Source organism: Triturus cristatus, chromosome 2_2 (genome assembly GCF_964204655.1).
Source record: "Triturus cristatus chromosome 2_2, aTriCri1.1, whole genome shotgun sequence".
Classification (NCBI taxonomy): domain Eukaryota; kingdom Metazoa; phylum Chordata; class Amphibia; order Caudata; family Salamandridae; genus Triturus; species Triturus cristatus.
The window spans coordinates 1,014,400,193-1,014,544,371 of NC_140582.1; the positions used below are offsets into that span (position 1 = coordinate 1,014,400,193).

Below are 144,179 nucleotides of genomic sequence, written 5' to 3' on the forward strand. Positions count from 1 at the left end.
GGCTGTCGGATGCTGTAGCGACAGATCTTGTGTGCTGATCGTCACTGGGGATTGCTGTAGCACAAACATTCTGGTTCACTGGAGCTTCATGTTGGCAGTTGGCAAGTTCTTGCCGCGAACAGGCTCAGTCGCGGTCATGAATAGCCCAAAACTTCAGGATGTCTCCTTTTCCTCAAGAAGGAACTCAAATGATGCAACACCAATGGTACAGGACCAGAGAGGCACCTCTTAAAGGATCAGGCACTTACTACAGCAGAGGCTCAGGTAGGTCCAGTTGCAGGTCCACAAAGATCTAGTTAAGCAGGTCAGTTGTATGGAGGCCTCTGGAACTTGTGTCCCTGTCACTCAGAACAGGTCAGTCAGCAGATCTTTGGAGTAATTTCAGCCTGGGTTGAAGGGAGCAGGTCCAGTTTTTCTTCTCAGACAGCAGGGCAGGTCCAGTGCAGAAGATCAACTGGGCAGTCCTCCTTCTGTAGTATCCACAGGCCCAGGAGTATACTGAAGAGTGAGTCTGAGGGTCCTAGTTGGAGTTGGGGGCACAATAGACTAGTGTGAAGTTCTTTGTGGAGAGGTGTGGCTCACTGGTTAGAGGCGGCAGACCCGTAAGCAGAGGACGGCCCGGGACCAGGGTTCGATTCCCGACGCGGCAGGGTCGTGGACCAGGGTCAGCGGGCTCGATAATTCTCGCCTCGGAGCCTACTCCAGTCAGGGACCACACTCGGCAACTCTGGGCATTAGCTTGCCTCATCTTCACAATGGCCCCCCCAGACCGCCGGGGATGCTTGGTCGCACCTTAGAGATACCCATTAGGGACCATCTCTCAGGGTGAGCCAGGACGGGTTCCCCAGCGTTCGAAGCGCGGAGATACTCCTCCGGGAGTCGATTCTAGCGCTATATAAACCCACAATTAAATTAAATTTTGTGAGGGTGCTGTGCCAGTGCCTTTAATGTACCAGTGTGGTAGGTGACCGCTCTGCACCTCCCCCTCCCATTCAAGCCAGGATGGCCCATCCTCCCAACAACCAGACCCTCTATTGTGATACTGACTGGGAGGAATACACAAAGTCCAACAGCCAACTACACTTAGCCATGAGACCCATAAACAGGCCGCAGGTACTTAAAGGTTAGGACAAGCAAATTTTCAGAATTGTAACTTAAAATTTGACTTTACCATCAAAGAGGGTTTTAAATTACAATTAATCAGACATCAAAAATGACCTTTCTACCCGCTCCCAAACAAAAGTTATCACTTAAACGTAATAAGGTATCTCAATGATATACTATGGGAAAGGTTGGCCTCACCATAGTGAAGACAAAAAATAAAAAGAATGTTTTTCACTACTAGGACGTGTAAAACTTCCCAATCTTATGGGGATGGTAGCTTGTCCGGCACTGTATTTCATTTGAATGTACCTAGATTGCTGCTGTTGGAGCACTGTAGCTTATTTACAGTTCACAGCAAATACACGGAACAAGTTGAATTTCCAGCCACTGAAAATTTGATCCCATATTGCACTCTTTAGACATGTTTCCTCTTGCGTAAGTCAGTGTAATCCAGAACACACCTCAACTAAAATACTAAGCATTGTAAATATACACACACACATATATACACACACATAAATATGCCTTCAAAAATCTACTCGCCCACTTGCTATGGAGAGTCAGATTTTATCAGGTCGAGCTATATTTAGGACCTACTCACCCGTTCTGTCGTCTTGACAAAGAACAGGTGTTCTGTTCAGACAAAGTGAAGGACCCATAAAGATGCCTTTAAATCTTGTTTGTATTTTGTCACGTTTGCCAAGTCTTCAAAAACAGAGGTCAGAATTCAGTTTACAATTACTTTTCCTTCTCAGACTGCAGAGTTCAAGGATTTTGTAAAGTGAACTCTCTGACCTGCTGTACGAAGTGTTGAAGGAAAGGCTGTAGGTATTAGGCTTTTCCTAACACACATTTAAATAGCCAAAAGGTCAACTGTACAAACATTTCAAAATATATTTCAGTAATTGTGAAAGTCAATTTGTTTGCACTGCTGTGATAAAAATATTTTAAAAGGATGAAAAACAAATCAGGACACTTGGTAATGTGCAAATTATAGATATGTTTTTCTGAAACCCAATTTTCACAGATTGTTAATACACGATATAGTTTTATCAGTAAAGCTGCAAGGTAGTGGGAAGGTTTTTGGCCATTTCTTGGAAATTTACGGTCTGTAAATGACTGCATGACCACATCATGCTTTAGTAATACATTTATTAAAAGGGAGTGTTTAAACGTGAACGGAGAAACACTCCTGCCCCCACCCTGATGGCAATGCTATTATTAGTTGAGAGTCATTGTCAGGGATCACGTGTACCCTATATGTGGGCTAGATTCTTATTACACATGGAGCACATGCTTAGTCAATTTAATCCAAAAAAAAAGTTTTGTTTTGTACAGCAGAAATGCTGAGCTCACATATTTGAAGGTGCACGCGTGCGAATGAAGAAAAAGGTGACTATAAAATAAAATATTTGCCTATGATCACGCAAGTTGAGACAAGTTTAAAGGTAATAAATAAATATGTCTGCCCTGCACGCACTGTCCCTGTAGACAAGTTCTTTCCCTAGAATCCATTTAAATTATAGATAACACATGCTTACCGTTTACCCTCTGTCTGAAGTCTTAACCACATCACAAATACTTTTAGTTAATGCACGTTGCTTTTTCACTGGTGGAGATGGTAACTTGCCCACCAGTGTATTTTATTTGAGTGTACCTGGATTGCTGCTATCGGAGGACTGTAGCGTACTTCCCCTAGAATCCATTATATAGGCAAGTGTTTCCTTCCAATTTCCACCACAGAACATACTTGCTTGTTCTCCCTGGACAAGGTAAATTTGTAAACATTTCCAACGGGAGAAATGCCGAATTTGTGGATGCTCGCCAACTTTTGCCTGTACATACTACCTAACATGCAACAACTTACCTCAAACCCACATTAGCTTGTGCAGCAATTTGAATGTGCTGACAAAATTTCTACATCAGCAAGTCAACTGTGCAATGGTAAAATTCAACCATCGACAAGCGAATGTACCCGTGCCAAGTTGTTTAAGGTGGACAAGTTGAACATCGCTTGGATCATTACACTGGAAAGTTGGTCTTCACATTTGTTACTTCTGATAAGTAGATGCCGCATCTCGACAGTGGACTCCGCTGTGCACCTGAACGCAAATGTGGTTTCATCACTTCTACTTCACTGGATCTGAACTGAAAGTTGGTTAATGGAAGGAAACAACCTTTCTTCATGTGCAACTAACAGCCCTGTGGTTAAGAAACCAATTTAGGTTAGTGGGTAAAAAAAACCATAATGACAAAAATCAAACGCAACCTCAAAAATTCACAGAAGACAATCGCTCTCGTTTTATGTAACACTGTTTTATAGTGAAGGACACTTTCGAAAGTTATAAATCTATTTAAAGCAAATTGTTACAAAATATATTAAAACACACTAAATGTCTGTATAACACAATTTAATTCTGAATGAACTACACATTTAGCTTTAATATAATTTCTTTAGACATCAATGGTCCCGAGAAACGGAATCATCTTCGGAATGTAAATAAAACGCAGATCCGTGCATATCGTTTCTTTCAGTTTCTCTTTCAACTTCAAAATCCCACAAAATATACTGGCACTTTACTGGAAGGTGGGACCCAGAGGTCAGCCATGCATGTCGCTTTCTATGTCAATCAAGCAGCCTCTGTGTTGGACACAACATCGGAACTCAATGAGTAATGACATTTATACAAAAATTATTTTATTTAAAAAAAAACGCCCTTTGCTGCTCGCATTGGTTCTAAACCATTTCAAAGAAATTTGAAAGGCGCAGACTCTTTTCTAATGCCAGATGTCCCTTAACAATTACGTATGCAAAGCCTAGAACTCCCAAGAGGTGAGCAAAAAATGGGGGCATAAAAAAGGTAGGGCAGCCACAGCTGTCTCGTTTTTGAAGCATGAACTGATCTAGTTTACTTTGACAGCATCCAAGTCATGAAGATCTTATGTATATATTAGTTATATAACTACAGGTGTATGCGAGATTCAGCAATAAATTCCTTAGAATCATACGAGGACTTTGGGTGAATTCAACACGGATTCGGTGGTGCGAGGCCTAATGTCAGAGGGTGCAACGCTTTCAGGTTCGCAGTGGCAGCTATGCCTTGCAGGGATACGGATTGGTAAGTAATGGAACTTTTAAAATGTCACCAGCTACTCTTCCACTGGGACTTTCTGTGAAATGTATGGCCATAAAACAGGGGGCGTAGAAGCCCCACACATTTGTCCTTTTAGAGGGGGTACAGTAGCCACACTGCATCACGGAGAGCCTACACCGCTTGCTGATGATTACGAATAAACCAAGCATAGAATCAACTGGAATCCAGTGGGATAGCCTAGCATTGGGGCCACATGCTATGTAGTTGAATAATTCGAAAACGGGATCCCGTCCCTACTTCAGTCGGCGCGCCAAAAAAAAAAAACATAAAAGAAAGCAAACCTGCAAATGGCAGCCATTTTGTACATACACTCAAATTCATAAGCAACACGCTTGATAATCTAGGGCATATTTTTAGCCCACAGAAGCAAGATAAAATTAGCCTTTTAGAAATCCAAACTGTAGACAGTCTAAAAATGTGCATTAAAAACCAGGTTTTGAGTGGCCTACAAAGTTCAAGTGCCAAAGAAAGTAGTGGTGAAACAGCCAGACTCTGCCTTGGCAATACACAGGTCTCACGTACAAGATGTTCCCTGCTGGATGAGTCCAATCAACCATTCGTTAGAATTGTACAGATTTTTCATTTATTTTATAAAATAAATACAAAGCTATGCTCCTTTAACCACCCCTACCAAGGCAGGTCGCAGGGTGCGCTCATGTAGTTTATAGCCGACCTTTGTTACCAGTGCCACCGTCCCTGGCTCCTTCCCTTCGACGGGGGCATGAAACAGTGCTTCATGCTCGTAGGGATCAAACTTGGCACCCACAGGATTCAGCTTCCGTATACCATGTTTTTTGAACACTTTTTGCATCTGTCCTTCTGTCATCACAAGCCCTTCGTACAGGTTCTTCAGATGAGGGTTGTCTGCCTTAATCTCCTCTTTGGGTACACTTTCTGTTGCTTTTTCCAAGATGTCAGCCACTTCTAATAGGTCTTTGCAAAAACTCTGAATGCCTAAACATTTAGAAAAAAGAAAATAATGAAGTTAAGGCGGTGAAGCATGCAAGAATGGAGACTAACACATGACTAACCCTTGACAATATGCTGGCCTCTGAATATTTATAAACAAGTTACACATCTAGCGTTTCTTAAATGACGCCTCATAATTCAAGTTTAAATGATCATTAAATTTCAAATTTATGAGTTAATGAGAAATTCACTTATACCACTATGGAATATGCTACTTACCAGTATGCATCTGTTCTTGGCATGTAGAGCTGCAGAGCCACACACTTAGGATAAGACCGCCATCTGGTGTTGGGCTCGGATGATTGCAGGTTGTTGTTTTCTTCGGAAGAAGCCTTTTGGTCACGAGATAGGTGACTCGTCCTCTGGACAACAGTGCGCATGGGCATCCACTCCATCCTCAGATTGTTTTTCGACATGATGGGAAATGATGGAGTGTATAAGAAGAAAGAGAAAGGATGTCCATGTGTAGTGTCTAATTAAGACAATGCTGGAACAGATACAGGTCCCGGGGAGGCGGGTGGGCGTGTGTGGCTCTGCAGCTCTACATGCCAAGAACATGTGCATACTGGTAAGTAGCATATTCCGTTCGAGGCATATGAGCTGCAGATCACACACTTAGGATAGACTATATAGCAGTGTCTCCCCTAGCGGTGGTCACCTGTATCTGTTGCAGCAGTTTGGAATAGAGTTTTTAGGACAGCTTGGCCTACTGAAGCTTGTTTGCATTGCACATCAACACAGTAATGTTTAGTGAAGGTGTGTGTGGTAGACCATGTGGCTGCTTTGCAAATGTCTAAGGGAATGTTCCCTAAGAATGCCATGGAAGCCCCTATTTTACGAGTGGAGTGCGCCCTAAGGGGAACTCTAAGAGTGCGTTTAGCTTTTTGGTAACATATTTGGATACATTTAACTATCCACCTGGCTATACCAGATTTGGAAATGGGGTTGCCTTTATGTGGTGGAGTGAAAGCAACAAACAGCTGTTTGGTTTTGCGAAAAGGTTTGGTTCTGTCGATGTAATAAAGCAAGGCTCTTTTAACATCTAAGGTATGAAGGGCCCTCTCAGCTACTGAGTCTGGATTAGGGAAGAAGACTGGTAGCTCGACTGATTGGTTAAGATGGAAAGGGGAAATAACTTTAGGTAGGAATTTTGGGTTTGTCCTAAGAAACACTTTGTTACGATGTAGTTGTAGGAATGGTTCTTCAAGAGTTAAGGCTTGTATTTCACTTACCCTTCGCAGGGATGTGATTGCGATAAGGAAAGCCACTTTCCATGTTAGGAACTGCAGTTCGCATTTATGCATAGGTTCAAATGGAGGACCCATGAGTCTTGTTAGAACAATATTTAGATTCCACACTGGGGAAGGTGGTAATCTTGGAGGAATAATCCTTTTGAGACCTTCCATAAAGGCTTTGATGGCTGGTACCTTAAAGAGGGACAGGTGTTGTCTATTTTGTAAGTAGGCTGCTAAGGCTGCTAGGTGTAGACATATGGAGGCATTCGCTAAATTGCATCTTTGCAAGTGTAGTAAATAGCAAATAATGTTTTGGATGGAAGCATCCAGTGGACGTATATCATTGTTAGTGCAGTAAATGGCAAATCTTTTCCATTTTGCAGCATAACACGCCCTAGTAGTAGGTCTTCTAGCTTCTTTTATGATATTCATACAGTCTGGTGGGAGGTTGAGGTAACCAAACTCTAAGACTTCAGGAGCCAGATTGCCAAGTTCAGTTGCTGTGGATCTGGGTGTCTGATTTCTCCATGGTTCTGGGTTAATAGGGCCGGTGAAAGGCGCAATTTTTGATGTGGAACTAGCGATAGTTCCAGGAGTTTCATGAACCAGGGTTGACATGCCCAAGTGGGAGCTACTAGGATCAGTTTTAGCAACTGTTGTTTGAGCTTGCGCACCACAAATGGAATTAGTGGGAGAGGCGGAAAAGCGTACGCAAATCTGCCTGACCAGTTCATCCATATTGCATTGCCCTTCGACTGTGGGTGTGGAAACCTGGCGGCGAAGGTTGGGCATTTTGCGTTTGTGTGTGGCGAACAGGTCTATGTCTGGTTGGCCCCATTTTTGGAAGAATGGGAATAGGACTTTGGGGTGTAATTCCCATTCGTGGATTTGCTGTGTCTGACGACTTAGGAGATCGGCAACCTGGTTGTGAACCCCTGGAAGGTGTTCCGCTAGCAGGAAGATGTTTTGGGGAATTGCCCATCTCCAGATGTTCTGTGCGAGTTGGGACAGTTTGAGAGAATGTGTCCACCCTGCTTTTGTATGCAATACATTGTCGTCATGTCTGTGCAGATGAGGACAGTTTTGTTCTTTAGATGTACTTGAAAGGATTTCAGTGCTAGGAACACCGCTAGGAGTTCTAGGTGATTGATATGGAGCCGTTTTTGTTGAGTGGTCCATCTGCCCTGAGTGGGGCGTTGGAGGAGGTGGGCTCCCCACCCTGTGAGAGATGAGTCGGCGGTCAGCACTACTTGTGGAAGAGGCTCTAAGAACGGTCGCCCTTTGGACAGGTTGATGGTGTTCCACCATTTCAGTGAACGAAGTGAGCGACTGTCCACCAACACCAGATCGGTAAGTTGTCCGTGAGCCTGGTTCCACTGTTGTGCTAGACATTCTTGCAAGGGACGCATTTGGAGTCGTGCGTGGGGTACGATGGAGATGCATGACGCCATCATGCCTAACAGTTGCATAAACACTCTTGCTGGAAGAGAGTGTTGAGTTTGAAATTTTAAGATGAGGTTTTTTATGTTGGCTATCCTGGCTGTGCTGGGATAAGCTATGGCCTTGGACGTATTTATGGTAGCTCCCAGATATTGATGTATGTGGGAGGGTTGTAGTTGAGATTTGGGATAGTTGATGGTAAATCCCAAGTCGTGTAGGGTTTGAATAGTGCAGGGAGTGTGGAGAATGCATTCATCGAGAGTATTGGCTTTTATGAGCCAATCGTCGAGATACGGGAAGACATGGATTTGTTGTCTCCTGAGATGCGCTGCCACTACTGCTAAGCATTTGGTGAATACCCTGGGTGCAGTGGTTACTCCGAATGGGAGGACTGTAACTGATAGTGCTGTCCGTCTACCACAAATCTTAGATACTTCCTGTGAGCGGGATGCATGGGGATGTGAAAGTATGCGTCCTTGAGGTCCAATGTGGCAAGGAAGTCGCCTTGTTGAAGTAGTGGGAGGACTTGTTGGAGAGTGATCATATGGAAGTGATCTGAGTGTATGTACTGGTTTAGAAGTCTGAGGTCGAGTATGGGTCTTAAAGTCTCGTCCTTTTTGGGAATTAGGAAGTATAGAGAATATACTCCTGTACCCTGATGTTGGAGTGGAACTGGTTCTATTGCGCGTTTTTCAAGCAAGGACCGAATTTCCTGTTTGAGGAGTGTAAGATGGTGTGGAGACATTGGACGGTGTCTGGGTGGTATGTGTGTGTGGGGGGGGGGGGGTGTTTGTGAGTTTGAGGCAGTAATCAAACTGGATAATTTGTCTTACCCACTTGTCTGTTGTGATGGAATTCCAGACAGGTAGGAACTGTTGGAGTCTTCCCCCGACTGGAGTGGAATGGTCTGGGGGGAGTGGGGGCAAGTCACCGTTTAGTGGCTGGAGAGGTGCGGGTGTTGGTATTGTCCCGTCCTCGGCCCTTGCTATTGTTTCCCCTATATCCTCCTCTAAAATATCCTCTGTTAGGGGATGTTTGTGCGGAGGTTTGAAGGTGGAAGAGGAGTCTGTTCCCACATTTTTGGAGGCTCCCCTGTAAAAGGAGCGTTGAAAGGAGCCTCGGGTTGTGGAGACTGTAATGCTCCCATTGATTTAGCAGTCTCGTTATCTTTCTTCATTTTCTCTAGTGCAGTGTCTACTGCAGGTCCAAATAGTTGCTCTTGATTGAATGGGTGAGCAAGAATGGTCGTTTGTACTTCCAGCTTGAAGCCTGAAATACGTAGCCATGCGTGGCGTCTAAGTAGTATGCTTGTGTTAACCGCCCTAGAGGCAGTGTCCGCTGCGTCTAATGCACATTTGATTGACGCATTAGATATCAGTTTTCCCTCCTGGATGAGGTCATTGGCCTGGGATTTGTACTGATCTGGCAGGTGTTGCAAAATATCTTCTAGTTGATCATAATGAGCCCTATCATATCCAGCTAATAGGGCTTGTGTATTGGCAATACGCCAATGGTTAGCAGCTTGTGCTGCCACCCTTTTGCCCGAGGCCTCTAATAGCTTGGACTCTTTGTCTGGGGGCGGAGTGTCTCCTGCTGTTTGGGAGTTAGCCCGCTTTCGTGCGTTTGAAACGACTAAAGAGTTCAGAAGGAGCTGTGCCTTAATGTACGCGGGATCTAGTGGGGCCGGTCTATATTTTTTTTTCAATTCGGGGGTTAAGAACCCTAGCTCTAACAGGGTCTTTAAAAACCTCAGTGGCGTGTTTTATGACCCCTTTAATCATGGGCAAGATCTGAACTGATTTTTGCGACTGCTCAAATGTGTCGAGAAGAAAATCCTCTTCAGGTGAATCTGAGTGCATGGTGCCGCCCTGTTTATCAGCTCCCCAAACCCTAGGTGGTCATCAGCAGGGGAGGGTTTGGAGGGGTATGTAGTGGGATCAGGGATGTCAGGTAAAGGGAAAGCCCAGTCATCTAAGGGTGCCGTATCCGGGAGTGTGAAAGGATCATTAGGATCATTAAGGTCATCCGGGTCTCCCCCTCCCCCTAAATCATCATCATCATCCTGTGGAGGTGGTGTATGTGAAGGAGATGGTAGAGGAGGAGGAGGTGGGGGCAGAGGGGGTGGGTTGAGAGGTGATATAGGAGAGGAAGGACGAATGGGTGAGGTGGCAAAGTCCTTCTTTATGGGAGCTGGAGGAGGTGTTGTATCCAGCTTCCTTTTCTTGTATGGCACAGCGGTGACCTGTCCAATTTTTGGATTGATGTAAATCCTTTTTTGCGTGGGATACGGGCGAAAAAGTTCTTAATTGTCCGAAAGTGGCTTTGGTGCTGACTTTTTCGGTTCCGATCTATGTTTTGGGTGATCGGTAGAGTCTCTGGACTTTTTTCGGTCCCGAGGCCGAAGAACGTTTCGGTGCCGGTGGAGACTTCGGTGCCGAAGAATGTTTTGGAGCCGGTGGAGATTTCGGCCTCGATGGTCTCGGAGGCTGCTTCGGTGCCGAGAGTTGTTGAGTTTTCGGTGCCGAAGGTATTGTGGGCACAATAACATGTGGTTTGCTCGAGCCCAAGCCACCTGCAGGCTTATATTTCTTCGGAGCCGGGCCCGAAGGCGGGGCTTCTGAAGACGATTTTCGGTCGCGACTGGGGCCAGCTGGCGGAGTCTTGACCAATGTCTTTTTTGGGGGGGTTGGGGTAGGGGCACTGGTACTCACTCGTTGCCCCGGAGTGATGAGGTCATCAGAATCGTCCGCTTCGGATAAGATTTGGAGGTCTTCGGAATCGTCTTCCGGGACATCCTGGGCAAAGATGTCCTCTGGTTCTGGAGCTGGTCTGGCCACGATATGGCGTTGAGGTCTTCGGTCCCGGATGGTTTTCTTGGAACGGAATGCGGCGCAGGCTGGACAGTTGGATTAGTTAAGTTCCGGCGAGAGGCACAGGTTGCAGACCTCGTGGTAGTCACTGTGGGGGACCTTTGCTCCACATTGGGGGCATTTTTTAAAAGGTGTCCTTTCCATGAGCCGTATCCGGAACCGGTCCGATTGGATTTCGACGTCGAGTTGTAGAGATTATTTTCAGAAGTTTTCAGCTGGAGTGGAAAAGTTCATCCGAACCCAATGGCGGAAAAAAATAATCCGAGGATGGAGTGGATGCCCATGCGCACTGTTGTCCAGAGGAGGAGTCACCTATCTCGTGACCAAAAGGCTTCTTCCGAAGACAACAACAACCTGCAATCATCCGAGCCCAACACCAGATGGCGATCTTATCCTAAGTGTGTGATCTGCAGCTCATATGCCTCGAACATTAAATTGTCACATGGGGATGAATGCAAGTGGCCTGGTAAACAGGCTGCGGTTCACAACCCATAAAAGACAGAACTGTAGGTTCGATAATACTGGGTTGTGGAAATTAACCCAGATCACGAGACAATGAGGGATAAAAACAAAATGCAGAAATCAATATTTCACACCATCAGCTATATTTATATGCAGTTTATTACAAAGACAGTTCACCTGCTTGGAGCAGGGAAGGGTCTAGTTGAAAAACTAATGCGTCATGGTGTTCCTGGTTATCTTTTGACTTCATGGGAGGGCAAGTAAACATCTCCCTGTGTGTGAAATCTAGCTCTGTTCACTGCTGCTTCTCTAACCCACCAGCAAATCTGGACCCAAAATAGGAACTTCTGCGAATAATTACAAATATAACGATACAGAACGAGAATTGAAGTCAGTGCAAGGAAACGAGGAGGCCCTGTTTAAATACACAACAAGAATCATTGAACGCACATTCTGGAGTTGATGGTGCAAAAGTGTAATTTATTAAGGAAAGTGAACAACACTACGTGTTTTGGCCAGCAGGCCTGGATCACGGCTGACTGGCCAAAACGCATAGTGTGTTCACTGTCCTTAGTCTGTTGCAAAAGGAGAGAGGGAGAGAGAGTCTCTCTCTCAAAGCAGAGAATCCTGAGTAGGTGGAAAGCAGCTCCTATGCAGAGCACCCTACAACACCAGCAACACTAAAATATGCCCACCTCAAATGTCTGTTCTTCTAGCAAAGTTTTTTAAAGCATATGATTAGCATCCACGCCAGCTAGAAAGGGACAGTCTTTGCCACTTATACAGCAAAGTCTTTAAGCAAAGGATTAGCTAGTGCCATCTATGCAGAGCTGTAAAATGACAAACGCATTATACCACTTCAGGCACAGAATTGCAGCGCTGGATTGGTAAAATAACATACAAGCAAAAGCAATGGCAAATTACAATGTTCCTTGTAACCTGTTAAAGAAAGGAATAATGTCTCAGGGTTCTAAAAATTTGTTTACTGAATCTATGGAAGTAAGGCTACCTCCTACGTTTAGGGTTAGTGATGATGGGCATTCGAAATTGAGCTAAACTACTAACTAGGGATCGTAGAGGCTGTGTGTTAACGACTACTCTAAAGAAGGATGGGGTTTCTTTTGTGCTGCAAGAAGTGATGAGGACGTCTGTGTCACAGCAACACTTGTCCGTTTAGCGGACATTGTAGCACCAACAAAGTCACGCCCTCAGAGTCTTTTCAACGTCCAATTTTGAAAACAACCCATAATCAATTATCAGCTTAGGCACTCAGTTTACTCTCTCAACCAAGGCTATGCTCTGTGGACAATATAAAGCCACACTTCAAGGGTTCAAGTTAGTTATTTCTTCACCTGAGAAATTGCACCCCATTGTCCGAGACTAAAGTGTGAGGATACCCTTCAATGGGAAATATATATTTTTTAAATGATAACCCCAACAGAGTAAGGATCTTAAATAATTTTTTAGTACACCCATTTAGCGCAACAATGTACAAAGACAATAAAAAACCGGTTACATGGCAATAAGCAATCCAATAGGCCCCCAAAATCTATAGCAATCTTTTTCTATGCTCTACCATGAAACTCAACAAGCTGCAAATATTTTTGAGTGTTATCAGCACTTGCACAAGATACACAAGACTCCACAAACTGATCAATAGAAGAGTCCTTCGCCGGCCACCAATTACTTTCCCTTCATTCTTCCTTTATGTGGCGGTTCCCCTTTGGTGTCCTTCATGTGCAAGGTTAATCAACCTATTCTGGAGCATATAAGGAGGTACCCCAAAATCAACCTTTAAAATGAAATCGCCTTCGATACTTAACTCATCCTGTATCCGGGCATATCATTTTAATCCCGTATCTAACTAGCCCCGAAGACATCGTACCTTGGGCAAACCAACGACAATAAGTCTTTCTGCTTCATGCAAAACACGGTCAGTATTCATCACAGAGAAGTGTTGGGATGGAAAAGTCTTTGGCATGGTAATGGACGTGTACCCAAGTGTACTGCTGTCTGGATGCCTAATACAGATTTCTTCTGGTCGACAAGGGCAAACGGGGATCATGTATGTGCGTGGGTGGGGGTAAAGAGCTACCCTTATAGTGGTGGAATGATAGACTTCACCAAAAGCGAAGCAGCACGAGTTCGGTGGTAGCAGCATACCTTGAGGCGATCAGTAGGAGTGACTAGGTCCTTAATAGGTCGAGCGTGGGCAGCGCATGCGCTGCTCTGCGAGGCATGCTGTATTCAGTGTATGGGCTTTCAACATGCCCAGCGCTTTAAGTTGGCCTGCCTTTCAAAACTCATTTACTCTGATTTGTCAACAGTTTCCATCTGTCCCACCCTAGGGTGCTTGGTTCAAGACCAGGGACATCACATTTTGGTTGACCATCTCTGGCCATTTGTTGCTTCCTCGAACACCCTCCCTCCAGTTATTGTTGCTGTCCTTCCTGTGCTGCTGCTTGTTGGGAACAGCATTTTGTTGGCAATCTCTAGCCTCCTCGCTCGCACCCACTCCCTCCCATCAAGAGCTTCCATAATGCACCTCTTTCAAGAAATCTGGCTGCTCAGGAGGCCGGCACCTTTAGTGCATTTTATGTGTCCACATGGAGAGAAGAGGTAATGTTTCAGCGCACGTGATAGACAGGAAAGTACACTTTAGGATGACAAACTGCAGCTTGGGAGCGGAAAGGCCGATTATTCGGGTCAGAGAGCCGTATGACTTCCACGTACTGAGCGCCTCCCTCTGGACAGCTTACATTTTTGCAGGGCCCAAAATATTACGGTGCTTCCACCTGTAATGTGGTCGAACCACATTACAGACACCATCCACACGATGAACACCATCCACTCCGGATCACCAACCGACCCATGCCTCCACCAAGTCTTCAACAAGGCCGACTCAGTCATCGCACCCCAACTCCGGGACATCATCAACTGCTCCTTCAACACCGCCACCTTCCCCGAGAGCTGGAAGCACGCCGAACTCAGCGCCCTCCTGAAGAAGCCATCAGCAGACCCCTCCGACCTCAAGAACTACCGCCCCATCTCGCTCCTGCCTTTTCCTGCCAAAGTCATCGAGAAGACCGTCAACAGACAGCTTGCCGCCTTCCTCGAGACAAACAGATCCCTCGACCACTCGCAGTCCGGCTTCTGAGCCAACCACAGCACCGAGACCGCCCTCATCGCAGCCACTGACTACATCCGAGCCCTGCTTGAAAACCGGGAAACAGCGGCCCTCATCCTCCTGGACCTCTCCGCAGCATTCGACACTGTCTGCCACCGCACCCTAGTACAGCGCCTCAGCAACATCGGAATCCAAGAGAGGGCTCTAGATTGGATCATCTCGTTCCTCGCCGGAAGAACCCAGAGTCCGCCTCCCCCCATTCAGATCCGAGGCCACCGAAGTCATCTGCGGCGTCCCGCAAGGATCATCACTCAGCCCCACCCTCTTCAACGTCTACATGAGCCCCCTCGCAGCTATCGCACGCCAACACAACCTCAACATCATCTCCTACGCCGACGACACTCAGCTGATCCTCTCCCTCACCAACGACCCAGCCACCGCCAGAACCAACCTACACGAAGGGATGAAAGACGTAGCCGAGTGGATGATGAACAGCCGCCTGAAACTGAACTCAGACAAGACGGAAGTCCTCATCCTGGGATCATCACCCTCCGCCTGGGACGACTCCTGGTGGCCCCCCGCCATGGGCAGCGCACCCAAACCTACGGACCACGCTCGCAACCTGGGCTACATCCTGGACTGCTCCCTCTCGATAACCAGACAAGTCAACGCCGTCTCATCATCATGTTTCAACACCCTACGCATGCTCCGAAAGATCTTCCAATGGATCCCCACCGAAACCAGAAAGACGGTAACCCAGGCACTCGTCACCAGCCGACTGGACTACGGAAACACCCTCTACACCGGAACCACAGCCAAACTACAGAAAAGACTCCAACGCATCCAGAACACCTCCGCACGACTCATCCTTGACATCCCCCGACACAGCCACATCTCCGGTCACCTGAGAGACCTGCACTGGCTCCCCGTCAGCAAGAGAATCACGTTCCGACTCCTCACCCACGCACACAAGGCCCTCCACGACCTGGGCCACAGATACCTCAACAACCGCCTGACCTTCTACACTCCCACACGCCAGCTACGATCGACCAGCCACGCCCTCGCCACCGTTCCACGCATCCGAAGAGCCACCATGGGAGGAAGATTCTTCTCCTGGCAGCCAAGACTTGGAACTCCCTCCCCATCCACCTCCGCCTGACCCAAGACCACCTCTCCTTCAGGAAGCAACTCAAAACCTGGCTGTTTGAGCAGTAGCGGACCCCGCCCCCCCCCCCCCCCCCCCCCTAGCGCCTTGAGACCCTCCGGGTGAGTAGCGCGCTTTACAAATGTCTTGATTGATTGATTGCTCAGAACAGTTTTAAGGGCCAGAAAATCCTTCCTGGGTAATAGTCTGTCATCATTGTACTGACCCAGACAGCATCACGAATAAAACTGTACTTACATTAACACAGAGGACTAAATCCTCTGTCTTCAGGAGTAGCCATCTCGAAAGACTTGGGGAAATGGCCGCTGGACCATTACGGAAAAAATTGGCTATATGCGATCCATGAATCGTCTCATGTACGATTATGCAATTAAGCTCTTGTTCTCAGGGAAGATGGCCACTTCAAGGCTCTGGCATTTGGTGCAGAGCTGCAGTTCTCAGTTTATGCAAATAAAAATGCAGAGCTTTATGCTGTGGAAATGTAAGGAGTGTCAGCATATGCAAGGACTGCGAGACAGCTGAAGTGCCGTGCTCATCATGAAGGTCTCAGATATATTTGTTATATAAACCCTAAATGTGCTGAAACTTCATAGCAATTAAAATCCACAGTAATGGTCTTTAAAGGGATAAATGTGATTATGATAGATTTGAGCGGTAATACAGCATCTGCTGTGCAGATGTTGGGCATACAGAAGCCTAAAATTGTTTACTTCTGTAGGCATATGCAAATTGTGCAAAGTGCCCCTTATATGGAGCACACTCCCTTTGAGGAGAGTGCAGTGTATGCAGGAAGAATGCAATTCCACCATATAATGCAAGATCTTTTGAGACAGCTTGACATCCTCCACATGGACGTAGAGAATTGCATGGTTACATAAGAGCGCTAAGGGCTCTTACAAATGTGGACACTGCAATATGTGCAGACTGGCCAATGATGGTATCGAGGATTTCAGTTATAACAGCTCCTGTAAATGAGATTCTGACACACAGACTGCATCACTAAATATGTTGTCTACGTCCTTATTTGTAAATATGGTTTAATATATGTTGGTAGCACCATCATAACAATGAGCGAACATATATCTGAACATTAGAGAGCACTTAAGCAAGATCCCAGATATTTCCAGTGGCAATACATGCAAGGACTGTAATGCACAAGCCAAACACAAGCTTTGTTTCATGGAATACAAATCATACCACATGATGCTAGGTGAGGCAATCGTGAACTCAGATTACGACAGTGGGAGTCACGCTGGATAATGGAGTTACGTGCAGTTGAGAAGGGTCTAAATGTGGATCATGAAATGCAATATTTTCTTGGAACATGACATACGGAGTAGACTTGTATATAATTCTATGTGTTGATCCACCTCTGTGGCTTATTTATGATTCTGTTAACCTATCAACTGATTAATTATTTCCCAACTAATATGAACAAGCATGGAACCCCTTGACCCCAAGTCTATATTAGAGATGTTTCTCTCCCAGTGGTTTTCTCTTACAATACTTGAAATCTTTGCACACATGGGTTACTGTAATACCGATATACTGACACTTTGAGTCACCTTGGATAAGGGTGCTATGTGCAGGCAATAAGGATGCAGTAATTTCTTAAAACGGAATTCTATATGATGTTTCGCCTCTATGGCTCTTTTACGATTCTGTATACCGACCAACTGATGTATTGTTCCCCAACAAATATGTACAAGCATGGAACCCATTGACCTCATGCATATATTATGGTTGTTACTCTTTCAGTGGCTTTCACCTACGATACTGAAATCTTTGCACACATGGGTTACTGTAATATCGGTAGAGTGAATCACCCGAAGTTTGCATGTTATAACATATCGGCTCACTTGGTTCCAACATACAGAGAACCCATTATTTATCCTGTGAGCAAAATGTGGTTACTTCTTTACCGTGGGACATTAGGGATGTCCCCGTTTTTACATTGGTTTGGTATCATAAACTCAAACTTTGAAGTGACCATTCAAAGATGGCCGCTTTAGTTGATTCACCCACATAGAACAGGAGTTCACAGACACGGTTTTGATTGCCATGCTGATTTAAGTGGCGTATGGATAAGAAGAAAAAAAAGAAATCATTTTTACATTAGGTTAAGAATCGTATATATCTCTTTAATCTAGAGCTAAGACGTAGAATCGCTAGTTATTAGTACATGAATTTGGAATGTAGTTATTTTTATTTCCGTATCTTACACTGTAGTCTGTTAATGGTGAATGAGGAGCGTGGACTTTATAGGGTATTTAAACCCAACACAATACAACGCTGGTTCTACACGCCGACATACGCGTGACGTTGGGGTACTCTTCTTTCGGAAACGAGCGGGTTAGAGAGGTAAACACTTTTTATATTACGACTTACTCTATACTCCCCGCATTTGGTATGAGGTGGTGTATGAGTTTATGAGAACAGGACTAGTTTATAAAGGTGTGGTAACCGTTTGGAATATGGATAGAAGTATCTATTAATTGTTGTGCTTAGCGTGACTATAAGATCCGATAATATTGATAAAAATGAATTGAAGAATCAATCACAGTACAGTGCTGTTTGTACGAATAGTTACTTTTGGCTCTAGTCATGTGTATCCGGGGTTTGATAACAGATTCCTAATTTACATCGGTTTGAGTTGCAGATATTTTACTTGGCAAATGGAACAGAACTGAACATGGGAGAGGAAGATTACATCTCTGTTTAGTACCGGTGAGATCTTTTTGTAGTATGTGCATACTGGGCACTGAGACATGTTTAGAGTAATTTTGTGGTACTGAATTCTATATAATTTATTTTATATTAGATTCATGGAGATGTACGAGCCATGGTCTTTCTCTACGGTATTACTTTAGATAGAGCCATTTGGTTTCAGGTGAGCTTGTGTGAGGACATCCAAACAAGGCGATATAGTTATGGGCTATAAGGTAGCACAAAGAGGATGCATGAAGCAGACAGTGCCCACCTCTTGAGTTGCTAGTTTTTGCCCACTTAACGGGTACATATAATTTTGGTCACGATAAGGACAAAGGATTGACCACCTTTACATTGTTGACCAGTTTATTATTTTGGTCTAAAGTTATATACAGCTTTGTAGACCAGTTTATTGATTTGGTCTGATTTTATTTAAATTTTTACAGTCCTTACATGCCTACTAGTTTTACGAACTCACTGGTGACCTCAGTTGTGATTAACTTGATATGAAATGGTTCTCACGAATAACTGATGAATGAGCACCGGGTTATCTTGGGGTTATGCCTTTGATTAGAATTACCACTTATGGCGTTTATTTCCTGTAGCCCTGATGAAGTCAAAGGTTGACACACCTAATGACAAAACATGTGTTAGCTACTTATATTATTGGAATCAATAAAAATATTACTGGATGTTGAAGGACACTTAATGCATTGTGAAGAAAAGAAAATTAAAAATACGAAGAACAAAGACACGCTACTGTAATCATGGACTGTTATTTTGGACATTGAGTTGCTCGGGGGTAACATTAATTCCTCCACACGGATCTACAAGGTTTCCAGAGCGCTGGTTCTCCTACCTGGGAAACTGGAATGCAGTTTCACAACCTACAGGAAGCCACCAAGTTCCTTTCCTACCCTACTATGCCACAGAGTACACAACCCAAGCTCTGATCTGCACTCTGACCGACCCCTTCCTTTAACTACTTTTCTTTCCACACATTTCTGTTCTCCCCCCTTTTAGGTCAAGGCTTGGCAGCGCATGCGCTACTCTGCAAGGCATGCGGTGTTCGGCTGCAGCTGCTTCTGTGGTCCCAGGGATAATTCCTCATGCTTAGTCCTCTAGGCACTGCTGCAGCTGTTTCTCTGGTACCATGGGAATTCCTCATTCTTAGTCCTCTTCTAGGCTACTGTAGTAAAAAGTAATATCCTTTACAACATCCATAGCTCAAACTTTCAAAAATGCGAAACTCATTGAATTGCAAATGCCTGTTAACCTGTGTCAATGGACTGTGGGCTTAACTCACTCCTTGGCCTTCATAAATTAGATGTAAAGTGCTGTGCAGTGCAGAAGGGTTGGTTATGCACTGATTGTATGTGTGCCTGGGAAGGCTATACTACAGGGAGAGAGAGCAGTGATATGCACAGTGTGTATGATGAGTGCTTGTAGCGGGTATATGTATACAGCAGTGATATGCAGTGCATCAATGATGAGTGCATGTACTGGATGTATGTATACCTGCGAGGAGTACATTACATTGAGAGATGTAGTGTTGTGCACTGCGCGTATGAGGAATGTGTGTCCTGGCAGTGTGTGCATGCCTGTAAGGAGTGCACCCTGGCACAATACAGAGCAGCGCACACAGAGAATGTGTGCACACAAAGTGCGCGCTGGACGTGTGCACGCTGAACGTGGGCGCGTTGAATGTATGTGTGCCGAATCTATGTGTGTCAGGGGTGGCACAATATATGGAGGTAACAGTACTCGACAATGTGCATAGTATGTGATTGCACTAAGTGCAAGCCTGCCAGTAATGGTACATTGCATAGAGGACCCTGGGTTCCATTCCATTTCGAGAAGCACAGGTCTGTCTGGTGAAGACATGAGGAAGTAGAGGAATAATCCCAGACAGGTTTGTGTATTGCTGCATTCCTCTGAGCTGGGTTGGAGACACCGGACAAGGAAGGGGAGGGGGGGGGTAGGGGGAGGGGAGATGGGAGAGATAGAGCTAGAGCTTGATATACATATATAGAGAGATAGAGAGGGAAAGTGAGATAGAGAGGGAAAGTGAGATAGAGAGAGATAGAGAGGGAAAGCGAGATAGAGGGAAAGTGAGAGAGAGATAGATAGAGAGGGAAAGTGAGAGAGATAGAGAGGGAAAGTGAGATAGAGGGAGAGGGAGACGGAGAGACACTGAGACAACCCCTGTACACTCCAAAGGGTGCTCTTTGATTTAGTAAGAGATCACATATCATTGTGGCCAACATCTAGGTGTGAACCCTAGTCACTCCCATGGCCTGTTTTGTGGGACTATCATAATCTGAGTCTCTCCTGCTCTGACAGGTGAACGTTCTAAAGGGAGAGGAGATGTATTTCAAAAGAAGCAGAATCCCAACATAAAACTGCAAAGACCCAGACCCTAAATCTAATTTGGTGTGTCTGTAAATGAACTAAAAGAAGGAGAGGTTGAGACCCATAAATCTTTCATCTGCCAAGCAGCCAAATGGGCTGTGTGAGGAGGAGAAGCGCCGCAAGACTTCTGCCTGTTACCAAGACCGGGGGCCAAGGCCTGGTAGACTCCCTGATGGATGAGGGGGCATCACCCAGGGAAATCAAGACCACCTGATCTGAGCCTGAAGTACCAGCACCTGCCAGCTTTTCAAGACCAGTGTTGCCCTGTGAGGAAGAGGAGAGCGTTGGAGGAAGCAAGGGCCAATGGGCAGCCCGGTCAAGTGGACTCCCGGTGTGAGGTGATGGCTGCTGCACAGAAACGGTTGTTGCACGTGTGCAGATTAAAGACTATGATCCCCTCCCACCCCTTATGCCAGAAGAGGGCCACTGCATAGATAGCTGTGAGCAGACCCCATATGCCAGGATGGGCCGCGTGGAAGATACTGCTGGATAATGAGGGCCAAAGCCTGTGTGGAACCCAAGCGGCAACCCTATATGCCAGGCAGGACCTCCGTGGTATGGACTACCATGCGATGAGGGCCGGCACCTTGGTTGGTAGTGTTGCGGCAACCGTGTAGGACAAACAGCTGCTGGTATCAACAATGCGGTGGAGGATCTTGCTGTTGCCCGAGAACTGTGAAGTTATGACCCTCAGGTCACAAGTGCGCATTGAGGATTGCACACGAGTATCCCCGTGAACTGAGGAAGATACATTAATGGTTTATGGCCTGTATGCAATATAAACTTTTGCCTCCCCCCCCCCCTCCCCAAAACACAAGTCTGAAAATGTGCTTGCACCCACAAACATGCAAGTACTTCTCTTTTGATGGTGCTGTAGTTTTGTTATTACTTCCTGAAATCCCGGCGGGAAAAGTTACTTACCTCTGGTAACTATCTTTCTGGTGGATACTTCATCTACCTGCAGATTCCTCACTTTTGAAAATCCTAAGCGCAGACTGTAGCCAGCAACGTTTGCCACAGCTTTTTGTCACTGGTTGGTGGTGCTGGCTTTGTGCGTCGCCCGCATCACCTCACTAGAGCCATAAAGCAGCCACCTCTGCAGCAGATTTCATTAGTGTTTGTCAGATCATATTTTTATTACAGGTACAATAATACCATCAGTGTTTTGCAGGTGCAGTGTAAGACTAACTTGGAAGCTGTTTACAGTTATACAAATCAACTTTTTGTTAAATATATAAACCCAAATAGACAAAAATATCTATAAATGTAGAAAACCGCTTTCTTTAGACAGTGAGGAATCTGCAAGTAGCCCAAGTATCGCTACAGTACAAAGCAGATGGGATTCTCAGTAAAAAAGTCAACACCACAAAAATCCTACTGCAATGTATCAAAATAGAGAAGAATTTAATAAACACAATGCCACCGAAATGCCAATTATCCAATAAGGGGAACCAGAGATATGAATGTTTCAAAGATTTAGGAGAAAAAGCCCCAAGAAAAAGCAAAGCGCCAATAGACAGTTCTGTTCGTATGTGACTGAGACCCTAAGCGTGATTTAGGTTGGCCGAGATGGAGTGCGGGTCAGATACACCATGCAAATTCATTCCAGTAAAAGAATTTACCTTTTGACGGTCTCTAAAAATCCTCCAGTGGGGTAAGTTTGCAGGGTTTTTTTTAGAAGGTCTTCTCCTAGCTGGATAGCCATTGAAAGACGACCTGATGAAGCCACTGGTTTTGACAGGAAAAACTTCGAGCAGTAAAAAAAGTTCACATTTCGTGCCCAGAGAGGTCCTCTCATGGGTCAGATATTTTTGACGCCATCGCCCGGTCTAAGATCTTTACTTTTGGAATTAGTCTATTTTTTGGAGCTTGAATTCCTCTAGTAGGGCAAACCAGAGGTGGTAACAGAGAAGGTTATACCGAAGTCAGATAGACTTGCTGCGAGGGTTCTCTGAACTAGATTTTCACTGCCTAAAAGCTCAGAGAAAGACTAACCTGATTTTCTTGCTCAGCATGGCCAAGCCTTTGATGGATTGACTTGGGTGGTTGGTCCCAGTCCTCTGTAAGTCCAAACTATTTCCAAGTCCAAATTTTCCTAGCTATTTCAGAATAAGTCCTTCCCACGAAGGCTCACAGGAAATCAGAGACCGCACTTGGGGGTCAAGACTCACTTCAGCAGATTCCACCAGCAGGATCCATGCCTCTTTCGGTTACCAATGGCCACTGGTCATTTCAAGAGAAAGAGCTCTTTCAGCTTGTGTCCCTGAAGCAAAATAGGAGGGCAGTCAACTGACCCCTTGGAGTCTACTTCTTTGTGGTGGCTACAAGTGGGAGCAGGTACAGCCCTTCAGGTCTCCTTACAGGTTTCAAACAGCAGATGCAATCCTTTCTATGTTCTTCCACAGGTCAAGAAAGAATTCTAAGCAGCTGGTGGTGAGGTCCACTTCTCTACAGTTTAGTAGCCAGTGTGTACGAGTGACTCCTGGACACCCCCTAACAAATGGAGAAAAGTTTGCCGGGGCAAACTTACTCACTTTTACAACACATCCTGTTTGCCTTGCTGTAAAGTTTGTGTGCCAGTCAGGAGTGTGTTTAGAGAAATGAGCAGCTCGCTCTTCCTGATCTACACCAGACTCCTTCTGGGACCCCCTTCCACTGGGCTGGAGACCTGCTGGCCACTCTGGACCTAAAGAACAAAGGCCTCCCCCCTTTTCTTTGGTCTATCCCTAACACTAAACATTGTTTCGAGGTTCATAAATGGACAGGCTCCACCTCTGTCCCTTTCAAGTTAATGGCGCTCCTGAAACCTCCACAGCTGCCTCTCCTGGGCGGATATGTATTACACTCTCCACACCCAGCCCATCGTGTCCTCAATAAAGCATTGTCTAGGCTCTGGGAGCAGTATTCATGCCTCATTAAGGTCAAGACTAATGTGAGAAAAACTCTGGCGCCGACAAGTTAAAATTACATTTGGGGACACATCTTTGTTTTCTGTGTGCATCTTAATATTGCTGTTCTTATGTAGCCACTTTTGACCATGCAGCCCTGATTTACTACTATTTGCCTTGCTCGTTTCTCTGAATAAGGGGGGCCTTGCCTTGCTCGTTTCTCTGAACCTGAAAGGATCCGCCAAACAGGTTGATTCTGGCTCCCAACATTGTTTAGTAGTAGAATTAGTGGTGGCAAAATCTCCTTCTCTACTCTTGATACATTTTTATAATTCTAAAGACAGTGTCAGTCCAAATTACCATCTAGAATCTGTGGGGGAGGTTCTGGATAAATATAGAGCTCTACACAATAATTTCGAGGTAATTTTAATGGGCGATTTTAATATCCATCCGTGCAGTCTAGGTTGCATTTTGGATGACGAGGAGGGTTCTCCCAATGCCCCACCCATACATTTCGAACATACTAAATCAGGTGAGGCTTTGGAGAGCCTACTGGCCACCTCAGATCTCTCTGAACCTGGTTACTGCACGGTGGGGCAGAGACCGTTTACCTTTAAAGGCTCGGATTCAGGGTCAGTCATCGATTACATTTTTGTTTCCTCTTTGCTTCTTGTTTTGATTTTAAACTACAGGGTGGAGGACTCCGCATTCAGTGACCACAATCCAGTGATAGTAGAGGCCGCTTCGGATGGGTTATTGGCATTTAAAGAGCCTAGTATCTTGGGACCTAGAGCCCTGATAGTAAAAGACCAGGGCAGGAGGGTAAAATGGGCTCAGGTGTCCCCGATCTCTTTTTGTCAAGATGTACTGGCTAAAGTTGAACCGGAGATGGACATATGCCTAGACCATGCCAACTCCAACTCTAGCATTGTTGAGGCTTTTGCCATCATTTGTCAACACATAAATGCGGCCCTCCTGACCAAACCCAAGGCAGGACGTGCCATAGGGAAAAAATGGTTCAACATCAATTGTATTAAGGCCCATTCTGCCCTTTTGAAGGCAATAAAAGGCAAACCAAGAAACAGACCTCTAATTACCTCTTTGCGGAAACAGTATAAATTGGCCATCAAAGCACGTAAAAATGAGATCCAGGAAGAAGCCTGGAACAATTTGCTGTTACCGGACACCTTGCGGGATAGTTCTAAATTCTGGGGATTGATAAATCACCCCTTTTTTTCCGATAGTGGGAATCAGACCTTAGAATGTAGCATACCTGATGAACAGTGGCTAGCCCACTTCGGAAAAATTTATAGTTCTGCCTCGCATGGGAATTCAGAGGAGCTGTCAGCCTTAAATCGGGTTGGTCCTGTCTCGGCCTTCAGGGTGGAGGAGGTGGAAAAAGCCATCCAAGAGACATCGAAGAGTAAGGCACCAGGCCCTGACGGCGTCCCGGCTGACCTATATAGGTCCGCACCTAAACTATGGGCCAAATTATTAACTAATGTTTTTAATGTTGCAAGACACAAGTATATCCCTGAGTCCTGGGCGACATCCACTATTATACCAATTTTTAAAAAAGGCCAGAGGGATGATCCGGCATGTTATAGACCGATCTCCCTAATTGACTCTGCTGTCAAAATTCTAGGCAGAGTCATCTTGGGCAGACTGAATACATGGTTGGCAGGTAACAATATATTATGTGACGCCCAATATGGTTTTAGGGCTAACAGGAGCACGCAGGATCAATGCTTGAATCTCCACTTACTTATTTGCAAATACACTATCGCAAAGGAGGGGTCGTTGTACATGGCCTTTATGGACCTCTCCTCAGCCTTCGACCTAGTCAATAGGTCGAAACTGTGGAGTATTCTTTTGGACAATGGAGTTGATCCCCCTCTGGTTGGTTTTTTGGCGGATCTCCATCGTGATTTATCAGCCTCGGTGAGAGTCACCCAGGAGGGAAGGTGCACCAGCCGCTTCAAGTCAGAGCGAGGTGTAAGGCAGGGATGCATTTTGGCACCCCTCCTTTTCACGCTTTACATCAATGCCCTGGACCCCGCCCTGGCAAATGCTGCGGTGGATGTACCACGGGTAGGAGACACCAAGATCCCAGTTCTCCTTTACGCGGACGACGCCGTTCTTTTGGCGCGTACAGGAGTGGCCCTTGACAGACTATTGGCCTCTTTTGGAGACTTTATGACATCGTTAGACCTGAAAGTTAATACCCAAAAATCACAGGTCATGATCACGGGTCAGGCTAGTAGGAAAAAGAAATCTAAATCTTTCTTTTGTCTAAGCCACGAGGTCAAAAGGGTCCCAATTTTCACCTATTTAGGGGTCATTTTTGACGAGAAGGGATCGTGGGGTCCTCAATACAACCTTAAAGGCAACGCAATGGCAAGATCTGTGGCAGCTATACTTGGCTTTGCCAAACGGCTGGGCAGTCGCCCCCTGGAGGCCATCTTGAAAGTCTATAAAGCTAAAACTCTGGCATTGGCCACCTATGGCTCCGCCATATGGGGCTATTCCAGAAATGACACCATCCAGAGGGTGGAAAACAAGTTTTTAAGATCCTTGTTGTCCGTTCCTCAGTCCACACCTACTTTTACATTACACTCAGAACTGGGCTTGGGGTATGTTGTCGATCTAATTAAAATGGCACCTGTCATATGTTGGCTTAAAACCTGGCTTAATCAAGATATTCCTTTAACACATTTAATATTAAAGGATTGTCTAGCCTTGGAAAGAGCCCACACAATTCCATGGCTAGTATACGTCAAAAAGATGTTGAGTTCAGTGGGACGTTCAGTGCTCTTCAATTCCCCCGAAGGCATCAACAAGCAGGACATTAAGGGGATTAAGACAGCATTATTGACAAGATTAACGGTCGAGAGGGAGGACACTGAATTATTTAAGCCGGTAGTGAGAAGGAACTATGGGCTAATTACTGTTCCGGGCCTTGAACCCTACCTGGCTTTTGTCACAAGCCCACTTCACAGGTCTCTCTTGATTAAATTTCGTTTAAACTTGATACCGTATGTGCTAGGTTTTTATCCCACGTGGGCAACCCCGGATAATGCGCCCCCATGTGACTGCGATAATTTTTCTAGCCAAGATACATTACATTTCATCATGTTTTGTGAACATTTTGTACATATCAGGAGAAAATACCTGTTACCCTTACTTAAAGAGGCTGGCCATGTCCAGGTTCGGCCAGCGCTCTTGTCCCTGCAACTCCTGCCTAATATCACCATTGCCTTTTACGTAGCAAACTTTTTAGTCGCTGCTGTGCGCATTAGTAAGAAGCGCGCCAGAGAGCGGCACACTATCAACACAACGGTTGTGGCTGTGATGGGCGGCGGCCATTAATTATGGACTATTTTATCCCTGCTAGTCTTTTAGATAGAAATTGTATTCTCAAACTTTATTTATTCATTTTAACTTAAGAACTGAATCGATGTAATAGGTTCTCTTCGTATTTTTAAATTTTTAAATTCTGATTATGTTTCTTAAATACCAGATTTGTAATTGATGTACTTTTGCTCTGTATTTCTCGTACTGTGATTCTATGTGTGTTTTGTCTCTTTTTATGATCTTTTATTGATCGAATAAAAGTATTTGACTGACTGACTGACTACTGGAACAGTGGCAGTGTCATGATGAGATGAGAGATGACTTAGAAAAGGATAATAGCTTAGGACCATTTCTGGTGTTGGGCTTTAGGGGACTCTCAGGGTGAATCCAGGTATTATGCTTCTTATGCACATTGCAGGTGGATCCCGTATTAAGCTACATGGTCACCCTAGGCCATTCTTTAATGTTAAGCGGTGGCACAACCAAAGTAAGACCCAATGTTCATCCATGTGTGCTCCTTTGACGGAAATTGCCAGGAGGTCAGCAGCTGAACGGTATTTTCTAGTCTTTTCTAAAAGCAAGAGATGAATGGAAGAAACAAGGCGACTGGAAAGAGAGCCTGAAAAATATAGAGCTCTGCTTAGCCAGTTTTCAAAGAGTGCTGAAGGTCTGACAGTGGGAGGATGCAGAACGGGGTAGAACTTGTAATTGTCAGCTTGCACTAAAAGAGAATCAAAAGTAGGAACAGCAAGTTTGGCGTTTAGGCATCAAGTCCAATGTATGTGGATATACCGAAGAGAAGTGGAAATGTAGGCACTGGCATTCATAAAAGGAGAAGGCTTTTGGCATATGCAGAAGCTTGGTGAACTGTCCGAGCAGTGCGTGGGTAGTCATGACATCATAGAGGGAACGGAGGTACCTTGTACAATAATCTTGCCCTCTTTGTGTGTACTAAGCAAATACCTTCGATCTTGTTAAGCAAAAGGAAGAGACAGTGATATTGAAGCTGGCAAGCATCATATGTGGACAGGTACTTTGCACTGGAATGATGTCTACGCTCATGCACCTGACACTGGGGGTGAAAGGCTGCGCCTTGAAATGGATGCGATCATACTTGTCAAATAGACAATAGGCTTTAACCATAGCACCATTCGCCTCCCCCAAGTCCCGGGTCTGCCATGGAATGCCTCAGGGCTCGGCATTAAGCCCTATTCTTTTTAACATCTACCTACGCCCCCTGATTCCCATTATAAAATCATATGGGATTGATCCGGTTAACTACGCCGATGCCATCCAATTGGTGTTTTCCCTGGAAGGGAAGCACGCGGTGTCTATGGATACCTTTCAGGAATGTACGAGTCGGGTCTCGGGATGGCTTAAAGTAAACTCTCTGCAGTTTAATGGGGGGAAAACGGAGCTGCTATACTGCTCTGCAGCAAGATTGTCAAAGCCCCTACCGTGTGAGTTTAGACTCGCGCCGAAGGACGACTCCTGGTGCCAGTTAAAACAGTACGCAACCTGGGTGTTATGGTGGATGAAGATCTCCAGATGCAATCACAGGCTAATAAAACAATCAGTGTTTGCTTTGCCCTGCTAAAAGCATTCCGACAGATTTTACCACTCTTACCCAGTGAGGTTAGACCCCTGGTGGCAAGGAGCATAATTCTGGGTAGACTGGATTATTGCAACTCCCTGTATCTGGGTGCTCCTCAATATATACTGCAGGGGTTGCAAAGAGTCCAGTCCATAGCAGCCAATGTGGCACTCAATAGGCAGCACAGCTCCTCTTCCACCCTGGCTCTGAGGGACCTTCACTGGCTGCCAACTAGGGATCGAATTAGTTTCAAATACCTATGTATGGTATATAGAGCACTGCACAGTACAGGTTCGGTGTCTATGCAAGAGAGAGATTCACTTGGTACAAGCCTACTAGACATCTTCGCTCCTAAAGTGTAAGTCTGGCAACTACTGCCATATCCAATAGGTCCGGGATGAGAGGTAGGGCCTTCGGTGCAGCAGCATCACGTCTTTGGAATGAGCTACCCCAAAACATAAGACAAGCGAACTCCCTGCTAGGCTTCAGAAAAAGCCTAAAGACCTGGTTATTTGCCAGGAATGAGAAGTAATGCTTCCTGTTAATAGTCAGGCCCGTTTCTGCTGATCCTATCCACTTTGGTCTTAAAGCGCCAGGATACCAGTTGGGTGACAGTCTGCGCTATACAAGTATGCCATACAATACATTACTCCTTTTATGTGGATTAAAAACATATGCATTGGTGTCTCTTCCTAGGCAGTAGATCCTCGGTTTATAGAGGAAGGAGAATGGACCCAGCGATGCATACACTGTAACAGTGTTAATTTAATTTTTAATGTTTTAATTATTGTACTGCGTTTTCACCAGATAAGCCTCGATGCACATCATGAACATAAAAAATTTGCAATACCTGTGCACCAATGCTCTTTCGTAAAAACAAGTCTCTCTCACAGGTAAGACTTGTTCAAGTACAAGCAGACACATCACTCACCGTATATCTTGGCCTCATCTATTAACTTTTGACTCCTCTGTCTTAGGTTCTCTGTATCTGCAAGGGCTCGTTTATATTTGTCCTGCAGGGATTAGAAAAGAAGCCAAATATTCAGTATTTTGATAGCCATACAAGATACCAACAGTTCAAAGTGAACACATGGGAGAAAAACTAATCTGGGTCAAAACTGTTTTTGTTACTACAAGGTAACGTTGAAAAGGTTTTAATGCAGCCTGGTAATTCCATACACTTTGAGAGATCAAAGAAAAACTGTCCACGACCATTTGTGTCACACTTTGATCAGTAGAGCTGTAATCTAGCCAGAAAGGTGCATGCATTATTCACTTTATTCATATAATATTTAGGGCACGGAACCTGGCACCAAATAAATAGGATAGCTCTATAGCAACAGCTCAAGCAAAACATTGACAATGTACAACAATTCAAGTTAAGAAAAAAGCTCTATTTGTTGCCTAGTGAGGTCTGGAAAACTAGGGGCTCGAAAGCGGTTAGAGGAGTCATCCAGTGAGGCAAAACAGTTATCTAGTCTGAATCACTAAAAGTACTAGCAATAAGCATTGTACTATACTGTATTATGGCATTTAAATAGAGCTTCATACTCCACAGTGGAGGCACCAAAGTGCGTTATCAGGTGGACAGGTGTGAATGGTTGGATGGGTGTTTTATTTGTTTTCCGCGAACCTACGCAGGAATTGTAGTGGTGTCATTCGCGAGTGATCAGAGAGGTTAATTAATATGCTGCTGGAAGAAGTATTTGCAGGAAACATGCAGCCTTCCATGCAATTTTAGCCTATGGTTAATAAACGGAGCGTAACTATGAAGGCAATTCTACAGACGGCAGCTTGGTACACAGAAAATCTAGCCTTGTTTTATTATATTCCGACCAAACTAAAATCTTCATTATACAAAAATGTCTTGGTTTTAAGAAGTAAACTAACTAGAGTTTTAATACCTGCATTCTTCAGAAAACACTTTTTGCCCCAAAATCTAATTTCTGCAAATTTGAAAAATTCGAAAAAAAAGATCTAAAAACATGTAATCCACTTAGAAATTTGTGGCAACTGGCAGCAACCATGTCCAGGTGTGGGCATCAATTATGTACAATGCTCCGATTTGGTTGATTATAAATCAATTCCATTACATAGTTAGTTTTCATCCTTAATGGCCAACAGAAAAATAAAATACAAATTATTTCCTTCCACAATGACGCTATATAGATTAATGTCCTTGTTTACCATAGTGTTAGATGTCAGGACCTATGCGGCCGAATTCAAAGATTGATGGGTGGTTGCAGAATGAGCCTGCCCACCCAAATTCCATCACCCACTACCGACATAGATCGGCTTTACAGTTAACAACAAAGTGATGATTTCCAAGTGCTCCAGAATGTCTGACGACCAGAATGTGTTGAGCTACTGGGGGACTATACAAAAGTATGAGATACCTTTCTTGCTTCTACAGAACTCGGAGCAAATAGGTTTAGGTTTCTGGGGAGTGAGATGTCTGTTCCAACTTCACACCGGGTTGATAAAAACCAACGGGGCTATATTTAAGATGCAAACAAGAAGCTTTGTTTTCAACTCAGTCTTCAAAAGATCTAGTAACCAAACACAATGAATAACCAATTAGATCAATCATTCAAGTCAGAAGGAGCATCAATTAACCTGATCAGTTTCTTTAGCTGTCTTCTCTTGCCTGTATCTAGTAGTTTGGAAGAAGGGAATATGCTGTACTCCTATTATCCAATGCCAGCAGGCACATTTCTACTGGTATGCTGTTGGGGAGTAGTTTGCACACTCCCTTAGCATTTGACGTTTAACAGAAGATACATTTACCACTCCTAACAAGCACCTTTCAGGCCAAAACAATACAAGTCAGAAACACAATTATGGCAATGAAAAAACGAGAACTGGTATAAACCTGGATCGTAAACAAATGCTAAATCTCAGACAAATATCAAACAGGTCTCAAGCACCATCATAAAATGAAGTACAATCTTTCAGTAACAAGGCTAGAGTCCTCAGTCAGTAACATACATCAGCAATTTGCCATTCCAGCATTCATTCTGTCCAAACAGTATAAATGTACTTTTTATTAATAGTAATGGATGAGGCAGCTAAAAGTTCTATTTTTCACACTTGGGCAGACTAACATCTAATATAGTACATAGAGATATCCCATAAACATTCAAATATTTACCAAAGATAAGAAAACCTTCACTTTGGAATGTCTTCGTGGTCTACAGTTCATACAATCTTACCACAGCACCAGAATTTAGTCCCTGTCGTGGTCAATACATAAACACAATTCAATGAAGCAACTTAAAAAAGAATATCAAAGAAAATGAAAAACGAATGTTATTGGACTTAATGTTCAAACGTAGGCTGGTGAACAGACACTCATATGGGGATGCCATATTTAGTGAAAGCTCGTCTTACAACGCTTCGGCCAGAAAGTATGCGGTCATGCTTGCTGCCATAATGAAACTAAATAAGCACGAAAAAAAAAAGTTCTTTAATATATAAGGCATTAAAGTTGCGAGTTTGACAGTATAGACCAACACCCTTCTTTGCCCCCAAAAGAGTAAGCAAGGGTTTAGGAGGATGTTATCACCTCTAGTAGTGGAGTGTTCATATTTAACGGACCTGCCTTTCGCAGACAACAATAAGATTTATTTAATAAGCATAGTCACTACAGAACTCACTGCAGTATCAAAATATTAAATTTGATTAATATCTCTGATCAGCATTCACTTTTTTTTTTTATAAATCTTTTTATTTGCATTTTCAACCAATACAGCTCAACAAACATGTCACAATTGGTCACGCCCGCCCTAAAATATCCGCCTACCACCCATCCCAAAAGACACATCACCCCTTCTTTCCAAGAAACTGGGACACACAACCCCTTCATGAGTTGCAGAACTGGCAGGCTCCTCCCCACTCCACATATCTTTTCCAAGAGTGAGACATAGGCCCAGTGGTCCCCCAGTCCAAAGCCCAGGCACGTCCAAAGACCACACAGTGTGCTAATCAGCTCCCAGGCCACCATCCAATCCATGATACTTTCTCCATTTCCCCCATATCTTACGGAACTTTCGGGGGCACCCTCTCGCTTTGTATGTAATCCTTTCCTCCACCATATACATCTCCATTCTCCTAATTGGGGGGGTAGCGACGTCCCTCCCCACCCCCCATGTACGTGCCACGTCCCTCTTTGCTACCACCAAGGCCAGTAGTGCAAAAATAAGCTGTGGGCGACCCAAGTCAACACCTGCAGATATGCCCAGCAATATGAATTTTGGGTCTAGAGGGAGGGTTTCGCCTAGTACCTTACTCAGTTCCCCCACTACTTGTACCCAGTACCTGTGGATGACGTGGCAGTCCCAGATAGTATGATAGAAGTCCCCCTGCGGCTGTCTGCAAAGCAAGCAGTGCGGATCGCTGACTCGGCCCATCCGGTGGAGTCGGGCCCTATCAAAATACACCCTGTGTAGTATCTTGTATTGAATGAGTCGAAGGCGGGATTTGATTGCCACTTCCCTGTGGTGCATCAGGGTCGCCTTCCAATCTACTGTTTCTAACACGCCCAGGTTCTGCTCAAATTGTCCTCTCAGTTTCCCCAGTCTGTCTGGCATGTTATTGTTCAGTGTTCTGTATGTTAGAGAGACTACCTTGTTAGGTATCTGCTCTTGCAATAGGCGTCCTTCCTGCGGGGCGTAATCCGGCAGGGAAGAGACGAGCGAGCTTTTTTGCCACCCAGGCATGTCGCAGTTGCGCATATTTAAAGATTTGGGTGGAGTGCAGTCCAAACTCTGTTGCCAGTGTCGTGAAAGGCTTAAGTGTTCCCTTCGTCACCACATCGCCTAAAGTGGAGTAATGTATGGCATCCCATCCTCCAAAGCCCTTAAGTTTATGAGTTCCCTCAACCAGGTGCAGTGCCAAATCGGTGTTGGCTTAGTCTGTTTACATGTCCAGCCCATCGCCTTCGTCGCCCTGTCCCAGACTTCTAGTGTTATTTGTGTAGCCGGGAGTAAGCGTCTCCCACCTTGTCCCCCATATAGATAATGTAAGCATGAACGGTGTGCCATAATGTCCCTCTCTAGTCTGTAGGAGGGGTGATCGACCGGGGCATGGATCCATTCGTTCACTGGTGCCAGATGCTCTGCCCAGTAATAGGCCTCAATGTCCGGCAGGGATATACCTCCATAATATCGATTTCGCTGCAGCGTACCTAGGGCGATCCTTGGTTGCTTCCCAAGCCACAGCAGGGAGTGCAATTCCGCGTCTATCACCCGAAATGTCTGTCTGGAAAGTGGAAAATACTCATTTTAGAAGGCATACAGAAAGCGGGGTAAGGTAATAATTTTGAACATTGCAGCTCGGCCAAGAATCGTGAGAGGGAGTGCTTTCAAACTCTGAGAGTCCACTGCAAAGTTTGTTATGACCCGCTGGATATTGTTTTGGTAGGAGAGGTTTTTTCTGTAGTGAGATAGATCTCCAGGTACGTGTACCCCGTCTGCGTTACCTGGAGGGCCCCGGGGAGAAGAGGCCACATCTTCCCAGCTTGTGGGGTATATAGGATCAATTTATGCCAGTTTATGGCATATCCAGATAATGATCCATACTTGCCCAGGAGTTAAAACAGCGCGGGGACCATGACATCCGGTTGGGTAACATAACAAAATATTGTCCGCATAAAGCGAGATCTTTTCCTCCTCTACATCAGTCGGTGTAATCTGAAACCCCCGTATCTCTCGTGTCTGTTGGATCTCACATGCCACTATTTCGATTGTGAGGGCAAATAATAGTGGAGACAGCGGGCATCCTTGCCGGGTTCCCCGTCTAATGGCGAAGTCGTCAGACAACAGTCCGTTCACTTTAACCCAAGCTCGGGGTTCCGCATAGAGAAGTCCAACCCATTGTCGATATTTGGGACCAATGCCAAACTTGATTAAAGTCGCCTCCAGAAAGGGCCAGTGTACAGCATCTAATGCCTTTTCTGCATCTAGGGAGAGGAAAACATGCGGGTCGTCGCGATCCTGCACCCCCATAAGCCAATTGTGGGTCTGTTGTAAGTTTTGTCTGGTCGCCCAGTCTGGTAGGAAGCCCGTCTGATCTCGATGTACCAAACCTGAGATTACTTGGCGGAGACGTAGGGCCAATATAGTCGCCAGGAGTTTAACCTTTATGTTGAGAAGGGAAATTGGGCGGTAAGATGCACAGTCTTCGGGGGGCTTTCCCGGTTTGTGGATGGGAATAATCGTAGCCACCCTAAGATTTAAAGGCAGAATACCTTCTTGGGCCGCGTCCCAAAACAGTGCTAAGAGATGCACCGCCAGGAGGTCTGCACCCTTCCTGTAAAATTCCGCTGAAGTCCATTCGGGCCTGGGGATTTCCCAGGGGGGCGTAATTTGGTTATTGCTTCCTTAAGTTAAGTTACCGTTATGTCCGCTTCCAGTACCTCTCTCTCGTCGTCGCCTAGGGTTGGGGTTTGAATAGTATCGAGATAAGCTAGAATCCCTGCCGGGGTACCCTGCTCCCTGACCTCATTAAAACCTTTAAAATAGGAGGCAAATGTTCGCACTATTTGTGCGTCTCCCCTTTGCGTCTCTCTCTGCTGGTCCACTACGCTTTCTATCCATCTTGCTTCCACTTCCTTGCGGCTGAGCCAGGCCAAGAGCTTACCAGACTTATCTCCCACATCGTATAATCTACGTCGGGACGCCTGCACCTGCATTTTAGCCTCCTCTGTAGCTAGGGCTCTGTAGCGTTGTTGCGTGTGTCAGCTGACGGAGGACCTGGGAGTCTTTTCCTGCAAGATAGCGTTGTTCTAGTGCCAGAATGTGGGTATCCAGAGTGATCAGCTCCTCTTGTGCTTTCCGTTTTTCCCAAGCTATTCGGCTTTGGGCCCTATCACGGAGCACTGTCTTATAGGCTTCCCACACAATAACTCCAGACTGTACCGAGCCCACATTTTCTGCAAAGTACACTTTCATGTCAGCCCGCAGTCCCCACAACACCTCCGCATTCTGCAGGTCCCAAGCCAATAGCCTCCAGTTCCCCTGTCTCGCCCGGGGCCCCCCTCCCACCCGGACCAGCAGGGGGGAGTGGTCAGAGATCCCGCGTGCCAGGTACTCCGCCTTGCAGATGGAACCACAGACACTCCTTGTGAGGAAGATACAGTCCAGTCGGGAGTGAACCCTGTGTGCACCAGAATATGAATAGCTCCGGGCGTCTGGATGCAGTCGTCGCCACGCGTCCACCAGATCGAGGGTATCCATCAGCCTAGCCAGTGGTGTGATCGGGGTGGAGTCAGAACGATTCCCCGATCGATCCACGGGGATGGACATGACATCGTTGAAGCCACCCCCTACGTTGTGCAGTGTACCCGGTGTCTCTAGTAAAATATCAGTCACCCCATGGAGCGTCCGTGCCTGTAGCCTTGGAGGGGCATATACCGATACCATAGTAACCTTCAGTCTACTCCAGGTACCTGTCACTCCCCCGTATGTTCCCCGAGGGTCTGTCCATGTTTGTGTTACCTTAAAGGGGGGGGGGGGGGGGGGGGGGGGACTTTTTAAGCAAGATGGCCACCCCTCAGGAGCCCACTGTGTAGCCCACATGTGCAAGTACTGTGTAAGCTCCCCTCTCCAGGAACCCACACGTTGTGCCCTTAAGGTGGGTCTCCTGTAAGAAGATCACATCTGGGTGAGCTCATTTTACATATGAGGACACCAACACTCTTGATTTTGTCCCCCAGACCATTTACGTTCCAGGTGAGTATCGTGTATGAGTCAGACTTCAGCCCATTCACGGGGAGTCTACGATTAGTCGATGTACCCATAATCATGGATGGTTATGCAGTGACTCGAGAAGGGAGAGCGGGCAGGTGTGTATGACTGTGACCGCTGTACAATAAACCAGAACACAACAGAAACCAGAACTCGCTGGAGAATGAGCCCTAGGGTGGTGGAGGTCTATCGTCCTCCCAAACCCAACTTACGCCACAATATACAACTCTCGCAGTAGTCCCAGGGTCCTCTGGTTGAGAGCCTCCCTGAACAATAAAGGCCCATGAGAGGGCAACTCTAAGACAAGAAAAAGGAAAATAAACGAATAGATCAATAAAGTGAGGAAAAAGGAAGGACCGCTGAGGGCCCAAGTCTATAGCCACTCCAAGCCTCCCTCCTGCAGCTCCGTGAGTGTCCTCTAACACGTCGTAGAGTTCAGCAAATAAAAACAAAGGAATAAAGAGAAAAAGAAAGAAGAAAGGGGGCGGGTGTCCAACTTGCATGCTCTGGAGTTTCAGTCCATGTCCACGGGCAACCTTGCGGAACCCTGGTCACGAGTGCGAGTCCGGCGGCTCTCCCTGTGAGACCAGCACGTCCGCCGCTGTGTCTTGTTCCATCGCCAGTATTTCAGCTGCCAAAGGGTGCAGAGAGGGGCCCTCGACCTCCTCCCGATCAGCATTCACTTTTACTCCTACTGATCCAAACGTTTCTCCCAACAGCCAGTGGTAGAGGTTACTAGGAGACGGGGATCAAATAGTATTGGGGAACTAGTTCCAGTGGAACGTAAAGTTAGGCTTCACACATCAAAAGTTAAGCATAGGAAACACCTCAAATCCAGGGCAGTGAGGAACATGCCTCTGAAATCTACACCATGAGTGGGAGTGGAGAGTCCCGACCATCGTAGCTACGACTTATTTTACACATTTGTCTGTTCCAAAACACACTTTTTCCATGTTGACAGACATACGCTGAAGGGGAGTGCCATCACCAGCTGTAAGAAGTTCAAATATGTTAAAGGTAAGTGATTTGAAGAAGATAGTAGGGGTAAACTAAAATCTCGTAAGTTCAGTAAGCAGACATTTCCTCCATACTGCCATTGTGTGAGAGGGGCAGAGGTCAAGGAAGGAGGAGCACCAATTACCCTTTAAAAAAAAAAAAAAGTAAATTCTTTTTATTAACCATTAAACACATGCTTCAGCAAAACATCACAGTATACACAGTATGTGGATTGGCATATACAGATACATATCAGTTTCAAGCCTCCCAATGGCCCCCCTACCAAACCAACCTGACGTAAGGTACAACCAATTAACGTGTTCCCGAAAGTGCCTGTAGCCCCCTGTTATACTGGGAATTGTCCGGTTCTGTAGTTCACCCATGCCCCCCATATATTTTCCCATTTGCGTGGGCATCCTCTGCTCTGATACACTGCCCGCTCAGCCCGTTGGCACCAGTCCAGATCATTTTCCCAAGACTCAACTGTCGGGGCTTTACTGGCGCGCCATGCTCAATCAAAGTTCCGCTTTGCCACCACTCCTGCCAGGGCAAGCCATGTTGTAGCCCATTTGGGCCATACTATTTCGCCTGTCATCCCGATGATATGCCATCTCACCTCTACCGGGACCTAGTCCCCCACCACCATTGTCATCACCCGAGCCAAACCCTTCCAGAATCCGTGAATCTTGGGCCAAGCCCACAGTATGTGGAAAAATGTGCCCCTCTCACCGCATCCCCTAGCACACTGAGCCGATGCACAGCGACCCAAGCGGTATTGTACGGACCTCGAGGCTTATGACCTGTGTAAAATGCGGAGTTGAATCAACCTAAATCTCGCTCTTACAGCTATCTCTCTGGGGCTCCGCAGGGCCTCCCCCACCAATTACTCTTATACACATTACCCCTCGATCCCCATCAGGGGGTAAGGAGAAGTCAGGCCTCACCCCCTCCTGCACCATTACTTTATTAGGGTTTGTGATCAACTCAGTGGAGATGATTCAGAGTCTTCAGTCTTGGAAGATGGCCAAAATAAGACGCAAGGTGTGAAGGAAACTGTCCAAGCCACAGACTACCTTCCGTCAGATCACCAGGGTGGTAGGTCTCTTGTTGTCCTCCATTCAGGCCATTTTCTCAGGCCCCCCTCACTTTCGGGCACTCCAGAGGCTGAAGGTGACTTATGTACTCCCAATACACCCCTCTTTCAGAGGAAGCCAAGGAGGATCTCCATTGGTGGCTCCCAGACATGGAGGCTTGGAACGAGCGCACCATTTTTGGCTCACAACAGGACCTAGTGATCCAGTCTGATGCCAGTGGCATGGGTTGGGGTGCACTGTGTAGGGAGTTCACCACCGGCAGCAGATGGGCCGCTGTAGAACAGGCCCTACATATTAACTGCCTGGAACTGATGCGCATTCGTTTACGGTGAAATGCTGGACCAGAGATCGGGAGCAATGCAGTGTTCTTCTGAAAATGAACAATGCGACAGCGGTCCACTATATAAACCACCTAGGAGGTACGAGGTACCCGGTCTCTGGCCCTCTCAGACCTGGCCAAGAGTTTTGGAGAATCAGGCGTCCGTGATGGCGGAATACCTCCCAGGGAGGGGCAACCAAGTAGCGTATTGGATATCGCGAGACATGAGACTGTGGAGGCTACTTCCGACCTTGTTTCAAGCCCTGTCAGCTCGATGGGGCTCCTTCACGGTGGATCTCTTTGCATCCAGAATCGACCACCAACTTCCCCGGTACTTCAGTTGAAGGCCAGACAGGAGCAGTGGCAACGGGCGTTTTCCTTCGGATATGGTTGAGGGGAGCAGGGCTAGGCCTTTCCCCTTCACCATGATCATGAGAGTGAAAACCCAAGTCTGCAGGCAGGAGACGGATCTCGTGGTAGGGACCCCAATGTGGAAGTCACAAGTATGGTTTCCAATTCTGATGGAACTTTCTTGGGATTTTTCAATCAGTCTACCCTTAAATCCGCTTCTCCTCAGCGATCGCTCCCGGAATCCCCATCATCTGGAGACGAATGGCACCCTACAACTTACTGCATGGAGGATTACAGGTCTTGGTGGCAAGCCCTGGGCCTTTCGAGAAGCGCAGCAGACTTCTTTTCTACGGTCAAACGTTACTCACTGGCTTGGTCTCAATGTTTTGGTTGGTGTCTGCAGTGGAGCCTGGATCCCACGGGGAAATCTTGAATTTCATGGCCTCCTTAGTTTCAGATGGAATGGCCTATAGATCGTTCATTACCTTTAGGTTGGCGATTTCTGCTGGACACACTATGGTCGGAGGCCTGCCTGTCAGGGAATATCCCCTGGTTAAGAAATTGCTCAAGGGCATTCAATTCTCCACCGGAACCACCGTATTTGGTCCTCTGGGATGTCAATAAGGCCTGTTCATCTAGTAGCCTGGTAAGAAGTACCTCTCCCATAAACATTTGTCAGCCAAGTAGCCACCCTTTTGTGTCTCATCTTGTGCAGTAGAGCATCAGATGTTAGGGCCCTAGACATCACAAAGAGGATCAGAGGGTCAGTTAGCATGTCGCGAGACGACTAATTGCAATTACCGCTTGATTGTGTATTCAGCATTTCCAGATTCCCCAAAATTGTGTTGTCCGATGTATCAAGGCCTTCAAGGCCGTGACTTAGAAGCTTCGCCCCCAAGGGTAGCGGCAGTAGCTGGTTGCTCTGCGGAAGCCATTTAAAGGAGATTTAATTCCGGACCATAGAGAGATGGGTTCACTGGATCATGCAGGAAGCCAGCATTGATACCAAGGTACTTGGGGCGCATTCTACCCAGAGAGATCTGACTTCCAAAGAATTTGCTCTAGGAGCCCGCTTGGGGGATATTTTGAATGCGGCGGACTGGTAGTCTCATTCAACCTTTAAAGAGGTTTTATTTAAAACCAGTCTCCTCCATTGCGGTTCTAGTAGAGGATAAGCTTTGACTAGCATATCCTCGCCTCTGGGTCACGACACAGAATGAAAAATGTCGCAGCTAACGGAAAGTTTCAGTTCTATAAAGGACACAGAGGCAAGGATTAGCACGCCCGATAGTAAATCTTGGCTCACCCAGTGGATCTGGTTATGGATGTAAGTAATGTTCTTTTGAACTTACATCAGTAACAATATTACAGTAGGTTTATGCTTGCATGTTAAATCTCAATTGCCCACATGTTATTGATTGTACTGCTGGTTTGATTTTTGCTGGAAATGTCCAATTGCTCTCTGGATTATTGCAGGAACAGAGTCTTCTAAACAGGAGTAGAATGTCCTACGGTCAGCATCTGTCACAGGTAGAAAGAGGGCAAGAGAAGAGGAATACGAGCGGATGATGGCAATCCCTATTGATGATTGGATATTGGCTTTACCTTTTTTGACCTTCATAGTGCCTGGGTTTATGGGAAATTCAGGTTTGTGTTTGCTATGGCTGCTATTTGAATAAATGAAGGGAGAATAGCATAATCCTCACCTTCGTGTCCCTAATAGAATTCAAACTTTTCGCTAAATTAGGTAGGAATTTTTTCATTCATGCTCGGGAAGACCAAGTTAGCATAATCCAGTCTGACACCAATGGCTGACACCATGATAGTCTTCATGGCTTCTGAAGATAAAAACGGTTGAATCTTCCAAATGGTTCTGAGCATGAACACACATTTAGAGACAACCTTAATAGTTTATGGCTTAAGGGAAAGGGATTGATCAATGATAACTCCCAGCCATTGGTTTTTGGAGAAGGCAGCACACCCATTGCAGGCGGCTAAAAGGATCTAGTCCACGAGGAGGGTGTATGACCCAATACCACAAATCCAGCCTTTTCTACATTCAGCTTTGAATGAGCTGGTCTCATCCATCCACTGATGACACATTGTGCTCCTAAAGTGATCTAGTGTGGATACTTGAGTGTTTAGTCGATGAAAGTCCTCTTGAAACACTGCACTCCAGCTCGAATTCTGGTGCCCTAAAATGAGCAATTTGCTCTGCCTGGGTTCTGTTCTCCAAAAAGGTGAACCATTTCTGGGCCGTTTCACTAAAGTCTGCTATCCACAGTCAATCCAATAATATCTTGCGATCGGCTGTGTCAAAGCCTGCGGACAAATCAAGGAGAACAAGTGCTGAGACCTGTCCATCATCCAAATCTTTTCTTAAATCGCCCAAAACTGATAAGATCACATTTTCAGTGCGATGGTGTGTCCGAAAAACCAGATTGATGTGGGTCTAGAAAGTTTGCATCTAAGAAAAAAAAGTACTCATGCGCTATGTGAGCTTTTAATAATTTAGAGCAATAAGGCAGCAGCAAGATGGGCTGGTAATTTTTAAGCTTTTTAGGGTCATAACTTTCTTCAATAGTGGGATGACCATAGCCTTTTTACAGAGATCAGGGACTTACACTGCCCTTAGAAATGCATTTAATAGATTACTAAGGGAATCTATAATAGAAGGAGCTATGCACTGCATCACACTGGGTTAGCGCTTTACAGCGGTGTCCTGTGGTACATGTGCTATACAGCAATCAGCATGACATGAAAACATATGGTCTTCTGTCTTTCTCCTGAACATTCCTTAGCAATGGTCCCCCTTCTCTAGGGCATCCCCACCTCTCTAGCTTTGAATGAGAGGAATAGCACTAAACAATTAAAATGAGATCTGAACCATTTTGTTCACATATATTCCAGCGAGTGTCGCATAGAAATAATAAAGATGGCTCCCCGAGGAGTACGTGTTCTAAAAGACTATCTTGGGCAACCCCAGCTAAGGCTCTTCTGCCCATTGCACCACTGTGCTTCCCACCACTCCCCCACCAGATCTGCACCCACAGTGCAGAGACTTGCAGCACAGCCGGTGTAGGAAAGTACCCTCTTTTTGCATGGTTGCCCCCACTTTTTGCTGAACTGTTGATGTGCTTTGAATGAGTGTGCCCTGGGCTCCTGCCAAACAAGTACCCTGGGCCTATGTTCCTTCCCTAAACTGCATTGCAAACAAAACCCCATTGGCACTCTTTGGCCACAGGCCAGTCCCTTGTAAATGGTACCACAGGTACCAAAGGCACTGTGGCCTCTAAGGACTGCAGCACTTATTGTGCCACCCTTAGAGGCCCTATACCTTTACAAACATAATGCCATGCCTACAACCCACTGCCCTGGCATAGGTCAGTCACCCCTCTAGCTGGGTGCACTATACCAGTGGTGAGGGTACAGGTGCATGAGCCCATGAGCCCTATAGCCAACTCTTAGACATTGTAAGTGCAGTAAGGCCATTAAGAGTATATGGTGCTGGGAGTTAGTCATTACGAACTTCACAGTACCATAAAGGCTTTACTGAAAACTGGAAAGTTTGGTATCAAACTTCTCAGCACATTAAACCCACACGGATGCCAGTGTGGGATTTAATGAAAAATGCACTCAAAGGGCATCTTAGAGATGCCCCCACCGGTTCTGACCCCCACTTTGGGCGGGAGAATCGGCGGAAAAACCAAGTGAGGAAGGGAAGGGTGCCCACCTTTGCCAACCCCAGTGCTGCGGAGGGTGTTCTGAGAGTGCATCCTTGACCCTGAGGGAACCCTGGTTCTAACCCCCAGGATACCAACTTCCACAACAAAGTACTTACCTGTTAACCAATAACTATTTTCCTCCATAGGATTGCATGGACTGCTTTTTCGATGTATTGAAATTTGCTTTATTCGATAATTACTATCATAAAAGCTTTACATCCTTAAAATCAGCAATATACAATTAAAGGTTTAAAATACTTAAAATAAGAATTCCATAAAACACACACTATAGCACCAATGGTTAAGACAACAATTCCTTAAGAACAGGATTTCCAATAAAAGCGAATTGCTCATAGCAGCAGATGATCTAGGAAGCACTGTTCATCCCTTCTACCCTCTTACACAGAGTAATAGCTACAAGTTCATTATGGGGCGACATCAACTATTTCAGCAGCTTTAGCGATAGCTTTTGCACGAATAATCCAGGCACAGCCCAGGAATTTAGCAACTCCGCATACAAAAGCAGGCCTAGAAGCATCGGATCTCAAAATACGGAGTGCAACTTGATGGTTCTTTGTTCCCATCTGGACACAGATGCATTTAGGCCATTTGTTCCTTGCCTGGCGATAAGCCGGGCATACGAATAAACAGTGTGCTATAGTTTCTTGCATATCGTTGCAACACGGGCAGCTTGGTGAAAGATTTTTGGCTGAGTCCCTTTTGGCAACTGTGGCAATAAGGTATAGTGACCCAAACTTGAAAAGCATGTACAACTTTCTGTCCATGGGAACTCGAATAAAATCCAAATAGGGTTCCAAAAAGCCAACTTGTTTGTGTTGTAAAAAGTCCTCTGTTAATTTTCCATGGCTCGAATAAAGTATGAACCGTTGCTGTATCCAGTTCCAATAGGTCTTTTTCAACTCCGCCTTAGATGGCAGGGCTTGGTTCTCCCACATATCAGTTAAGCCCAAAGATGACAAAAGTTCCTTGAGTTCTCTTAGCCATTTAACCCTTTTGCCCGTGTCCAGAGTAATCAGTTCGCTAAGTCCTGCCGCATAGTGGCATAACTTGGGAGTGGATCTTAGTCTTGCCCAGTACAAGAGAGGGCGTAATCTAACAACCTCACTCAACCGGTGTCTCCCCATATCGAGGAACAATGGTGTTAGCGGGGTACAAAGGGGGACGGAGACCAGATCTCTTAAGAACTTATCCTCTTGATTTTTGGATCTCTGCTGTTTGTTCAAACCCCCAGAGTTCCGCTCCGTAGGATGCCGAACTCACTGCCTTGCCCTCATAAACAACCAGGACAGGGGAGACCAATCTGGAAGAGGACAAATGCTGCTCTCTCAAGATTGCCCCCGCTGCCCTTTTGTGGTTTAGGAGCATCTTGCTCAAATGGGGCCCCCAAGACATTTTATCCGATAGTCTTATCCCCAGATAGTCAAAGCAATGGACTTGCTCCAAATATAAACCATTGATAGCAAGTTTGGGTCTAAACTGTTTTCCAGGGTTAAAAGCCATAAATTTAGTTTTCGTGATGTTAATAGTAAGGCCCCTTAGTGTACAAAAAGCCTGGAAGCGAGTGAGTAATGTTTGAAGACCCATAGGGGATTTGGAGATTAGGAGGGTATCGTCCGCAAAGAGAAGCGTAGCTATTTTTTCCCCCGCCAGGGTTGGTGCGTCTGCTGGGATTTGGCTCAAGTAATCCACCACACCATTCACATAAAGTGAGAATAGTGTGGGGGCCACAACACAGCCCTGGCGGACTCCTCTCCTTACTGGGATACTCTCTGTGGTCTGCCCTTGATCACCCCATCTTATCCTTGCCGAAGTATCGTCATGAAGACCAACTAAAAGGGATAAAATGTATGGGGGTATTCCCATTTCCTGCAAGACGAACCACAACTTTGCTCGTGGGACTAAATCGAATGCCGTCTTGAGGTCAATAAAAGCAAGGTACAAGATCCCCTTAGCAATGACTACCACTTTCCAATAGAGTAGAAGTAGACGAAAAACGTGGTCTATGGTGCTAGTGGCTTTCCTGAATCCCGCTTGGCATTTTGATAGGATTCCCCCTTCCTCCATCCATTGGTGAATTCTATTGAGAAGGGTTCGCCCTGCCACTTTTTGCATGCAATCTACAAGGCTAATGGGCCTATGGTTGGCAGGGTCTTGGCGATCACCTTTTTTAAAAATAGGGATAACTTCAGCTTGCTTCCAGGATGGGGGCACTTCACCGCCCTCTAACAGGCTATTAATCAAATGTTGGATGTATTTGGCCCATTTATCAGGTTCCAAACGGAACAGGTCGCCCGGGATGCCATCTGGTCCCGCCGCTTTAGCGGGTACAATACTGTTGATGGCACTTACGACCTCATCAAGGCTAAAGGGGGATATGGGGTCTGGGACAGGTAGTTGTGGGATATCCCTGCCGGACCCTAGTCCTCCCTCTGCATCTTCAGCATAGAGTTTTGAGAAGTGATCCCACCAGGTCTGACTTGCTATGTGATTTGGAATGGAGACAGTACCAGCCCTATCTTTAGAGTTAATTAGTGACCAAAAGGAGGCAGAGTTTCTCTCAGTTGCCACCGTTTTCAGCTTATCCCAGTGTGCCTCCTCCCATGCCCGTTTGGCTAATGTCAGCGATGATTTGTAATCTTTCCTCGCTAATTTGACCCTAGTAATATTTTTCTCTTTGACAGCGACTATTAGTTCTTCTCTTTTCTCTGTGCAAGAACCTGTGAACCAGGGATTGGGGTTGTTTTTTTTGCTATTTCTTTTTCTTTTTTCCTGAGCTGGCGCTTCCTAAAAACTGTTCTCCAATCATGCGTATGGTTTCCTGGTGGATTATGGGAATCTTGTCCCTCGCCTGAGACGAAACCAAGGCAGCCTCAAGATCTCTCGTTTTTTCAGCTAATATTGAGGAGATAAGGGTGATCTTTTTTCCATCTCCTACTACCCTAGGCCACCTTAGCCGTCTACCACAGCTAGAAAGTGTTATCTCCTTGGAAAAAGGAAAGTCTGCTCTACGTGTGGATAGATTTAACGGCAAAACTACCCAACGGTTCTGCAGAGTTAGAGATAGGGGGTTATTGTCACTATCTACAGTAGGGCTTACCACCATGTCGGCTACATCTTCCCAGAGGCGTAAGTCCACCAGGATGTAGTCAATACGGGATGGGCATGTCAGCTTATTAAAGGTGTTCGCCCCCTTAGAGTCTGACAGAGTTCTACCATTCACGGCTCTTAGGCCGTATTCCAGAGTGAGAGCGTTCACTTGCATAACTATCTCTGTCCATTTTCTAATAGGGGCCAAAGATAGAGGTGGTACTCCCCATTTGTTGTCCTCTTCAGATAAATTCAAGGGATCCTCATTGCTCAGGGGCTCAAATGTACAATTAAAGTCCCCGGCTATGATAGTTTTAGAGGTGGGTAAACATTTTGCTAAGAGGAGTTCTAAATTCGTTCAGGATGGTCGACGACCTGCCACTCACTGTGCCCCTAATATAAACATTGAGGAGATCAAGGTGGCTTTTAGGGATAGCCACAAGATGTCATGACTATTGCTTTTTTGAGTGGTAACAGACCACCCCAGATCTAGGTTAACCCATATTAGGAGACATCCAGAGGGTCTTCCCTTACCACTAGAGGTTGCGGGAATAAAGTAAGTGGCATATCCTGAAATAAAAAGCGCTTCCATACTCCATGTCTCCTGGAAAACACAGACATCATGCGTGCCCACAAACTCAACCCATGATGGAACGGTCATGTTTTTCTTGAGGCCTGCTATATTCCAGGACAATATTTTCAACTTGTTCGTCAAACAGGGGGATAGGCTAGCGGGGTTAGTTATGTTGGACTGTGCTTGTAGTATCGGATGAGGTGAGGGTTTTAGGTTACGTAAGGGAAAAAGGCCCTGGGCGGTGGAACTTGAACAATTTATATTCTGCACTGAGTGGGGTACAAAAAGTCAATCGTTTACGTCTAAAGAGGATATGGCTCCTCCCTTTGGTGAGATATTATGCGGTGTCAAAGAGCATCGCCTAAACTGAATTCGAGACGGGTGGTTCTATATTCCAAAGAAACCAAGTTCACAACCAATAGGTCATCCACCAAAGTTAGTTGGATCATGTCCAAATTAGAATCAGGGATAGGGCGTCTCTTGGCTTTCACGATATCTTCCCTAATAACGGAACGACACCCTCGGACATGACAAATCCAGTGAATCGATTTATTAATTAACGAATCACTGGATTCGTGATGGCCTGGGATTGATATTTTTGGGACATTAGTCATAAGAACAATGTTTGGGGATTTCTGACCAAGTCCGGTTTGATCATGAACCAAAAGAGGTCTGGAAGTCTCCTGGGTCCCTAGATCCAGTGGTCTAGATTTGGAACCCAAATTATGCCTGCCCCCCCCAATAGGGGTGGCAATACGGTCTTTGTGAGTAATCTTGAGGGCTTCCCCATCCCCCCCAGGGTGTTGCGTCAAAGTCCCTTCCCCAACTAAAGTGTTTTTACTACGACCCCCACCAATGGGGACGGAGTCGTTTTCATTAGTGGGTTTGGGGCTGTCCTTAATGAGATGCAGGTTCACAGGACGTGTAGGTTGAGTAGGGTTCAAGAGGTCCATTAATAGACCCCTTATACTCATAACCTCCCCTCTAAGTTCCTTGATCACCCTTTCTAATTCCCCTATGGTGTGGTTGCAGGTGCAGCAATGGGCCGGGCTAGAATGTTCCAGAACAGGCACTGGAGAGGAGTCGTCGTGATTGTCACTAAGTAAGACTAGGGGGGCAAATCTGTTGGAGCAAATAACATAGGGTTAGGTTCGCTGCACATCATCCTCTACCTGTACAACACCCTCATTATTTGAATGTAATTTCACGGACAGAGGGGGATCACCGACAACCCGCTTTGACCCACCCTTTTTAGATTTAAGGAATAGCTGTGGTATCACTATATTTTTTAAAGAAGGTGTAGGAGGATTTCTAATGGGTTCTTCTGCGTTAGGGCTTGGAGCGTTTTCTAATATACTTTCACACTCTAGAACACTATCAATTCTGTCCATCACACAGTTAGCTGCAGCACTTTTGGTCGATTTCTTTTGCCTCTTTTTCTTACTTTGATTTAAGGTAGGAACATTTATGCCAACCGTTCCCTCCATTAATTTCCTCTTCCCCATCGGACCTAGATATAACCCCCAAACAACCCCACCAAATAAATTGAAGACACTTCCCGCTAGCTGGACACAGTATAAGGGTAGACCATGCAACTCCTATATAATGTAAGACACAGCTAATGGGTCCCAAATGCTATACGATAATAAAACAAACAAAGGAACAGTACCAGATGAACGGAAGAGACCAGGCCCAGCCCTGCCTCAGTCTGCCTCAGACGGCCCGCCCTTTGCCCGAGCTTAGCCCGGCATCCACCCGCGCGCGTCCCACGTGGCGGATCGGATACTCTACAGATATCTCCTCTGGTGGTTGGGGGCGGACCCGCCGTTGTCAGCGCTGCCCCTCAGGCTCCTGGGGCTTGTAGTGCGGTGTCCTCTCCCCGCTGTGGCCCCCGTCAAGACTGCGCTGCGTCTCCCGCAAAGCGGGAGACGCGAGGTGAGTTAAAGATCCTCGGTGGTTGGGGGCGGACCCGCCGTTGTCAGCGCTGCCCCTCAGGCTCCTGGGGCTTGTAGTGCGGTGTCCTCTCCCCGCTGTGGCCCCCGACAAGACTGCGCTGCGTCTCCCGCAAAGCGGGAGACGCGAGGTGAGTTAAAGATCCTCGGTGGTTGGGGGCGGACCCGCCGTTGTCAGCGCTGCCCCTCAGGCTCCTGGGGCTTGTAGTGCGGTGTCCTCTCCCCGCTGTGGCCCCCGACAAGACTGCGCTGCGTCTCCCAGACACAAATCACAACAAGCATTGGTTGCGGGGAATGCAAAGATGGGGGCTGCAGCGGGAGAGAGGCAAAGGCACGCGCCCGCCCGCAAACACACAAGTGGTGCGCGCGCAGCAGCGCCCAAAGTGAAAGTGATTGCACGTTCACACTGCTTTTTCCTAAAAATTGTTCTAAGTGTGGAGTTGGTTTGTATGGAACAATAACAAAACTGCAAATGTACTAAAAGTGATTTACTTACTTTTTGTCTAAGATATCTCAGTGTGATATCTAGTCATATGACTAGATATCAGCAAAATTAATATGAAAAGGCAATAAGTAACATGTAAAGTAATTTACCAAGTAATTGAAAAGTAATCTCAAAACAGTAACTTATCTGTAATTCATTCAACTGCATTTGAACCTTTATTCAATTGTAAAACAATGCATAAGAATTTTGCAAAGCATTTATTTCACTTACCCGCACCAGGCTTGGCTCTAGAAATAAAATAACGAAATCATATATATATTTTTACAAACAAAATTGATCTGAGTTCAGTCTTTGAGTGGGTGAAATCATTTGCTAATTGAGTGTGTACGACTAATGCTGAACACTGCCCTCTGATAAAGCCTTACTGCTCACCCACACTACCACAAATGGAGAGTAAGGTACTATCTTCTTTTACTTCTGCCTACCTTTGGGGTTCCACTGGACTGTGCACACTATACCTCATTTTGGTATAGTATATACAGAGACGGCTTCCTACAGCAGGCATCACCCCCAAATGCATTCCTTTAGTCTAAAGAGAACACTGTTGCAGTGGCGTAACAGAGGACCCTGCAGTCCCCGGGGCTGGGGGGAGGTGGGGCAGAAAGGGGTTAGAGCGGAACTTGCTCTCCCCCCTTGTCTGCAGTACCCCTCATCCCCATTAGGCCCCTCTGCAGAATGTTTTACTGTGCAGAAAGTCACAGCTTAGGAACACTGTGGACTCTTTCTGGTACACTGGTGAGAAGACGCCTCAGGACTCTCACTGTCCCAATGTTTCACCCGAAGCCTAACAGGCCTAGTGTCTCACACTCTGCCATTGAGGGCAGATCGTTACATTCCCATTCGGCAGCATGGGGCCACGAGGAACATATACCACCAAAGTAGCACCATTGTTCAATTATTAGCAGCCCAGCCAATCCATTCCACTCCCCTCATGGGTGGAAAACAATCTTGGACCGTTGATAAACCATCAACAAATTAAAATGTGCATTTGGTGATCAATCTCTAGGCATTGCGGAAAAGAAGATTGTTAAATCTAGCTGAAGGCTATCTCCCCGCCTGTGCAAATAAACCATGTTCTTCTGCCTCCTACCACAGTGCTTCCCTACTCCCAAACTCTAAACAAATAATTTTCCCTGATAATATGGCTATTCTGCTAGTAGTACACAATTCTCTGCCACTTCCTCAACCTTGGATTACAAGAAAGAATCCCCTGAAAGACCGTTCCTCTTCAGTTTAGTAAGATGTTTTATGAAAAATAAACAGTTTTAGTCCTCAATACTGTGATTTTAAAATAGAAATAAGAAGACTGGGATAGTGCGGGTAGAGTAGGCTGACATTTGTAAATCTATTTTTCACAATGCCCCCATTCTACATTAATTACGTGCCTCTTCTCTGCAAACTGTAAAAAGCATGTTCTCCTTCAAGATGAGGTCAACTAATTGTTCAAATTCTAAGTGCAGAGGTAACAGCGTCAGTCAAACCTGTTAACGGACTATAACTCACAGCGGAATAACTGTAATGCAAAAACAATGTGATCTTGGGCATCACTCTTCAAATGGGTGGTCAAATTGGAAGAACTGTCAAACTTCAATAAAGAAACATTTAAATAGAGGTTTCCAAATTAAAGCATTTTGGAGGTTATTCTATAACAATGTGCTGCAAAACAAGTAAAGTTAGCATCAGTGGAGTGTGGGAAAACAAAGGAGAAGGGACATGTTTCCGGTACGGCATGGTAGGACACACGGCAGCAAGGAGTGCCCAGCCACCTAAGTACCATGCAATAAATGTTCAAGGAAATGTGATTATGCTATATGTTGGAAGAGTGGGTCGGCATCAGAGAGGAAGACTCCATCAGAGAGGAAGACTCAAGAATGTAAAAAGCTATTGAGGAGGTGCTACCTCAGGTGGGAGACAGCTGTGAGAGTAATCTGAGGAGTGGGTGTTAGGCAACAAAAAGACAAAACAAAAGTGTTCCAAGTTAATAATTTCTGAAAGTGTGCACGACAAAATGTTTTCTGTTAAGAGTGACTGAAGTCCATGCATGTTAGCCCATGTGGGTATGGAGGGCAGCCTATTTTGACACAAGAGTCCCACAGTAGGATCATAGTGGGCAAGGTCTGTGTCGAAAAGGGTGAGGAGACTTTGGGGCGGCCACATCAGAAGTATTTAGAGACATACTGGACCCCAATGCAGACCTGCAGGTTCCGAGTAAGCAAGTGGGAGATTGTTGTGCCAAGTTTGAGGGTAGCTTTGAGTCCATGTTTAGCAACAAGTGGATGTCTCAAGGCATATATGCATCATGTTTTAAGCTGTGTCAGAGTGGCAAAATCTGTTTCAGTAAAAGGGAAAAGGGAGGAGGTTGCTTGTGCCATTATAGGATGCTGTCCAAGAAGAACTGGATAAGCTGTGAGAGTTCGGGTCATTACGTCAGTCAAGCCAACTGAGTGGCTTGTGCCTTTGCGTTTATGCATAGATCTGGGAGCTCTCAACAAGGAGATAGTGTAAGGAAGTGGGTTTCTGTTGCAGTAACCCCCCCACTTTTTGCCTGATAACTGATGCACTTTTCCTTGTTGTGCCCTGGACTCCTGCTAATCAGGTGCCCAGGGCATGTGTTCCTTCCCTAACAGCCAAAACCCAATTGGCATCTCTGGTCGCATGTTAGCCCCTGGTAAATGGTACCCTTGGTACCCAGGGCCTTGTGACCAGAGAAGGACCCTAAGGGCAGCATCATGTATTGTGCCACCCTTAGAGGCCCTGTACCCTGACACACACACACACTGCCTTTGCAGGCTGAGTGTCTTGGTGCAGAACAAAACAAAGAGTCGACATGGCACACATCCCTGTGTGCCATGCCCACAACACACACTGCCCTGACATACCTCAGTCAGCTGGGTGCCCTATGCCAGTGGTGTGGGCACAGGTGCAGGAGCCCTGTGCCCCTACAGTACCTAGGTCCATTCCTGGGCACTGTAAGTGCAGTGCTGCGATTAAGAGTATATGGTGCAGGGAGGTCGTCAACACAAACTCCACAGCACCATGATGGCTACACTGAAGACTGAGAAGTTTGGTATCAAACTTCTCAGCACAGTAAACCCACACTGATGACAGTGTGGGATTTACTGTAAGATGCACGACAGAGGGCATCTTAGAGATGCCCCTGAACCTAACCTACAATCCACGTCTTGTCTGAGGGACTGCCTAGGCTGCCACACAGCAGACATGTTGCGGGCCCCTGGGTAGAGAGCCATCTGTTCTCCTGGGCCTGCAACAATGCACATCCTGGGTGAGGTGCTAAGTCTCCTCCCCCAGGATGGGCAGGGGAAGCTTCAAAGGCATTCCGCCTTTGTGAGCTTCTCGAGGCCACTTGCTGTACTCCGCAATTGGCCCCTACCGGTTCTGACCCCAACTCTGGCGGGAAGACTGTCCGGAAACCCCAGCCTCTGCCAACCCCACCCCTCAGGTGGGGGAGGCGAGGTGAAGCACATCTACGGGCTCTAGCCATCTTGAAGATGGGAAACCCTGCCCAATCAGGACTAGGCTACTGCCCCCCTCCCACAGGAGAGTGGCAGGATAGGGGGTGTACCCACCTCAGGGCAGGGACCCATTGGTCCCTGACCTTTACCTACCGGTAACGCCCCTAAATCTAGTATTTAGGGGCACCCTGAACCTTCCTTCCGTAGATTCCTGATTCCGAAACAGCAAAGAAGATCAAGAAGAAAGAAGACCTGCCGTGTAGTTGCTAACAAGAAGACACCAACTGCTTTGGCCCCAGCCCTACCGGCCTGTCTGTCGACCCTTGAACCTGCTAAATCCCGGCACCTTCCGTGGCCAGCAACCCCACAAACCCCAGAGGACCTGGCTACCTTGTGGCTCTGAGCATCTGGGACTCCCACGAGCAGGGGCACTGCTCAAAAGCAAGTAAATGACGGCTGGCACCAGCCAGGAACCGCGAAACCTGCACACTCTGCACCCGCCAAGCCTGGCCTGTGCTGGAGTGGACAAAGACCCCGAGGACGTCCCCCCGGCCCCGGTGACCCCAAATCCGGCACCCAAGGACCCACTTCGATGCTCCTGATGAAGCCTGCAGCCTCAGAACCAGGGTCACCCCCCCCCCGCGATCAACAGAGGGTAAGATTTCCCGACATCAAAAGGCACCCTGTACCCGGCGCCCTGCGGCCCCTGTGCTCAACTCCTGGGTACCTACCTACCCTCCAACTACCCAACTTACCTCTCAAAGTGGTGGTCACACCTGAAGAATCTCGGTCCCTGAGCTTGCAGCCTTTGTTCGTCCTTGAGCTTTTCCATTGCATTCCATTGAGCGCCCGACGGCTCAAAAGCACCCTGCACCCAGCCACCAATCAAGGGCCCCCTGCCTTCCATAGGATAACATTGGGCCTAACTCACTCTGCAGGCCGCTGAGGGTGTAACAACTGTACTTACCTGACCCTGGGATACCCCCGAGTCTATGCTCAGAACCTTAACTCTGCCAGTTGAGTACTTACCCAAAAGCAGATAATTCACTTTTCTTCCATAGGGTAACATTGGCTGGTTTCACTTGAAAATTCTTCTAAGTGTGGAGTTTCTAAACATTAAAATATTCACCTAAAATCATCCGAGTAACGAAAACGGAAATACTCACCTGCTATTAGGAGAGATCCCAGTGCTGGATCTTGGTGCCCAGCACGGACCCTGAAAAGTACTTACAACCGTACTCACCACTAACTCAATTTTCTTCCAAAGGAAACCATTGACTGTTTTTCTGTGAAATTTCTTCAAAATGTTGATTTTTGCAAACTACAAATATTCTTTAAAAATTGTACCAACTGTGAAAACTTAATTACTTACCTGATTTAGATAGATGTCCCAGTACTGAGCCTAGGAGCCCAGCACTGGATTACAAAAGTAACGAGAACATACTTTATCCGTAACTTGAATTTTCTTCCATAGGAGACCATTGACTGTTTTTCTGTGAAATTTCTTTTAAGTGTCGATTTTGCTAATTTATAAATATTCGCTAAAAAAAAACCACAAAAAAAAAAAAAAACGCCTGTATAACTTAAACGCAGTTTCTCAACTGCTTACAGGTGGTACACTAGTGCTGGATCCAGGAAAAGTAACCATAACCCCACTTACCTGCTAAGTGAATTTCCTCCCATAAAATAACATTGGTAATCTGATTAGAAGAAGTTTCTAAGTGTCAACTTTTAAAATAGCAAAATAATCTTAAAAATGACAACAGTAACTAAAACGGATTTACTCATTTGTTTCCAAGAACTGTCCCAGGACTGAATCTAGGATCCAGTCCTGGCGTTAGAAAAGTAATCCTGAAAGTAATCAATTGCATACAACTCAAAATTCCATTGAGCTCAATGTATTATTGTGTTTGAAATTATGTTGCCTATTGCAACAAACTAACTATTGCATTCAAAAGTCAATTACAAAGAATTTAACTAAAGCATCTTATTCTGAGAAAGTATATTTTGATACCTATTGTTGGTTCTAAAATAAAACAACCATATATTTTTATATACAAACCATTGGCCTAGAGTTCAGTTCTTGACTGTGTGAGACCATTTGCTGACTGAGCGTGTACAACAAATGCTTTACACTGTCCTCTGATACTGCCTTGCTGCTCGGCCAAGCTACCACTTTAGAGAGTAAGGTTATTTCTAACTTTAGCCTCTGTCAAACCTCTGGGGACTGTGGACTCTGTACACACTGTACCTATTTGGGAAGAGTATATACAGAGCCACTTTCCTACAGGTAGTCATTCACCCTGTCCCATATCACTGAGGTGCTCATGGTGTTAGTAGGGGCCAAGATCTTTCCACGCCTGATCTAGCCTCTGCTCATCATCAAATAAGGCTGCACTAAAATTCAGGACCTCACTTCCTTTTTCACACCAATAGTGCCGTACATATTAAGGCACATACTGTTTGGCCTTGCCACAACAGCCTCTGTATTTCGGAGGGGGAGGAGGGGGGGGGGGGGGGGGTTAATCATCTCGTATCGGCAGGCTCCCAGAAGTAGTGTTCCATCAGAAGGATGTACTAATATAAATTGCAACATAGGAGGAGCACAATGAAAGAGTCAAAGTAGTATTGGAGATTTTTAGGCAGCGTGGCCTGACTGTGCGGCAGACAAATGTTTTATTGTTGAGGAGTTACATATTAGTATGTTTACAGGCCTGAACAAGTAATTTGTGGATTCAATCAAGCTATTGGAGCAGCCATAAAATAAGGAGAGGAGTTCTCCTTCCTAGGGACGGTAGAGGAGGAAGGATTTGTCCCCTAAGCTTGGGCCCATAGGGGTTCATTGAAGAAAAAAAGCTAAGTACTGTGGGAATGATTAATGAACTCAAGAGTTCAAATCTAACAAGTGTATTTGGAATAGGCCCCATGTCTAAAAGCTTTCTAACCAGGAAAAAAAGAAAGAGTGTGCTGTGGTTACCGATGCAAGCTGCAAGGGTCTGGGTACTATGTTGTTCTAGATTATGGCAGGTAAAGAGAAGGCAATTGCATTTTCATCACATACTTTAAGGGGGCAAATGTAAATTACTCTGTCATTAAGGAGGTGGCACTGGTAGTCAAATGGACCATAGAGAAATGTAGACTATTGTGATTGGGTGCACGGTTTAAAGTCAAGACAGACTATAGGTCCTTGTGGGAGATATTTACAACCAAGAGTCTTGACAGTAATTCATCTAGGAGAAACAGGTGATTGGCTTGCATGAATATCCTTTCGATATAGAGTATTTGCAGCGGACTGTTTGACTAGGTTGGACACTGAGCCCAGGTGACAATCGAGCTCAAGAAGAGGACTATGCCTGGGTGCGCGTATGTACAGAGATCATTCAGAAAGAGGAATAGAAGTCTCAGCGACAAAATTACTGTTCTCTCAAGTGATCGTATAATTGAGTAGCTCTGAAAACAAGATTTTGAAGCCAAATTTAGGCCATAATGATTGGTGGAAATTGAACTTTTAGTGAGAGATGGGTTGTTGCTATGCAGTAACAGTATGGAAGAATTTAGAACGTAACTATTGTGGTGAACAGGAAAAAAACTGTGATGGCAAGGAAGGGGTGGATCGTAGATCTTCAACGGGTGGCGGTAGGGACATCAAAAGTGTTAGTAGTTCCACCAGGTTGCTCCCAAAAAAGAAAACCAAATTAGGATAGCTCAAAGACAAGTTCTGATAACTTTGACTGCGTACATGTGGTCCAGGCCTCTTTTTGTTTTGCATGAAGTTCATTTTCCTGTATGGCACTACCTTTCTGGTGTTGGTTGTTAAAAGGGAAAGTAGTGTGGTGTCTCTGGACACTTAATCCTGGGATTCAATTCGGGAGTGTTGAGGATAGTGGTATTCTGGTCAGTTAGTTAAGACTTGGCTGAGGTTCACAAGAATAAAAGTACCTAAAACATCTCCTTTGCTCCTGTTGCACAAACTCTTAAAAATTCTGTAATCATCAGACACCATTTGAAAATAATGAAGACTACCTTCTGCCATTAAGGCTTTCGTGAAAAAGAGTAATCATCTCTAGGGGAAAAATATTAATATCGAAAACATATCTTTTGCGGATCATACTGTAAGTAATTAAACAGTCTTTCTTTCTTTCTCTCCCCTCCCTGCCCATCCCAGCACCTACATTATTAAGAATCACACGTAATTATCTTTGGATCGGGCGAAAGGGGAATGCTGATCATAACTTGTTCTTCCTACAGCCACCAGTACATTTTGATTGGAGATAGGGATACAATAAGATTGCAGGTGAAATAGAGAATGGCAACTTTGTTCGTTAGTCACTGTAGCAAGGCATGTGGTCTAGTTTAATTCCAAAATTCGAGGGAAGAGTAATCTTGAAGTTGGATCACAGACAACACAGCAAGTTCTTACTAGTGACTGTTCAATAAGATCCTTCAAGAACGCAAAGTTGATGTACCTTCCGTACCAGAGGATGTTGATAGATGCTTGAAGGTCAGATTTTCTTAGGTCAGTCTAGCTACTCAGGTCATTCTTTGAGGTCTAAATTATTATTATTTTTTAAAATTTTATTTAACCTTTTCCATCGTATGTAACATACATTACAGCTTCTAATAACAATGGTACAGGTATACATGAGGTTTGCACAGTGAGCTTATCTGATTCCGAAATAGAATAAGAAAAGCGAAGCACAGCGAGTACAGCAGGTGAGTAAAATCTTGGTATTACATCAGTACAGTAAGAGAAGATCACTCAGGTGTAATACGACGAATCGACCTCCAAGGCATCAGGAGGGTGCTCCTGACAGACACCTCACAGCATATTTTCCACATAACATACTGCACGTCCTGAAATATGGAGTAAAACAAAAACAATTCAGTGCAGGTCCACGGAATACAACTATATGCCTTAGTGAGTATTGCAGGTATCATAGGTAATGAGGTGGAGGTAGCGGACTGTCGGGGAAATAAGTGGTATCGCCGCTATCAACCATCGCGCCCCATAATGGACGATCTCTCCGCTTCTTGTGTTAAGAGATAGCTCTGAAGAGGGCCCCAAATATCCTTAGGCCTAACAGTCCTTGGAAGTGTTCCAGCAGATGTTGTCAACTCTCCCTGGCAGTAGACTAAATCCTCAAGCCACACCTTTGAATTTTGGTGTTCGTCCCCTACCCCACCTACAAGCCACTCTACGTTTGGCCAATAGCAATGATGTGGCAATGAATTTGCGATATTGCTTAGGGAGCTGTTCAGTGTTGCTCAGTAGCACCAGTAATGGATCACCTTCCAAAGGAACATTTGTCATTTTCCCCAGAGCGTCAAAGACTAGTACCCAATATTCCTGTATTTTGGGGCAATCCCACGCTAGATGTAGGAACCCTGCTCCAGGCCGTTGACATCTCTCACAACAGTCATTGTCCGCCAGGTTGAATCTGAACTTTTTGACGGGCGTGTAGTAAAGACGTTGTAGGAATTTATAGTGTATTACACGTAATCTACAACTAGCAGAAACTCCCGAGGTTTGGAGACAGCAGTATTCCCATTGTTCATCAGTTATCTCCCTACCCTATTCCATACTCGAATGTGTGCGGGCTCGCTAGGGGAACCTGTGTGTTTTGCCCGTATACTTGGATACAGCCGGGATACCAAGTGTTTGCCATCAGTGGATCCCAGCATCTGATGCAGAGGGGCGAAGCTTGTGGGATCCTGCGGGAATCCCGGGAGAACAGAGCAAATTCCCTGCCGCAGACGGACATAAAGGAAGGTGTCGAGGGGCGAAGGTTGAATCTACTGGAACAGCTGGTCGGAAGTGCGGACTAGGCCATCACGAAAGAGATCACCCCATGTACGCACAATTGACGAAAGCCGTGCTCCTGCAGCAAGGGCATGCAGGGATGATAGGAGATGGCAAGTCGTGAGGAATACAGCAGAGGGGGGGGGGGGGGGGGGGGGGGGGGGAAGGCAAGAGGGTCTCTGATGCAATGCCATGCATCCACCGTACTTGTGACAGGGGTGGGTGGAGCATCGCGGGTGCACCAAGGAGCATGTATTATTCCATCCAATGGGGTAGGATCAGCCAGCCAGTGCTCCGCAGCCACCTGGGGCATGTAGCGGGGGTGGGGGGTGGTGTTGATCCAATAGGAAGCGTGATGTGCCTGTGCACAAAGGTAATAAACTTCAAAATCCAGAATATCAAAACCACCCTGTGCATAAGGCCTTGTGAGTGTGGACCATTTGAGCCGTGGCTGCTTACCGCCCCAGAGTAGCCCAAGTAGTTCAGCACCAAGAGTTTAAAAAAAGTATCGACCAGGATGATAGGGTACGTTCATGAAAAGGTATAAAAATTGCTGGAGCACTATCATCATTTTTTCAGGGAGGCACGGCCGGCAAACGAGAGAGGTAGGGAGATCCAGCGAGTGACGTTGCTAGTAAGGCAATCTATAGCTGTACCATAGTTTAGACGGAGCAATTCTTCCCTATCTGTAAAGAGTTGTATCCCAAGGTAGCGAAGGTCAGTATTACACCATTCTAGCGGGTAGTCCAGAGCAAATCTAGTGACTGCAGAAATCAGAGGAAACACCTGCGATTTCCCCCAGTTAATATGCACCCCAGATAACCTACCAAATACAATTAATTCTCTCAGCAGAGGATTAATGTTCTGCTGGGGGTACCTCACATACAGGGTAATGTCATCGGCATAGAGAGACAGCTGGATTGGACGTAGATAGCAACGGAATGCCTTGTCTTGATGGTGTTGCTGCAACCTGGATGACAGTGGCTCTACCGCGATGGCAAATAGGAGGGGGGGGGGGGGAAAGAGGGCAACCCTGCCGAGTACCCTGTGATATGGGGAATGAAGACGATAGATGACTATTAATTAGTACCTTAGCCGTGGGTTTATGATACAATAAACGTATCCAAGAAATAAACAAAGGGGGGAAGCCCATCCGTTGATGCACCCCGAAGAGGTAATCCCATTCCACAGAGTCGAATGCTTTAGTAGCATCCAGGAATACCACAGCTAATGGGAATTCGGAAGCAACAGTCTGGAGTAAGAAGAAGAGGGTGCAGAGGTTGTGAGTAGTGGCACGCCTGGGGACAAATCCCGACTGGTCTGGGAGGACAAGTTTGTCCAGCAGCAGTGTAAACCGATTAGCAAGAAGTTTGGCCAATATTTTAGCGTCGCAATTTATAAGTAATAAGGGTCTATATGAGTCACACAAATACTGGGGCTTACCAGGCTTCGACAGAGAGGTAATAAGCGCCTCTATCATTGTTGGGGTAAGTATGCCGACCTCAAAGGACTCCTCAGACTTCTTTAAGCACAGGAGCCATGATATCTATATAATTTTTTAAAAATTCGACAGGGATGCCATCCAGGCCAGGCGTTTTACCAGACTTCATCTGCATTATTGCCTCTCGAACTTCATCTAGCTCGAAAGGAGCACAGAGGAACTCTCGGTGCGTGTCACTTAACCAACCCAGTGCCACATCTCCCATGAAACTGTCTAGTTCTAATACCGCGCTGCGCTCTGTAGTATATAAGGCAGTGTAATTAGAGGTAAATGCATTTAGTATATCTTCAGTATACACTTCCCCGGGGCCCTGAATTTCTAATATGTGGTTTGAGAAACGTGGACGCCTGATCATCTCAGCCAAAACCCGTCCTGGTCTTTCGCCTTCACCATACCTACGAGACACCCAATTTTCCTCATACTCCGTCAATTTCATTCAGAAATCTTTCTGCACTTGTCCCGTTTCCCCCGCTTCCATCCGAGTCTCCAACGCCTTTAAGTCTTTTTCCAGAGACCAATGTTCTCTGGATGTCCCGAAGGACACCAAAGCTTTTAGAAATACAGAACCCTCTGATTGCATATCATTTCTACACTATCCACTGACCCTTTGTTTCTCTGAACGAAATCTTGAATCTCCTCTCCAAACTCATGATTGAAAACTGTATCTAGTAACGCCGTGGGTTGCAGTCTCCAGCTAGGCCTGGGTTTGTCATACCCTGGCGGGAGGAGCACAAGTATCACCGGACAGTGATCGGAAAGTGTTCTGGCAGGGTGTGTGACAGCTCGGATGGTCGGCCACAGCCCCCTCGTGATCAGGGAGTAATCTAGTCTGGCCCAGGTTGCAGCATAAGTCATGAAATGTGTACCCTCCCTGGCTTGAGTGTGGCGCCAGGTATCGAGCAGCCCTCCTTCAGTCAATATCCCCGGAAGGACTTCATGAGTTTGGTTATAATGGTGATGTGCAGTATTAGACCTGTCTAGGGCTGGGTTTAGGGCCACATTGAAGTCACCGCCCCAGATTATGTGGGTAGAACCTATGTTCAGCATTTTACCCCAGAGGGTGGTAAAGTATTCAGGAGTATCTATATTAGGGCCATAACAGCAGGCTAGTGTGACCGACTGAGCCCAGTCGGCCCCAGTTAATCACATACCTTCCCTGTGGGTCTGTTATCGAGCCTGTTAGGGCAAAAGGTGTCTGTTTTTTTATTAGTATCGCTGTGCCTTGGGCATAGGAGGAATACGAAGAAAAGAGCCTACATTCTGCCCATTTACTAGCAAACGTATTAGGGAGCCTGGGGTTGACGTGGGTCTCCTGGAGCAGGGCAATGCTTATCTGGTGACGGTCAAGGTATGCCAATACTTGTCGCCGTTTCCGCGGATCCCCCAGCCCTCTGACATTCCAAGCCATGAGTCTCAAATAAGATGTATCTATCGTATCACCCATGTTTCCCTTTGTTGCAAGTCCTGCCATAGTGTAGGTCTGTACTCAGTAGTGCTCGAACATGAAAAAGGGCCCCTGATATTGATGGATAGCTGCAAATTATGCAGACCTGAACATTCATTTAACCATATCCCTCCCACCCCCTTCCACTGAAGCATCCCAATCATGCCAGTAGCGGCATTCCCTCCCCCTCCCAAATACCCACAGAACAGAACATGACGTTCAACTTTCTGAGTCAATGACCAGACAAAACTGAACAGGGGGATCTCCCTTAGGAGGAGGGGTGGGGGGGGAGGGTGAGGGGGGGGGGGGGAAAACACTGCTGGGCGGCGCACGGGTACCTCTTGCCGTCCAGGGAGCAGCGAGTTGATAACTATTCCCTCTGTTAGGTACGATGGTGCCTGGCACCAGCTGGTCCTTGTTTCCCATCTCAGGACACAAATCGCCAATCCGTGTGTGCATTCTATTAGGACAGTGTTAGTTTATGCAAGTGTTCGTTACATCAGATCAAGACAATTCTCATTCAGTAGCGGAAAGTCGGCAGCCATTTCCCAAGTTGTCTATCAGTTTATAGGTGGAGAGCGTGATCTAGGCGAGCCCCCCGGTGTGACTGCTGCAGTCTTCTGGATTTTGAGCCGCTTTAGAAAGTCTTCAACTTGCTGGGGCTTTGTATAGAACATTTCTTTATCTCGATACGGGACTCGTAAACGGGCAGGGTATAGAAGAGCGTAAGCTATTTGGGCCTGTCGCAATTCTGTTTCACTGGTAGGAATTTGCGTCTTTGTTCTTGCACTGCAGCAGTAAAACCAGGATACATGCTGAAGGGTACCCCCTCGAAGTGCAGCTGCTTCTTCTCTCTTGCAATCCGAAGGGCGACATCTGTCCCTATAATTCAGGAGGCGAGCAATAATGGGTCTGGGCGTGCTTCCAGGGGGTGGTCTCGTTCCGAGTGAGCGATGCGCCCGCTCAACTATGAAGTGAGGGGAAAGAAGTTCCGCCCCCTAATACTTCTAGCAATAGCCGCTCAATATACTCCTCCATTTTCCCCGTGTTTGTGCTCTCCAGAATGCCCAGTACGCGGATGTTATTACTACGACTCCTCGCTTCAATGTCCTCGTTCTTGGCAGCGATGATTTTCAGTAATTTATCCATTTGCAATACTGAGCTCTGGATGCGGGTCGTTGCGTCTTCGGTATCTGATATGCGTTGCTCTGTCTCCTTTATACGTGCCTCATGACCCTCTATCTTACGGGCAACCACGTCTATGTGTGTGGTCAGGGTGTCTATCTTGCCAGCTATGCCTGCGAAGCCCTGCCGGACTTCTAGTAATAGCGCTTTCATATCTTCACTCTGTGGGGGTGGTGTATCAAGCTGTGGCACATCAGCCCCTTCCTCCACGTCCGTTGTCTGCTGGAGGGTGTTTTTCTTCGCATCAAATGTGATGTGCGTTTGACGCACGTCTGGTTTTCCCATTCTAGGCACTAGGAGCCGTTGGATGAGATAGGTACTGTGGTGGGGTCGTCGGTGCAGCAGAATCAACGGATTTGTTTCAACGTGAGGGCTTTCTCTGTGCTGCTGGACTTAAATTAGGCTCCAGATCGTGGCAGGGCAATTGGGCCAGCCCGCCAGCTGTTTGTCAACGCCCTGAGAAAAGGTATGCTGTTGTGCGGTAGCAAGCTGGCACGTCTGGCTCCCCTGCTCGGTTTGTGTACCCCCTTGTACCTGTAATGCCCGCGAAGTTGGGAGACAGACTCTCCTGCCTCTAGCAATGCTATGTCTCTACAATTATCTCCCACGCTCCTCCTCAGTAACTCGTGGGCAAAAGGTTTGAATGTCTGACAGGGTGACTCTGGTTCCACCCTCTCTTTAGCTGTTGTTGTTTATCTGACCATTAATGTAGCGCTAGTAGGGGAGTCTCACTTGTACCACACCGCCACAACAACCGAGGTGTCCAACGTTCAGCAAGATGGTGGCGTCACCGCTTATGGCTGATTCGCCACCTGCGCGGCTCTCAGTCAATAGCGCTGGCCCACTCAAGTGCTCAGCTAGTGTCCATGCAGGGTCAAGTCCGCTGTCATTCTATGCCGCAATTCGCCCGTGTATGCAGGATGCCCAAGGCCAAGGGGAACGCCGAGAGACTCACCACATGCTACTGCCGATTCACCGCCTCAGAGGCGCACACACCACGTTGGATCCTCGGTCCTCACGTGAGCAGCCAGTTCCAGCGGCAGCCCCAGAGTGCTCGGGATGACAGAGCGGGGTCCGCTGCTCACGGCTGCCGCTTCAGCATATCACAGCGGATCTGTGCCAAACTTGCGACGCCAGCTCTTCAGTGTTCAGGCTCTTTGGATCCTTCACGTTTTGGGCGACTTGCGCCGTTTGGGCAGGATAATTGACAGGATGACAGTGCCATGCTGCGGGAGCCTCACTCAGTGGCAGCCATTCCGCTCGTGTACCACCTAGCGCCCCTTTGAGGTCTAAATTAGTCTGATAAACATGCATTAAAGTTGAAACACTATGGTCTCATCTCTTGGCAATCTAATCAAGCATGAACTTTCAAACTCTTCTCACGAGTCGAACTACAATTCAGATTTCTTCTTTTCCTGCTTTCGTTTCTCAGACCCATGCTCAACCACAGTCTTCTTAGCTTCCCCGTTGCTGTTGCACTCTGGTCTTAATGTAACCTTGAACATTATTTTTGACTCTTCGGTCTTATTATTTATTCTTTTTTGTTTTGTTTTTTTAAACCTGTATCACCACTTTTCCAGCATCAACTTCAGTTAAATATATTCCTCTAGTTTTTGCTCACACTAAAATGTCATTATCCCCTGTTCTGTCCAGTCTAGATTATTGTGCTTTGCTCTTTGTAATCTTCTACATTTTCTTTCAATTCTCTTAATATTATCAAGAGCTCTGGCATTAAAGTTCTTTCCAAATTTTCTCCTACTGCTGCTCATATCTTGGGTTCCCTATAAATCTATCCTTGGGTTGATGTCCTTTTATTGCTCTAGTCTTAATAGTCACCTCCCAACTCTGAAAGTTAATTCAGCAGTTAATTTGTTTATTTCTGCCCTCCATTTGTGGGTTTTGTTGTTTCCACTCGCTCTTATACCCAAGCTTCTGAACTTTCGTTCTCTTTTGCACTACTCCCTTCTGTTTTTCTATTCAGTCTTGCTGGATTATACATTAGCCTCAGAATTATAAGAATTGTATCCACCCAACACCTTGTCAGTCACGAATGAATCAATTTTAAAGGAACCATCCAGCATAAAGCAAAAAATTATTCTTTATTTTATTTACAAAGTCTGACATCTTCGACGATCAACAACAATAAGAATTCCACAATGATCCTTTGTTTGATGAGGTCTGCTTGGGTTTTGAAGCATACTGTGACATCTTACAGTGGATAGCCTCTTTAAAGAACCAATAGGCCCTGGTGTGGGAGAAATCCCTAGAAATATATTTTTCCTGTCCTGTAGAATGCCAAAATGTTTAAGTACGAACATCTTGAAAATATGCTAGGTCATCCGTCTTGGCTCTCAATAAAAATTGGCTTTCCCAGATTCTCCCACTCTTTGCTTACTCAACGTACTGATCCTCCAACACATCTACATGCTGCTCTAATGGCAGCACTCTGACAGTCAACTGAGGAGTCATAGCCTTTAAGAATGTGTGTAGTAATGAAACAAGTAATCTATTCAGGGCTTGATTCTTTCACTCTTTCCTTCCAATAGCCATATGCTAACAATGACAATTAGTTGATGACTTGCGATAAGACATTTTGCGAGCTACAGACTTACACCCACGACTGTCAGGAAACCATCCTTTGCAGAAACTGAAGTAACACAGCAGATGAATTATAAAGCTGATATAACAGGCGTTAGTATTTCAATTAGATAGCTTTTCACAAAAGCTTCAATTTCGATACGTGGCTACCGTCCCATGGACTAATATAGTGTAAACCATGTCCTCTGCTAGATATGGTTTCTTAGAAATGAAAGAAATACTGCTTACATTAAAAAAAAGTTACATCAGTACTAATGAGTTACCCTTTTATAGGCAGCAGTCTCCAAAAAATAAAAAGGGACTTATTCAGAGTTTAGTAGACATGGTACACCACTAAAAGTGGCAGATGTCTTGTCTGCCGTAGTACAAGTGCATTATAGTCAATAACACTCTAAATAGGACTCCTGAGACACCCCCCATGTTTTAGTGGTGTACCCGGTCTGCCACACTCTAAATAAGCACAAAGAACAAAATGACTAATATTCTCTAGACTCAAGTAGCTTGTCCAAATATTATTAGAGGCCTCCTTCGTCATTGCTTGCACAAGTCGCTAACTTCATTATTACCATTTTTGTCTGTTCATTTAACCAGTTTATCTTCAGAAGGGTCATCAATTAAAGTATGTAGATATCAATGAGATCCTTGGCCCAAGGCACTAAAGCTAAACTGATATAAGTAGATTTCAAGGGTGGCGGAGTTTCAACAGATAGTGGTTGGTATCCAAGGACTTGGGACAAGGTTTGACCCATTACCTCTAAAGCGGAGGGTGACGTTAACAGATGGTACTATTGTTTCCTCTTCGGAGGCACACCTCATGTAGCCTCTCAAATTCAGAAAGCACCTATTATAACTGTCAGGTAGAAGAATAAAGCTACATGCAGTTACCATAAATGTTAAGATCTTTGCTGCTTGTATCCTATTCCTATATAAGCAGATTTTTTTCTTGCATGCACATAGGCCTATCCTTGAAAATGTAGACTTTGTGCAAACCACTACTGAACTTCCAGAACTGATGATGCACTTGATGATGCACTTTTTTAGCCTTCATTTTCATGCTCCACAAGCACAAAGGCAACAGGTTCTAGGAGCTGCTATTAGCAAAGTTCATAGGCTGTAACTCTTAAAATACAGATTTCATGTTCTTGAACATCAGGCATCTGAATAACAAAGATGTAAATATAAAATAAAATAGGACTCAACTTCCTCACGGTTTAAAATGCTCGCACCATATACTACTTTTTGTTTCAACTGTGCTCAGGTTCAATATGTATTATGTAAAGAATGAAGTAGCAGACAAGTTCTAAAAGGAAAAAGATGGTGGAATTTTTTTTGAAAACAAGGAGTTGTATTGATTAGGATAATAGAGTTGCAACAAACACCATCCAAATATGTTTATATACAATGTTCACACTTTTAAACGTAACTATATTGGGGTGCAAGATGGCAGGAGAATACACAGTATGTGAATTTTGAAGCAACAGATCTGTGCCGTTTCAGAAAGGTAAGTATCAAGGAAATACAATCTACAAACAAGCACTGGCAAAGCCAACAGGTCTCACCTTTTGGCAGCCAATGCAGAACTATTGGCTTTGCTAATGGCGTTTGACGATGTTTATCTAAAAAAAGGAGTTATAGAAAAACAGTACTGTAATGTAGGAGTCCAATGAATTTACTTTTCTAAGATCAATAAAATAATTTGTTAATGTAATTAGTGTTAGCTGCCTTTGCTAAGTTAAATGATGATGTGAACTAATTAAAGGACATTACCACCTACGAGTCAATGAAACTCATTAAGTTACAGTTTGTTTCCTGATGAAGCTGCATGGTTCAGCAACTCAGTGCCAGGCAGATAAGATCACCCAAAATTAAAATTTGACTGGAATAACTACTAAATGATTAAGGGTGATGATCTGTTTTGTGAGGTGGCATGATTAATGGTTGCAAAAAACATAGTACTGCATGAAAGCCCTTACAGGTATAATCATTACTATAAGTTGAGCAGTAAAACATTGTGTATACCATCATAATGATTTCTACTAGATACGTTTCATTATGAAATAAAATATTAGTGCGAATTGACTTCAGTATCTTTATACACAATTACTTGAAGTGGGGCTGCACCAGTGTATTTAATTCTCATTTATGTATAGTAAAGATGCTCAACTTCCCATGACCCCACCGCTAAGAAGTCACAAATATAATAGAAAAGACTTTCTCTCAAAGTAAATAGGTTCTGAAAAGAAGCATACAATTGAACGCAATACCTGCATTAATTATGCACAAGCATGTAATTAAACATCTTTCCCCCCAAATTATACAAAATGTTATGGGATCCACAAAATACATGCAAAAATGGAGTGCAAGGAGTCTAGAGATTTCTTATTTTCAATTATTCTTTATTTGTAGTCAAATGCATGAGCCCCGCCATAACATGTTGTATAATTTGGGGGAAAAAGATGTTTAATTACATGCTGGTGCATAATTAATGAAGTTATTACGTTCAATTGTATGCTCCTTTTCAGAACCTAATATCTTTATACGCAATTCTAAGTTTTGTTATAGAGTGTATGTCTTTATATGTAGTAAATTCAGACCACACCGGGTACTGATCTTCCGAAGTCAGCTTTTAAAAATGATCTTGAATGTGCAGAATACAAGTGCTGTGATAAAGCAAGAAATATATGTTGACTCATATGCCCTTTTAAATAAAGAATAAAAAAGCCAGTGACATTCTCAGACCTCCAATCGAAGTTTAGCCTAGCCGACAACGAATTCTACAACTTCCTGAAAATCAGAGCGGCCCTCACAAAAGCCAAACTATCCTCCACGCAACCATCTATAGCCCGGTTAGTGACCAACATAAACAAAGTGGGCCACCAGGTCTCACATATATACAAACTCCTCTGCCCCAAAACGACTAAACTTAATGAAGTCCATAGCTTTCTGGGCACAACTGGCCCCAGCCCCGCCAGAAGAACAGGAATGGTCCTTAATATGGCGATCAGTCTCACAAAATAAGATCTCCCCTGTCTCGCCCAAACTAAATACAAGCTATTGCAAAAGGCATTCTGGACCCCATCCCGGTTATTCGCTCTAGGGCTGCGTAATGACGCAACATGCTGGAATTTTAATAGTGATACAGGGGATTTAACTCACCGTATCTTCCAGTGCACCTTACTCAAGACGTTCTGGGACAGAATCTTTGCCTTTATAACAGACTTGTTTAAATGTACTATGGAAAGAGACTCCTTCAATCTACCCACGGCCTGCATTAACACTAACTTGAGATCTGAGGCTGACGTAGACCTACTGGACCTGCTACTTACTTCTGCAGTGAAAATGGTCCTTGCCAACTGTTAAGACACGAGTAAGACATCATATAAAAGCTGGTTAAACTGGATCATCCACCTCAGGGAGGCAGACAACATCGCATTGCAAAAGTCCCCTTGGAAACCATTCGCCAGGAAGATGTGGGACTCTTTGGATGAGTTTCTAGACTCTTACGAACCCCCATGAACAAAGGCGTTACCACGGTCCTCACCTTGTACTCTTTTCTTCCCACCGGCTATAACTGTAGGAATGTATGACTAATGTTCATTGTAATCTCACTAGGCTTTTATACTATGTAATAATACAAGCACAAGCGCAAATACACAGAAATGTAATGGCATTGTTACAAGTAGCCCAGCCGGGCTCTTCCTTCCCTGCTCTTACTTTCTCGCTCACTTTTCCTCCCTTTTGCCTGTCCTTCCTCCTTCATTTCTTTCGGTCATTGTTTAACGTGTTTATCCTCACGGTAGCCATAAAGGCGCAGTTCCCTGAAACGTGTAGTCACATGTAAATTTTACCTGAGATACATTATGGTTACCCTGCTATATGCCTTCTGTATACCTTGTGAAAATCAATAAAGCATTTTGAAATTCAAAAGAGCCAGAGACATAAATATTTAACAAGCTACAGTTTAAAATATTTTGAATTCCTAATCGATTAGTTTGTGAAAAATCAAGTGTGTTTAGAGGTTTGGTTCTGCCTTCTTTGCCCGGTGGTGCTGGTTGCTATCTATTCAGATGGCGCCTGCTGTGCATATTGCAAGGCAGAACCTTTATTTGTGACTAATACATAATCGTTGAAATAGGTGCTCGTTCTGGTCGCTTACATTTCCGCTAACAACCCCAAATAATAATAATAATAGTAATATTTAGAGCAGGATCTTCAAAGAGAGGACCAGGTGCAACGTGTACAGACAGCATGATGAAGGAGTACCCCGAAAGGGTGAGTGTAGAAGACTGTCTACTTGTGAAGCATTAAGCGCCACGTAGCCAACAGATACCCCTACATCTATGAATGGTGAGCAGTGACGACTTATGAACACGGCCGTGAAGCCAAATGCTTTCACATGAATCTAATGTACCTGGAGCTCATATTAAGCGCTCCAATACCTTTGGGTCAAGTTCGCGATACAGGGGAAAGAAATACCAGGCACAAGGGGGAGTGGGAGGTGGAAAGAAAGAAATTGTACCTTAATAATAGCACGAGCAGCAGACAGCCTCTAATTAAGTTTAACTAATCTGTGCTTCGTCCATGCTTCACTTGAAGGAAAGGAACTGATGCATGGCATGCGCTGCAGCAAAGAAGAGTTAAAATTAAGTGAACCAATCGTAAGTAATGGGCGGACTCCAAGCTCTTTACTGTATACAATACCCTTCGCAGCAACAGCACATGTATGCTGTTAGGAAAGACCTAACGATACGTTGCCATATCTGTCAGTCACGCTATACACCCAAGGAATTTGATTTGTCAGTCATATGATCAAATTCACACCTCCAATATTCACCAAAAGCATATACAGGAGACCAAAGTACCAGAATCTTACAGTAATCTCGTTCAGTTTATCTTCCAACTTCGACTTTTCCTCAACAAGCTCCTTGTCTGCTGCAGGAGGAATGTCAGCTTTTTGTTCATTTTGACTCTGGTCTTCAGAGCTTGGGCCATTGCTTTTTTGTTTAGTTGCTGTACAAAGTAACCGTGGACACGATCTAAAACCAAATGAAACAGAACATAGAAACAAGTTACAATGATGATCCAGAAGTTGTCTCAATGCCACTCGGACTCACTTTACATTGCTTTCATCTTCATAACGCTGAAGCAGATAAGCTCACTGGATCTCATAGGATTCAACATAGCAGTCAATGCAACATCTTTCATTACTCATAAGACAAAGCGGTATATTTATAGGGCTACTGTTTAGTACTCAATAGTATGGGACCAAGCATGCACACATTATATATTTTTGCACAATTGTTTAGTGCACAACACAAGCTAGTGTGACTCTTTATGCTTAATAAGTGGGGAGTAGATATTAATACATGCTCCGTTAACAGTTACAAGGCGAATTATCAAAAAGCACATTATCTGTGGAACATAGTTGGTAGCCAAACCCAACAATATAGCCACTACATTAGGCAGCTTTTGTACACAAGTAGTCACAGCATCAGGTACAAAAGCACAATGTGTATACAGGAAAACATCACATTCGTCATAAATCATTCACCCACCTTGCTTACACATATCAAATTTGTTATACAGACTACTTTGTGTATAACTTACAAGACAACTTATTATCCAAGTTAGGGTCAAAAGTATTCAGCAGCAATAGAAGCAATTGTGAATTCACCACTGTTTTTCAACATTAGAAGCTTCCACGGCTTGTTATTCTTCTAGTAACATGCTGCACTAACACAGCTCTAGCCTCAATCTTTAAATAGAGTAATAGAAGCTTTCAGGATGCAGTAATAATGTAACAGGTAATCAACAAAGACCATAACCGGCCCTTTGGAATTGAAATGTCCGAGGGGAACTGTAGAATTTTGGCATTTCTTTGTAATTCTTGATTCGGACGGTAACTACTGTTATCAATCAAATTGGTTATTATAGACCACCTGAAACGAGGGCCTTAGTTTCAGACTTTTCCACAAACATGTAATATTCTTTGTTGGTCAGGCATTTTGAAAATCTGCTTTTGTTTGGAAAAGTATTCATAGGCCTATTTCGACCCAGGAACTTTACCAACTAAGTCACTATGGATTGAGCCCACACTGATTGAACTGGACACACTGTTTTTGCAGCTTATGTTTTTAATAACGTTTACAGAAGGAACCCTCCTTCCACATGGGTGAGGTCTTTCAGGCGCTAAAGCAATGCACTACCAATCCATTGAAAACCCATCAGACGAGCCAGAAATAGTGCAACACTACAAAAAGTTTCAGACATTTATTCATATAGCAAAGATATTAGAACCCAGGGCTTTAGGTAGGAGAAATAACTAAGGGGGGTGGGGGGGGGGGGAAGGGTTGCTTGTTGTCTCCCAGGGGGACGAGGCCTATGTAATCAAGAGCGTGGCTTAAACACAGCCTAAAAATCTGTGCTTACCAGAATGTGCTGCCCGACTGGTATATTGCTGCCTCCAGGTACAATACAACAACCGACTTTACCCTTGAAACAAGCTAGGACTATTGGCTTTGTCAATGGTTTTCAGCTGCATAAGCTAAATGAGTAACAACGACTTTGTTGTAAATAATATTGAAAATGCTTCAATACGGAAATGAGATTGTGAAATAACTATAACACTCAATTAAGAAAGTTAGACCAAACTGTAAAATATGGACTTATTTATGGTGGGCTTGAAAGTGTCTAGAAGCTGCTCATACTGGGCAGCAGGAGCCCACACAGCGGCTTTAACAGTGCTCACATTTAGAGCCTGAGTTCTGCCCTTCACCCCTCCTGCCCCACTATGTATTCCACGGTGTGCGTTTTCAGATCGCCATCGTGTGATCGCACCTTCCGAATAGCTCTGGATTGTGGCAGCATGCTTAAGAAAAGAGTCTCTTCACAGTTACATCCAAGGCTCGTGGTGAGTGCTACTGCCGCTGAGGTAAGACTTTTTTCAAGGTGCAGGTAAAAATGGAAAGCCCGACAGGGAACTGTCTCAGCACCTACCTTTTAAAACTGCTGGACCCTGCTCAATTAAAGCCCTGCTTAAACCTGGTGTGGTAGCCTGAAGCAAAACAACCTCCTCAGTAACTACCAATCAATGTTTTGCCTCATGTGTGGCACGAAATCATCCACATGAATACCTCTGAACCGCTTATACCAGTGGCCACAGTTAATCTGAGCTGCTCATACTCTCAGAATAATCAGCTGCATTCAAGGTCATGGACTATTGGTTGATTCTTTCGACAATCAGACAAACACTTATGGTACATCATCGAACAGTTATGTACAAAACAGCAAAGTGATTTATATGGCCCTCTGATAACTGCTTACGTAACTTGGTGTTTATGCACTTATTACTGCCTACATTATCCTCACAATTTGTTGTTCCTATAGGAGACTTCAATAAGAAGACAAATGACATAGTGGCCCCAACCCAGAACACCACAGGAAGAACTGAGGGCGTTTCTTGACTTTGAGTTGGCCATTATCTTTAGTCGCACTGTTGTAGAAGCAATATCTTTATCTGTTGCAGATGACGTTGCAAGGCTGCAGGATCTACGCTTCGCAGACAGCATTCCAGCAGCAGAGAGGAGTGTGCCAAACCAATGATGTCGAATTGGTACTGACAAGGAAAGAGGCAGGAAACACGACAACTGTGCCCAGTGCCAATCTAAGCCAGGCCTGTGCCTTCAAGCTTGCTTCAATTTACACTACAAAAGTGAAGTTTGGGGAAGCTGACTAAAGTGGAGGGGTCAGTTTTAAGAGCTAGTATGTTGACTTTAAATGGCTGTGCACGAGTACATACCTTCAATGACCAATTTCCCGACTTGCTTAAGCAGCCTTTTAAACTGTTCTAAGTTGGAAAATCTTTCCACTAGTTCTTATACAGAGTTCTAAAGTCAGCAAAGCTATAGAGTAGAGCAATAGGCTATATAAACAAGCATTGGTAAATGCATTAGGTTTCGCCTATGTGATTAATAATAAGCTTCTTTTTGTTATAAGTTGTAGCTTGCCGAGTAGTTGTGCAATATTAGTTACAGAAAGTACGCTTAAGTGTTTTGACTGGTTTATGTACAAAAAGGCAATATATTGTGCAGTTACTTGTGGCATGGCGCGGATAAGTAATACCAAAATTTTGAAAAATTTAATGAAAGAGGGAAATATAATTGATGCAATAGCAATATTATGTATTTAGAGAAGTCATGACAACTTGTGGGCCAGCTGCACCATTCAAATCAAAACCCTGTTGCTTGTAAGATACATGCACTTGTGACTGCTTGTTTAGTAGTAAAATATTGCAATAGCTGAAGTTTAGAGGGGTTCCTAGAGCTTTGGGCCCCAGTGTCACTGCACCTTCTGTACCACCGATATCAATCATGCCCTTAGTGTCTGCAAGGTAACTACACTTGTGACTGCCCGTTTAGTCGTAGAGTTTAGCAATATTCTGCATTTAGTGGGGTCCCTAGAGATTTTGGTCCTGGTGTCACTGCACCATTCAAATCGACCCCCTTTTAACTGTGAGATAACTGCAATTGTGTCTGCCTGTATAGTGATAAATTTTAGCAATATTAGGTGTTTTGAGGAGATCATGACAAATTGTGGCCTGGTGTACCATTCAAATCATGACCCTATTTCCTGCTGGATAAATTCACTTGTGTCTTGTTTAGTATTAAAATGTTGCAATAATCTGGTTTTTGTGGCGTCCCTAGAGTTTTTGGCCCTACTGCACCTGATGCACCATTCAAATCAAATCAATTTTAACTGAAAGGTAACTGAAATTGAGGCTGCCTGTTTAGTAATCAAATATAGCTTAGCTCCTGTATGTTAGCTTTATTTTTAAAGTGCAATGTTTATTACAACATCTAGAATTTGATGATCATGCCTACAAAGTGCAAAGAAAGGTACTGAGATAGGAAATAGCACAAACGTTCTAAGGCTAAGGTCTCTGCTTTTCACAGCTAATTAATAAACAAGCCTTCCAGCATACCGTTAGAAGCTGTATGTTTTTTTTGGTGGGAAGAGATCTTATCTTGACAGTGAATGGGGCTTAAACAATGTTAGTAGATGCGTGCAGCAAGGGGAAGTTAACCAAAAAAACAAAAAGGTTCTACACAAAAGCAAATGAACAGTAATTCAGCAATGGGAACTAATAAGAGTCCCCTTTTAAGATCTATTAAATACAAGAGATTTCACAAGCACAGGGCAAGCACTGTGCAGACGAAACCTAAAAATCGGAGGTTACCTCGCATTTTTCCTCCTAGCAGTGAACCTTCAAAAGCCAGTTACATGCCAGCTCGGTGGCCCCGTCCGGCCGCCTCTCTCCTACCTGTCCTGGGGGCCCAGTGCCTTGGGGAGAGAAGCGGTACAGATTAACAGCCGAGAGAGGCGCTGCCCAACCTAATGCGCGTTACTGTCTGGCTTTGACTGCGCTGCCTCAAAGAGGGTCCTGTCGCCTCAATCAGCCCTGGCTCTCTACTACTTACAAATTGACTGGTAGTTATAAGTCCGTTATTGACCGGAATGACAATAGCGTCAAGTTAAGGTTGGCTTTATGAATGAATCAGGGCGGGTTAAGAAAGCTCACTGCCCCACAGTGCCATTTTATCTAAGCATTACGCATGTTTTTTATATAGCGCAAACCAGTGCTTTAAATGAGCCTACACACGCTTCAAATAATTACGGCAGTACCCTATTAGTACCATCTTATAAGAAAAGTTTGCACTTAAAGATAGCAGCTCTGATAGCGAATGTACACAACCGACGTGCATGGTTTTTTCTGACAGCCCTTCTCATTTCCGCGTTTAACTGCAAGTAGCTTGAACCTCTCGCCTCGTTCTGAAACCTGGGAGGGAAGGAAAAACAGCTGAGGGAAGAGAGGTGTTCAGTGCGCATGTGTAAGATAGCAGTCAGCGGCGCGCGAGACCAAAAAAAAAGAGTGCGATTACCCAGCCAATCCCACGTCAAACAAGCATTTCTAATGCCATAGGACTCGTATTTACGGGAGACATTGCCTTGGAAACGGGAGGGCGGGCTTCCAGGAAGGCATGAACTGGAGTGTGGAGGGGTGGTGTTAGGGGGGCAGGCGAAAAGTCATGGACTGCGGGAGGGGGTTTGGGGGACAAAGGGCAGAAAATAGTGTTGGAGTAAAGAGGACAATTGCCAGGAAAGGTTACAAATCACAACATGGCCGTCAGGAGGAGGGACTAATAAGCCAAAAACCAATCAGAAGGCAGAATTTAAGATGTAAGCCAATCCAAAAGATGGGCGGAGCTTAACCCCTTCAGTGCCCCGCCCTTTCCCCCTCCTGTGCCGGGCCTTTCATTAGCGGGCGGGGTCCATGACGAGATAGTCTCGTCATGGGCACAGCGCAACCGTGCTCCATGACGAGACTATCTCGTCATGGGCATAGAAGAGGTTAAACAAAGCTTCCCGCTATAGTGTATACTGCATGCCTCGCAAAGCAAGCAACGCATGCGCGCTGCAACGCTAGGCGAGACTTAAAAATCTTTATAAGGTGCAGCTTACTTGAATGCTATTGCAGGTTTTGGCCAACCAACAACCAATATATATTCCTGTGACCAGAGGAATAATACTTCTGTAATTTATTCCTGTGATGGCCGTTTTGCAGATGAAAACATCACCACCATTTCTATTATTTACCTACTTTTCATTAGTTTTTGAATTCAAGGATTATTTCTTTGGGAAAACCATGCGCTATCTACACAAATAATCCCTTGCTGTACTCAGAATTTTGTCTACTTTCCAGAAATGTACAGCTTTCCGGGTTCATGTCTGTTTCCACCACAAATTGCATGTAGGTATTGTCGGAAAATACCTCTTTTTGCATGATCACCACCATTTTCTTAACTGGCGTTACTGTTTGTTTTTACTCTGGGCACTGAGACTGTGCTAACCAAGTCCCAGTGCCTGTCCTCCGCTCCCAAATATAAGTAAACAAGCTCTTGCCATTGCGCAAAGGCAGCCGCTTGTTTATATTTGCATTGCGCTTTCACTTTAAGTGAAAGCGCAATGCAAAAATAAACATGCGGCCGCCCTTGCCAAAGGCGACTGAAACAAGCTGTCGCTATTTGGCGAATAAGAAAAAAAAAAGTGCTTACCCATTAGTTAAGGGAGACTGCATAACGCCGCAAGCAAAAGATCCAGTCCGGATGGGCCGTCCAAAAAGGAGACAGGGCAATAACAAAGAAGCCTTGTTAGACCTGTCAGCCCTTTGGGTGGTCCCTCCTCATCATTATTTATTTTGTCCCACTTTTGCCTCAAACCCTGTTAGTATTTTTTCCTTTTTGGGAACCACCAGACTTTTTAGTATTGATGCAGATTCAGGGAGCCATTTTATCTACCCCTGGAACTTCTGTCTGAGGGCCTGAAACACAAAATGGTGGCCACCCATTGTCACCTGTGACATCACTGGAACCTACCAGCACCTTCCAGAACATTCCAGAACCCTGTGACAGTGTGAGGCAGGTTTAGAATGTTGGGAAGGCATCTCCAGGTTGGCAGTTGGAGTTGGCAGTTGGCACCTGACTGGTGAAGAGAGAGAGCAGCAGAAACCTGAAGGAGGAAGGAGTGAGGCAGCAGGGGTGGAAACTTGTGCCTGGAGTGGGGTCTGGAAACCCACCCTTGATACTAGTCCCTACTGACTGAGCCCAGCCTAGAGCCCTGTGTGGGATAAAGTCAAGAAGAACCAACTCAAGGACCTGAACAGCCGGAACAGGCCTTGGAAGTAAAGAACAGCAAGTTCCTGACCTGTCTATTGGTATCTTCCTGGAGTCCGACGCCGAGAAGCCTAGAGACCTGGGGCCGGAGGTGAAGAAGCGGCGCTGACTGGAAAGCAGACGTCGTACCCGGAGCCGCCAGAGGTCGAGAGAGGGCGCCGACGGAGGTCGTGGAGACACCAGAGGTCGAGGAGGAAGTCACCTGAGGTCGAGTGTGCGGCGTCGACGGGGGAGTGAAGTCCGCCCTCCGGAGTCGCCGGAGACCGAGGTGAAGCGTGCCGGAGGTCGGGAGTGGAGATCGCACCCCGGAGTCGCCGGAACCTGAAGAGAATCGTGCCGGAGGTCGGGAGTGGAGGTCGCACTCCGGAGTCGCCGGAACCTGAGGAAAGGAGCACCGGAGGTCGGGAGTGGAGATCGCACTCCGGAGCTGCCGGAAGTCGACATCGAGCCAAGGCCGCCCGACGTCATCGAACCGGAGCCGCCCGAAGTCGACATCGAGCCAAGACCGCCCGACGTCATCGAACCGGAACCGCCTCCCGGCGTCGATAAGAACTGTCATTGAGCCGAGGCCGCCGACATCGAACCGGAACCGCCTCCCGGCGTCGACAAGAACTGTCATTGAGCCGAGGCCGCCGACATCGAACCGGAACCGCCTCACGGCGTCGACACGACTCCAGCGGCGTCGGAACTTCATAAAAAGGGCAGTAAGTGGAATAGAGGGCGCCTAAGGCCCTGTGAAGCCCTAAGAGACCATCCTAGAGGCTAGAGAGGTGCTGGAACCAGCTTGATAGTGCCAGGGGTGAGCTGAGACTAATACAGAGGGGTTGTGTAGTGTGGGAGAGCCAGATCTCTAGATTCCCCCTTGAGCTACCTCAGTTTAGGCCTCAGCCTTGTCCAGGCCAGGTAGTACACCCCTCAGGTCATCCAAAACTCTACAAGCTGGGATTGGGCCAAATCATCCCATAGTACCTCAGGAATGTGAACTGATTTTCAAGTGTCACTGTTGGCTTTTATTATTTATTGAGAGCACTGTATTTATTGTATTCATCCTATTTATTGTCTCGCAGTATTTATTCCCTCATAATATTTAATTGCCTTTTATGTAATGCACTTATATTTATGCCTTGATTATTTATGATCGACCTTATTTATTGAATCGTTGAAGTATTATTTATTTGACTTACCCTACCACAGGAAAAGCCTTGTGTACTGTGATTGTATTATTATTTATTTAATCAGCAACTAAGAGAAAAGAAGATAAAGAGATATATTTTCAGTATAATTTTTAAGGTGTAGTGTCGTTTTTGGAACGGATGCACGCTTGGTTATTGTGTGGGTATGACGTATGCTTAGCACGGTGCCTGATCCCTGACCACTCGAGCCAAGCTACCACAGTGTATGTCTGGGAGAACACCACCACCCTTCCGGTGTGGGAGTGTTTTTCTAACATAATTGGTGTTCAGTGGTGGGATTGAGCTGTGCCTACGTATACTCGACAATAACTGTGGGTAGTCCATAGGCCTACACCGGGAGTTTTCTCCAGGCGGACTTCCTAATTGTGAGTTTTTGTTTTTTCCAAATTTACTCTGGTGGTGGGAGGAGGTATTATAAAAGGTACCCCCCTGCATAGCTTCTGCAAATAACTGTCCTCTGACCTGAGTGGGCAAGATGGAGTTTGTATTGGAGAATTTAGAAACGTACACTGTGGCCCAACTCAGGGAGTTTGGTCAGCGGGAGGGGGTGTATTGTCCCCCAGGAGCAAAGAAGGGTGCACTCCAAACCAGCTTAAGGGCTTGGGGGGAGGCACGACGAGAAAGTAAGGCTGAGGAGGAGGACAGGGATAGAGAGCCTGACAGTGAGGGAGCTGGTTTGTACCAACCTGAGGTGGGGAACCTGTTAGCGGGGCCCAGGACACTTTCCAGGAAGGGCAGCAGTGCCTCTAGCGGTGGCTTGTCTGAAGTGGAGTTAACAGACCGGAGGGAGAAAAGACAGCTCACATGGGACTTAGCAAGGCTGGAGAAAGAGAAGGAGGTACAGAGGATGGCTCATGAGCTGAGGTTAAGGGAGATAGATCTCCAGATCCTACGAGCCGGGGCACACCCTATTCCTAATGGTGGCAGCGAAGAAAGAGAGTTCACCAGGGAACCCAACCCCTATTTGCCGAAAGACCTAGTGGCTAGCTATGGTGTGGGCGACGATATTGCCAAGTGGCTAGCGGCCTATGAGGTCTCATTAAGGGCCCATGGGGTTCCAGAGAAGTACTGGGGAGGGGGATTGTACAGGTACATGCCTCCAGCTGGTAGGGATGCATTATTGGCCCTCGAGCAGGATGAGCAGACCAACTACCCCATCATGAAAGTGGCGCTCATACGAAAGTTTGGACTAACACCCGAGAAATACAGACAGAAGTTCCGGGGTAGCCACAAACTGGGCACACAGAATTGGGTGGACTTCCTGGATTATGCAAAGAAGGCATTAGAGGGTTGGATTCAGGGCAGTGAAGTAAGGAACTACGAGGGGTTGTTTGATTTAGTATTGAAGGAACACCTGCTCGAAAAATGTTTCCCTGAACTGCGTCAACACCTGGTGGATAGCAAGCTGACCAATCCCCGGAAGCTTGCTGAGGAGGCGGACATTTGGGCTAGTACCCGGGTGTCCACAAGGGGGACTGGAGGGGATACTCAAAAGGCCGGACAGGGCGCCCCCCAGAAGAAAGAGGGAGGGGAAAAGAAAAAGGAGTTCTCCAAAGGCCCCCAAAATAATTTCCAAGGTAAGGGAACAGGATTCACCCCTAGGGCTAACCCACCCCGAAACCCTAATCCTGGCCAGAGTCAGCAGCCAAGGGTTGTCCATTGCTTCGAGTGCGGTGGCGTTGGACACTATAAGGGAGATGCGAAGTGCCCAAAACGACCACCCCCTCCCATTGGAGGAAAGGCCCCCGGAGTAGCTAGTGTAGTGCTCGGGGAGGAGATGCCTTTAATTAAGGGAAGGGAGTGGGCGGGTGTCACTTTAGTGTCCCTGGGAGAACGGGAGATGGTTCCTAAGATCCAGGTGCCCGCAAATACTATAAAGTATGGGCAGTGGGTCACCATCAACGGCCAAAGGGGGGAGGCTCTGAGAGACACAGGAGCCAGTATGACTATGGTGCGTAGCCAACTGGTGTCTCCAGAGCAGGTGATTCCCGATGTACTCCACCCTGCCGCGATGGCTGACGGCAGAATGGGCCACTATCCGGTGGCCGAGGTTCCCTTTGAATGGGAAGGGGTTGCAGGTTCACTTCGAGTTGCCGTAAGCCCTGCCGTGCCAGTCGATTGTCTGCTAGGGAATGACATGGAGCACAATGCTTGGAAAGAGGTGGAATACCGGACTCACACTGAGATGCTGGGTACACCTGTCTGGGCCTGTGTGAGCACAGGGTCCGCGACTACCCGGAGAGGGAGTTCGTTCAGGCTGGAGCCTGGAACAAAGGCCCAGCCAGCTGCCGATCAAGGGAAGAACCGAGGACAGGAGGAGCCTGCCTCGGCGTCCGCACCCCGTAGGACGGATAGGCCACTGGAGGTGGTGGACCAGGAGTCTGCGGTGGGGGATGTCACCAAACTGGAGGACCTCCCCATCCCGGCCGAATGGCACGTGGAGGGAGGCCCGACCAGGGAGGAATTCTGCCAGGGCCAGGAGGAGTGCCCTACCCTTGAGGGACTGAGGCGACAGGCCGAAGCCCAGGCAGCAGGGAACGTTGAAGGGAACTACAGTGTTTACTGGGAGGATGGCCTCCTCTACAGTGAACCCAAGGCACCCCTACATGGATCGTCACGAGCCTTGGTAGTCCCTCAACGTTATCGAGCCTTCCTTCTGGAGTTGGCTCACGAGATCCCATTGGCAGGACACCTAGGGCAAGACAAGACCTTCGCCCGTCTTGTCCCACACTTTTATTGGCCTCAGATGAAAGTGTCGTCCGACACCTACTGCCGGACATGTGTGTCTTGCCAAGCCAGTGGGAAAACAGGGGTGAAGCTGAAAGCTCCCCTGGAACCACTTCCTGTCGTTAGCACCCCCTTTGAAAGGGTGGGCATCGACATTGTGGGTCCATTAGATCCGCCTACTACAGCTGGTCACAGGTTTATCCTGGTTTTGGTGGATCATGCCACACGGTACCCAGAGGCTATACCTCTAAGGACCATTACAGCACCTGTTGTGGCTAGGGCCCTGATGGGAATCTTTACCCGAGTGGGTTTTCCCAAGGAAGTTGTGTCCGACAGGGGGACCAACTTCATGTCAGCATACATGCGGGCCATGTGGAAAGAGTGTGGAGTGACCTACCGGTTCACAACTCCTTACCACCCCCAGACCAATGGTCTGGTGGAGAGGTTTAACAAAACCTTGAAAGGCATGATTAGAAGTCTGCCTGAAAGCCTGCGGAGGAAATGGGACGTCCTCCTACCCTGCCTATTGTTTTCTTACAGGGAAGTGCCACAGAAGGGAGTGGGCTTCAGCCCCTTCGAGCTTTTGTATGGGCACCCTGTGCGTGGACCTCTCAGCCTGGTGAGGGACGGATGGGAAAGAACTCCCAGGAAGCTTCCCCAGGACGTGGTGAGCTACATGCTGGCCTTCCGAAGCCAAATGGCTAAGTTGTGGAAGCAAGCTTCTGACAACTTGGAGGCCAGCCAAGCAGTAATGAAGGCGTGGTATGACCACAACGCTCACCCGGTGGAATTGGAGCCTGGCCAGAAGGTGTGGGTGATCGAACCAGGAGAGCTTAGCGCCCTCCAGGATCGCTGGTCAGGACCCTTTGAGGTATTGGAGAAGAAGGGTAAGGCTACCTACTTGGTGGATCTTAAGACCCCTCGTCAGCCCCTACGGGTGCTGCATGCCAACCGCCTCAAACCCCACCACGAGAGGCCCGAAGTCATTTTGATGATGGTGACTGACGGAGCAGAGGACGCGGAAAGCGAGCCTCTCCCCGATTTATTTGCGTCTCAAGAGAAGGATGGGTCGGTGGAGGGAGTGATTCTCTCCCCATCTCTAACTCCTGAACAGCAGGAGGACTGCCGCCAGGTCCTGGGACAGTACTCTTCGTTGTTCTCCCTTGTTCCGGGTAGGACTCACCTGTGCGTCCATGACGTGGACACAGGAGACAGCCCACCTGTGAAGTCCAAGATCTACCGGATGTCAGACAAGGTGAAGGCCAGCATTAACAGTGAAGTCACTAAGATGCTGGAGCTAGGAGTGATCGAACCTTCCAGCAGCCCCTGGTCCAGTCCGGTGGTGCTAGTACCAAAAGCCGCACCACCGGGTGCCCAACCGGAACTGAGGTTCTGTGTGGACTACCGGGGACTGAATTCAGTAACCAAAACTGATGCTCATCCGATCCCAAGGGCGGATGAATTGATTGACCGGCTGGGAGCTGCCCAATATCTAAGTACCTTTGACCTTACCTCTGGGTACTGGCAGATCTCTTTGACTGATGGAGCTAGGGAAAGGTCAGCCTTCTCCACGCCCAATGGCCACTACCAGTTCTGTGTGATGCCCTTTGGGCTCAGGAACGCACCTGCCACGTTTCAGCGTCTGGTGAACCAGATCCTCACTGGAATGGAGAGTTTCTCTGCTGCTTATCTGGATGACATAGCCGTCTTCAGTAACAGCTGGGAGGATCACTTGCGTCACCTGCAAGCTGTTCTCCAGGCCCTGAGACAAGCTGGTTTAACGATCAAGGCCAGCAAGTGCCAGATCGGGCAGGGGTCGGTAGTGTACCTTGGACACTTGGTGGGTAGGGGAGCGGTGCAACCCCTCCAGGCGAAGATCGAGGCCATCATGGCCTGGGAACCCCCCAAGACTCAGACTGAGGTCCGAGCATTTTTGGGCCTCACCGGATACTACCGCCGCTTCGTGAAGGGATACGGTACCATCGTGGCCCCCCTCACGAAGCTTACGTCCAAGAAGCAACCTCGACGGGTAGTCTGGACGGAGGCTTGTCAGCAGGCCTTCGTAAAGCTGAAGCAAGCCATGTGCGAGGCCCCGGTCCTACGGGCCCCAGACTTTTCCAAGAAGTTCATTGTCCAGACAGATGCATTGGAACATGGCATTGGGGCAGTGTTATCGCAACTCAATGAAGAGGGTCTGGATCAACCCGTGGTCTTCCTATCCCGGAGACTACTTCCCAGGGAACAGAAGTGGAGTGCAATAGAGCGAGAAGCCTTTGCAGTGGTATGGGCTCTGAAGAAGTTGCGGCAATACCGGTTTGGCTCGCACTTCCTAGTTCAGACCGACCACAGACCCCTTCGTTGGCTGATGCAGATGAAGGGGGAGAATCCCAAGTTGTTGAGGTGGTCTATCTCCCTACAGGGAATGGACTTTCAGGTGGAACATCGGCCTGGAGTGGACCACGCCAATGCAGACGGTATTTCCGCCTTAGTGATGAGAACTCCCAAGGGGTTGGGTAGCTCTCCCCACTTTCAGCTGGGGGGGAGGGGGGGGACGCGTGTTAGACCTGTCAGCCCTTTGGGTGGTCCCTCCTCATCATTATTTATTTTGTCCCACTTTTGCCTCAAACCCTGTTAGTATTTTTTCCTTTTTGGGAACCACCAGACTTTTTAGTATTGATGCAGATTCAGGGAGCCATTTTATCTACCCCTGGAACTTCTGTCTGAGGGCCTGAAACACAAAATGGTGGCCACCCATTGTCACCTGTGACATCACTGGAACCTACCAGCACCTTCCAGAACATTCCAGAACCCTGTGACAGTGTGAGGCAGGTTTAGAATGTTGGGAAGGCATCTCCAGGTTGGCAGTTGGAGTTGGCACCTGACTGGTGAAGAGAGAGCAGCAGAAACCTGAAGGAGGAAGGAGTGAGGCAGCAGGGGTGGAAACTTGTGCCTGGAGTGGGGTCTGGAAACCCACCCTTGATACTAGTCCCTACTGACTGAGCCCAGCCTAGAGCCCTGTGTGGGATAAAGTCAAGAAGAACCAACTCAAGGACCTGAACAGCCGGAACAGGCCTTGGAAGTAAAGAACAGCAAGTTCCTGACCTGTCTATTGGTATCTTCCTGGAGTCCGACGCCGAGAAGCCTAGAGACCTGGGGCCGGAGGTGAAGAAGCGGCGCTGACTGGAAAGCAGACGTCGTACCCGGAGCCGCCAGAGGTCGAGAGAGGGCGCCGACGGAGGTCGTGGAGACACCAGAGGTCGAGGAGGAAGTCACCTGAGGTCGAGTGTGCGGCGTCGACGGGGGAGTGAAGTCCGCCCTCCGGAGTCGCCGGAGACCGAGGTGAAGCGTGCCGGAGGTCGGGAGTGGAGATGGCACTCCGGAGTCGCCGGAACCTGAAGAGAATCGTGCCGGAGGTCGGGAGTGGAGGTCGCACTCCGGAGTCGCCGGAACCTGAGGAAAGGAGCACCGGAGGTCAGGAGTGGAGATCGCACTCCGGAGCCGCCGGAAGTCGACATCGAGCCAAGGCCGCCCGACGTCATCGAACCGAGGCCGCCGACATCGAACCGGAACCGCCTCTGGGCGTCGACAAGAACTGTCATTGAGCCGAGGCCGCCGACATCGAACCGGAACCGCCTCACGGCGTCGACACGACTCCAGCGGCGTCGAACTTCATAAAAAGGGCAGTAAGTGGAATAGAGGGCGCCTAAGGCCCTGTGAAGCCCTAAGAGACCATCCTAGAGGCTAGAGAGGTGCTGGAACCAGCTTGATAGTGCCAGGGGTGAGCTGAGACTAATACAGAGGGGTTGTGTAGTGTGGGAGAGCCAGATCTCTAGATTCCCCCTTGATCTACCTCAGTTTAGGCCTCAGCCTTGTCCAGGCCAGGTAGTACACCCCTCAGGTCATCCAAAACTCTACAAGCTGGGATTGGGCCAAATCATCCCATAGTACCTCAGGAATGTGAACTGATTTTCAAGTGTCACTGTTGGCTTTTATTATTTATTGAGAGCACTGTATTTATTGTATTCATCCTATTTATTGTCTCGCAGTATTTATTGCCTCATAATATTTAATTGCCTTTTATGTAATGCACTTATATGCCTTGATTATTTATGATCGACCTTATTTATTGAATCGTTGAAGTATTATTTATTTGACTTACCCTACCACAGGAAAAGCCTTGTGTACTGTGATTGTATTATTATTTATTTAATCAGCAACTAAGAGAAAAGAAGATAAAGAGATATATTTTCAGTATAATTTTTAAGGTGTACTTCGTTTTTGGAACGGATGCACGCTTGGTTATTGTGTGGGTATGACGTATGCTTAGCACGGTGCCTGATCCCTGACCACTCGAGCCAAGCTACCACAGTGTATGTCTGGGAGAACACCACCACCCTTCCGGTGTGGGAGTGTTTTTCTAACAAGCCTCATTTTGAATCTGAAGCCAGCGTTTAGCATAAATGATGACGCCAGCCAATAAGAATGATGGGCGGGGCTTCAAGTCCACTTCTGAAATCTCCACGATTACAATAAGCCTCGTAGAGCGAGCTGCGAATGCACGCTGCAACGCAGGTCTGCGAGACCTAAAAATGGCTAACTCCTCATAATTAACTTAGCTATAAGTACCTAGTATATCACACAAAGTGTACTTAGAGAGTGCAAGCATGACTGCAGGCCTACCATTGTTGTCTGGCTGTGGAGTTTTGAAACCGCAAATTCAACATGTCAAAACACCTTTTGACAGGCTTACACCTTCCTTTTAAATATTAATAAGTCAGCCATGAGTGGGCCTTAACGTGGATAAAGCAGGTGCACAGTAATTAAAATAGGACATGTGAAAGTTTTAATAATGAACATGTCCTTACAGTGAAAAGACCTCAAAAGCTATTTTCACTGTAGCAGGGTTAGCTGTTCTGTGGGAAACAATGGGACTCGAAAATAAATCTAAGAATGTTGCCTCCACCCAGGAAACTGCTAAGATGTAATAAAAATAAAAATAATATGTATTACAAGCCCAATTCACTGGTAAAGTTGGATTTGAAATAAACATCTTGGGAACAGTACTTTTAGAAAGTTACCTATTCCCTACCCAAAGCCTCTAGAAGCCCATGTTGATGAGATTCCAGCTATCAAACAGAAGCTGAATAGCCGAATTGATGATATGTGCTACAATGTGTTCTGTTGGGTCATTCAATTGCTTAGCTTAAATGATAATTCAAAGTCAATCACAGAAATGATTCAAAAGGCACACCACACACAAGGTATATATATATATATATCACATTTATATACCGCTTGAATGTATCACATTATATATGGCTGCTACACAACTAATACAAGGACAAACCACATCAAAGGACTAACATAACATGAAATGTGAAAATATTCAGTATATATTTACAGATCTTACAATTACAAAATCAAAGTTGAAATACAAAAACATAAAGACAAAAATTTGGGAATTCTGTCCTATTCCAAATAAATGTAGTTTGACTTCCGCCCGATTTTCAATAGCACTGGCTTAGAAACTGAAGTGACTCGAGACGTGAAATAACTGTGCGCTGACATTTTGACCCAGGATGTATGTGTTATTATAGGAACATCACGGAGGGTCTTCCGCAGGATTGGTGTAAAACCATGTAGGCAGCCAAAGAGTAAAAATACACCTCCTGGTCTGGATGGAGTACACACGCACTTATTCAATTAGGTCTTTAGTCAGGTTCGGAGGGTCATACACGATTAAATATACTCTACGTACAAATCCATGTAGTAGATTTAATCATGCAAGGACAACGAAAAAAATGGTCTGGGCTCAGTTATTTAGCCTGAAGGTGACACATATTGTGGATGTTATCAGAGAAGGCAGGGTCCAGCTCAATTAATTAGCATGAAAGTAACCCTTTCTTGGTCTGGCAGTGAATGCAAGCGCCGCATTTCTGTGTTATGTCTAGGTGCCAGTGCCTGACCAGGACAAAATAACAAAGGACATTGTTGTTTGACCTGTTCAGACTAAATCCCAGGAAAGAACACAACAATAAACCAACTGCAGGTTCTTTGTGAAAATATAATGCGGCACTGAAGCAAACGTGATTATGTAGTAACGTGTGCAAAGCTAATGCAGCCTGTCGTGCACAGTGAGGCTAACATAGGGAAAACTACAATAGGCCCTGTATGAAACACATGAAAGTGTTGCATTTATTTAAGTTAATGATTCTGTGTATACTTTGGTGTTTTAAAGGGGAGGTGTGTGGTATTCTTATATTCTTGGTTGCTTATGTTCTAGAATACAGTGATGTGTTTCCAGTGTGTTCAGAATGTTTTAGATGGGATTGGAAATTGGGAGGTGAAGAGACTGTTGCTGAACTGTACGCTCATGATGGATGGGGTCTTTGTGTCTCAACTTCGCAAATAAACATTGGATTTTCTATACTCTCAAGTGACTTTCTCCTTTCACGCAGGTACTCCGTTCCTTTAACAGAACGACAATCTGGACCGGGACAAAATTAACTTCAATTATGCCTATCCAGTCATAGCGATGTAGCTAATACCTGATACTGCCCCTTTGTTTGTCCCTCTAGTCAGCAGGGCATTGGGAGAGGAGCTGTCCGAGCTGCCTTCAGAACTAGTTGAGTATCCACAGGGGAAGGGTTGCTCATTTCCCTAGCCATGCCTCTAGGGTGGGCTCTGTACTGTGGAAGAAAGGCTCTGCCATTTGGTTTGAGATAAAGGGGGGCACTGTGGAATTGTTTTGCAGCAGTTCTTGTGTGCCTCTCTGCAAAGTTGATAGGGTTACCCGTGGGGACTTTTTCCCTACTGGTTAGGGAGGGACCAGGAGTCCCCCTCATGCACAGGCTAGCGCCAGGCATATATGTGGCACCCTCTTCAGAACACTACTACACCCTTGGAGGACAGAAGAACAACTGCAAGGAGTCTCTTTGAAGGCCCTAAGCACAGGGTGTACTACTGACTGGATCACTTCTGCCTCAGAGCTGGCAACCCCAAAAAACATCACTATTACATTTCTGTGCTCCATCTCTCTTCTTCTGCTTGATGTCTCGTGCTCTAAATGGTCTTTAAAATATTTAGTCCAAAAATTGTAGAATGATGACCAATTCCTCCTTCACAAAAACCATGCGTCTTTTAGGGAGGCCCTTAAGACCAGCCTTTGCAAATACGCCTCTTACAGCATCCATCTTCACTTAAATTGCAAGACGGCAATTCATTTCTCTTAGCAACACGATACTTCCAGGAAAGAACATGTACGTTATAAATGATAGCACAAAGTAAGGAGTGAGGTGCGCTGGCAGAGCTGTGTGCTTTAAGGACAAATAGCGTTTAGATGCAGCAGGTCAGGACCATGATGTACTGCTCCCCTGCCCTCGTCCTACTCCCCTGCCATTTTTATCAGTTTTCTACCAATACACAAACATGTAGATAAACTTGTGTACAGAAACTGAAAACCAACCAGATTAAGTCTAGTGTTAGAGAAGATCTGGTTTTACTAAAATGATATTTTTAATGTCATTACTTCTAGCGGATTTCTGTCAGCCCTCTTCATCCACTGGTCTGTTAGTGTGCCATTTACATTCTTCTTCTGCCCACTACAGCATACATAGTGGGGCAAATGGTTAGACTGCTTCAGCCATTGGCTAATTCCAGTGTGAATGACCGCATTCTGCCCTTTCACAAGGAGCACACCCATGCACAAAGCAGTTGCCTTTTGTGCCAGGATTACTTTGGCTGGCAATGCATGATTTCAGACGCAAAAATTATATTTGCCTTCAGCCCTTTTTTTTTTTTTTAAAACATTTTTACCTTGACGAGGGTCTGACAGCCCGAGTTTTGCAAAAACCATGATAAAAACATTGACGAAGACTGGCAGCCAATGCCAGACCTATTGGTCGTGTCACTTTTTGTTTGTAAGTGTGACCATTTAATAAGCATAAACGAAGGTGATGTTAGCCCTTGCGAGACCAAAGAAACACAGACACATGCATGCATTTCCCTACGATGAACAGCACAGCACCAGTGTCTAACTTTAGTTGCACTTCAAAGGGCGAGGAAGCAAGGGCTAGATAGAATGGACATAACATGCAGATGGAATATTATACAAATATTTGGCCGGTCTTCCCAACAATGAAAACATGGTATGTTTCAAGTTAGGAATTTGGCATTTAAAACTTTCTATGCCTGACGCATGATGAACAACAAAGTCTATGTAATACTGATGGTGCTGAAGCACCTTAACATGGCTATACTCTTATGTATGCTCTTAGTCACTTCTGAAACACTCCCCTTCTTCGTCTCTACATCCGTTTCATTATCTTGCTTTCCAATAGCCACTGAACCGAGTGACAGCACTTATAACATAAACAAGACATCAATCACCCATGGAATCAGCAAGGCTTACATATCGGGGCTGGTGGGGGACGTCTGCCAATGGCTGCTCCAAAATCTGAGGTCAAATGAAAGACGCCCAATTTCTTATGGCCTAATCGTTTCCCAAACTCAGAGGTCATGTACACATTTCTGGGCATTGCAGATAGCTGTGTATATGTATTGTGTATTAAGTAGGGAGGGAGTGACGATTCTTTTGTTCAGGGTATTCCTAGTTATAACACTTGCTTATCTGCGAACAGAGTAATCGCAAGCCACTTATCAACCAATCAGGGAATTGTGAAGTGTGCTACTCACCGTGAGGGTCTCACGACACTGGGGGTGGGGGGGTGAAGCAGCGCCGAGTCAGACAAAACACCAGGTCTTGAGGCGTGGGGGGATGGCAGTGGGCCACTAGGTGTTGTCCTAAGCGGAGTGAGTGGGTCCAAGGACGAGGATTTTTGTCTTCTTCGAGTTGAGCTTCAGACAGCTGCTGCTCATCCAAGCTGCAACGTCTTTCATTCCTTCCTGGAAGCGGGTTCTGGTGGCTTCAGGGTCCTTCGTGCGGGACAGGATGAGCTGGGTGTCGTTGGCGTAGGATACTATGTGGAAGATATGCTGTCTGACAATGGCGGTGAGGGGGGCCATATAGATGTTGAAGGGCGTGGGACTGAGCGATGATCCTTGGGGTTCTCCACAGTTGATCGCTGTGGGTTCGGAGAGGAAAGGCGAGAGTCTGATCCTTTGGGTTCTGCCGGTGAGGAAGGAGCGGAGCCAGTTGAGGGCTGTTCCCTGTATGATGGCGTCGTGGGGTCTGGCTGCGAGAGTGCGGTGGGAGACGTGTCGAAGGCTGCAGAGAGGTCTAATAGGATGAGGGCCACGGTGTGGCCTTGGTCAAGGAGGGTGCGGATGTCTGTTGCGGCGAGGAGGGTGGTCTCAGTGCTGTGGTTACTGCGGAATCCAGATTGGGAAGAGTAGAGGATGGCGTTCTCTTCGATGAAGTTTGTCAGCTGGGCGTTGACGATCTTCTCTGTGACTCTGGCTGCGAAGGGAAGGAGAGAGAGGGGTCGGTAGTTTTTCAGGTCCATCAAGTCTTCAGAGGGGTTTCTTGAGGAGGGGCTTGACTTCTGCACGTTTCCAGTCGTTGTGGAAAGTGCCGGATTCGAAGGTTGAGTTGATGGTGCGTCGTAGTTCGGGCGCTACAGCAGCGGCAGCTATGTGGAAGATGTGCGGCGGGCAGGGGTCCGTGGGGGCTCCTGCTCTTCATGGTCGTGATGGTATCTTCGGTGGTGACCAGGGTCCAGGCAGTGATGGTGGCCTGGCTGTCGTTGCTGGAGGGAGGGGTAGTTTCTGGAGTCTGTTCGCTGAAGTGGTCGTAGATGGCCTTGATTTTCAGGTAGAAGGAGGAGCTGAGCTTGTTGCAGAAGTCCTGGGAGGGTGGGACGACCGTGGCTTGGCTGGGGGGTTTGGTGAAGAGATGGATGATGCTGAAGAGTTCCTTCAAGTTGCTGGAGTTGGTGAGGATTTTGTCCCGGATGAAGGTCCTTTGGTAGATCTTACGAGTTGGTGGTATTCTGTCATGGAGTTCTTGTCGGTGGTCTGGTCTTCAGTGGTTTTGCTGTTCCTCCATCGTTTTTAGGTCTCGCCTGACCCAGCGCATGCGCTGGTCTGGCGAGACATTTTGTGAGGGCTCCAAAAAGTGCTAACAGGCCAGCCTAGACCTACAGTGCATGTGCGCGGGCGCGCGCGTTGCGCTTTACCGCAATTATTTTCACTTTCGCGGACGCACGGCCGCTTTGATGTTCTCCATGAGGCTTAAATAGATTGCAGCAGTTAAAACAAGCATTGGCATAGCCAATAGGTCTCGCTTTTGAGACCTTGTAAGTGTTTAGTTATGCAACTGTTGCATGGTTAAACCCTTATAAGGTCCCAAAGGTGAGACCTATTGGCTATGCCAATGCTTGTTTGAGACGTCTGCAGGTGTGTCTGGATTCTTGGAGGTCGGTGGTGAACCAGGTGGACTTCAAGGGGCGTTGTCGGTCGGGGTTCCGGGGGGTTTGGGGGGGGGGGGGGGGGGGGGGGGTGCGAGCTTGTCTGCGCAGTTGGTGATCCACTGGTGTAGTTCCTTGGCTGCAGAGTTTTTTTTTTTTTTAACATTTTTTATTAATACAAACAGAAAACAAAAGTACACCTTTCGTTAGTACGTTTCATCCGTGTGGTACATTTTGTTGTCATATTAATCAATTTCTGACATTTGGTGAAACTGTTATATAATTACATCCAAGCCTATGTATCCACCACCCGTCGCCCCCCTTGGCTGCAGAGTTGGCGTCTTTTGAGGCGGGGTGTTGGGGTCGTGGATGAGGGTGGAGTTGAGGTGCTCCTCGTGACCTTGCTCCAGTTCCTTCGCAGAGGGCGTGGAGTGTGTTTGTGAGCAGTGGCAGTGTACGCAGTGGTGGTTCGTCCAGAGGGGCTGCGTGGTGTGGCTGAAACGGATGTTGTTCCCTCCTGTGAAGATGGGGTCGAGGGCGTGTCCTGCCTTGAGGGTAGGGGTGGGGACGAATGGTTTCAGTCCGATGTTGGAGAGGTTGTCCAGGAGGGCGGTGGAGTTGGGGGTCGCTGAGGATGATGAGGTGGAAGTTCAGGTCTCCGATGAGTATGTAGTCCAAGGAGGAGATGGCGTGGGGGGCCAGGAGGTCGGCAATGGTAGTTGTGAGCGAAGCGCAAGGCCGGAGTGGGGTCTGTAGGAAAGGGTGCCATGAAGCGTTGGTCTGGCTCTGGAAGTGAAGGTTTTCGGTGGTGGAAGGGGAGTCGCTCGTGCTGGAGAGTCAGAGGGAGCTCTTGTGTGTGATGGCAAGTCCTCCTCCTGGCCAGTTGGGGCCACCAGGGAAGAGGCGCAGGCAGGCGCTTGCGGGTGGAGGAGGGCCTCGAACACCTACCAGTACAGTACAGAGGTGAATGGGGTCAGCGGCAAAACAACAGTGCTGCTGGGGAAGAGGTCTTGCACGGACACCCGAGCAGCGGGCGCCATTAAAGAGGGAAGGGAAGCGCAGCTGGGAGGCGGGAGTGGGAACAGGCAAGGGGGAGGAGGTTCACAGGGGCAGCAGTGGCAGGAAGGAAATTGGCACGGAGGACAGGAACAGGAAACACAGACAAAACTGTAAAAAAATATAAAAAGGCACAAACACGAAAAAAGGCACAATAACAAGACACCAAAGGCATAATAACAAAACACTAACAAAGACAGACAAGCATTTGCAATGCAATAGGTCTCGCATTTATACGAGTTTGAGCTATTGGCATTGTAAATGACAGTGCCTTTTATTTATGTTTTAAAAAAAAACAAACTTAAATAAAAAGCATTGTCATTTACAATGCCAATAGCTCAAACTCGTATAAATGCGAAACCTATTGCATTGCAAATGCTTGTTTTTGTTGCGGTGGAGTGAATAGTTAAAGAAAAAAAGTACATACCATACCGTATTATAAACTTTTATAGCAATTATACAGTAAAGCTATGGCTATGTTAAAAGAGTAACTAAACAAAGTAAACGCAGTCATGGCAAACACTACTTGGAGCCCACTTATGGACACCAGAGGTCAATCACAGGCATGCACTAGGCAGTCATGGCAGATGATGGATATGGTTCACGCAGCTACAACAGAGGAGCATGACATAAGTATGCTCTGTTTAAAGATAGCTGGGACTACAAGGTCGTAAGAAAGTGGATTTAAGCATATAAGTATTTGAATGTTGTAAATATAAATGTGTTCACATTTATCTATACAGAGACACTGTTTTTGCATAGGCATGAGTGTACATTGCTGGTAATGCGGACTGGTTTTCTCCACTTATTAGCTCACCCTCTAAGATTAAAAAAAGCTGGGAAAAAAAATTGAACACAAAGCATTGCCCTTTGGTGTTAAACTGGAGAGAGAGTTAATATTTGTTCGCTGGTCAGGTCCACAATGTGTAACCAGGAGACCTGGGATCAGATCCTCGCTTCCCAACAATCTTCGACGATTTGCACTTTTAGGTGGCCCTCGGGCTATAGTTGGAAGTTTGCACATTGCATTAGAGGTTTGGGAGACACACTTAAGAATATGTATGGCGATGAAAGTGCTGAACGACTTCTTTACATGCTGCCTCGCACATATATACTAACTGAGGCATGACGACACATGTTGACCAAATGCCTGTCCACAGCAACAGTTTATGTATTTTTCCAGTTCTCAGCGCTTTTGAAGGTTTCATTTGAAGTCCTGCTCCGTGGCACACCCGTGGGGCCTGCAGCATTCTCTGGAGTATACCTTAAGGCCTGTCAACCAAACATGAAGCTCAGGGAGTCTTTATTGATACGGATTGCTTACATTCGATGTTGCCATCCTAGAACCACAGCTAGTGTGGAAACAAATGCTATTCCCTGCTCTTCGGCATTCTTCTGAAGCATCCCCGGTGCACAATAACACTAATTAAAACCCCCGCCTTAAAATAATGAGCACGATCAACAGGTCCCAACTTGCCGGGACATGAAACTCCTCATGTGTAAGATACAAATGGCGACAGAGGCACGTTTCTTGCCTGTGTTGATTGTTTACCCCCATCACAGGTTAGCAGTGCCACCTTTATTGTATGTGTAGACAGTGTAGTACCACATTATAGCATGTATAGCTATGTACAGCATGAGAGGAACATACAAAATCATGCGCAGGAGTGTAAATGTTCACCCAGGGAAAACACTGGTAAAAGGATGGTGTGTTTAATGTTACTAAGTAAGACACAGCTTTACTATCTGGATGTGCAACAGCATCCAGAAAACAAATCTGACTAGCAAAATCATTTTGCCAGTTCCGGGAGGTCCTGCAGAACTAGTGCATGAAGGAATATCTCCTCCCCAAAAAGGAATATCTCCCGCATTCCAGTCATGGACACTGTTTGAAGAACAACCGCCAATATACCTAGGTAATGATGGTTGGTACCTGGTGCAGTCACATGCAGCATCTGGCTGCTTTGAGTTAGGATTTTACTATAAGTAACCTAAATACACACATACATCTTCTCAATATAAAGGTACTTGTGTTGATGTTGTCTGTCTGTCCCCGTTCTTCCTCCTGAGTCTCTTTCGGCATAAGACATTTTCAGATAACACATGAAGGCACTTTTTGCTGACTGATGATTAGGGCGTTCAGGCTGTTATATCGGACAAATGGCACATTCTGTAGCACTCGGGTGATAGGAAGCGATATTGCGATAATCGCATAAGGTTTACATTCTAAGTACGTACTGTTGTGTAATTCGTCAACAACAGCATTTTTCACACAAAATACCAATTTATAACATAGGGAATTTAAACAAAAATGTGTTGTGAACGTATCGAGACAGTGCAAAATGGGAGACAGGGCGTTTCCCAGGCTAACCTGTTCCAACCCCAGTGCCCACGGGCCAAGGGCCTGGACACCAATGCGCCATGCAAAAAACGCAACTTATTGGTGGCGAAGTCGCACTCTATTGTGGCAGCAGCAGCAGGGTGCCAGAGAACAGAGGCAGTGGCGGGCCACCATGCCCCTTTCTTAACACCCTGCGTGGCCACATTCTTTAACAAATACGAATGTCTCATCAGCCACAGTTCAATTCATTTCCCAGAGAAATGCGAGGTCTGGGCAGTGCGCTCTTTAACCCAGCAGACCCTTTCAGATCACAGCCCCTCTCTCACGTTGGCTCTCGGGGGACTGCTAAGTAAGTCTGCCGTGATGGAAGCAAAGTGCACCCCTGTGTGTAAATACTTGACAGAAGCATCCAAATGTCACGCGCGCAGAGCCTGCCATGCCAGTTACATTCTGATGGAAACATGCAGCCGTCTCCATGCGTGAAAATACGTGCAAATCTGAAACGAAACAAATTCAGGGGAGGTGTCTGTGAATCATCCACATTCACTTTCAGAGGCCAACCGCGTGCCCTCTGCAGATTACTTCCTTATTGCATTGTTTGCCTCTCTTGGGAAGAGAACCGAAAATCGCAGCAGGGTACAACAAGACAAGCAGGAAGTGGGATAAGGGAGGTGGTGGCAAATGGCGTGTACATTTCGCGGGCGCTTTGATGTTCGCAGTGGCCGCGCGGCTCACTGAGAACATCAAAGCGCCCGCGAAATGTACACGCAGGTTGCCAAATGGTGCGCGCGCCCAGCGCACATGCACTGAGTGAAAGTGATCGCGATCACATCAAAGCAGCCGTGCAGCCCGCGAAAGTGAAAGCAAACGGTGTGCAGGCTGCCAAATGGTGCGCGCGCCCGGCGCACATGCACTGTATTTGGAGGCCTGAAAGCACTCGTTTGCACTTCCAGATCCCCCATTTACAAAAGCTCTCGCGAGAGCAGCGCTAAAGCGCTGTCTCAGGCGAGACCTAAAAAACGGGCACAAACACAGAGACAGACAGCAGCGGACCAGCAGAAGAGCAAGGCTCCCCCACTGGACCACCAGGGATGAGGCGCAGGCAGGAACCTGCAGGTGGAGGAGGGCCTTGAACATCTACCAGTACAGAGGATTAACGGGGTCAGCGGCACAACAGCGGAGATGCTGGGGGGGAGAGCATGTCTGACCAGGAGGTCAGAGGTCTTGCTCGTATCCCTGCTGGACTGGTATTAAGAGTACTCATGTGGCAGACTTATTTTAACATGAATTAGATTTCTGAGCAGGACTGCTTCTACTGCAGCATCTGGATCCTGAATAACTGCAGACTATTCCACTTTGGCTAATTTCCATGGGAAATGGGAATTACCCATCTTCTTCTTATAAAAATGAGGGCTGAAGGCATCAATTATAAGTTTGGAGAGTGTATAGTGCCAGCTAAACAAAATAGTGTTGTGGCTTATTGACCCTTCTCTAGATTTTGATGACACAATCTACTTTGAGGGAAATTCTAGAAACCTGTTAGCCTGTCATTTCTAAGGTCAGGATTATCTTTAAACTGCAATGGTACGTACAACCTACAGGAGATTCTGGATTGGTAATCCATAAGGGGAGGGAGGTTTTTCAAAGCAGACCTCAAACCACCAACCTACAATGAAAGATGCTATCTTAGGTTTCTCATTGCTTCGGCTGTGATATTACTAACATTTAAGAGGTAGGTGCCTATAGACAAGGGAGGCAAGTGATGTCAACAGTGCTACGTGTACGAGTTAGAATATTTGATTTGAAAGTTTATGCCACTGCTTAACTCTAATACAAAAGCAGGGCAACCCTATTCACCTCCAGGCTATTGGTTGTAAACGGGCCAGGTTTTGCAGAGTCCAAAGATCATTAACACGCAGTGACCTCGGTGCAGTAAGCTTTTAATGAAAGGGAATTTTAAAGAGGCTAAAAGCAAACACTATCAAACTAACTGTGACCATCAGGAATCTCAACATACCGCTGTAATTGTGCTTCCCAATTATGTTCTTCACTGTGACAGTGGTCAACCATGCCTCCAACTTCACATGCCAAACACAACCTGATTTTCAACATCCGTACCATCCTTGATAATCTGTGGCACTTGGCAACTGTCAAGCTTGGACAGTACAGCAGGGCCCCTCGAACTTCTTACAACTTTTACTATCATGTGGACAAGCTTTGCCCAGTGTCTTGGTAGTTCTGCAGCTCCTCGCCTACTAATCATAAAGTTAGCCCTCCAAAACTGAGTCACTACCATTTTCTTCCGAAACACAAGCCTACTAAATGTTCCCATCCTTCCACAAAGATGTGCTTGTAGGTAGCTACTAACCAATGCAACCCTGAAAGGCAACGTATTGCACAGTGCTTAAACAGGTCAAAATTGAGATCATCATGTACTACAACTTTGGCACTACATGCTCAACATCTGTAAAAGATAGTCCAAGACTATATTTTCCAACACTGTAATCAATGCATTAGTCCTCTGCAAGCAGGATTGTTAATACTGTCTTCTCATAGGCCTTCCCCATAAATTCTTCCACACCCTTATTTGAGTCACATGCTCCACTGAAACCAAGCCAACCCTCACTTTTTTCAAACATAAAGCATAAACAAAGTTGGCCGTCTCACATTATACAAAGTGACCCCATTCAATGCCCTAATTCCAGCATCCAAATGTCTACACTCCATTTGGCCTTCCTCCATCTTGCAGTTGTTCCATCTATACTGCTGGCTGCTTCCTACATGCCAAACCCAATATTGCAACGTCTTGTAAATAGCATATTACCTGCCCACTAGATTTAATTCTTCCTACCTCCTGGCAACCAACATCTGCAAAATCCGAGACCAAAAACCACTATACGCAATATCCATCAAACAATCCCCTGAACACGGACAGTCTTTCAATTTTCACTACTCTCCAAGTTAAACATCTCCTGCACAGTATATCATGAATACTCCCTTGTTTTGTATTATGTTTCGTATGCTTCGCCTAAGATAGATTGTTTCCGCCACGGACTGCGCTCACACAAAGAATTACAATTCCATCACTATTCCGCCACGGACTGCGCTCACACAAAGAATTACAATTCCATCACTAATATTCTCATAAGCCCTCACTGGTAACTCGATGCAAGAATTAATGAAACACACAATGGAAGGAAAAGCATTCAAAGCCATACATAAACAGACCTCTGCCTCTTTCTAGCAAAAAAAAACCTAAAATCTCCGGAGCAGAATACATTTTTTATAAGCTAGTCCATTTTAAAACTGGAAATTCTAGTATATATAGGCAAGGGCTTCCCCAGTTGTTTTAGGAAGCAGCTACTTGCTTCCAAACATAGACGACATCAAAAAGTAGGTAAAAACTGTTCTTAACCCTCTGCAATTGAATAGGACAACCTACTTCATCTCTTCCTTGGTCTGCTTCAGCCTCTCTCCTTTAGTGGTGCATTTCTGCAACCCTATAGTTGTTAATGATTCTCCTATGATTAATGTATTCTTCGTAAGGATCACTTGGCCTCTTTTGTTAGGCTTCTCTACGCAGTGCTGTGAAGACCACGGGCCTTGTCCAATTTTGCTATAAATAAAAATATACAAACCTACAAATAACTATGACAATTCACAAAACAACAATTAACTTTATTGAGTTGGAAGATCATAAGGTTCTCTCATTTGGGCAACTCCATTTAATATGAACAACACTGCATCTGCTCTCATGATGAGGTTACTTGTGATCACAAGGCAATCCAGAATGTTTGTCCTACATGATGTTTGGGACTCTTAAGACTCCACATACTATTCCTCAATACTTTGTTTCTATAGTTACATTTGGTGGTTATCTGGACACTATATATTAGTTTTGACTGGATCTATTAAGAGAAGCACATTTTGCCTTGTGGAAGTTTCACGTTGTGGGAATTAAATCCTTAACTGTTTTCTCTGCATTGTAAAACATGGGAATATTATGACTTAACAATAAAGAACTTTAACACGGACTCAACGTTCTGAACCTTTATTGAGATATAAACTCTTTTGTTCCTTACACTATAGATTATCTTGTCTACCCTACTATGATTCAACTAATGTTGCCTCTGTGCTCTGGACTAGTTTTTTTGATATATGGTTTGAGGACAGCGAGCTCATTGATGTGGGCAACTACATCTCGAATACTAATTTTTTGGACCCAAGTGCCCCTTCTCCCACACCCCAAAAAAGAATGTTTGCAAAGATTACTCTGATGTCTCATTAGGAGAGCATCAAAGAGTGGTCAAACTAACCTTTGTCTAGTGACAAACACTAACCAGTGAATCCAGTAATGGCCAGGAAAGGGCAAACTGCCATAGTGTTGAATCCTTTTAACAGTTCTTCACCAAACCCATTCAGTTTCAACCTCAGGGACACCATCCAGTCTCCAGAGAGGGGCTTCCATCACTATTCTAACCACCCTTACAACACTGCTTAATTTGTAAAATAATAGGTTCTGGTGCCCAAACATTTACCTCATAAGCTGCTGCCATCCCTGCAGAAGTTTGCAGTGTTGGACATCATGGCTGCATAGTTTCGATTTCCCCTGAAGAATCTTTAAACTAGGACTAAACACTTCAAACACCTCAAAGTCACTTGTGTTTATTCTTTTTCGTCTCGGTTTTCTCCCTTTGTTACTCGTCTTCCGTCTCCCCCAAATTCCTCCCCGGCCAATTGTGTTTTTCTCTATCGTGTTCTGGATCAAAGCCTGATTAGGAAAAATAAATGCAGGACGGCCCGACCTGAAACCACCATCTCAAATTAAGCAGTGCTTTACACCCATGTACCAACAGTCATCACTATACAGAGACATGATGCTTGTAACTTCTACTTATGGACCACCAACATAACCTGAATAAAGCTTCATCCAGTCAGCTCCTTACAGGAACTCTGCTCTTCCTTCCCCAAAGTAGGTTCAGGAAACATAGGAGTGTACAACATAACCCAAATAGTCATTATATTGACAGACGTCTAGCGAATCACACCATGGTTTATATATGTGTTACAGCAAACAAATGGACGGAATGCTGACAATGCAAACATTCTCCCCCAGTCAAAAGATCTGGGTTAAATCCATCGTTCTTTTACTCACTACGCCACCCCAGTTTGGACCCAGCCATATGCAAATCAGTCTTGACCCTGTTCCTATGGGAACAGTCCAGACCCAACGCCAGGATGAATGTTGCGCTTTACCAAATACAAATTAGTAGGGTTTATACAATGCCAGTGTCTAATGGTATGTATGTGGTATTACATTATGTGTTCAGGTTTGTGATGTAATACCAATATTGCATATACTTATTTTTTTAATGAAAATCAATGTTATATTTGCGAGTAGGTTTTTATCTAACATACAATAAAGCTGGGAAGAACTGAACTAAGTTAATAACTCTGCCTAGATGCAAGATATGGCACTGTGGAATAATGCGGCATTCGATTTTCCTGCACCAAAGTCGGCAGCGCAGCCGACGGACCACATCCCCTCCCATTCAATTGCATTCAATCTTGCCGATTACCAAGGAGTTTCATCAGCAGGAATTTACGCAATGCCAAGACAAGTGCTTCCCTTAAGTTTCAAAATTATCACCGTACCTTCTCTTTGAAAAAACAAAAAACCTTTCCATAAATTAACAGGAGCAGGTCGTTACACGCTCCAGATCACCTTCCCAAAAGACCTTTAGTATAGACTCCGCAGAGTGAAAAAGGCATCGATTCCTCCAATTCCCACAACTCTCCGACAGGAGTGACCCTGCTAGAGACACCGAAGTGACCTCAGACAGCGTTCACAGCCACAATCTTACCGCAACGATGTGCTCCTCAAAACCAAAGTCTGCCGCAAAGCCGTCCGCATACACTGAGCCGCCATGTCTGACCTGTCACACAGCGCACACACGCCGGTCAAACTGCACCTCCTCCGACGCAAAGCAATGACGCACTCCCAAGACCAACCAATCATGCCACTTACAACTGCTACGCCATAATCCAACGCCGAAGCCATTTACTCTATCCAAACAAATAATAAAGTGGCCATTGCAAAAGCCGCCACTCTGCTGAGCTAAAACCTAGGCGAGCTGCTGCTTTTGACAAACAGTAAAGTTATAAAGGCTCAACGCATATACCGCATATCTTAACAAATTGTGCGAGTGTGACCACAATTTTACACCTTGAATTAATCTCAAATTTTCCATTCTTCTGCAGTGATTCATAACAACATACATTTTCTTACGTGTAACTTTGTGACTAAAGTTGATATTATGACTCGATAACTTCGAATGTGTAGGCTACCGACAGTTTTCACCAATACGAAGGAGGGAGCGGAAAGAGGGAAAACGTGAGTTTAGAGTTAGCGGCCATGGCAGAAAGGTGTTTGTAACAGTGCGGCTAACTCGGTCATAGCCATTACCTTGCAATTACGGATTTTCTTTCATTGGGTTAACCTTTAAACTGCACGTTTTTAAAAAAATGTTTTACAACGCTTTTTTCAATAGAAAGCATACTTTTATAGCTTAAAATATATTGAATACGCCAGAGATAATCTATTGTAACCTTGTTATATATTTTTAATAGAAATATTGGTTTCCGGGGCATATACATAGGCATAATTTCATTTAAAAAAAAATCGTGAAAGAGATCCCTGGACACGCAGAGTGCCACAGAAATCACAAAGCTAGAGTACTAACATACTAGATGCATGGAAGAAGTAAAACAGCCATTGACACCATGCTGTCAAATTTGTAGCAAGAAGAAAGAAGAATTGATGAATAGAATGCAGAACAATGTCATACATTCACCCCAGAAGAGATCTGAGTCTAAATCCATCGTTTTTTTGCTCTCCATGCCATTCCAGTTTGGACCCAGCCATATGCAAATCAGTCTTGACCCTGTGCCCAATGGGAACAGTCCAGCCGAAACGGCCAGGCCAGGTCCTCCCGGGACTGGATACGAGCATCCTAGGACCGGTTTTGGGGTTTCACCCCTCCTCAGCCAGGATAGCTTGATTCCAGTGGCATGAAGAGCACAGGACTCACGTCTGAGCATACCCGTCCCACTCGGGGTGACAAATGCAAAAAGAAGAATTGATGGACAGAATGCAGAACAATGTCATACATTCACCCCGGTACAGAGATCTGGGCCTAAATCCATCGTTTTTATAGCGTCCTCCTCAGCCCGGGAGCATGCAAATCAACGGAACTCTGGATTGTGCTTCTTTAGTCCTCGGCATAGAATCTCACTCTGTGCCCTGATTACGTTATAACCGTCCATAGGAGTTACGCACTTCCTCTAGTGAGTCTGCCCAGAACTGCAAGAGCCCTACCACACATAAGGGCATATTATCAAGAGACCTAACACCGCTTTTCCAGCACATAGCGCCGGAAAAAGTGGCGATTTTTTAAACTCACTATTACCAAGGACTCGCTAACAAGCTGTAGCGTGAGCTTCCTTGAGTTAGCTGCATTATTTTCTACTTTGCATGTCAGCGATATTTATCGCTAATGACATGCAAAGTAGGCGTTCCTCAACGTATCCACATGGAATCCATCGCCAAAAGCAACATCGCCCTATTAACAACGCGGGTCAAGCGATAAAAAAAGCTGCGCTAACCGTGTTTATCGCTGTAATCTAACGTCAGGTAAAATCCTGACTTGGCTATCTTTTTAATGGGAGGTGGATTGACAGAATAAGTCCACACTCCCATATTCACAAGTTTTTTATTAGCGTTTAAAATCATCGCCGGATTTCACACGCTAATGATAATTATCACCGTGCATCGCTGGAATTGACATCGTCTGTGAGCTAAGCATTGTAAATATGGCGCTAACACGGCGATGTAAACCAACGATATACGGCGGTAATCAAACACGCGCTGAGCGCGTTTAGCGATAATTATCGCTTGTGCTTGTTAATATGCCCCATGGTCTCCCAACACTAAATCTCCCTCTTTGTTAAATAAAAAGTACAGATAACTGTTATATTTCTTCGATGAGCCGTTGAGGCTTTTGCATTAGTCGATCAGTTAGAGTGACAGGGAGTGTTTGAGATACACTCTGTTCAGGCACCGATGCTTGATCTGGAATGTCAGGTGGGACAGCTTCATCGCTAGCATCAGTGTCATCAGCGTTAGGTGTTTGAAATGTGATGTGTCCCATGTGATGGACTGTCTGGGACAATGTTCGGTTAAGATGTGTCTGATTTGCACAACAGCAAATGGAGTGTCTGTTTTCTGCTTTAGCTTCTGCCTAGCCAGGACTAAGTCACCTTCATTGAAGGCTGTCTCTTGGGCTTTTTGACGCCAATTGGCACATATCTTCCTCTTGCACTTTCGAGAAGTGTTGGTGACACAAACCTTGTCAGCACTCAAGGATAGCTCTGCTGTCCATTGTGGCAGTTTAGTTCTGATGGCTCCCCCAAACAACAAGGTGGCGGGGCTTTCACACATTGTGGAGTGAGAAGTTGAATGATAAGCATGGAGGGCTTGACACAGGGCGTGCTTCAGTTCAGTCCCATCAAGGGATGCTAGTTGAATAACCCTTTTGAGGGTACTCATAAACCGTTCCACAACACCATTTGTTTGGTGCAACAGAGGTGCACTCTTTTAAAGCTTGACGTTCATTCTGACTAAGAATTCTCTAAACACTTTGCTGTTGAACGGCGGACTGTTGTTAGATTTGAGAATGACGGGAATACTCCATGCTGCAAAGATGTCCAGCCTCTCAGTGACCTAGTCATGGGTTATTGATGACATATCCTTCACCAAAGGGGAACGTGAATATTCCTCAGTGGTTACCATGAGATGATGTCTGTTCCTTAGGGGCCCAAAGAAATCAACTGAAATCCTTTTCCAAGCCTTCATAAGAAGGTAAGACAAGGTCAGTGGATGTTGAGTCACTTTGAGGGAAAGGTATTTGCAAAGATGACATTACGTTGAGCAAGGATGGCCCTCAACCCCACTGGGCTTGCATCCACTGTAATCTCAGTGTGTAGTTGTGTGTCAAAGTAGGCCATCTCGGTTGCATTCTCAATTGCATCTTTTATTCCTTTGAAACTTTGATCACACTCAGCAGCCCATTGGAACTGGGCATTTCGTTTTGTCCGTGCTCTTAATGGAGCACTTACAGCAGCAAAATCACAAATGTACCTTGAGCAATAGCTGGCCATACCTAGAAAGTATCGTACCAGGGTGACATTTTGCAGGGGGCAAGTAGGTGGCAATGCTTTTACTTTGTCAGGGTCAGGAGTCGTATCCCAATCAGAAAATATGTGTCCAAAGAATTTGAGTTTGGTCTTGTGAAACTCACACTTTGCTGCGTTCAGAGCAAGGTATGCATCAGACAGTAATTAGCACACTTGTGTAAGAGTCTTGTCCTGCTTTTTTCATGTCGCTCAAAATACTAATATCTCATCACTGTAATTAAAAGTATTTTTGACTGGTTGAATTATTAGATGTATAACATCCTGAAATAGTTCTGTAACTGACAACACACCAAAACTCAACATTTTGAATCTGAGCAAACCAACATGAGTCAGAAAAGTAGTGCTGTACCTACAATTCTCTTTCAACTCAAGTTGATGATATCCATTGTTCGTATCAAGATGGGAGAAAACTTTGGCACCGTTCAGTTGCATGATCATGTCTTCTGTGTGTGTACCAGAATATCTTTCTCTCTCAATTGCTTTGTTGGCCTGGAGCATATCATCACAGATGCACACTGCACCCTCACTATCCTTTTTTGGCACCACCACTACGGGCGACACCCATGGCGTAGGACCATTGGATCGCTCAATGATGTCTTGCTTCAACAGCGTTCCTAGTTCTTTTTCAACAGCTTCTTGCAAGTGGCCACGCCTCCCGTCCATGGTGGGTTATTTCTACACTGGGAAAACGCATCCGCGCAGCCGACACACTGGTGGCGCACCAAAGGCACGCCAAGGCAAGCCCGTCCACGCTGAGTGCCAGTGCCCCTGGATCTCCCAAGCCAGCTTTGCGGCCTGAATACAGGAGCTCCCGCGATGCGCTTTTAGCACTCAGCTCCACAAGTAGGTGCTCAGCTCCATGTCCATCAGTCATGGCTGATGTTTCTTTAACTGGTCATTATACTTGCTTTTCTTGTAACCTAGCTTTGGGCCCTTTCGCTCCTGCTCTTGGCCCACTTGCCATTATTCCTGCCACCCAAATTAGTCCTGCATCCAAGTCTAACAAACGCCACGCCTATCTTGTGTGCTCTTCAATGCAAGATCATTGGCGAAGCACAACACAGAATTCCTCCTTTTCATGGAAACTTACAAAACCTTTCATGCCTTTATCACTGAAACGTGGGCGAATACCACATCCGCTCCGGATATTCTGGGAGCTATTCCTGCAGGTTATGCCATCCACCACCAGGATAGACTTGACAGTAAGTGTGGTGTCTTAGCACTGATTATTTGATCTAATCTATCTAGTACCCAATCTTTCAAGGGGACTTTGGTTTAATGCCCCTTGGGTCCTCACTCAGTCTTTACTCAAGAATTTAGCAGCCTACTAGAGAAGACATGCTCCTAAGTGATTATACGGTGTTGGGGGATTTCATCTTTCACTTGGAAGCCCATTCAGATACTGCTACTTCAGCTTATCTTCAGACTATGTCCTCCCTGGGTCTCTCACAGCTGATTGTTGACCCCTCGCTCACTCTGAAGGTCATACCTTAGATGGTATTTTCTCTAAAAAATCCTCCTTGTCCATCAGTGATATTTTTCCTTTAACTTGGACAGATCATACTGCCATCTTGTTTCATATTCCTGCCAAGGCGCCTCTTCTCCCTACTTGATCTACTCCCCACACTGTTTCCACCTGGACCTGTTACAACTTGATTCAGAACATTTTGCCAAACTACTACTGAACTCCCAACCTACCCTCTCTGAAGACCTGATTACTGCCGTTACCCTGTACACTCATTGGATTGACTCGGCCGTCTGTACGGTGCCCCCCTCAAGTTGGTTAAACTTAAGAGAAACAAGGCCTTTGCCCCTTGGTGCTCTGAAGAATTGAGAGCTCTTAAACAGAGCTGCAGAGGTAAGCTAAAAAGTGGCGACACAAAAGCAATAATACAGAAAGGATTACATTTAAGAAATGTCTGAGTACCTATAAAGCTAAGATCCTTATAGTCAAGGCTGCTTACTTTACCAATAAAATCGAAGCAGCAAATAACTCTTCTAGGGAACTTTTTCAAACAGTCATTAGGTTTACAACAGACTCAACAGGTAATCTACTACTAACTAGCTAGTCAATCTTTTTGCGTCTCTTTGGCTAGTTTCTTTCTTCAGAAAGTTGCTATATCTATAATACTTTTCTTAATCCAAGTACTTCTTCTCATCACAGTTGCATCTCTCCCAATCCTACCTTGGTTGAGCCCACTTTTAAGTCTTCCACCCCTCCCTCCACCGAGACAATCATAAGACTGATCAAACCCACCAGATCAGGCTCCCCAGGCAACGCTGTCTACCATGGGTAGCCACTCCCATTCCTGAAACAATCACTCCCACACTGACCAATATTTTTCAGTGGATGTTTCAATCTGGCTTTTCCCAGTTAGCTGGAAAAAAACATCTGTGCTCCCTCTTCTAAAGAAACTTTTGTTAGATCCTTCAGATCTGAACAGGTATTACCCCGTATCATGTCTCCTATTGCCTGCAAGCTAATTGAGAAGAAAATGAATACTAAACTCTTGAAGTTCATTTCAGGATTATTTGCTGGATGCCACCCAATTTTGCTTCCGCTCTGGCTACAGCACGGAAATGGCACTAATCAAGACTACAGAAGAAATTAGATAATCCCTCGACCTGGGTGGCAAAGCTGCCCTGTTCCTATTGGATCTGTCAGTGGCATTTGATAGCGTTAATCATGGCAGACTGTTAGCTTGTGTCGCAAATATTGGTATCACTGGAATCTTCTCAACTGATTCCTTCACGGTCGTGAACAAGGACTCCTTTTAGAAAAATTTGTTTCTCACTCTTTTTCCCTCCCATGTGGGGTCCCACAGGGGTCCGTACTAGGCCCGACGTTGTTTAATATTTATGTTACCCATCTGGCTGAGCTCATTAACTCGTTCGGCTTTACGCATCCTACACTGACGATACTAAAATTGTTGTCTACCTTGCCAATGACACAACTGGCACAGGAGCCAATTTCTGTAATTGTATGCAGGCCGTCATCCAAAGGATGGCAGAGAACTGCCTTCAGTTGAATTCGGGAAAGACAGAGGTCCTGCTCTTTGGAGCGCAGCCCTCGTTTTGGACTCCCCCTTGGTGGCCCCAAGACATGGGTGCCCATCCATCACCTGTAAACAAAACCCGCAACCTGGGTGTCCTGATCAATAGCAAACTGTCTCTTACTGACTAAGTCAATGTGGTCACTTCTAAGGTCTTTCAATCTCTTAGGCTAATAAAGAGGATACTCTCTTTTATTCCTCCTCAGTGTCAGAAGACAGTAGTTACTTCCCTTCGCCTGTCCAGACTTGATTATTGCAACAGTCTGTTTGTAACTGCACATCAACATGTTTTGAACAGGCTACAGACTTTGCAGAATCCAGCCGTTTGGCTCCTCCTTAAAATTCCCAAAGATCAATCGGTGTCTAAACCTATGAGGAAGCTGCACTGGTTGCCCATCATGCAGAGAATTACCTTCAAGGCTTTACTTATTGTTTACAAAGCTCTACACGACCAAGGGCCCTTGTTCCTCAAAAACAGCTTCAACTGGTACCTTTCCAACATGCCTTCAAGATCCTCTTTCACCAAAACCGCGATCCTACCCAGATTCAAACGTGCAATCTGGGGCAGCCGCAGCTTTGTACAGGAAGCCTCTCAAGCATGGAATAAGCTTCCTTTGCATATCAAAACTTCGCCAAATCTTCTGAGCCTCAGAAAGACCCTCAAGACATGGCTCTTTAATTCTATTCTTCTTAATGGGTCTCAGTTCTCTTCCAGGTCTACCTGCCACAAGGCTGCTAGCGCCAAGGGTATGGGTATTCGAGTGCTCAATAAAACAATTTAACATAACATAACAATATAAATACATTCTCAATGAATTTCCCAAGCTAAAACCCTGAAAGAAATTCTTGATATTTACAGCGTTATGCTACTAAGGATGTCTCATAATATTTTCATCAGAAGTGCTCCCCAGAAAGCAAATGAGTAAAAAAATGCTCCTCTGATTGGTTTAGCTCTCATCTTGCAGCAAGGGTTGCCATAGGCAGTTACAGACACTGTGGTGGAAAAGCAAAATAGTCGAAGATCATAAAAAGCTTAAAAATCAGTTGCAGATTTACAAGATAGTTATATTAGAAGGAAAACCCCATCTCAGCAATAAAGTTGAGGAAGCAGCTAATAAACAAAAATCATTTTTCTATGTCCTGATATGTCCTGACCTTTATCAATCTTAAATATCTCCTTCCCTATCCTACTTATTCTTTGAAAAAGAAAGAGTTCTATTATTGTTTTATCCAAAACATTGCAGACATCCAACATTCTATTAGGAAGCAATTAGATGGAGATACTCCTCTATTACATTTGATCAGACATCTAAGAGTGGCTCATGCAGCATCAATTCTTTTTGAGTAGCTAGAAACTACAAATATTAAAAGACTTCTAAAGCAAGTTATAATCAACTCTCATGATTACAATGTTTTACCTAGTCTGCTAGCTAATATGGCACCATCTACTCTAGCACTGTGCATGTGGAAGATCACAAATCACTCTGTACACAGTGGAGAGATGTCTGACAGCCTCACAAAGTAGTTATTGACCCCACTGATCACAAAAACATCTATGGACCTAGTCAAGTTACAAAACCAATACCAGAGTTGCCATGGCTGTTAAAAATAATAGAGGATAGTTGCATATTAGCTTCAGGACTTCCAGAGCATTCAGTAGGTAGACTCTTACCTGTCGGGATTTAGGCCTGATCATGGCGCCAAGACAGTGTTGGGAATCCCCGCTAGAGAATGTAGTAGGTACTGACAATGCGGGGCATAACTGTTTACTTATCAATGTAGGTCTTCCGGAGGCGATCATTGTGGCTGTTTTTGACCTGTTGTGACAAAGGCTTGTATCAAAGGATGCTCAGTCAAATGCAGTAATTAGGCAGATTATGTCCTTTCTCTTTAAATTTAAAAAGAGGATAAAAGTTGATACTTTTGAATCATCACAAGTAAGAGTTCAGCCTAAGGAACACTAGGGCTTAGTATTCTGTCCATTCCCTTTTAATGTCTTTATCAAGCTGCTGTTCTCCATCATCAGGGTCCAGAGTCTTCAGTGCCACTCTTTTGCAGAAGATATACAGATTAATGTATGCATCACAGCCCTGATTATGCTTTTGCACATTAAGAAGCATATTGGTATCAACCCTGGTCTCTCTTAAGACTTTGTCTCGATTCCCAGGGTGTGTTGTGCAGGCTGAGGAGTGAGTTCAGCTAGCGTTCAAGGTCTCACAGGACTATAAATCTGCACCTTACGATGGTGTACCTAACAGTAGACACAGCTTTCCAAATAAAGACAAACACTCTCAGAGGTTCAAAGTATCCAGATCAGGTTTAAAGTGAGCTTTACTGCTGTATAGCAAGCGTTAAAGCTCCTCCGTCTGTGCACAAACAACAGTTATAAATACATGTGAGGGACAACCCGTTAGTGCTCCCCAACCTCCTTATAAGTCTGTCTCTAGTTTCAGACTGGACCAGAGACTTCAACCTTATTAGGGCATGTAGGAAGGTGGATATCTGACTATGGTTACCCCCAACTTTTTGCCTAGTGTCTAGCTGGTTTTTCGACTTAGTTGGCCTGAGATCCTGCCATTCAGGGTCTCAGGCTGTCTGCTCTCTCTTTAAAATGGACTCCATGTACCCTAGGTACATAACCAATTGGTAAGGATCACCTTATTGGACCCTGTACAGAGTACCCTAGGTACCCAGGGCATAGGTGTACCCTAGGCCTACCAGGAGCTGCAGCATGTATTATGCCACCCCTGGCCTGGCCTTCCATTCTGACACAACTGGCTGATCACTCAGCTGGGGCAAGGTCGTGTAATCACCCCTTGCTTAGGTGTAGTATTCCTATACCTAACTTACATATAGACACATGTGTACCTATCAGTCACTCCTATGGCAGGCCTTAACAATCCTGGAGGCAGAGTGCTTGGTAACATGTGAGATGGTGCTCTAGCATGAGCTGAGCCTGTCTGCAGCTTTCGGAACCAAGTCCTTATAGCTGTTCTATGATATAGCCTACCATATACTCTTAAAGTGCATTATAATCTTAGACGGTTATGGTAACTATGGTTTGGCTTTATCGAAACATGTCGTGTAAGGTGTCTAACACTGTGGAATAATACCCCCATGCCATTTCTGGACATGAGGATATTATTCCCCCCTTCTAGAGGGAAAGACATGTTAAAATCATACTTCACTGTTAGCCTCTGACCAAAGCCTCAGCATCACAAAATGGATGCTGCTGCCACGACACAAGTCTGACCTCCTGCAGCTGGGAGTGATCCCAGCCAGGGAGGCCTGGACAATAGGTTTCCTGCTTGGGGAGGTGCTAGCACCTCCCCAGACAGCCTTTAGTGTATTGGGGCAGGGTGGGCTGAAAGGAATGAGACATGCCTGGGGCACACAAGGTGTTCCTTGCATAGTCCAGTTCAAACCGGCGTTGGGGCACTCCAGCCCCAGCTCTGGCACGAAACTGGACAAAGGGAAGTGGGTGTAACCACCCCCTCCCAGGTCCCACCCATAAGGCGAGACCTAGCAGGTATCCCAGCCCCCCAGATTAGTATAAGAGTGGGAGTTGGGCCTCAAGACTTTAGATTATCCTGAACCTGCAACTTGAACAGAAACTCTGGACCTTCGACATTCGACGAAAGAAGAAGACTGAAGAATCTCCCTTGTGGCCAAGGAGTGGCTACCCTGTGCAAACAGGCACCATCAAGAGACTACCCTTTGCTTTGCCCACGTTCTACGAGGAGCCGACTGCAGAGCCCGACCAGAGCCTTGACTACCAGACTTCTCCGACCCTGATCCACATCCACAGCAAAGCTGAGATCCGTGGAGGCGACGAGCGACGTGGGACCGGCTACCTGGGAAAAGTGGCTAGTAACTTAAAGCGCAGCTTCTGAGGCACCCTCGAAGTTGTGCACCGGGGATTGAGAAGCCCCAACCCCAAGCACCATCTGCACCGAAGATCAGCCCCCCACACTCCACGAGTCCTGCGTGGGGCCCTTCTGCATTTTCCTGCTTGCCGCGTCTGTCCGGTTGCTTGCCCGCTGGCTAGTGGCCTTTGTGACGACGCACCCTGAAATCTTCTGCGCTGGTTTGGCTCCTCCAGACTGGCTCCCGCTTCTCTGCAAAGAAGAAGCACCCCAGACCTTCCTGGTCTGCACCAGAAGCAAGTCCTCCGTTCTTCGTGGGTTCCGCTTGCCAAGGCTTGGTGAGTCCTAGTCCAACTTCGACGCCGCCGACAGCAAGAGCCTTCGTGGGACAGCTCGCCTCCTGGTCCTGGTCGTCCTCGACGCTTCCTGGTCCTCCTGGCTGCAGCGACAAGCTTCACCTTCACCTGCAATCTTCACGACATCGCCTGGTTCCTTCCTGGTTCCACGTGGTCACTGGCTAGTGACCTTGACTCTGTCCCTTCTGCTTGCAGGTCTCCTCTCTTCTTGATCCCAGCCTTGGGATCCACCGGACACTCTTCACTGACTGCCTGTCAGCATCTTTCTTCAGGCATCCATAGGAGTCGACGACGAAAACCGACGCATCTTCACCCCTATGCACCTGCAGCCTGTGGGCTAGGTAACTTGGGTACTCCGGTGCTCATCAGGATAGTGACTATCCTAGTGTCTAGTTTTCCAGTCTCAACTTCCTAGCTACTCCGGAAGTGTCCTAAATCTATAGTTTTTCTAAACTGTACTATTGCTAGTGACTTTTACGCATTACGCGTGAGTGTTTCCACTCTGCACACGAATCCCGTGGGCCTCCCACTTCCTAACTAACGCTAGTGTAGTGTAGCCCCAGCGACCCTAGGCCTAGGCCTATTCTATTTCCGTGAGAGTGGTCCTTATACCACTTACTTAGTATATGGTTTGCGTGGCCCCTAGGGCCTAACTGTATTACTTACCTGTGTGACTTAATGTATGCTTAAATAAGACTGTGTTGTACTTACCTCTAATCTCATAAAGAGTGCTGAGGGTTTGACTAGAATAAATACACTTTATTTTATATATATATCTGTTGTGGTGTCCTTTCATTTGGTATTCAAGGGATTATATATGGTATCACAGCTGGCTTCACATGCCATTCAGAGTTTAGCCTAAGACTGCTCTTGTCCATGCTACCACTAGGATAGCTGGTCTATAAGGTTGACTTTACAACCAATCACCATAAGGGTATTTGGACTGATATAAGGTGTACACTAGAACTAGTGACATCATACATCAGGCCAACTTCTCACATTGGTGAGCAGCGGTTGGGATCTGAGCTTGCTGTTGTAATACCATTGTAATCTTGAGATACTAAATTGAAAGATCACACAGATATTGTCTAGGTACATATAACATAGATTATAATACTTAAGTCCTACTGGACTTAGTAGTTGTAGGTTGAAGGGAGTAACACACCCTGACTACAACTACTAGAGAGGTTTAGTAGATACAACTAGTGTAGGTAGGTGCACACACCACACCCTCACTAGAATCATGTCCCTGAATGGAGATCACACTGATGCTCCCTCAGGAGAGGAGAATCCTAGACAGGTTCCTTCTAGATATGATGCATTCACTTTCCAGGAGATGAGACAACTGTGTACCTCCAGGAGATTAAAACAGGGTTCCAACCCTACCCTTAGACAGCTAGTGGAGCTTCTGGAGGCCTATGATGCTGAAAGAGCTGCCAAGTATGGTGCCATAGCTGTAGATAAGGGTCTACCCACCACAGAGGAGTCAGATGGGACTTCAGATGAAGAGGTAGACAGCCAGGGCCAAGTAGGAAGACTTAGCCAGGCTAACCTAAGCTTACATGGGAGTTTGCATGGGGTCCCCCCATACAGACCCCCAAGTGGGCTTAACCAGAGAAGCAGGAGGGACAGATCCCCTTCAAGGGAATCCATCCACTCCCATGTCTCTAGCATCTCTAGTGCTTCCTCTCACAGGGGAATGACTTCCCCTGAGAGAAAGGAGCATGAAGCCAGAATGAGGGAAGCTAATCTGAGGATTCAGAGGGAAGAACTTGCCCTTGCCAAAGAGAAGCTTGCTCTGGCTAGAGAGCAAAAATTGTGTGGGTCAGAACCCACTGGTGGCAGCAACATTCCTAGAGATAGGGATAGGTCTTATGACCATAGAAACCTAAGCAAGATAGTCCCCCCATATCAGAATGGGGATGACATCCACAAATGGATGACTGCTTTGGAGAGGGCCTGCAAAGTACAGCAGGTACCCCAGAGTCAGTGGGCAGCTATCTTGTGGCTCTCCTTTTCTGACAAAGGTAGAGACAAGCTCCTCACAGTCAGTGATGAGGATGCTAACAATTACAAAGTCCTGAAGAGTGCTCTGATAGATGGGTTTGGCTTAACCACTGAGCAATATAGGTTGTTGTTCAGAGACACCCAGAAGACACAGACACAGGACTGGTTTGATTTTGTGGATTGTGCCACTAAGGCTTTGGAAGGTTGGTTAACTGGCAGCAAGGTGCAGGACTATACAGGATTGTACAACTTGATTATGAGGGAGCAGATCCTTAGTAATTGTCAGAACCAGCTTCTCCATCAACACCTGGTAGACTCAGATTTGACCTCTCCCCAAGAATTTGGAAAGAGGGCAGATAAATGGGTCAGGACCAGGATTAGGCCTAAAAATCAGGGTGGTGACCAAAAGAAAGATACCACCAAGCCTCAAGAGAAGGGTGGGGATAAAGCAAAAGAGAAATCTTCCTCAGGGCCCCAAAACTCCACACAGGGTGGTGGGTCCCAAGCTCCCTCCTCTACCACAGTTAAAAAGCCTTACTGCCATGAGTGTAAAACTCCTGGGCATTGGAAAACTGACAGCAGTTGCCCAAGGGCTAAAAACAAAACTGTTCCTCCAACTACTCCTGTCACACCACCTATTACTGTCAGCAGTAATCCCCCAGGTGGTGGGAGTGCCCCCCAAAATTTGGTTGGGTTTTCTTGGGGAACACAGGGGGATCCTGGCTTAGCCAATTCCCCTACAGCAGCTACTCTTGTCTGTGATGGTGGCATGGGGTTTGCCAACTTCACTGCCTGTCCCAACACATTGGGTAGGTACAGACAGGAGCCCTACATCAATGGTAGAAAAGCTGAGGCCTACAGAGACACTGGAGCTAGCATCACTATGGTGGCCCATAGGCTAGTTCCCTCTGAGCAGCTTTTGCCTGGTTTCTCATACCAGGTAACTAACATTGATGGCAAACAGAACAGTCATCCCATGGCAGAGGTATGTCTCAGTTGGGGAGGGGTCACTGGCCCTAAAAGGGTGGCAGTGTCTCCAACCTTGCCTGTGGACTGCTTACTGGGGAATGACTTAGAACTCTCAGCTTGGGCTGAAGTTGAACAAGACACCCATTCTAAAATGGTAGGCCTTTCACAAAAGGGTAGTGGGGTTGTGCCAGCCACAACCCCTGTCCAAGTAGATTTCCTCCCTGAAAAGGTTGGAAGGGCAGTGGTAGCCACAGCCCAGGCAAAGACAGACTTCCCTGTAGAGACTGGCAGAGCTGTGACAGTCACAGCTCAAACCCAAACTGAGTGCCTCCCTGAAAAGGTTGGCAAGGCTGTAATGGTCTCAGCCCATACTCAGACTGACATAGGTGTAGTGAAGCCTGAAACTATGGATCACTCCACACAAACAGAGAGTAGTGGGGAGGAAGAAAAGTCTCCCTCTCCCCAGACATTAGGAAAAGGTCAGCCTCCTCAGGGATCTGACCTCACCCCTTGTGAAGGAACTGCCCCAGAGGTAGCCAGGCCTGGCCTGGCAGAGCCTCTGATGTCAGTGGCCCCTTCCAAGGTGGGACCCAGTCTGGTGCAGGTAGCCTGCCTCTCTCTACCCTGCCTCAGTCAGCCCAGGGCTGCAGAGGTCAGGGAGGCCAGTGGACCCCAAGAGGGCCCCTGTCCACAAGAACCCCCCCATCAAAAGAATGAGGATTGCCTGGCTAGTAGCCCTAGCCAGGTGATGGGTAAAAACATTCCTGAGGGATCCCCTTTACAGGTAGTTAGGGACCTCTCCCAGAGGGATTCTGTTGGGCACAGGCAAACCTGGGACCTTAGGGCCCCAAACCTGACCTGTCCCTCCAGTAAGCCCACAAAAGGGACCCAGCCTCCAGCTTTAGGTAGCCAGAGGCTGACCCTGAGAGCACAGTGCAACTCAGTGAAAGAAAGAAAGGCATCCATGGTGGAGGATGATTGGAGGAAGCTGAGGCCTCACTTTGAGGACACTCACTTCAGTACTCCATCTCAACACCAGCCTTTTACTTTGCAAAGACACCCCAAAGGTAGAGATTCCCTATGGTGGAGACCCTATGATACCTTTAGGATGAGGGATTGCTTAGTGGACCATGAGACAGGGGGTAACCATGCCAGTGCTGGTTCTTCCTTATATGGCCACTTAGGCAATAGAGGCTTACCTTGTCAAGGCCAGCCGTATCTCCTTTCGTTTGGGGGGGGGGGTTATGTAGGAAGGTGGATATCTGACTATGGTTACCCCCAACTTTTTGCCTAGTGTCTAGCTGGTTTTTCGACTTAGTTGGCCTGAGATCCTGCCATTCAGGGTCTCAGGCTGTCTGCTCTCTCTTTAAAATGGACTCCATGTACCCTAGGTACATAACCAATTGGTAAGGATCACCTTATTGGACCCTGTACAGAGTACCCTAGGTACCCAGGGCATAGGTGTACCCTAGGCCTACCAGGGGCTGCAGCATGTATTATGCCACCCCTGGCCTGGCCTTCCATTCTGACACAACTGGCTGATCACTCAGCTGGGGCAAGGTCGTGTAATCACCCCTTCCTTAGGTGTAGTATTCCTATACCTAACTTACATATAGACACATGTGTACCTATCAGTCACTCCTATGGCAGGCCTTAACAATCCTGGAGGCAGAGTGCTTGGTAACATGTGAGATGGTGCTCTAGCATGAGCTGAGCCTGTCTGCAGCTTTCGGAACCAAGTCCTTATAGCTGTTCTATGATATAGCCTACCATATACTCTTAAAGTGCCTTATAATCTTAGACGGTTATGGTAACTATGGTTTGGCTTTATCGAAACATGTCGTGTAAGGTGTCTAACACTGTGGAATAATACCCCCATGCCATTTCTGGACATGAGGATATTATTCCCCCCTTCTAGAGGGAAAGACATGTTAAAATCATACTTCACTGTTAGCCTCTGACCAAAGCCTCAGCATCACAAAATGGATGCTGCTGCCACGACACAAGTCTGACCTCCTGCAGCTGGGAGTGATCCCAGCCAGGGAGGCCTGGACAATAGGTTTCCTGCTTGGGGAGGTGCTAGCACCTCCCCAGACAGCCTTTAGTGTATTGGGGCAGGGTGGGCTGAAAGGAATGAGACATGCCTGGGGCACACAAGGTGTTCCTTGCATAGTCCAGTTCAAACCGGCGCTGGGGCACTCCAGCCCCAGCTCTGGCGCGAAACTGGACAAAGGAAAGTGGGTGTAACCACCCCCTCCCAGGTCCCACCCATAAGGCGTGACCTAGCAGGTATCCCAGCCCCCCAGATTAGTATAAGAGTGGGAGTTGGGCCTCAAGACTTTAGATTATCCTGAACCTGCAACTTGAACAGAAACTCTGGACCTTCGACATTCGACGAAAGAAGAAGACTGAAGAATCTCCCTTGTGGCCAAGGAGTGGCTACCCTGTGCAAACAGGCACCATCAAGAGACTATCCTTTGCTTTGCCCACGTTCTACGAGGAACCGACTGCAGAGCCCGACCAGAGCCTTGACTTCCAGACTTCTCCGACCCTGATCCACATCCACAGCAAAGCTGAGATCCGTGGAGGCGACGAGCGACGTGGGACCGGGTACCTGGGAAAAGTGGCTAGTAACTTAAAGCGCAGCTTCTGAGGCACCCTCGAAGTTGTGCACCGGGGATTGAGAAGCCCCAACCCCAAGCACCATCTGCACCGAAGATCAGCCCCCCACACTCCACGAGTCCTGCGTGGGGCCCTTCTGCATTTTCCTGCTTGCCGCATCTGTCCGGTTGCTTGCCCGCTGGCTAGTGGCCTTTGTGACGACGCACCCTGAAATCTTCTGCGCTGGTTTGGCTCCTCCAGACTGGCTCCCGCTTCTCTGCAAAGAAGAAGCACCCCAGACCTTCCTGGTCTGCACCAGAAGCAAGTCCTTCGTTCTTCGTGGGTTCCGCTTGCCAAGGCTTGGTGAGTCCTAGTCCAACTTCGACGCCGCCGACAGCAAGAGCCTTCGTGGGACAGCTCGCCTCCTGGTCCTGGTCGTCCTCGACGCTTCCTGGTCCTCCTGGCTGCAGCGACAAGCTTCACCTTCACCTGCAATCTTCACGACATCGCCTGGTTCCTTCCTGGTTCCACGTGGTCACTGGCTAGTGACCTTGACTCTGTCCCTTCTGCTTGCAGGTCTCCTCTCTTCTTGATCCCAGCCTTGGGATCCACCGGACACTCTTCACTGACTGCCTGTCAGCATCTTTCTTCAGGCATCCATAGGAGTCGACGACGAAAACCGACGCATCTTCACCCCTATGCACCCGCAGCCTGTGGGCTAGGTAACTTGGGTACTCCGGTGCTCATCAGGATAGTGACTATCCTAGTGTCTAGTTTTCCAGTCTCAACTTCCTAGCTACTCCGGAAGTGTCCTAAATCTATCGTTTTTCTAAACTGTACTATTGCTAGTGACTTTTACGCATTACGCGTGAGTGTTTCCACTCTGCACACGAATTCCGTGGGCCTCCCACTTCCTAACTAACGCTAGTGTAGTGTAGCCCCAGCGATTCCCTAGGCCTAGGCCTATTATATTTCCGTGACAGTGGTCCTTATACCACTTACTTAGTATATGGTTTGCGTGGCCCCTAGGGCCTAACTGTATTACTTACCTGTGTGACTTAATGTATGCTTAAATAAGACTGTGTTGTACTTACCTCTAATCTCATAAAGAGTGCTGAGGGTTTGACTAGAATAAATACACTTTATTTTATATATATATCTGTTGTGGTGTCCTTTCATTTGGTATTCAAGGGATTATATATGGTATCACAGCTGGCTTCACATGCCATTCAGAGTTTAGCCTAAGACTGCTCTTGTCCATGCTACCACTAGGATAGCTGGTCTATAAGGTTGACTTTACAACCAATCACCATAAGGGTATTTGGACTGATATAAGGTGTACACTAGAACTAGTGACATCATACATCAGGCCAACTTCTCACAGGGCATACAACAAATCTGCAAAAGTTTTAGGAGTTTATTCTAAGAGTTCCATGGTTTTATCTGTTTTGCCCTTCCGTGTCTGAGAGACGTTGCTGTCTATTTAGCCAGGAGCATGTGTTCTAGTAATAGAGCTATAAAAAATACGGTCCAGAAAACGGTGAACAATCTGTGGTGACCAGAACGAAAAGGCAGATTAGTACAGATGTGATTTAATTTTTGTCACAATAATCCTGTCAAAGTGGGATGCTGGTTCATGTGCATTTCCTCAGAGATTTCCATATTTTACTGCTCCCAGGTCTGTACTTCAGATTCTTTTTGCGGTCTAGTAATGGAGATAGATTAAGCAGCTTTGAAAAACAAAGTCCAAGTCAGTGACGATGTTAATAAGGGTTGTGTTCCCTGGCGATTGCTCTTTGGCATGCATTAAAGCTACCAAAAGTGCTGCCAATTCCGAATGATGTCGTCATCTATGAGTTGTTTTTTCTATCAAAGTGCCAGTGAAAGGAAGGTAAATATCATCCGTGGAGGGGTGTGCGATATATATATCCCTAGGCCGCCAATATATGTGTTCTCCTCTAAGTGTGAGAGTCCATCTGTTCCATATGTTGAGTGCATGGGCTGACTTTTTCCTAGTGACATGGTTTGAAAATTGGATGCGACTCGTTAGTGACTTCCACAGTGCATTCGTGAGGAGGCTCTTTAATGAGACACCTGTCAAGACAGGATTGGAAGGAGTGACTGACTGACTAGTGCTAATGTTTTTCTGCATATGCTAATGCATTTTGTAATACTATGGCATTAATAGCTGTATATGTCTTTGCTTCTTTATGCAGGGCTTCATTAATATCCTCTGAACCTATGTATTTTTAGTATTTTCCATCCCTGTTTTGTGCGGTATGAGGCATCGGTGGATGTGGCTGTTTTGTGGATATATATAAAGGGGTTTCTTAGGAGATATTGGAGAAGTTGGATATAAAGATTCAGCAGTCTGTGGGACATTCCTTTCACGGCTGTGTGGAACCCCTAAAATCTTACACCCCTAAAGACACTTCAATAGCACCCGCATGGGTGGGTGCATAGGGGATGGTAATAAACCTCAATTTCATGAGGCAATGTGCCCAACGAGAAGGTACACAACAGCATATCAAAAATACAGTCAAATAAGGAAGGACAGACTCAATAAGTGAGTTCTGGGGCCAAATTAAAACATTTAGAACCGTTTATTGCAATAATGTATAAGGTACAATACAGAAACTGTAAAAAGGAGATGCATAAAATTATTGTCATGGACACTGTCAGCAATGAGACAATACAGAACAACAGGGTAAATCAGAAATATGAAAAGTCCCGAAAGAGCAGCAAAATCAATAAGAAATCGGACAGCATCCCTAGTAGCAAGGGAAAGTCATCTTGCTCTCTTCCAAATTTGAGCGTTTTTATAGGAAATCTCCTCTTAGAAACACCTAGAAAGTGCAGATTCATTGTAGTGTGAACAAAAGAATTATAATTTCAGCAAATCAGAGCATCAAAATGAAGAAAGTCATACAACCTTATCAGCTAAGTACCATCCCACTACATGAGTATTGATTCAGCCCCCTCAATGCTGATGTCATCCAGAGATGTCTGAACAAACGAGTTACAAAAAAAAATGAAACCATCGTGAATGAATGCAATACTACGAGCAGGCTGAAGAAACCTTGAGGAAAGTTACATTACTAAGCCCATGCTAGAGGGTCTTCTTCAAGAACGTAATTCAGAAATAAATAATCGTAACTTGCTTGAATATGTGCAGCGGAAATAACAAACAGTGAATGCGCAGGGTGAGGCATCCATTTTGAGTAAGTAACATTGAGGCCTAGTTAGCATAAGCCAAGAAAATACACGTTAACAGGTTATATCAAAATTGTTTTAATAGGAATAGCATCATATACTTGTATAGATATGAAGTCAAGTGTAGATTACTATTTTGCATGTAGTTAATAGTGCACAATTTTGTAAGTGCTCAAAAACATCTACAAAGTCTCCCCTCTGATTATTCTGTAGTCACTAAAAACTGTCAATTATCTATATTGTATTCTGCATCACTTCCTGCTTCTTGCGATTAAATTCTTCCAACATCTTCAGTTGATTATATACTCAATCTCTAGCATCTTCCACTTCAATTTCATCCCTTTTTCCGTATTAACTATTTTTTTTCTCGTTACACCCATGTTCTAGAAATATTAATTCAGAAAATTTTAACAAAGGAAACAGAACAATGGTCCAAATCAACACAATAATTACAGGAGTTAGTATAGCTCTTAACATACCTGCACCCAAACTATCAATTCACTGACCTTCTTTACTAAAACCTTTTCCAGTCTCACTTACCCCAGAATTTAGGGGCATATTATCAAGCCAGGCGATAAAATTATCGCCGCTTTAGCGGCAGAAAACTGCCGCTAAAACTGCGATAATGGGCTTGATAATATGCTCTATGGAATTTCAATTGAAGCCCATGTTAGATGTGAAGGACATCTAACCTGGGCTTCAATTGGAATTCCATAGAGCATATTATCAAGCCTATTATCGCCGTTTTAGCAGCAGTTTTCTGCCGCTAAAGCGGCGATAATTTTATCGCCTGGCTTGATAATATGCCCCTTACTGCTTTCCACAAGTCATACTGTTCAACAGCTTTGACTTCCATCAAAAGAAATATTAGTAATGGAGACATAAGCAGTTTCAGGATTCACTTCCCTAATTTCTTCTCCAACTTTCCCCCTTTGGGACCCACGCTGACAATTTGAGCTTGACTCTGTGAATCAGTGGTTGTTGTCACCACCTCTTCATCCGCCATCTGCACTCTTCTTGTGTGAGCTGCATGGATTCCCTGCGGGATTCCGGCACACTTTTAAGTCACACACATGACTTGATGTGGCTCTCACCACCCTGGGTTTTTACAAACATGTTACTTAACCAAGACCCAGTCTCCTGGTTGCAGTGGAGGCCATCCAATTTTTATTTGTCGGCGCTGGTGCCAAATTTACCTGACGTGAGACAAACTTCACCACATGAGCCAGACCTTTGCAGTAATCCTATACAACATCAGTCAGTCAGTCAAAGAACTTTATTCGGTCAATGCGACCTTCAAAGTGCAGATAAGTACAAAACAGTAGATTCACCATTGCATACATGCCATAATTCATTCTGCAGACAAAAGTTAATTGACAGATTAAAATGTATCAACATCATAAAAAAACAGTAAAAATGTAACGTAGGGTAGCGAGTATGCCGAATAAGAGGCTCATACATAATGGAACCGTAAGAAGATTACTTAAAAGAGCAAGTGCATATATTGTGAGGATACATTATTGAAGGCATAGCATTAATGCATTATAAGTGCAACGTCCGAAATTCTGTTAGGTAGATCAATCAGTTTATGGCTAGACTGACAACTAAAAACTATGATTTGTAAAAACAATACAATAATAAAAGTCTTCCTGCAGGTAAAATAAAACCTGGACAAAAATACACTAAAGAGATTGCTCTCACAGGTTGGACCTGCCAAGTAGATGTGAGAAAGTGCAAGTGCGTTTAGTGCGAGGGTACCATATTGCATACATATTAGAAAAGCCAATGGGAGCACAACTTACATTGTTGATCACTTAGCCCCTTTAAGGATGAAGCAATAGCTCGGGTAAATAAAAAGCAACAATGTGTATAAAGTAGTTCGGTAATATTACCGTTGTACAAAAGGAATCCGAGGGATGTTGTGCAGATAACCCTTGCACATAATCACAGTGGCTTGATCTCAATTTCGAATGGTATTAATATGTGAGGCGTAGACTATAACTTCAAACTAACTAAAATAGGGAACAATTTGAAAGCTGTACAGTCGATTCAGCCGATTTTCAGTGCAAACCTCATAATGAGCCACATTTTCCCCAGGAAAAGCTATCAGAGGCCTGGAGTCTGTTTTTAAAATGTGTAGCGCCTCATGATGACATTGGGTACCCATGTGCCTGCAAACAGGGGCTCACCATTTATGCCTTGGGGTTTTATAGAGTGGGCATGCAAAGAGAACGTGTTTAATCGTTTCATGGACCCCTGGGCAACGGGGACAGCAGCACAATACCTCCCTGCTTCCCTCTGCCATGCCGCTGTGAATGATTTCAGAGGGAGGGTACCAAATCTAAATTTAATATACAACTTTCCGTCACACGGAATGGTGATAACCTTTATATACTGCTCGTACATGCCTAGTAGCTTATACTCTAAGAATTCAGATGTGAGACGGCCTCCTGTTGTGTGTGTGGCATTTCATCCGGGACTTCGGGAGGCCACAGTAGGTGCAAGGCGATGGCAGCTTCACAATCAATTCTGTTGTAAGAAGCGCCCCCCTCCCGCTTCCTGCACAGCGCCTTCACTCAGCCATAGTGTTTGCGCCAAGTGTCCGCTAATGTGTTGACACCGCGTTCCACACACCTTAGCGAGTGTGTAGGTAACCCAATTTTTATTTTTTTCACCACGTGGCACTACACCTTTTGCCACTCACTTCTCACTGGTCCTGATGAAAGCTCCTCATTACTTTTACTAGAGAGCTGAAACATGTAGACCCACCACATAGTCAACTAATAGATAATTACTTCTCCATTTAGTTGCACCACATATCCTTTTAACCAATACCCTGAGCCGCCAATAATAAATTTTTCTATGGTAAGGATTCTCAGCGGTATTTTTTAAATTATCACCACATCACACTTTTGCACTACACCAGCTCCGCTGTAGTCAGGCGTCGCAGCACAACCGGGAGGCATTCGGCCACCCGGTTGGGGCCCCGATGATGAAGCATGACACCAACCAGGTTGGTGTGTGAGGGGTCTTTTAACCCACCTGGTGGGTTCCCAAACATTTGCTTCATTTGACCGTACCATACCACACTGGGCGTGTCCTCTTTTGACAAAGCATTTCTCTGATCCACCCAGTTCCAATAGCGGGTCTTAACGCAGTCTCTACTGGGCAGCAAGCTAACATCAGACTCAACCCACAAATTCCCCAAGCCTATAGCGGAAAGCAATGATATGATGTTGTTAAACCACCCAATTTTTTTAAACTGATCTAACTTAAGGACTTCTTCATGGGCGGCCACATAGTGGATGAGCTAAGGTGTTTGTTTTAGACACAGCCAGAAAAGTAGGGGGCGTAGTCTTGCTTTATCCACTATGGTGGTTCTGCCCATGTCAAACCTTAGGGGAAGGAGCGGGGTACTCTGGGGGAGAGAACAGAGCAACGTCAAAAATGTATTTTCTGTGCGGAGAAGGTCCTCTAAATTGCTGAACCCCCAGATTTCAGCCCCATAAAGAGCTGAACCTACCACCTTCTGATCATAAATTTAGTGGCGGCTGCAATCGTTCTTATTTGCGAGGCCCTGTGTTCCATGATCAGTGCCCCTGTGGTTTTCCTTTGCTGAAGGGTTCGTTTTGAGATGTGTTGTTTCCAGGACAATTTCTCCGTAAGGGTTACACCCAGGTAAACAAAGCTGTCCACTCTCTCCAGAGGGGTCCCCCCCCAACAGCAGTTTACCCCAGAACGATTTGTGGGGGTTCATCAGCATAAGCTTTGTTTTTGAAGTGTTGATCTCCAATCCTCTCAATCCACAAAAGTCCATAAAACAGTCAAGTAACAACTGGAGGCCACTAGGGGTTTTGAAAACCAGCAGAGTATCATTTGCAAACAGTAAAGTCGTTATTTTTACTCTACTCATTGTGGGGGCATCTGCGTGAACCTCTGCTAGGTACTTCAGCACTCTGTTTATGAAGAGCGAAAATAGGGTGGGGACTAAGATACTGCCCTGCCGTATCCAACGGCAGGCTGCGTGGAGAACATGCACACCCCTCTAGACCCTAGCTGAGCGCCGTGTCACAGCGCTCCAGACCAATCACAATGCTGCATGCAGCATTGTGATTGGTTTAGGGGAGGGAGCCTGGCTGCCTGCTTCTTGTTCCTGTCGGAGGCAGGTGAGCAGGAGAGCAGGAGCAGTGAAGACGCAGATCCTGGCGCCCACTTAAGTAACCCTTTAAACATGTTTCAGGTCAATCATTGCAGGCTGTGAGTGCAGTTTTAAACTGCCATTTCGACCTGGCAAAATAAACATTTTGCCAGCCCAAACCTTTCTTTTTAATACACACATCACCCCTAGAGTAGTCCCTGGGCAGCCCAGAGTGCAGGGTGCAATGTATTTAAGGAGTAGGGCATTTACTTTTACGTTTTACAAGTCCTGGTAGTGCAAAACACTTAAACTCATTACTGCAAGTGTAAATTCCAAATGAGATAACCAGTTCAAGTTTGGTGTCTCTCGAATCACAATTCAAAATCCCTACTTATGGTGAAGTCGGATTTAAATTGCAATTCTGAAAATGCCACTTTTAAAAAGTTGTCGTTTTCCTGCCTTAGCCATCTGGACCCTAAAGCCTGTCTCTGAGTCACATGACTTGGCAAGTGTCCTTTGTGTATACCTCCTAGACAGCCACACACAATGGGGAGCTTAGGTGTGTCTGAATGGGCCATTTCTGGCAGGGTCAGTGGGAGGAGCTGGGCCCATCCTCACTTACACTTGAATGGGCTGTGTCCTGTCTCCACACAAAGGGCTGCATACCCCCTGAAGTTATTCTGAAGCCAGAGCCAAGAAAGGCAGGGCATATGAGCACCTCCGAGGCCTGCCTCTAGAAGTTTCTCCCCACTTCAGAGGCATAACTGAATGGAATGACCTCAGAAACCAGCTGTTCAGTACACTTCTGCATTGTGGATACTCTGCCAGGAAGAAGGACTGCCTTGCTGCCAAAAGAAATACCCCTCTGCTGGACTGCTGTTCTCAAGGAACTGCTGCCCTGATGTACTGACCTGCTGTCTGTTGCCCTCTTGCCTGGGGAAGAAGAACTGGACCTGCAACTTCATCTTGAACCCAGAACCCTAGAGTGACTCCAAAGGCTAGTCTGCTGGCCTCCTGATCTAAGCATCAGGGACATAAAAGGCTCCCCAACCATCTCCTGGATCCAGCGGCTGCGAGTTCCTGACACTCAAGTGGTGCCTCTCAGGACCTGTACTCTTGGTGTGGGTCACGGGCTCTCAAATCAAGCTTTTGGGATCTTCGTGACCACGAACGGCCTGACTTTTTTAAACGTACCCATCCTCTCCAGTACTCAAACACTCAACTGCTAGAATTGAATCAATTCCCCTGTTCTCGAATGAAAAGAATAAACTTAGCGGACCCTTCTTTCTCAATCAGCTGTGACTCCTGTGGCCGATTAAGGTCCATTAATCCCCCTCTTCAACCTCACACATCACGCACCTCACCCAACTGTCCTAATTTTCACACCTCTCCACGGGCCAACAACAACGACAACTGTCAACCTAACCGCCTGACAAGCGGGGAGAGTTCCCTGAAGTGTATTCTGCTGAATACTAGATCCATGTCTAAACACAAACATGAAATTTCTGCTCTCATATTAGATCATACTATAGATCTAATGTTCTTAACAGAAACATGGGCATCTGAGACCTCGGGGCCGGACTGGAATGATGCAGTTCCTGAAGGTTACCTGGTAGAATATGTAAACAGGTCAGGAGCAGTGGGCGGTGGCATTGGGATAATCTATAAATCCCATCTAAAAATACTCTCATTGTCAGAACCGGGTCTAGAAGCAGAAGCCATGAGCTTTAAAGTCAAAAGCAACAACTGCCTAATATTTACAGGCCTCCTTGTGTACCGCCCCCCTGGACCAAGAGCACCATTCACTGCGGCCTTACTTACCTTTCTAGAATCCACATCTGACTTTACCTCCTACACTATTCTGGGTGATTTTAATTTCCATTTAGAGGCAAACAATGATTCTGAATCAGCCACACTAATAGACAACTTTCTTAGCTTTGGCATGACTCAGCTAGTATCTGACTCTACCCATACTGCCGGACATACCCTTGATGGCATCTTTACCAATAATAATCACATTAATATCACCTCGATTCTAGCACTCCCCTGGTCTGGCCATTATGCCATCTTCTTTAATCTGCCTCATAACAACTCATCCAACCACCGAAGAGGCTTCTTACTCCCTGTCAAAACGCGCCCCTGGAACAAACTTGAACCCATTAGTCTAGCTAAAGCACTTACAGAAAACCCCCCTATTTTTGGATCCGGCAACACCAATAGGGGAGCGGTTACATTTCAAAACTGGATCAGCCAGGCAGTTAACCAACTAGCGCCTGCTGAAATAAAAAAAGCCAGAAGACGGTCTGCAACCGCGTTATGGTATTCAGCAGAGGTGAAACACATAAAAATGAAATGTCGGCGACTTGAGCGGGTGTGGCGCTCGGATTATAGTGCCCTAAATAAATTAATATACACAAAAGCCCTACAGGAGTATAAGACAGCAATAGTTCAGGCCAAGTCATTATATTTTACAAATAAAATTCAGGCAGCCTCTAACACCACTAGAGAACTATTTAAAACGGTCACTCAATTGACCAAGAGCCCCCGCGATACTGTCTTCACCCCTAACCAGGACCTCGTGACCAATATTGCAACCTTCTTCCATCAAAAGGTTCAGAATGTCTACGATGATTTGAGTTCATCTGCATTGACTATACCCAACGACAATGTCGATACTGCCCACTCGTTTGGGCCTGGCTATTCCTGTTTTCCGCTGTTGGAGGAGACTCAGGTGGCAGACCTAATTGCTCTGATGAAGTCGGGGTCCCCTCTAGATCCTTGTCCACCACGCATTCTACACTTGATCCCACAAACGGTAGCGGTTGGCCTGACCCCGCTGCTCAATAACATCATCTCCTCTGGTGACTTTCCCAGCTGCTGGAAAAAGGCTTGTATCCGACCGATCCTTAAAAAGGACTCTTTAGACCCAACGGTACTAAAGAACTACCGCCCAATATCCTGCCTTCCCCTGCCAGCTAAGATTCTCGAAAAAGCTATAAACCAGGAAATGATGAGATATGTGGACCAAAACAAACTCCTGGATCCCTCTCAGCATGGTTTCCGCCCATATCACTCGACAGAGTCCGCTCTTATCATGGCCACTGAAAACATCCGAAAGGAAATGGACGAGGGCGGCAGAACGGCTTTGATCTTGCTGGATCTTACGGCGGCATTCGATACCGTAAACCACTCCATCCTATTAAACAGACTAAAAACTTTAGGCTTCACGGGCACGGCACTTACCCTGTTAACTTCCTTCTTGGACTCTCGTATCCAACAAGTACATTGGGAAGGTCTTTACTCTGATGAATTCTCTCTTCCAGGTGGGGTCCCTCAGGGCTCGGCACTGTCGCCCACCCTTTTTAATCTGTATGTCACTCCCCTGGCTGCCCTAATTCGATCTCATGGCCTTCAATTAGTCTCTTATGCCGACGACACTCAAATCATTGTGTCAGTGTCCCAGTCCATCGAAGCTACGGCAGAACGCTTCAAAAACTGCCTTCTGGATGTTAAAAACTGGATGAGCTGTAATTTTTTAAAATTAAACGCGGACAAAACCGAGATAATCGAATTCGGTCAGAAACCACCTGTCTGGAGCAACCTATGGTGGCCTCAGGAGGCAGGCCCCTGCCCTAATCCGGTTGATAAAGTCAAAAATCTTGGTTTCTTGATGGATAAAGATCTCTCCTGTAAAACACAGATAAATCAAGTCACCTCCACTTGCTTCTACACCATTAAAGTCCTTAAAAAAATCCTACCCTACATCCCTCCAACTCTAAAAAAGACTGTAATGGCTGCCCTGATAATGTCCCGAGTGGATTATTGTAATGCACTCTACTTGGGCACAGGTGAAAAACAAATTAACAAACTCCAGGCAATTCAAAACGCAGCAGCTAGGGCTCTACTCAATCTACCCTATCGTCATCCAACGTCAAAAGCTATTAGGGAACTTCACTGGCTCCCAGTTAGAGCCAGAATACAATTCAAGGCCCTTTGCCTGGTCCAGAAATCTCTGTATGGCACCGGACCTGATGACTTGTCTAAACTTCTCCCTCGCTATGTGCCCTCGCGTGCTCTAAGGTCAGCCAACCTTGATCTATTATGCCACCCAAGAATAAGAAGAATGCGATGGGGCGGCAGGTCTTTCTCGTACCAGGCCTCCAGATTGTGGAACTCTCTGCCCTCCCACTTACGCTCACAAAAATCTAAATAATGTTTTAGGAAAGCACTAAAAACCTGGCTTTTCTCTCCTCATTAATGATCCACTCTCACCATTCTCTACGTTATCTCAGCGCCAAGACGCCTCGGCATTCGAGCGCTTTATAAATATTTCAGTATTCAGTATTCAGTATTGCACCAACACCACGCTGCTCGCACTGAAATCCAGTGCTAGCAGCCACCAGCCACCAGCCAATCTCTTCGCACAGCAGCACCGACCATGCAAGGCCAACGCAAAGCACCAATCCGCCCATCTCTGATGCCTCGCCTGCTCTTCGCGCCACGCCGACACTCATCAGTGACGCTTTCCTTGCTGTCGATGACCCTCTCCAAAGCAAACGGGACACTTGGCACAAAACTTGAGAATGTAAACCTTCAGCGGGACTAATCTGGGACTGTATCCGACCTGCGCTCCATAGTGGTCAGCCTGAACTTTTGACTTTGACCTGGTATAGCTTGACCAGTTAGCCGCGGTTGGTGCTTTATACTTTTAGGCACTATTTTACAGTTTATTCTTTAAATATTCATAACTCCGATTCTACTATTTGGATTTTTTAAAATGTTGGTCTTGTTTTATTTATTAAATTGCGCTCTATTTTTCTAACCTGGTCAATTTGAGTTTCGCTTGTGCCTTACACTGACAAAGATTTTGGTTGCTTCTTGACCAGGGTTCACACACCAGTCAATCAGTAACCCAATTTCTCACACACCGCCTTTATTGTTTACTTTAATTTCTTTGGGATACGTTTTCTTTGGCAGTCTACTTGGTCACACTGCAGCCACAATGAGGTGCTCAAGTGTCCTATGTAGGACAATTTCCTAAATAGATTGTACAGTCCGTAGCCTTTTTTTTTTACATTATTGGACTTGCAGCAAACAAAATACTCTATGCGATGGGGTGAACTACTCATGAATAACACTGAATGTAAATGTTGGAAACTGATATGTTGGCCAATTGAAACTGGGATGGTCTGCAGTAGGAGACCTGAAACATCAGAGGAACTACTGAATCCAATGTACAGACTTGAGAGTCATTCATGCAGGTTTGTAGGAGTGCGGTCACAACACAGATTTCTGGTTTCGCATGAAGCAGGCTTTACAGGGAAAGTCTGATAAACATATTTCAGATTCATAAATAATGTTTCCCAATACCATGAATGTTTTGCACCAAAAACGAGAAAGCTGCATTTTACATAACTGTATTTTCTTAACATTGGCCAGGCCAGGCCTGAAAAAGGCTGGACTCCATCTTGGATTTCTACACGCCCATTTTTTGTCTCACTTTGTCTCTGCACGAAGCAGAATGTGCCGAAATTAAATGATTTGTTAACATAATGTTCTCGGTGAGCCTGAGAGGAAACAATGTTATAAAATGTAACTGTCCAGGGCCCTTCCTGCCTGTGTTTCAGAGGGCCTAATCATAATGTGAGTTTGTCATTGTTTTGAGCACATGTAGATTTGTACTGTCACATTTAATGACATTAGGTCATAAGGGATTATATTAATATTAATTTAAGAGATGCTGTTAGGTGAAGCATTACATTCTGTATTCAGATTTTTTAAACCTGTGTAACAATTTTATTGCCTTATGCTGACATTGTGAATGTCACTCTATATTTATATTAAAAAGGCTCAACCTGAAAGTGAGCGGAGAGATATTTTCTTTATTCTGTGAGATTAGACCCACGTCAGTCTGTTCCATGCTTAAGACTAGAATGTTTTTGTCAGAGTTACTGCTGTATCTGACTGAGCCTTATGCTAATGCTGTATAATGACCGATTAAATATACTTTTGCTTCTGCAATGCTTTTTGATTCTTTAATAAACCTTGATGATTTCTAATTTAAATTTCCTTTCAAGAAGGCTTATTTAACTTATTAGGCTCCCTATTTTATTGGTGATTTTGATCCTGTTAAGGGCATGCTGCCTCATTTATTCTTGAGGTCAACACCTCCCTGATCCTGCAAAGAATCTATATCTACCAGAATATCAAAGATAGCATCAACAAGTCCTGGAAGCAGGACTTTAACTAAAAACGTTTGAAGCACGTTTTAAGCTTGAAAGGCTTAAAGCAGGTTATAAGGTAACAACAGCGCGCGAAGCAGCAAGAGCTGGGAGGCCATTCTACCACTCTGGCTAAAAACGTGCTCCCTCTGTGGATGGAGACACAAGCTAATATGATGTGTCACTGTGTATACAATCCTGCCTCGTCTCACCAGGAGTGAATGCAAAGTACAGTGTCACGGGAAGCAACACTTGTTGATGTAGATCCTATGATTATGCAGTGCATAGAAATTGCCTCTTTTCAATCCCAGTTCCACTGTTTGGCTTCTTAGCACAGGTTGTGAGACCAGGGTTCTTGTCTGATCTTAGTAGATGTCTTGCTGACCAAAGATATGTTCAATTACATCTTGGGAGGCTACTCCTCATAATCTTGACTTGGAGTGAATATGTTTATGAAACTGATCCAGCGCAAGATCGGAGAAAAAGAGGAATTTATATATACACAACTATCCTCCCTGCGTCGCAGACCCAACTTCACACTATCTCATTCACACATGCAGTCATTGGTGGGGCCCATAAAACCAACACTCACACGTCTCTGACTCACGAGTCTCCACACAGGAGGGATGATGATATCGCGCTGGACATGTGGGGGGGGGGGGGTACCTTATAACCTATAGGGAAGGAAAAGATATTTTACAGAATATACATTATCGTTCATCACCTACAGATTCCTAATCCCAAAACATCAAGGCACTCCACCCACTTGGTCGACGGACCAATTAGTTGGATTGGTTGATGGTGATTTAGAACCAGCTAAAACACATTTTAAGACTCGGAATCCTTTATTCTCTTTAACGAAAAACCACAAACTCATAATTTCCGTTAATCAATATTTGTTTATCTAAAATTTCACTGCAATTAATATTAGCATTTGTTTCATCAAAGTTTAGAATTTTCTAAATCAAATCATTAAATTGTTAGACATTATATTGACCTCTTCTTGCTATTTGGTTTTTCTCTAATTCATTGGCTCTGCTTAACCGTATTAGCCATTAAATTGTCCAAATAAAGCAGGTCAAAGCTCAAAGGCCGAAAGTTCTTTGCTCAGCACGTTACAGTCCCAAAGATCTCCATAGGACCAGAAATCGTGCAAGTCATCGCCAGCATAGACAGCATCGACCGCATCCACCGCAACTACCCCTCCCTATTCTACTACTCTTTTTATAATAAATTTCAGGATAATGTGAAACAATTTTAGGCGGAGAAAGTCTGTGATTGGCTGATCGAAAATGTCCGATTTTTATTCATCATAGTTTCTCATGGATTTTGATGTTTCACTCCTGGAGATGACATAGTCCTTATGTTACAAAGTCTTGGTTTTACTTGTATGATTCAATTGTTCATTTTAAACCGGTTTTTACTATCCATGCCTTTGGCAGCCCATCAAGATCCTATCCTTGACCGAGGCCATGGTGTACAGGGTTCGTTAGGAAGTTCACGGAGCCATCCGAGTCTGTGCAGTAGGTATCGCGCTCACAAGACGGTGGCCACTTCTGAACTCAAATTTCGACTCCATTTTGTGGTAGGCCCAAATGCTAATTTAAGCGAAACAAACACAAAGAAATAATTAATACAAAGAAATAATGATTCTAATGTTATAACCTCACTAATCCCTTTTTATATTAGTGTTTTCCTAGCATATCCTTTTGGATCCACTCAGGAATGCAAACATCACATAAGCAACATAAATCATGCGATATCTATTACCACATGTACTACTATTAATATGCGTACTTATTTTAATCATTCGAGTTATTTTACAATGCAAATAGCAATTTCCCACGTGTAATTTGTGTATGCAAAGGTTGGGTTAGGTTAACACACCACACTGTTAGTAAAACTATAATCAGTAAGTTATATGGTTAGTCTTTTCATGCAAAAATAGAGGAGGTATACAAAATTTCGTTCTACCTCCTCCATCAAAACACATGCTGCTTTATGTGCCCGTGCTGAGGATATAAGCCCAATTAGATCATAAAATTAGGTGAAGGTTGAAGTTGAAACAGGTCACTAGCCTGTCTTCCACTCAGATTAATTTAAGGACTGTGAATCTGTCTCAATGCATTGTTACAAAGCTGTAGCCATGGGCTGCATTGGTTATCTAGTTGAGAAGCTCCCTGTCCAAGTCCCACTGGAAGCTGGTGTTTTTGGAGAAACCCAGGACTTATCACCTGTTAAGGGTAACAAGATATAACAAGATATCTCCATGTCTCCGGGGATACCATGTTACTGTCCTGGGCCTTGCCAATACCTCCATTGATAAGTATTGTAATAGTTTCAAATGAAGAGAACCAAGACTGGAACTTCAAGGTGTTTCAACACGCATACAAAGGCCCCTCAGTCGGCATCAGGACAAAAGAACAGCAGCCCCTCTGTCAGGAGAGAAGACAGTGCTTATTCAGAGAAGGTGGTAGCCGGTGATGCAAACTTGCCCTCATTTTAGGATACCAGACTATGACCCAGAGCAAAAGAGATAAAGGCAGAAATGGAAAAGAGGAAGAGAAAGATTTGAAAACAATCATAATTGGATAAAGCAAGGATTGAAAAAGAAAGCGAGAGAGAGAAGTGTAGCATGGTGGACTCAAGACTATGCATCCTATGTATCCCTTGACTTTCAGCATTGATGGTGGTCTAACCATTCAAGCTCCCCCATCTATCCATGCCCCCATGGAATGCCTGTATTTCTATGCTTCCTTTGAAACTTGGAAATACCATACTGTAGTCAGCAAGAGTTCTTTTAACTCCAGTCCTCCACTATTTGGAGAAAATGTGAGAATCTCTGTACTTTGAGAGGACAGGGAAATTAACTATGCATGCCAGGCACATATGAGAAACGCACGTGCACTAACTGGCATGACAGAGAGCATAAACAGAGAGAATACTGGTGGTGGGCTATTAAGAAAAACATAGGGCCCCCGGTTCCTATCCTTTCATCAGAATAAGTACTGAGAGAGCGCATGACTGACTCATTCCTTCACTTCAGTACTTCAGTACCAGGCACCACGCAATTAAACGTAAACAAAACTTTCCAATACCATTGGCTCATCTCCTTTCCCCAAATTCCACCTTCTTACCTGAAGTCAGGAGGGGAGGAGATCCGTATCAATTCCTGTTTCTTGGTGAGAGATGAGAATTCATTCAATTGTTTAAAACTCATTATATGCTGCTCCTCATACATAACTCACACATGCATCCCACATACATTCATCATATAACCGACCTTTGAAGGTGTGTGCAAATTCAAATGCTTACAAAATTTAAGATAGATACAAGCCACTTTGTTGAAGAAAATGGTTTAATGGAAGACGTAATAGAAAGAATATATGAAATGATATGATAAACAGTGCAGCAACTTTAGTGCTATTATTGTTGAAGATACAATTGAAGATATTGAACATAATAAAGATTTTGTAAGCATGTGAATTTGCACAAACCTTCACAGACAGAATTGTTGTTGAAAGAAATAATTGAAGATATTTTAGCTTTTGAGAATGATCAGTAGATTGTATGATGAATGTATGTAGGATGCATGTGTGCATGATGTATGAGTAGCAGCATATAATGAGTTTTAAACAATTGAATGCATTTTCCTCTTTCATCAAGGATTTATAAATTAAAAGGTTCTTTATATAGGAACAATTGATATATTGTTATATTCAATTTTAAAATTAAACAAATGCAATGCAATACATTGAGCATTTATGCTTAAGGAATGGAATGATAAACTGTATGACCTAAACTAGAAAAAACAATAAAAAAGTAAATCTACTTGTTTGTGTTGGACCACATATATATAGGTTTGAATGGAATTTGATATTTGTGAGCTCTATAATGAATTGAAATGATTGCCATGAATTGATATGACTAGTTTTGCCCTGCCCTAGGAACCACTAAACTACAATGGTGTGTGTGTGTGTGTGTGGGGGGGGGGGCACTTATTGTAAGTTAATATTAGTTATTTCAAACAAGGATTGAAACCTTCTTCTTTTTGAGCCATTGGAGCCATTGGATTGTTGCTTCCTGGAATTTGCTCAGGGGCACTCTACTCTTGGAATGGTGGCCTCTTGCACTGAAGTAGGAGGAGCCATAATACAAGATATTTGACAAGTAACAGCCTGAGCACTTCCTTCAACATTTATATGACACTAATATTTCGATTTGATGGATCAGAAATCCCTGGATTTAGTATCTACTCTTCTGAAATCTGCTGTTTTCCAACAAATCTCCGGTCATGCTATAATATTTGATTAAGAGGTTGTATGTTATTGTCAAACATCAGTAGACATTTTTTGCTTTGAGTATATCCTCAAATAGTAAGAAATGTGTGTAGGAAGGGGGGAGGTGATAATGTACTGATTACCTACATATAATCTTTACCCTTCCAGTGCCTTATTGTAACCTTAATTCCTGTTGCATTAGGATGACAAGAATGGACATGGTCCTCATCCTCTTTTGACTCCAGTTAGGAAGCTGGAGTCCAGGGAAAGTAGGGCTTGTGAGTGGGCATGTAAAGTTTGTTTGTGTTTAATTATGTGCTGCCTGGAGTGTAGGTGTCACCACCTCAAATAGTAAGGAGTAGGACAATGAAAAATAAGTTTTTACCCTTTAATGTAGGTATCTCAGATGCACTGCAGATGTGCATGTAAAGTAACAGTTGGCTAGATGTGCTAAGAACTGGTTGCTATTTGTGACCAGTATTTTTGAGACTAGTAAAGAATTGTATGATCCCTCCTATGTACTAATAGGTCAGTTTGTAAAAATTCTGATTCTAAGTGGATTGCAATCAGACCTAACTCATGAATAATAATGAGGTGTGTCACAAATTGCTACTCACTTAGATTGACAACCATCACAAGGAAGGGCAACTTCTAGGGTCAGCAGACCACCATGTCTGTAATTGCCTTTAAATAAAGTAAAAAAAAGAAAATGTCCTTAAAGGGAACAGTGTGCAAATGGAAAAACACTTTTCTTTTTTTAAATGTATTTGAGAATTGGCTGTGCTCTCCATGGACCACTGTCGTTTCTCCAACTTAAAAAAAAAAAAAAATACAAAAGGAAAGGGGCCCTAAGGAACTCCTTACGAAAGCCCAACTCAGAAGTCCGATGCCGGATTTTAGTTGCAAAACATTGATAATACATAAATTACTGAATCAGTATTTGGAAGGGTCACCCAAAACATGTCCCTTCCAAGTGCCTATTCATTATCCTTTTCTAAACACAGTAAGCGATTTGGAAATACATCAAAAGTGTTTATTACATAAGAAAACGAGTTTACCCTCTGATTTTGATAAATTTCCAATGCAAAGCGATGCTGAAAATTGGCCACAAGATGGCGACTTTCCCTTTGTTATGTTACTCTTTCACAAATGTCTTTACCTAATGTTGGGAATTTTCGGATTTTAATGTAAATGTATTTTAGATAGTGTTATTACCATAGTGAAGTTGCTAGACTGTTACAGCGCCATTTGGGTTTAACGTTTTTTTTAATCCTTAATGTCTTATCACCATAGGGATGGGCATAAACTGTTTTAAATAGCAAAAGAGAGTCAATTGAAAACACATACTTGGCTGAAGCGAAATACATGTGTCTGAAATGGGATTCGGATGAAATAGTGAACCCTGTCCATGTAAAGAATAAAAGAGCATTTTCAATAAAATCACACATGCAAAATGTGCGCTAGAATTATCCCTACGAGCCTGTTCAAAAAGACGATAATGTGCAGGAAAGGGGACTTCATGCTCAAAGCAACCTGAAAGTGGACTGTTGCAAAATACAACAGTTAGGCATAACAAGTGAATCCTGTACTGGACTGGACCACCCAGTATATCAATTTGAAAAGTATTGAGAGTGTCAGGATTACAAGATCTGCATTAACTTGTGGTTTAGGAGTTTTTTAGTCAGGACAATTGTCTCCTGAAAGTAACAGAAATCTCTGAGTGAAATTCTAGCCAATACATGCAAGGACTATGTACAGAAATTCGGATTCTAACAGATTATTCACCATAATCCCATTTGGGATTATTTTCAGCCCTCCAGGGCGGTTTCAATGACCATGTTTGCAAACCATGATGTGCACATTAAAGAGGAATGCAATTTGTGATGCAAACTATCTGCTAATAAATCGCATTGCAAATTGCCCATTCACAAAGGGTTGTAAAATGACTTGCCTAATAAATATTAATTAGTCAGGTTGTTATTTGCAATCCCTGCCATTGGCTGTGAATTCATGGATGGTAGCCTGTAAGAGGGAGCAGACCCCTGTCCATCATTTACATTTTCAAATGGGCAACATTTTTTATTATAAAACAGCCTTGTGCAATAAGGGGGTTGCTTTAACAAGAAAATGGTTCCTGTTTGGGAAGACATGGGGAGGAGCACAACAGAGGAGAACACATCCAGTGGACAGCTGCCTGCTCCCCAAGGCTGTCCTACTCGATTCCCATAGGGGAAGCTGCAGTTCTCATGGGAGAAGGTGGAGGGCTGTTTGAAGCTGGCGTACATTAACGATGATGATGACCACGGCTGAGGTGCATTACGAAAGCCCTGTGGGTATCTCAGTAGGTTAGTCGCTATACTTGGAATAGGTTGGTCTGTGAATGTCTCAGTGCAGGGATATCAATGCAGACAGCAGTTGAGGCCGAAGAGATTTGTAGATGTGCTATCACCTAAAGACCAGTGCATTATAGATGTCAGGCCAGGCCCTGCGCCCGCCCCCTATGGGCACCCATCTGTCCGGTGAGCATGCACAACTGACTATGTGATGTATCAATATAAAGGGTGTCATTTTAAGTAAGGCAGTCCTACTGGTTTCTCAAAGGGCCATTATACCAAAATCTAAAAAGGGGGCATATTGACTTTATTAAGGGGTCAGCACATTTACAAGACCTATTGTTTTTGTCAGAAAATCACCAATAATGAATCATATGTATATTTTATAAATATACACAATGTTTAACAAAAGTGATTGTCATAATTTATTTCAATAAATATTTTTTACAAAACATCAATATGTATTTGAGTCTTTCTTTTAACATTTTTCAGGCCACATTGTTAGTGATGGAGAAAGCCAGCTTTTTTTTTTTAGCAGTGGGTGCCCCCAATGATATCCATTGGGGGCTGCAGTGAGAGTCCCGAGGCCCCGGTGCTCCCGCCGGCTCCCCAGCCACCATCCATAGTGGTGTCGGCAGGAGCCTGCAGTTTTGTTCAAGTGAGTGCCCCAATTCCCACCCGGGGCACACACAACATGTCAGTCATCGGGGGCTTTGTGGGGGGGAGCACTGTCATGCACAGTGTTGTAATCATGATGTCACTTTAGTTGTCATCAGTAATATTATCAATGATGTCACAGAAAACATCATGAGTGTTGTAATATATCAGTTCATAAGCAGTGCACGGTGAGGGTGTGAGTTAACTATAACATTATTACAACCTTTTCAGTGAATTTCTAAGGATTTTTTATTAAATGTAAAGTAAGATATAATAACACTCTGTAACTATGTCACTTTAAACGTTGTTTTTTTCTGTGAATTTCTCGGTTTTTTTTTAACGTAATGTAATATTTTATTACCATACGTAAACCAACTCAGTGGCCAGGCACCACATCCAACCCCTCGAATGCAAGCAACCCCGCGACACTCATGACTTTCTGGTATGCACAGGGTGCTGTTGGTCTTGCAGGTCCTGGCTGCACTCAGACAGAGTTACATTGTCAAAGAGTCACAACACCAAAGTATGAAGTGTGAGCCTTTTGGCTTTCTTAAGTTGTAAGCATATCAATATATATCAAGCAGATCTATCATCTTTCTCCAAAAATGAACAATATTTTGCAATCAAATGTGCATTTCAGTAATTCACAAATTGCAATGTTTAATAATAATGATATATTTATTTATATAACTCTTTTTAGGTCGAGCCTAAAACAGCGCATGCGCTGTTGCTCGACATTTTGTATACGTGTTTCCAAAGGGCTGCCAGACCTCGCTGGCCTAACGCTTGCGTTCATGCGAGCGTGCACCCGCGCAGCCGCCAATCACTGCTGCGCGCGTTCACCACTTGCGTGCTTAACACAGAGCGCGTCCCGTCCTCGCGATCGTGATCACTTTTGCTTTGATCGCGTATTACTTTCGCTTTCACAGCCGCGCGGCCGTTACTTCTACGGCCGCGCGGCCAATGCTTGTTTACATATGTTATAATTTAAACCTTGAATACAATAGTTTGTTACATACATTATTTAAAATGTTTAAAACAATTCAGGATTAACATTTAGCGAGGAGTATTTTCGCACAATCCTGTTTTACATTTAATATTTTCTAAGAAATGGTTTGTACTTTCACTACTGTGAAATGTGAGCTTTTCGTTAGTTTATCCAATAGTCCCTAAGGTGATTTTGCACATTAGTAAACTGTCTCCACATCTTAACAATATTCGATCAGTTTTGACCTCCAGATGTGAGATTTGTCTTCATTGAGGTCTTCGCTGGAACCACAACCCTGTTATCCCAGTGTTTGTTATCCGTACATTATTTTCCGGATCTTGTTTCTCATGTTTTCCCATTAATTTTACGTGCCAAACTAATATAGTTATGTTGGGAAGATGAGCTTACTATGAGCTTTTCGTACAGTTTTTTTTTCTTTAACTCCATCTCAATTTCTGATGTTTGCCTTTCGAGCATCCATCCACTCCAAGATTGCTGCTGCCTTTACGGTGGCAATGAGTGCGTTGCAGCCAGAGATTTGCTTTTATGAAGCCAATTCTGCTCATGTCGCTTCAAAAGAACTGGAGCGTAGGTTCACTCGACCTGATCTCATTGGTGTACCTGCAGCTCACGGACAATCTATGCTAACTTGAGAATCGACTGGCTGGATGGATGAAACTGAAGGGAAGTTGCTTTTTTAGGAAGCTTTACTAGAGAGCAACCCTTCTCAGAACATCAACATGCTGAGTGCAGATGTAGATAGGCAGATGGGAGTTTGTGTCCAAATTGGTGGGTTTCTGCTGTGCTGTACTCTGTCTCTGGGAAAATGTAACTCTCTGAATGCTGCCTCTGCCAGCGGTGCAGCAGCACATTTTCAGGTGACCTTTCAACTGTCATGAGACCACCTCTTACACAACACACTGAGACACATCTGCAATTGCAACCTGCTTGAGCTGCGTAGGACCTGTAAACTAGTCCAGTTTTCCTTTTCAAGCTTCATCTATAGCTCCCTTCTGCAGATTTGTGCTTCTCCCAGGGTGTCCTGGAGAAAAAGCGAGCTTCACTATTGCTGCCTTATAAGGAGGACGACTGAGAAGCAGCAAAGCATCACAGTGAATCATGCTACCAGTCACATTTAGAACCCTCCCTTATTTGATGGGTCCAAGATGTCAAGTTATGTCTGCATGCAGCTGGCTGGTGTTCACCTGAAACTCCACTGTAGACCTCGACATGGCTGTCTCCCGTTATAGTGACAGGATGCACAGAAGTAAGGTTGAAGGAAATGAGTAGGAGGTGATGGGAGGGATGTTGGATAGTCTGCATTTTTTTCTCTGCTGCTATATTGTTTCTGACATGTGGATTGTTTGCAAGCAGATGTTTTCCCTGTTAGGGCACAATGCTGTCTATTGTAGTAGGTGAACTGGTTATATGGGAAGCTATGTAACGTGGGCTTTGCATTCCTGCCCCCAAGTCAGGTTTTTAATGTGCCTAACTTAGTATAGTTCCTGAGTTAACGGCATGAAGTTCCTCTTTTCATTCAAAGGGGATAATTCGGTTTTATCCCACAGCTGTTTGTTAGAGAACACAACAATCCCCTGCACACGCCTGCAGTTTATAGACAAATTGATGACAGTATAGTGATGACAACAATCCACTGCTTGGTTTTATGTTTCAGTTTAATGTTCTTCTTGTATACGGTTTTTCATAGCCTTAGCCAACACGTGTTTTGTTGCGTGTCATTGCAGTAAACCGCGACTTCTTCATGGCTAAGAAACATAAAAGTATGCACTTAGATTGCATTGGGTGTAAGGCAAGTACAGTCATTTGCAAAATCCCACTGTGACATGGTATCAAAAAGAACTCGCTTTATGTTTCCTAGTTGAAACACTGGAAACCCATGCTTGGAGGTCCATGGTTTGGTGACCGGATAGTGATCTTATTTTATACTTGGAGTCATTCTATAGATAAACACATTGGTGATTGTGCAGTGAACCAATTGCATGACTTCTTTAAGGTAAAAACAACTGTGCTGCAACCAATTAAGTGACTTTCCTCGGTTTTAAACAATGACAGTATAGCCGGAGCAGATAAAAGATCTCACCTTAATGTTGCCCCATATTTATTGAGTAGTTAAGAACAAGCATTGGCATAGCCAATAGGTCTCGCCTTTGGGACCTTATAAGTCTTTAGCCATGCAACAGTCCATGTTCGTACGCAAACATGTGTGATCTTGCCCCAGTACTCTTGTATTCTCGGGCAGTCCCACCATAAGTGTAGGAATGTACCTGTCTGCCGACATTGTCTCGGACATTGAGGTGAGTCAATTCTACCCATTTTAACCAGTGTGATAGGTGTGTAAAATGTTCTGTGTAGAATTTTTAACTGGACTAACTTAAATCGGGGGCGTATGGCTACCTCTTGCGGGAATGCAAGCGCCTCCTGCCACTCTTCATCAGTAAAAGTTCCCACGTCCTCCTCCCACTTTGTCCGGATTTTCTGTAAGGTATCGGGCGAATTATAGCAATTTCCGGTATGTCAATGATATTGCCTTATCCTTAAGGTAGTCATCGAGGAATCTATCCTCCAATGGGGAGGATTCTGGGAGAGCTGTACCAAGCGGGATTGCTCTTGATAAGGCATGTCGTATCTGAAGGTAATGGAAAAATTCCGTCCGGGACGACTCATATTCCCTCAGGAGGTCTGCAAAGGACATGATTTTCCCTCCCTTCCATAGGTCACCCACCCTGGAAAGACTGACGCAATTCCATTTATCAAATCCTGGCTGGTCCATTAACAGTCCTAATCGTAGTGAATCCCACAACGGAGTGGCTAGAGTGACTTTGTCTTTTCATCCCAATGACGTTGACGCCATGTGCCAGATTTGAATCGTTGATGATGTTGGGATGTATATTGCGCGTTTTGTACCCCCCATAGAGGGCTGTAAGGAAACCTCCTGGTATCATGTTATGTCTATGTAGTCTATGCGCAGGCTCAGTCGGCACTATGTGGGCCTTTCTCTTAACCACTATTAATTGTGATGCCCAATACAATATTGGAGTGCTGGGAGGGCGATCCCGCCATCATACCAGCCTTTGATCAGCTTATTTTGTGCTAATCGAGGGACTCCCCTGTCCCAAAGAAGCGTCCGTACCTCCGCCTCAACAGCGCCAAAGTATTTTGGGAGTACCAAGTAGGGTGTATTTTGCAAAATATAAACAAAGCGGGAAGTGCCATCATTTTATATAGGGAGGCTCTGCCCAGTAACAATAGGGGTAAAGACCTCCAATGCTTTACGTCTTCCTGCAACCATCGTAGAGGTGGGTCCAAATTGCGGTCCTAAAAGACCATCTGGTCTGTGGTAATATATTCCCCTAGGTCTCGAAATCCCTCCGCAGGGATTTGCACCGTGCAGGATCTGGGAAGCTGGGGGTGCGGCGGTCCGCAGATGACGTACAGGATCGATTTGTCCCAGTTTATGGTATAACCTGAATACTTTTGGAATAGAGTGAAAATATGTAATACCCTATGCAGAGAGGAATAGGGGCTTGTCAGATAGAGAAGGATATCATTCGCGTATAGGGAGATTTGATCCTCCAAATCTTCCATCCATTTTAAACCCCTTCTCAGCGAATGTATGACGTTACTACGCATACACTTACAACGCAGTATTTTACATCGTGTTCGTTACAACGCAAGACGTTACAACGACTTGCGCTGGAGGGCACTGGACTTAGGAATAGTATGATTTACTATTCCAATTCCAGTCTATGTACAGTAGGGAAGGTGTTGGAATAGTAAATAGTACTATTGCTTAGGTTAGAGCGCCATCCAGCGCAAGTCGTTGTAACAACTTACGTTGTAATGACCGCGATGTAAAGGCATTGCGATGCAATGCTCGCGTTGTAATGGATGTTTCCCTTCTCAGCGGGTTGCCTCTTATCCAAACTGCCAATGACTCCAGAACTAGGTCAAAGATCAATGGGGAGAGGGGATAACCCTGCCTCGTCCCTCTATGCAAGGTGAAAGGTTTTGATCTGCCACCATTGACTAAAACCTGTGCTAGGGGCTCTGTGTATAAAAGTTAACCCACGCCAAAAATGTCTCCCCAAACCCAAACTTCTCTAAGACCGTGAATAAGAAGGGCCACTCTATCATATCAAACACCATTTTAGCATCTAGGGACATTGCGATTGCTTCTTCCCTGACAGTGTTGGCCCTCCCCAACACTCCATGGAGGCGCCAAAGGTTTAGCAATGTGTTTCTTCCTTACATAAATCCTGATTGGTCCGGATTGCCCAATTTATGGAGCAATGGTGCCACGCGTGTCACCAGAATTTTGGCTCATAGCTTGACTATAATAATGATTATTGTAAAAATGTTTAATAAAGTTTTAATAAAAAACAAGAACAAAATACAAAAGAAATACAGAAGGAAAGATTTAGAGACATATTTTTGTTCTAAAATATAACCAACATGTCTCTGAGTTTTTCTTTTAAAATTTTTCATCCCACAAAATACAATCATAAAAACAACCACAAGTAGACTGTGCACTCAAGCATGTAGAGCATAGAGCTCCAGGTAGTAGTGCTTCAAACAAATATGTCAAGTTCTCCTCAGGTCATGGAATTATTGATTCAACACAAAAAGTCCTGGCACACTGTAGCATAACTTTCTTGTTATTCTGGACTAGGTAGAGGAAGTGTGCTTTATCACAAACCTCCAACACTCATTTATATTGTATGGAGACAACCCATCCAGAATGCTACAAAATTAAAAAGTTAAGTGGATAATAAAAGTCAGAATGAGAGAGAATGTGCAGTCAGTCCACAAAAAGATACACTCTACAGAGACCCTCAATGCTAAAGAGGTGAAAAAATGTGTAGAGAGAGAGAGAGTACCTCACGTGCGCACCACCAGAGGAGCTACTGGTTGGTTCTCACCAGCTTGCCCACGTTTATTTCATCATCGGCAACTCTCTCTCAAGAAAAAAGTGTACAGTGTCCAGTGAAAAAACACATAACACAAGACGGTGTAGTGTAAAAAACAGAGAAACACATAAACTGTGCAGACAAAGACAGTAAAAAATGGTGAGGGTATATAGACTCTCAAATAATTGTTTTATTCTGGTTAGGAGTCTATCCCACTGTTTAAAAACACAGCATGTTGCATACCTTAGTAATGACGGCCAACATGTTTCATTGCCAATAAAATATGTGGCAAATTCATCAGGGCAAGAAGGGGTCAAGGATCACCTTCTCTGGACATACACCTTTAAAAAGGACTGACAAACACAAATAAACAAACATACAGCTTAATCAGTTCGGCGAGGGATGTATTCACTGACCATCCAAAAGATTGTAATGGTAATCAGCTTAGATTCATTACCTAGTTGGGGCTATGGGCCCACATACCAGCCACCAACCAATCGCAGGGGCGTTCTAAACTTTTTACTATCGCCTTCCTGCTCTGCAAAGCACGACCGTCGTTGGTGCCTGCACCTGTAGAAAAAATGTATAGACCATATATACCTAGTCTAATCCGGCACAATCTCTATATGTTTACTGTTCCTCGATCTCTCATAGATCATTCACCTAGCAGTTTGGTAGTTCTACTCAATCATGTGTCCTTTCAGCGACTAACCCGTTCATTTCTGATGTATCACGTCAGCACAACTCGTTACCAATAATGTTTACACAGCTGAACTGACTTCAAAGATGACACCCCTCTTATTCGTGCCACGCTTAAAAATAACCTTGGTCTTTACATACCGCAACATCCACGCAACATCCGAGGGTGCAGACAGCTGTTTCTCAGTAGCTCATACACCCCCAGCTTACCCTGTCACTGTACAACCAGGCGGTACCTCAACACTGGAACAACTAACAGCGCGACTGTGTCTGTTTTCAAAGGGCGGCTCTTGCGCCATCTCGCGAGACTACGCGATTACCCGGATTGTCTCGATATGCTGAGGAGAA

The 144,179-nt window shown here is 45.3% G+C and overlaps 1 protein-coding gene across 1 annotated transcript; it reads right to left on the bottom strand.

The window, feature by feature from the left end:
• Positions 1-3,399: 3,399 nt before the first annotated feature.
• GRPEL1 (GrpE like 1, mitochondrial) lies at positions 3,400-100,314 on the bottom strand. Its single transcript, XM_085642459.1, has 4 exons — positions 100,132-100,314; positions 69,728-69,890; positions 29,416-29,497; positions 3,400-5,213 (listed from the first exon to the last, which is right to left on the bottom strand). Exons 1-4 carry the CDS (start codon positions 100,284-100,286, stop codon positions 4,867-4,869), a joined length of 747 nt encoding a protein of 248 aa, XP_085498585.1. The 5' UTR covers positions 100,287-100,314; the 3' UTR covers positions 3,400-4,866.
• Between the last annotated feature and the right edge of the window lie 43,865 nt (positions 100,315-144,179).

Excerpts from the sequence above, each read along its gene's own strand:
- GRPEL1 (XM_085642459.1), bottom strand. The coding sequence starts at position 100,286 with ATGATTGGTTGGTCTTGGGAGTGCGTCATTGCTTTGCGTCGGAGGAGG. Across the intron at positions 69,891-100,131 it reads TTGAGGAGCACATCGTTGCG|ATCGTGTCCACGGTTACTTT; the intron begins GTAAGATTGTGG and ends ATTTGGTTTTAG. Across the intron at positions 29,498-69,727 it reads ATAAACTGAACGAGATTACT|GACAAATATAAACGAGCCCT; the intron begins GTAAGATTCTGG and ends TAATCCCTGCAG.